Source organism: Papaver somniferum, chromosome 7 (genome assembly GCF_003573695.1).
Source record: "Papaver somniferum cultivar HN1 chromosome 7, ASM357369v1, whole genome shotgun sequence".
Lineage (NCBI taxonomy): Eukaryota > Viridiplantae > Streptophyta > Magnoliopsida > Ranunculales > Papaveraceae > Papaver > Papaver somniferum.
This window is the reverse complement of record NC_039364.1, coordinates 255,041,990-255,186,168: the sequence shown is the minus strand read 5'-3', so window position 1 is coordinate 255,186,168 and position 144,179 is coordinate 255,041,990. Positions and strand designations below refer to the sequence as shown.

Below are 144,179 nucleotides of genomic sequence, written 5' to 3'. Positions count from 1 at the left end.
ATTTTACTAAATGGCAAAACTACCCCTGATTGATTAGTACTAATTTGGGAGATTAAATGATGTTTAATCAAGTTAACCCTGAAATCAACTACCATTAATTCATCACCAAAACTTGAAAAATTTAAACTTTTTTTTGTGGAAATTGAATTATTGTCCCTCCTTCTAATGGGCCTTCACAAATATCCCTAAGCCTCTTTACAAATGTCCCTGATGGCATAATTGAAATTCTGATTAAATATGTCAGTTTTATAATTCCTTTTGTAACCTTCTACTTTTTCTTCACTTCTAAAAGATTCATCACTCGGGACGAAAGTCAGTTGGACCCATCACCACCATCTCCATCGCTACCCCTCAGCCCCGTCTTCATCGCTTCCACAACCAGCACCACCACCACCACCATTTCAGAGTGAGATCGAAGTAATTTTAGATTGAGAGAGATCTACATGTGAAAATCAAACAAACCCACCACCACCATCTTCATCTGACTTTCGATTGCTTACCACCACGATTTGCTTTTGGATTCAACTGATTTCATACAGATTCAGAGATCGATATGAGTTTTTGGTTTTCGATTTTTGGTAATTTCGAGTTTGGATTCAATTGCGAGTGGATTTTGAGTTAGAGATTTGAACTCAGTGATTTGAGCTCCAGATTTGTATGATTCTGAAACTGGTAAGGTTCGACTTTATTTTTAGGTTTAGATGGAGAAGCTGAGACTCTCCATCTGAGACTCTGGGGATGTTGGTATTGAAGAGACGAAATAGCTATAAACTGCAGATGTAGGGGTGCTTTAGTGGTTTGATGGGTTTGAAGGCGCGGGTATCAATGGGTCCGGGTCCTCCCGGGTATCACCAGACCCGGACCCGAATCCTACTTATAAAGGTCGGGTCCGGGTCCTAACGGTTCTGGGTATGGTTCCTAAACTTGTGGACTTAGAACCGGGCCTGTTTAAATACCCGGGTACCCATCGGTTCCGGGTACCCATTGGGTCTTAAGAAAACAATTAAAAAAACCTCAAAAACTTAATATTTTTCTCTTTTTGGCTTGGATTTAAATAACTTTTATAAAAATTTATTATCATTTCTTATTAATGTACTAAATAAAGATTAAATGTAAGAGAAAAATTTTAAACGAGTAAAATATCAAAGCTAAAATAGCAAAAACATGAATAAAAGTATGAATAAACGGGTACCCGATACCCGCGGATACCTAACGGGTATTACCCGTTTGGACCCGTTTAGATTCGAGTCCAATCGGGTAATTACCCGTCGGGTCCTAAGTTGCTAATGGGTCCAACTTTAGGACCCGGAACCGGACCCAAGTCTACTGGACCCGTTTTCGGTTCCGGATAATGGGTACCATTGACAACCCTAGTTTGAAGGCGCGGGTGAATTAGCATGTTGCTGGTGATTTCAGTCCATAGTGGTTGAAGTAATGAAGCTCTATTGGTGGTAATGAAGCTGTTTTAGATGAATGTTAGGTTTACAAGGTTGGAATTTACAGTCATGGATGAGTGTTGCTGGTTCTTGTCTTGTAAATGGAGTTCAGGATGAGATGGAAATGGAGAAATGGGTAACTGCAGTGGGTTTGTGTGTATGTATTGCAGTTGTGCTGATATATAATGGAGTCTGTATTTACAAAGAAAGTGTTGATAACTGCAAGCTGGACTAAATGCAGGTGATAATACATAGGCACAACAATCAATATTATCCATTTGAAGACTCTCATAGCTGCAGGCATTACTCGACAAGAACCCACTCATGCTCCTGTCTCAGTCAGAGATCACGAAGGAATATCCAGAGATGCATATGGTTATATCAACCTCAGAATGAAAGTCGAGGAAACCTGGTCAGAAACCAAGTTTCACATAATCTAGAAGATCCAGGAAATGACATGATCCTTGGACGGAAGGCTACGAATTGTATACCTTCCACAAAGATAATCAAGAAAAATAAAAGTCTTAAAACGTTTCATTAGCAATCAACCGAAAATCAATTAAACAGTATCAAACAATTAGTACTAGCTAAGGAATGAGCTTCTAGCAACCATGTCGGCTATAATACGTAGGGAACCACAAAGAGATTTCATTTTACATTGGAGCTATTCCAAACAAGTGACACAATACATCTATATATATATATATATATATATATATATAGGGATATTTGATAGACGCATTTATGTGTCTATTTTGTCCTCAATGTTTCGTATTGTTAGTACTTTTTTTCGTCCTTATTATGGTGTTTTGTGTGTTTGTAAGTATTTTTTGAAAATAAATATTGTTGGAAAATTCGGCTCGAAAAGTTGCTCAGAGCACCCTCAAAGGACAGTTGCTATACGGACTCCCAGATTTGGTTAAGGGGCACCTCAGTTGGCCAACTACTATTCGCACCCCCGTCTCTGTTAGGGGGAGGTCATCATCTACATTTTGAATTTCAAAATTGGCGGGAAAATAATTCAGACGCAGGCAGAAATAGGGTTGGATTTTTTAGCGTGCTAGAAGGAGATTCAATGGTTGATATTCTTCGGGAAGACTTGAGTTATCCTAACAGGCTTGGTATGGGTCTCTGTATCGCTTGAATTTGACTAGTTAACTAGTGTTGAAGAGGACAGGGGCGTACGTGTATGGGAGGATATTCTCCATTAAACTCATGGAGATTTGGTCAGATTTTTCTCTTGATTTGGATATGTACCAGCCTGTTATATCACAACAGGGAGCACGTCATGGATGGAGATATTCACGGGATTTGCTTGAGTTGGACCGAGTTTGCGCATGCTAGGATGACTCTAACAACCATTCGGAAGGCGACAGAGATAATTAAGAAGATTTACCAGCTGTGAAACGCGTGCAGGAGAAGAAAAAGGAAAGAATATATTTCCGTGTATGGCATAGTTTTGGAGGAGGATTCGGGAGTTATTACAGTGATTTTGGTCATCCTGATAGTATATAAGGGTGATACATGACTCATAGAGAGGGGGATCGAGAGTTGGGAGAGGCGACAGAGAGGAATAGGAAGCTGCAGAGCAGATTTTTCTGCTGCTGCAGGGAAGAAGAACCCGAAGAACATAAAACCGTATAAAACTGTCGTTTTAAGGGTCGCATATTTAACAGTTTGTAACGGCCAGTTTCTAACGATTACCTTCAGTTTGTAACAATTATTGTAACGGTGATCTCTGTAACGCCTTTTCAGTGTTGCGAATTGCCTGAGTTATATTTTCCTCTTTGTAAAACACCTATTGAGCAATAAAAAATTCCTTTGAGTGTGTTTTCACCATGTGGAGCTAGAACCCATCACTGGGACAACGGAGGAAGCTGGATTTCATCCTTGGGGTAATTTAATTAATTCCTTATTACTTTTTGCACCGATTTTAAATGATTTAGGATTTCTATTAATCAATTGTTATCTTGTTAGATAGTGTATGCTTAGTCTTAGGTGCTTTAGATACACTATACTTATAATTTACAATTGATGTTTTACGAAATCTACTTTGGCAAAGAATAGAGTCATTGTTTCTTTTGTTTTGAGCTATAAATGTCTAGGATAAATTTATGAATCCCATGAACATGAAAATCAGTGGAATCCCAAGTCCCGGTCCCTCTTCATCCTGTGACTTTATTTTGTATATATATATTTTCTTATTTTTAGTATTTTCTTTTATTAAAACTTAAAATCAATCCGACAAGTCTGAGTGAACGACAACCTTTCTTACCACTATTAAAATTCGATCAATTTTTGGCGCCGCCGACGCGGACTTGTGTATCCAGGATCATAAAGCCGTGCGTATCTGAAGAAGAATATCTATCATTACTAAAAATCCCTTCAAAAAATGAAATGTGGCTCACTCTTTCCAATATGAATCAATGGGGATCACCGGGACCAGATGGATTCCAACCGGGCTTTTTCAAGGCTAATTGGGAAGTATTTGGGTCGGATATCGTAAACACGGTGCATGATTTCTTTAAAACGGGTATTCTCGACGAGGACTTAAATTATTCTTTCATTACCCTTATCCCAAAGATCTCAACCCCACAAACTCCGGCTGATTTTAGACCAATAAGCCTAAGCAACACCATATACAAATTGATTTCAAAAATTCTAGATAATAGATTAAATCTCATTCTCAACAAAATTATATCCCCCAATCAATCGCCTTTCCTCCCGGGAAGACAAATCACCGACAATATCATTATAGCTCATGAGATTATCCATTCTATGATGTCGAACTGGTATTATAATAGCCAATACAATGAGTATCCGACTGAGAAGCTTGGACATTATCCTTTTTATGACCATAGTGTGAATAGTGATTGGGAACGCGAAACTGTTGAAGGTTATGGTCCATACCATTGTGAGCCCAATTACTATGCACATACCCACAGGTCATACGAGCAAAACAATCCTTCCATTTCTCTAGAAGAGTCTCTCAAGAGTTTCAATGAGTCAACACGGAAGTTATTTATGAAAGAGACTTATAATATTCTTCTCCCAGAAGAGTCCGTAGAGCAGTCAACTAAGATTTCTCTAGAAGAGTCCCTCAAGCAATTTACTGAGAGTGCAAATAGGATTGTGGAAAAACTTGCTCAGGATAGTCTTAATTTCCAATATAGTGTTCACAATACCACCCTCGAAAATAAGGATAGTTTTTATTCACATAATCAAGATGACGAGGTTAGAATTAGTAACGCTACTTGTTTAGATGAAGTTCGATCATTATCATGTTATTATAATGATGATTATGATGAGGATAGTATTGATGAAGAACATGAAATATGTAGGCATAGTGATCAGGAATTTGTTACTCCGATTGAGATTTATAATGATAGTGTTGTTTCTAGTACAAATCCAAATAATTTTAATAATTATTCACCTATTCAAAAGGATGAGGATTTGACTAGAGATACCACCGTTTTAGACGATGTAGTTCATGATCCTTTAGCCTGCAGTATGTTGGATAATCCATTATTTGATGTGCCTATCAGTGAAACGGAGGAAGTAACTATGATTAACACATTAGTTAATGAGCCTTTACTAGAAACTTTCGCTGGTAATCTTTTATATGATTGTGATGATGGTTTAGAGGAAAGAGTTTACCCTAAGAATAATGTTTTAGAGTCTAGCAATTTAGAAACACTAATCTTAGAAGACCATAAACTCGTAGAGATGAGTGAGGATGAACCAGACTTAGAAGAATCAATTGACCAGTTTCAGGAATCTGATTACCTAGAAATTAGGGAAGTTGTGACTAGTCTTTCTAGAGACACAGAAAACTCTAAGTTTGGGGGTAATTATCATTCTCCGTGTGCTTTAACTATTAGAAAGTTCCCTCGTGTAGGACTTGACATTTGTGCCTCAACCATCTTACAAGATTATCTTCATACATATTTTACCGAACCTAATGATGTCCAGAAAGAAGCTCAGTTGTTAGAAACCCATCCTCTGGTTGATGTGGTTAACCCAGGCTATGATACCAAGATTGACTTTGTTTTCCCACCAAAAAATTTTCTTCCAATTGTGGGAACGTATAAGTTTCAGATGTGTCAATTATTATGTTTTGAGACTAAACCTAATTACTTTAGGAGATTAGGGTCGACACATTTTTTTAAGGAAGACCACTACTTTCATCGTGGTCAATTGTGTGAGTCAAAACTGATTGACTTAAAGGATCCGCAATTATTTAGGTTATTATTATATGCTTCCAAGTTTTTACTTGAGTTTTTACAGACTCTAATACCTGAATCGGACCTTAGCTACGAGGAAATGCAGTCCATGAAAATATTTTATCTAGACCCAGTTATAGAACCTGAACCACAACTAGATGTAGTTGTCTTAAACAGGAAACTAGACAAGGGCGTACTTTATCCGTTAATTTTCTTGGCATGTTGCAGATTCCTTTTACTTGTGTAGACCTATTTGGTTTTGGTGATCCGCAGTTATTCCGGCTATTACTTTTGATTCTATAAGGTGACTAATCCTTTCTTAGTCTGGCTGAAGACTTTAAACTTATCACTTCTTGGAAGGTAACCCAATATTCATGCGACACGGTAATATCTTTCCTTATCTCTTTTGCTTCAATTGGTAACAGTTTCTCCTTATTCATGCTTTTAATTTCATCTTTAGAACATTGAGGACAATGTTAGATTTAAGTTTGGGGGTGGGGAAGAACTTTTTAGTCGCATTTTTGAAACTTCTAGCATCACATAGTATCCGGTTAGCTAAGTTTACATACTGTTTCTCACCGAAAAGATAGAAATTGGAATGCTAGAGATAATAATATTTTGAGACATTAGAGAAAAAGACATTGAGATCTTTGAAATTCAGGAGAGAACTTGTTCCTTTTAGAAGGCAACCGTGATGGACCTAACCATCCATGATGGAAAGGCAAGTAGGTCAGAAAATGCCAGAAAGACAAAGCAACCTCACAATGTAGTCTTAGTTACTGGATTACGACTCTCTCTCAGTAGAAACTTATCATCATCAACAAGCGGAGCGACATCAAAATCTACGAAGAAAGTTGAAGACGGTTAAGGTTTAGAAGCAACAATAGAAAAGAATAATTCAAAAATCAAAGTTGAAGACTTAGTTACAAAAAGTTATAAGAGCAAATGGTATAAGTTGTTGGAATTCATGATACCAAGACATCACAAGTTGCAAAGATCCAAGTTTTTAAAGTCCTTCTCTCATGGCCATGTAAATTTTTGTCTTGTTATTTTTTTGCCAAAAAAATAAAAAAAATAATAATAAAAAAAAAAATGAAGGAAAAAAAAATTTAAAAAAAAATCATTACGTTCTTTTTGTTCTATAATTAGTTTTTTGTTCAATAAGGCCATAGGGAAGTAGAAATTTTTAAGTCAAGCAAGACATCAAAGAGAAGAGTTAATTGTCAAGGTTCTATGAGGTTCGATAGTTTATCATCAACAGTTGAAGACCGAAGAAAGTGTTTCTACTGAGCACTATGAGAGAGTCGAAGAAAGATACATTTGGTTGCTTCGTTAGTCCGCTTTCAATCTGGCACAAGATCTTTCTAGCACTGGTTTAACTCATCACACGTAATTAGTCCAGCTGTGTAGCAGATGTCCCTCTCATCTTTATCACTCTCCTAATCTTATCCAGTTGTAAATCAGCGGACGCATCTTACAATGCTTATCTAGTTGTGTACCAGATATCTCTTTATCTAGCAGTGTTGCGGATATGTCTCCCCTTTTCTCCAGTCAGCTTTAGAGCTGACACCTTTAATTTCTCTGGCATTCTAGTTACTTGGAGATAGGTTGAGAATTTGTATGTCCTCATAGCTCTTTGGATACTTGTGACCAATTTGAAGTCATGGTTTTGTGGGTACACCTCTGATAAACCCTCCCGAAATTAGCTCGATTTTGTTTTTTATTAGTTTTGCTCTAGGGCTAGCAAATAATAATACTAAGTGAAATGGTTTGTATCCAAGAGATCTAACCAGCATCACCTCTCTTAAGAACCAATCCAAAGCTAGTGGAAATCCAAAAAGGGTCAAAGAGCAGCCAAACAAGTCTAACAGACTAACGGTAGTGCAAATATTTTAACAACCACTTCATGTACACTCAGTTAATCACTAAAATTATGTGTAAAGCATAGAATTGAATCATAGTAACACAGATAAAAATAAAGTTGTGAGAGTCTGGCTGCGAAACATCCCATAGCATAGCACCGGGTACAAGTACCTTCAGACTAAAACATTCCAACAAGAAATGATGTACGTCATTGTATTAAATTTGGACCAAATCAGGCTTACTTTATCATGTTAGAAATCCCTCACCACCCTCTACAAATTCTTAGGAGCCAACAAGGACTGGTTCAGATTCTAAATACTCCAAAATCACACAACAAAACCATGGTAGAATCCCTATTCATTTTAGTATTCAAACAAACCATAAATTCTCTATATAATGATCAGTGCTGCTAAATAGCAACCAACCAAAATCATCGTAACCATTGTTCACTAACATTTCAAAACGCTAGCCATTGAATCATGCGTGAAGTGTCATAAATTGTGATGGACACAAGTTAAAACACTTTGTCTCGTATGCTGCACACCACAAATGAAACTGCACGAGTAGAAGATGCCTCATATTTATACATGTTAATATAGACTATATTTAAGTAACCATCACACCAAAATAATAAAAGCAAATGAAAGGTATAATGGACCAAATAATCAAACACCGTTTACCAAAGATACAGAGACAATTCATGATACAGAGACAATTCACGATACCAAGCTTATATTCATTTCCTTGTTAAATATATTAATTAACATTCATTTTGGAAACAAAATGGTATCCACTGTATTGGCATAAAATATTGCACCACTACTGCACTTGCTCAAAATCTAAAATGACAAAGATAGGTTCCATATTATTTCCCAGTAATAGATGTAAATGGTTAGTTATAAAATGATACTCCTTTTACTGTTTTTGATAGCTTTTCTTGTCTAGCCATTATTTAATCCAACTCTCGGTATCTGGAAATTTAGAAGACCCAAACTGATATGAATGGTCCAATTCCGAAATTTACAGCCATGTAAAACATTCGATCCTAAGCATATTATGTGGTTCTTTTCTCTTCTTTTTTCAGGCATTTTATCAAATACTTGGAGTGCGGTTAAGATGTTGTGGAGAGGTGTGTTTCCCTTGGCCTAATTAAGTTCCTCGTGTAGATTCTACACCTGCTAAATCTGAGTTTGAACGACAACCCATCTATCCCTATACCACCAAGTCACATATTTATCCACGTTGAAGTCATAAAAATCTGAACATGCAACTCAGATTCTAATTAAGTTCCTCGTGTAGATTCTACTCATGATAAGAGTGAAGAATGCTTTGCAGTTGATCAGATATGGGCCATTTGTGACTATTTCGATGGTATGCCCAGATCTTATGTTCGGATTAATAAAGTATATAACTCACCTTTCAAGGTGGATGTCACATGGTTGGAGTTTGTTGCTGGGGATATAGATGACAATGCTTGGAAGAGAAGCGGGTTACCTGTTGCTTGTGGGAAGTTCAAACCCCGCAAGTTTTCTTCTACGCTTAAATATATAGGTGCATTCTCGCATAAGGTTTTCTGGAGAAGAAACGTTAATAAGAGTTACAAGGTCTATCCCCGGAAAGGGGAAACTTGGGCACTTTACAAGAACTGGAACATTGAATGGAGCTCTGATCCGGACAAGCTCAGAAAATATGAGTATGAATTTTGGTTACGGTGATTTTGGTTACAAGATTTCAATGGATAGCGTTTTGAAATGTTAGTGAACAATGGTTACGGTGATTTTGGTTGGTTGCTATTTAGTAGCGCTGATCATTATATAGAGAATTTATGGTTTGTTTGAATACTAAAATGAATAGGGATTCTACCATGGTTTTGTTGTGTGATTTTGGAGTATTTAGAATCTGAACCAGTCCTTGTTGGCTCCTAAGAATTTGTAGAGGGTGGTGAGGGATTTCTAACATGATAAAGTAAGCCTGATTTGGTCCAAATTTAATACAATGACGTACATCATTTCTTGTTGGAATGTTTTAGTCTGAAGGTACTTGTACCCGGTGCTATGCTATGGGATGTTTCGCAGCCAGACTCTCACAACTTTATTTTTATCTGTGTTACTATGATTCAATTCTATGCTTTACATACAATTTTAGTGATTAGTTGAGTGCACATGAAGTGGTTGTTAAAATATTTGCACTACCGTTAGTCTGTTAGACTTGTTTGGCTGCTCTTTGACCCTTTTTGGATTTCCACTAGCTTTGGATTGGTTCTTAAGAGAGGTGATGCTGGTTAGATCTCTTGGATACAAACCATTTCACTTAGTATCCCTATCTTACTATATATATATAGATATGTAGATGTATTGTGTCACTTGTTTGGAATAGCTCCAATGTAAAATGAAATCTCTTTGTGGTTCCCTACGTATTATAGCTGACATGGTTGCTAGAAGCTCATTCCTTAGCTAGTACTAATTGTTTGATACTGTTTAATTGAATTTCGGTTGATTCGAAAATGCTAATGAAACGTTTTAAGACTTTTATTTTCCATGATTATCTTTATGGAAGGTATACAGTTCGTAGCCATTTAGTCGGAACTGTTATTTATACTCCGTTAGATGTTTCTGCCAGAGCTTGGAAAATAAAATGAGATGGTAAATGTAACCACCGGTTCGTCTCATTCGTACTGCGATTAGTTATCCATATCCTTAGTTCAAAGATCTTATGCAAATGAACACAAATTACATTTCTAGAGATTGAATTTGGAATTGTGCTAAAAACAGCTGATGCTTGTAACTTATGCAAGATCATGGTGGGTACTCGCTTGAGATGTTACTGTTACCTTTGGCTTTATTTATTTTCATTCGTATTTCATTTTTTATGTGGTGCCATATACAGATTCGAGCTTTCAGATTATATGGTCCGATTAATTCATTTTGACCAAGCTACACAACATAAAAATTACATGAATTGGATATTTATTGTTGCAATATAGCATACTGACTCTTTAGAATGCCCATACTGAAATTTGAATGTGAAAGATGGTGCTTGGCGTTTTGGACTCTTTATTTGAGGTTTTTGGAGTGTAAATGTCAGTGAAAAGACCACAAGCTTACTCGTCTTTTTCAATGACAGGTCTGATTTTTGCACTTGTTTCTACTGCAATCAAGCTATTTATTATGACCTAATTTATGAGTTCTGGTAACTTAGTTATCTGATCTTAATTGATATTATAGCTGGCATAGATGCTAGCAGTAATTCAATACCAACGAGAAATGCACTGTAGCTTTAGTAATCGGGGTTATTTGTACTTACCTTTTTTTATATATAAATTTTGTATATGTACTTAATGTGACTGTGAGGCGAACACGTATTTTTGATTGGGTTATTTAGTTTGTTGTGCTTGTATGTGTTAGGAAAGATAGTTTACCACGTATTATAGTCTGAAATATATAGAAGCGCTAATGTCCACATTTTGGGTTATGTTTCTCATGTATGTCTGCGTATACATATTCCTTATTAATCGGTTTACTTGATATCATAAGAGATAGTTTCTATTGTAGCTAGTCCATACTGTCTAAACAAAAACGATGAACTACGGTCGTGATTGATCCCTTCGAGCAACGAAGAGGGTACGTAGGCAGCCGTTATGCGGTTCAACACAACTCTACAAGGTTATTCATATGATCTGGAAGTCCTGGTTACTGCTTTGTAATTCATACCATCTATTCAGAGATGTGCAACCTTGGAAAGTATATATCATGGGAAACTGGCCAATGATGGCTGGTAACCAGAATTACCTTAATTTGGCAACTGGTCGTCTGTTATTTTTGGGCAATTGGCCCGTGTTAATTTTGGCAACTGGTGGTCTGTTATCTTGGGCAATTGACCCGTGTTAATTTTATGAGTATATGGTATGGGATATATGCTCATAGAATTCCAACCTTGAGACTAGGGATCTCAAGTTTTTTGTTCTTGGGATAATTCAATGAACATTTTGCAGGTTATATGGTTCCAGAAATTTGAAAGTCTGGTTTCTTGAGTGTCGTATCAGGGAGTCGGAGCTTGTCAAGCGGGCCGAAACCCGGTTCCTTGGAAGTCCAAATTCTCTGGTTCGTCACAAACATATTTATTGTTGTATAAGGATATATTTATTGGGTTTCAAAAGTAAGGACATATAAATAATGTACCCATTTTTTTTCAAAACTCGATCCAGAATCGGTTGATGTTAGTGCAGTTGTAAACCGATTCTGGGTTGAGTTTTTTCAAATGATGGAGTAAACCCAGAATCGGGTTTTTTCAATACCCAAATAAATCGATTATTATAATCGGTGTTTATATATGCCCACATAATCCGACTATACCTTACTTTCAGAAACAAAATATTCATTACAAAGTTTAAGAAATTAGCGCATTACATATATATGATTCAATATGGTATTCTAGAATTTGACACATCAAATGTTCGTCAATGAACCTCCGAGCACGTCGGTACAACGTCATATATTCTTTATGGTGAATGAACTTAGTTTCCCCGTTACGAATTCTCCACAGCCCATTGAAACGTTCCAACTGAAATTTAGTGAATTCTTAAATGTTAGTATGTGAACTTTTAACGATGACATAAGTCTAAATATTATCGGATTACTCAGTTTTTCTCTAAGAGGAGCTTGTGGATGATGTTGGTACACCATATTTCTAACTTTAACATACTCTCGCATTGCACTATATATGTGTAAAGACCCACAAGCTCGTCAACGCTATTAGACCGGTCAAGAGTTGATCAAGAGATGATTTAGTCGACAATGACTCGATTATTTAATATCGATTTTAATTAATAGAAACTAATTTAACAATGATTTAGATACGTAATTAGTTTGAAACCACCTCGTCCTCATTTAGCAGTTGGCGTCCATAGTTAAAGACATAAGTTTGAAACCATTCATTCATCAACATCCCCACCACGACCACAACCACCTCGTCCTCGTTTAGCAGTTGGGGCGCTGCTCGATGCACCTTCAGAATACTTTTTTGAGGCGACTCTCTTCCTATTTTTCTTTGGCTCCTCCTCCTCCACCAGTTCCCCAAACTTTGCACCCGCTTATACATCTTCGAGACTGTTCAATTCATCAATCAACTTTTCATTGGCCTTAACATTTTCCCTCCCCTGATAGCTACTTGTGCTTGGGTTATCAAGTGCCCGACTCGTCCTCTCTGTTTCCATTTTAAACAACAAACATTAAACAAATAATGCTAAAACAATTAAAAAAACCGTAAGTGAGAAATAATACGCACCAGGAATTCGAGAGATGTATCTTTGTCCTCTATCCGGGGCCTCTCATCTACTCGTATCACCCGAGTATGTGAAATATTGAGGTACCACGACATGTAACCCGGAATCGCCTCATCATCTATTTTCAATCGACCATCCATACATATCCGTTGAACCTTCTGTTATCCCAATATTTACATGATGGTAAAGGGTCGTGAACAATCTCAATATCATTATCAAATGATATGGTTTTCTTCTCATTGATTTGAAACTTCTTGTGCTCCTCTGGGATTTTTTGTATGTATCTGCATCGTCTTGCGACTCTCGTCGGGTTATACATTACATATCCTCTTGGGTGAAACAACAACCCAAAATAATGAGCTTGCTCTTCGCACCCAACATCTTTCTTTTTCCTATGGCCAACCCCCCCTGTAAGGGTCAAAGACAACATCTTTCATCGTCAAGTTGTCCAACTGGCATCGCAACTTCAGATAAACCGCCTCTTGGTCCTTTTCCTTACTCTTGTAGATGTACATGTCTCCATAAAAGTTACCGTCCCATTCCTTGTTCTCAAAAGCCCTTGCCGCAAATATTGGGAAGTGCAAATATATCAACGCTGCAGAAAAGCTATATTTCCTCCAATTTGGTTCCTGTCAGCCCTGGAAGCCTTTCTCAACTCGTTTAACGAGTGTGCAAGGATGGCAGTGCCCCAAGAGTATTTGTGGATCATGTCAAATGGTTGCAACAGCTGAATAAAGTTGGCGTTCACACGGGCACCGGAAACGTCGGTAAAGATAACAGATCCCAGGACGTAGAGGACATACGCATTGGCCGTGGCGAAGATACATTCCTTGGTCACCTCTTTTCCCTCTCAAGAAGTTTCTTTGTTCCACTGAAGAGTGCCCTCAACTTCGAGAGATGGAATATCCTATGCTTCTGTTTCCTACTAGCATTTGTGACTTGGTCATCTCCTCATCCCATTGGAACACTTCCTTGGTGAACGCGTAAATCTTGTCCCACTCAAGCTCTTGCGCGTACTATTTGTGTTTCACGGCTTTACCATCTATGCTTATCTCGGTAATGAACTTCGCATCATTTGGAGTCATAGTCATTTCCCAAACGGAAGATGCAAAGTATTTGTTTCCCCGTAATATCTCTCGGCAAAGGCGGAACAAAGAGGTTTGTCGTAACCAAGATCCAAATTCTCGACCGCAGGCAACAACCCCGTAGATTTGACTATATCGATTACTTCATCAACTTCTCCAATGGTTGATTCTATTCCTTGTAGTGGTCAATTCCTCATCATACTCACTGACCTTCCTGGCTTCATACAACGAATGGCATCCCTATGATCCTATAAAACAAAATAAATTCGATGGACAATAATCATAACACTACACATATAATAAGTTTTATATTACATAACATAAGGTTTAGGTAGTTACTATATATGGTATGGCAGACGACCGCGGCCCAACTCTATTTGTACCCCCATAACACCCGTCCTCTATCACCGGGTAACCCGTAAACAAGATCATTAGGGCCGGGAGGAAACATCTTCTCCGGGTCGGGCATGTGGTCCCCTTTCTTCTTCTTTGGACTATCTTTCTTACCATCTGTCTTACCTTGTTCTTGAGCGTCTCCTCCTTGGACTTGTTGTTGAACTTCTCCTCCTTGGACTTGTTCTTGCACTTCTACTCCTTGGACTTGTTCTTCAACTTCTCCTATCTCTCCAAAATCAATCAGTTTATAAAATTTTCATTTTTTCAGAAGTTTTAGCCAATTCAAGCAACATTAACTAAATTTGAAGTATACCTATGTATCCAAAACCCTCGTTTCGAAATGAATCATCTCAAAAAAGAAAAAAAAAATCAAAACCTACTTCTTCTCTCTCAATAATTATTCTTCTAAGAAAAACACTTTTAAATTTAACCTAATAATCACTAATTAACTTAACTTGATCATTTAACTAACTAATCATTGGACTAATTAATTTTACACTAATTTAACTAGAAAGGGTAATTTTGGTATTAACATAAATATCTGGATAAGGGATGACTTAAGTTTACTTCAATAATGACCTCCCAAAATTTAGATGATGGTCCCCACGAAAAAGGATGGTGCCCAGAAAACCATTCATTATTCCTAACGGCTTTGATAAGCCCATTATCTCCATTTTTAGTTTAGTTTCTTATTCAGCCCAACTACTGAACAAAGCTCAAACTAAAGCCCTATATCTCTCTCCATAACCCGTCAAGCCCATTCATTACTTATCCTTTCACCGTTGGCTTTTCTTTTTCTTTCACCATTAGCTTTCAATCTACTCAAAACAAGTTCCCGCATCAACTATTCAGTGTCAATTACAATTTTGTTTAGATATTTGTCATGTTTAATTTTGATAATGTATTTCGTGAACTTGCGGAATTACAAAGAAAAAATAGTTGTCAACTCGCAAAATTAAAAGATTGCGTCAGATTAATTTAATTGGTCATAACTCGATATTTTTATGAGGTTATTCCTCCAACGATACACATCAATCAAATTTCTGGCTACATTGTCATAGATTTGGATCATAAAATTTGTTTCCACTTTAGTATTTTCGGGCAATAATGATGCAGCAGCCAACAGTGGAAGCTGTGTTTTGTAGTTATTTAGAAAATGCACAGATTATTCAACCGAGTGAAATGTAAATTGTGCATAGAAGCAAGAGAAACAATAAACAGGCCAAGCATTTTGAGAAATGAAAACTTTCAACAGTGGCTTTTATGTTTCCTTTTTTCTTTTCTTTTTGCAGTGGATATCAAAGGTATAAACCAACGAGTCAATCCACCGGCAACAGTGATCAACCATCTCAAAAGATACGCCGAGAATTGAGGTTTTTTCGGTCTGTTAATCTATATACCAGGACACATGTTAAGCATTTATTTTTACTCCACTATTTTATTAAATCAACAACTTTTTGCATTGGAACTATAACTAATTAGTTTAAAAAATTACACTAAAAAGTATGGGTTATTTTGCGTTTCCTCCCCTCCCAAGATCGCAAATTAGCGTTTCCTCCCCAAAAAGATTAAAATTAGTGTTTCCTCCCATCGTTAATTTTTCTGTCCATTGCTAAGTTAGCTGAGTCAACACCTATGCATGCGTGGCATAGATTGTACACGTGTTTCATGATCTTCCCAAAATACCTTCAAGAACACCACATATTCTCCTCCTTTTCCGGCACAGTCCGCCATTACTTTTATGCTCTTGTTGCTGGGTGTTCTTCTCTGTCAAGAATCTCCAATTTCAGATCACATAAAACCCAATCTCATACACCACCGCACTAGAACCCTCCTAAATCAAATCTAATTTTTCGGCATACAATTCAGATTAAATACGGCCGAAATCCTCATCAAATCGAAAACCCCCGAATCTTTCTGTTGTTGCTTCTTGAATCTAGCAACACCTATGAATGTTGATGTTGCTGGTTGAAGCTTCTGAATTTGAGAGAAGAGCTTGACCTTCATCTGTGGAGAGATAATGACAACCTCGTCAAACTAAATTCCCTATAATCAAGTCGCAGCTGATGTTCCTAGTGCTCAAACCGGTGATGCCTTTTAGGTCTTTTATCGAACAACTCTTGTAAGCATAACAGACCCAAATACAAACCGAATTCGAGACATAATCCTTTCCTTACCTCAACTTCTAAATCAAATTATGTTTGCTGCTTGGAAAGTAAACCCTCCATTAAACCATGGTTGGTTAACAAGTTGATACACTGGTAGATAGATCAAAACAGACCAAAACGTATTGGGTAGGTGTAGATGGAGATGCGAAGCGAGTATAAGAGGTTGATTTCTCTTCATTTGTATCAATGAATTTAATTGTAGAGCAGTAGCAGCATCTCAATTGGTTCAATTTTCTTGAACTAGATCTTAATTGAAATCTGATCCACAAACAAATTCTAATCAACTATTCTACATCCATTTATTCTTCTTTTATTCTACTGCTTAATAATTACAATAATCAACTATTCCTAATTTCTTTACTGATCAATAACAAATTTCAGCTTTTTCTTCTTGTTATTCTTTCCTCGATCTATAAAAATATGATACGAAGAAGGTGAGGGCGTTTTAGGTAGTCTAGGAAAATAAAGTCTTTTTCTGCCACGTGTTTGTTTCTGATGAGTCAGCTAACTTGGATTGGACGGAATATTTGACGATGGGAGAAAACATAATTATAATCTTTTGGGGGAAAATGCTAATTAGCGATTTTGGGAGGGGAGGAAACACAAAATAGTCCAAAAAGTATTGTTTCACTTCCACAAATACCCTTAAACTATTTGGGATTTTTATGGTATTATATTTCTTGTGGATCCTGTACATATATATATTAACGGTCATGATTCTTATCATACTGTTTAAGCCCTCGTCTTCCTCTCTAAATTTTGCTCTTAGTTACAGAGACTTCCAATGGAATCCAATAAAATTTAAACATAATCTTTTTTTTTTTTTGAAAATCATTTCGTTATAACCAAATTCCAGCACCTACCTATAATAAAATCTTAAATTATAAAATTGAGAGCATCCATAAAATCGGAAATATCGCCAGGGACATAGACAGGCTAAAAAACCTTCAAGCGGAGTTAGGAAAATGGTACGAAATTAAAAATGATTATTACCATCAACTGTCTAGAGATAAATTTTTCAAAGAATATGACAGAAATACGGAGTATTTTCATGTCACTGCCTCCAATAGAAAAAGAATCAATTCCATCAATACCCTTAGAGAACCTTCTGGGCTTTGGCTCTCGGAAAGAGATCAAATCTACTCTCTCCTGACAAACCACTTTACTCATATCGGAACATCTCAGATAAACCATTATAGATTTGACTTATCCAGGATCATAAAGCCGTGCGTATCTGAAGAAGAATATCTATCATTACTAAAAATCCCTTCAAAAAATGAAATGTGGCTCACTCTTTCCAATATGAATCAATGGGGATCACCGGGACCAGATGGATTCCAACCGAGCTTTTTCAAGGCTAATTGGGAAGTATTTGGGTCGGATATCGTAAACACGGTGCATGATTTCTTTAAAACGGGTATTCTCGACGAGGACTTAAATTATTCTTTCATTACCCTTATCCCAAAGATCTCAACCCCACAAACTCCGGCTGATTTTAGACCAATAAGCCTAAGCAACACCATATACAAATTGATTTCAAAAATTCTAGCTAATAGATTAAAGCCCATTCTCAACAAAATTATATCCCCCAATCAATCGGCTTTCCTCCCGGGAAGACAAATCACCGACAATATCATTATAGCTCATGAGATTATCCATTCTATGAAAACCTCAAAGAAAACAAAAAGATCTCTAGCCTTGAAATTGGATCTTTCTAAAGCTTTTGATAGAGTGGAGTGGAATTTTATCGAAACAGCTCTACATAGCTTTGGATTCGATGAAAGGTGGACTGATCTTATTATGCAATGCATCTCCACCACTTCTTTCTCAATCCTCATAAACGGTTCACCGGGTCAAAATTTAAAATCTCTAGAGGATTAAGACAACGGGACCCACTCTCACCTTATCTTTTTCTGATCTGCATGGAAATTCTTTCCAGGCTTCTTGATAATGCAATATCTGAGAAAAAAATTCCGGTTTCCAAATCAATAAAAATGCTCCAAATATTTCCCACCTCTTCTTCGCAGATGATTGCTTTCTCTTTACAAAAGCTGATCTGGGGGGATCAAAAAATCTTCTGGAAATTCTATCCCTTTTCGGAGATATAACAGGCCAAATGATTAACTTACAAAAATCCAGTGTCTACTTAAGTCCAAAAATTCATCCTAAACATGGAAAAATCATAGCTAAGATCCTTAAAGTTCCCCTGATGACGAAAAACGACAGATATCTTGGCACACAACTCTTCTTTGATAAGAATAGGAAAGCTAACTTCGAACCGCTTCTTCAAAAATATTACTCTACTCTGCAAGGCTGGAAATCAAAACTCCTATCCCAAGCAGGAAGAACATTTCTAATTAAATCTATACTTCAAGCTTTCCCGACGTACCAGATGCAGGTGCTTGCACTTCCGAAAGAAACCCTGAATCAGTTGGATCGTATTCAAAGAAATTTCTGGTGGAATAAAGAGGGTCAAAAAAGACAAGGAGGATTCATTAGAGCTTGGAAGTACATTTGTCAGCCCATTGCTCAAGGAGGATTAGGGATAAAGAATCCTCATCAATTTAATATAACTCTTCTTACCAAATTAGCCAGCAGATTAATAATAGAAAAATATAAACTATGGGCAAAAATTATCAAGGCAAAATATTTCCCAAACTCCCATCCTCTAGAAGCTTCTAAAAGTTCCAACTTATCATGGATTTGGACAAGCAGCCGAAAAGGCCTAGATTTAATTAAAGGAAACTTTATCTGGCAAGTGAAAAATGGAAACTCAGTTAAAATATGGGAAGATAGATGGATTCCAAATTCGGATATACCATCTCAACCCCAAGATTCTCAGGGAACAGCCCCAACAACAGTCCAAGAGCTTATTACTGAAGATAATACATGGGACCAAGAAAAACTGAACAGTTACATTAATCCGGAAGTGAGAAATAAAATCCAAGCGATATCTCCAAATAAAGAAGAATAAGACAAAATCAAATGGTTACACCACCAATCAGGATTCTTCTCAGCTAAAAACATTTAAAATTTTCTAGCTAATCAAATTCAAGAAGAGGATAATTTACTCATAAACTTTCCATGGAGAAACATCTGGAAAATCCAAGCAATTCCAAGAATCAAACTTTTTGTGTGGAAGTTAACTGGGAAAGCTTTACCCACATCTTCAAGATTAGGAGCACACAATCCGGAAATTGATCTAAACTGCCACCTATACAACACTCAGACCCAAGAAACCGAAGAACACCTTTTTGGATCTTGCCCGTTTACAAGAGCCATTTGGTTTAGCTTCTCTTTGGGTCATTTGATTATTTCAGATAATACAAACTCAATCACAACATGGGTTAAAAAGTGGATCACAAATCCAGATATGGATAATTTGAAGGGGAAAATAGCTATCATATCATGGTTCATTTGGAAGTACAGATGCTCGGTGATTTTTGAAAAGATAATTCCAAATCCAAGGCAGTTAATTGATCAAATTAACAATTTCTTGCAGTCCATCCCTCAAAATCATAAAACAAAAGAATTGGAGAATAACCGGTTAACGATCATCAATTCCAAGTGGTCAAACATAAAATCCGATTGGATAATATTTATAGATGCTTCTTACAAGGAAGAAGACTTTTCAATGGGATACGCCCACATAGTATATTCAGTAGACTTTCAGTCCTTTATGCATGTCTCAGCGGGTTCAGAAACAACCACTTCATCTTTCATGTGGAATCTAAAGCTTTACAAAAAGCACTCACATGGCTAAAAGAAAATGTTCTCTCCAGCGTTACACTAATAACAGATTGTAGAGTTTTGGCAGACTGCATCAACAAGGACAACACAAGTCCTTTCTGGACAGCTGAAAACACCGTGCAAACAATAAAGACATCTTTAAGAGAACTTCCTCAGGCTCAGGTAATGTACACAAATCGAAAATTCAATTTGGCAGTGGACACAGTGGCAAAAGAAGCTAGGATAAAGAGCCTTCAAAATTTATCAACGAAGATTCAACAAAGAATTAAGGATTCTAGCACTATATCTAATGTGTTCGATAAAAATGACATTGTAAACTTAGTGTACTATGTCTGCTAGTTAATATATTTCGTCTTTACATAAAAAAAAAAAAAACACCTACCTATAAATAAACCAGTCAACATTTGTTGTATAAATTCAATGATTCTGTTGGCAAAGTTTGGCGTAGCCTCAGTCAAAAAAAAAAAAAGTTTGGCCTAGCGCCTATGGCCACGTATCTATTACTATTATAAAAGAACACCCTTTAGGCACTGTTCATGAACAGTAAATGAAGATGCAATTTTTGATAATCCAAATTAAGTGAGGCTAAAAAAGTAAATATGAAAACAAATCAGAACTTATGAGAAAATAGAGAACACGGTCACGTGTGCCGAGGTCCCATGAGGGGAATAACGAAAGCATGTGTGAAGCACGTGCGGGCATACTTGTCTTAAAAATAGAGGGCATGAGTTACTTTCTAACCTAGCACCCAGTACTTAGTTTAGAGTTTAAACTATAAACATGGACCTAAGGGTAACAACGGAATTAACATATTTCAAAATTCGTGTAGTTTGTTTCCCAAAGAAAACTGCAGCTCCAAGGAAATTTGTAAACTACAAAGGCAAAAAGCAATTCATTCATTATACCTTAACATGTGCCTCCGTATATAAGATACCAATTGCCTTTTTCTTTCGGAAAATGGAAAATGGGTCATTTGTCCAAATATTTTTAAATCAGATTCAAATGGACGAGTAAAAAATAGTTTGGATGAAATGGCCAAAAAAATAAATAGTCATCCTTGCTTAAATTTAAAAAATAACAAGGATGAAACTGGATACATCCTGTGTAAATTAAAAATAAGAAAAAAATATTTAAAAATGGGCACGATAAAACTGGTTACATCCTGCCTATTTTTACTTTTTGTCCATTTAAACAGTATCAAAATCTAACTGTCCATTTCACCCAGAAATTATTAATTTTGGTCGTTTTAACCAATTTTATGTTTTTCTCTTGCTAACAAATCCAAACTTTTCTTAGACTAGAAGTTTGTTGCTTCTCTATAAAAAGGAGATCCGTTTATTGTACACCAAGAACATTATTTTAATTAATTAAAACAAATATTTTTCTACAATTGTTCAACTTTGTTATCAAATTTCCTTATTCATATTTCCATTTTGTATTAAGTGGCATCTGAGCTTTGCCTCCCGATCTGTAAGCTTTATTTGTCTGGTTTTTCTTTACCGTTTCATCTCCTCCACTTATGAGATCTTCTCATCTCTTCTTTGTTGGAATATTTTCAACACCGCTTACCAAAGGGGGGTCCTGGGGGGCATCGCCCCCCAGGCTGTGGTCGACCTGTGGTACCAACAAGTTATGGATGTAGATTATGGAGCACTAATATAAAAACTTCCCATTTCTTATTAGTGCTGGTTTCTGCAAGAAAATAGGATGGATGTAAATCCTTAATGAGTCTATGATTAGTAAAAGGTGTATCGCAGAAACACTTTCGAGACTTACCTATATGAGTATGAAAATAAGGCCGTTTCCTAAGAGAAGAAGACCGTTCTCTAAAGAAGACTCATGAACAAGGATATAAGCACATGGCCATTAACGTGCTTGGCTACAGAACACATGATTTTATGAAATCAATATGTGTGGAGACTCCGGTTTTATCATAAGGGGTACTTGGTTCAAGACTGGTTTCACCATAGAACCTCGATAAGGCTTTGAGTTTCTTACACTAAGTGAAGGTTCAAATCCAAAAGATACCTATCATTTATGTGTTGATTTCAACGATGATGCTTAGTCTCAATTGTGCTTGAACTACGTTGGCTTGATCCCACTCGGGTACGTAGGCAGTCACTTCGGTGATGCAGTCACTCTGATTTAAAAGTTTTAACTTTGTTTTATGGTTTTTGAAAATAGGGGGAGAATGTTGGAATATTTTCAACACCGCTTACCAAGGGGGGGTCCTGGGGGGCATCGCCCCCCAGGCTGTGGTCGACCTGACAGGTCAGGTCGTGGGGGTCCAGGGGAGACCGCCCCTGGTGGGGGTTTCAAGGGGGCAACGCCCCCGGAAGAATTTTTTGAACTGACGGTTTTATTTGGCCGATAAAAGCCTGTTCGAAAATTTCGAATCCAAAAGACACCATTGATGTCTGTTGATGAAGGAACCCGACGTTTCGTGAATAGAAACCTGTTGGCGAATAAAAACCTATTCCCAACAGGTGCAAAACCCTTTATAAATAGCTTCTCCCAGTTTCGTTTAAACATATAAGAAAAAATCAATCTGTTTTCTCTGTTTCAAAAAGCATCATCAGAAATCAGAAATCTCTTTGTGTGTTCTTGATTGAATCAAGGGGTACAAACCTTGAATTCAGTTTTCGTTGCAGGGCTTTCATTGTATCCTGAAGGCAATATTTCGCATACCTGTTGTAATCGCCAATTGTTATTGGGAGGGTAGAAATATTTGTCTAAAAGAAATTTATACAAGCCTTGAAAGTTTTGGAGTGCAACACTTTCTTCTCTGATTCATTCATCCTTTGTGAAACCCAATTTTTTCCAACAGTTTTTAGACAAATATTTCTGGCAATGGAGGGTGAATCTTCGAATTCGAATGCTACTGCTCAATCTCTGCAAGTGATGAACCAAACCTTTACTCGATTGGAACGTTTTGATGGTGAAGGTTTTACCCGTTGGCAAGAGACTGTGAAGTTTTTCCTGATCACCATCAAGTTGTGGTACATACTTGAAGATGGATTGGAGGAAATTCCTGCTGCAACTGACAATGACACTGAGGAATTGAAGGCTAGACGAAAGCAGCGTCAGGAAGATGATTTCATGTGTCGTGGTCATATTTTGAATGCTCTGGACAAACATGTGTACAATGCACATCGGAGTATTGGGACTGCAAAGGGATTGTGGACTGCGCTTGACAACAAATACAAGATTTCTGAAGCAAGCAACAAGAAATTCCTGATTTGCAATTTCATGGATTTTAAGATGGTTGACAGTAAGTCAATCATTGCCCAGGTCAGTGAACTTTTACTCATAGTTAATCATCTTAAGGATGCTGGAATTGATCTTGTTTCTGCGTTTGTTGTTGGGGTTATTATTTCTCGTCTCCCCCTTTCTTGGAATGGTTATAAGAAGAAACTTAAGCATGCTGAGACTGACTATGATTTAGAGGCCTTACAACGTCATCTTCGCATAGAAGAGGACTCTCGTAAGCGAGAACTTAAGGATAGTCCACATTCTGAAAACCATTCTAAGGTGAATAGCGTAGAAGAATCTAAAACACCGAATTCCTTGAAACCTAAGAATGATACTCAGTTTAAGAAGCATCCCAACAAGATAGTTCTGGTTGTGTGATTCTCTGTTTGTATGTTGATGATATGTTAATCTTTGGGTCTGACATATCTGTTGTGGAAGAAACAAAGAAGTTTCTTAGTTCTAACTTTGATATGAAGGATTTAGGAGAGGCTGATGTAATCTTGGGAATTAAGATCCTAAGAAAGGGAGATGAGTTGGTTTTAACTCAATCTCATTATATTGAGAAATTTCTCAAGAAATATGGTCACTTTGATGACAATCCAGCACCTACTCCTTTAGACCATACTATCAAGTTAATGAAGAACACCGGCCGTACTCATGATCAACTTGAGTATTCTAGTGTTATTGGGAGTCTTATGTACGCTATGCATTGCACAAGACCGGACATAGCCCAAGCCGTGGGAATATTATGTCGTTTCTCAAGTAATCCAGGATATGAACACTGGAAAGCAGTTTCAAGAGTTATGGCTTACTTGAAAGGAACAATAAATTTTGGTTTGCATTACCAAGGCTATCCCGCTGCACTAGAGGGGTACAGCGATGCTAACTGGAACAATGTAGAATCAAATTCCAAGTCAACTTCTGGATGGATTTTTACATTAGGGGGTGCTGCTGTGTCTTGGAGTTCCAAGAAGCAGACTTGTATCTCTGATTCAACAATGTTGTCAGAATTGATAGCTTTAACTGATGCATGTAAGGAAGCAGATTGGCTTAGAAACCTACTTATGGAAATTCCTTTTTGGAAGAAGCCAACTCCGACGGTCTTGATTAATTGTGATAATCAAGCTACAATCTATAATGTCTCTAATAAGACTTATAATGGAAAGTCTAGACATGCAAGTCTTAGACACTACATGGTTAGGCAACTACTCAAGAGGGGAGTAGTTACGGTTAACTTTATTGAATCAAAGAGGAATTTGGCAGACCCATTTACGAAAAGTCTACCAAGTTCAGTGGTTTCAATAAAAAGGAAAGAAATGGGACTAAGGTCTGTGAAGGAAGTTTGATCTCCCATAGCAGAAACCCAACCTATGTTTTGAAAAGGATAAACAAGGTTCAATGTGGTACCAACAAGTTATGGAAGTAGATTATGGAGCACTAATATAAAAACTTCCCATTTATTATTAGTGCTGGTTTCTGCAAGAAAATAGGATGGATGTAAATCCTTAATGAGTCTATGATTAGTAAAAGGTGTATCGCAGAAACACCTTCGAGACTTACCTATATGAGTATGGAAATAAGGCCGTTTCCTAAGAGAAGAAGACCGTTCTCTAAAGAAGACTCATGAACAAGGATATAAGCACATGGCCATTAACGTGCTTGGCTACAGAACACATGATTTTATGAAATCAATATGTGTGGAGACTCCGGTTTTATCATAAGGGGTACTTGGTTCAAGACTGGTTTCACCATAGAACCTCGATAAGGCTTTGAGTTTCTTACACTAAGTGAAGGTTCAAATCCAAAAGATACCTATCATTTATGTGTTGATTTCAACGATGATGCTTAGTCTCAATTGTGCTTGAACTACGTTGGCTTGATCCCACTCGGGTACGTAGGCAGTCACTTCGGTGATGCAGTCACTCTGATTTAAAAGTTCAGTGGTTTCAATAAAAAGGAAAGAAATGGGACTAAGGTCTGTGAAGGAAGTTTGATCTCCCATAGCAGAAACCCAACCTATGTTTTGAAAAGGATAAACAAGGTTCAATGTGGTACCAACAAGTTATGGATGTGGATTATGGAGCACTAATATAAAAACTTCCCATTTCTTATTAGTGCTGGTTTCTGCAAGAAAATAGGATGGATGTAAATCCTTAATGAGTCTATGATTAGTAAAAGGTGTATCGCATAAACACCTTCGAGACTTACCTATATGAGTATGGAAATAAGGCCGTTTCCTAAGAGAAGAAGACCGTTCTCTAAAGAAGACTCATGAACAAGGATATAAGCACATGGCCATTAACGTGCTTGGCTACAGAACACATGATTTTATGAAATCAATATGTGTGGAGACTCCGGTTTTATCATAAGGGGTACTTGGTTCAAGACTGGTTTCACCATAGAACCTCGATAAGACTTTGAGTTTCTTACACTAAGTGAAGGTTCAAATCCAAAAGATACCTATCATTTATGTGTTGATTTCAACGATGATGCTTAGTCTCAATTGTGCTTGAACTACGTTGGCTTGATCCCACTCGGGTACGTAGGCAGTCACTTCGGTGATGCAGTCACTCTGATTTAAAAGTTTTAACTTTGTTTTATGGTTTTTGAAAATAGGGGGAGAATGTTGGAATATTTTCAACACCGCTTACCAAAGGGGGGTCCTGGGGGGCATCGCCCCCCAGGCTGTGGTCGACCTGACAGGTCAGGTCGTGGGGGTCCAGGGGAGACCGCCCCTGGTGGGGGTTTCAAGGGGGCAACGCCCCCGGAAGAATTTTTGAACTGAAGGTTTTATTTGGCCGATAAAAGCCTGTTCGAAAATTTCGAATCCAAAAGACACCATTGATGTCTGTTGATGAAGGAACCTGACGGTTCGTGAATAGAAACACCTATTCCCAACAGGTGCAAAACCCTTTATAAATAGCTTCTCCCAGTTTCGTTTAAGATATAAGAAAAATCAATCTGTTTTCTCTGTTTTCAAAAAGCATCATCAGAAATCAGAAATCTCTTTGTGTGTTCTTGATTGAATCAAGGGGTACAAACCTTGAATTCAGTTTTCGTTACAGGGCTTTCATTGTATCCTGAAGGCAATATTTCGCATACCTGTTGTAATCGCCAATTGTTATTGGGAGGGTAGAAATATTTGTCTAAAAGAAATTTATACAAGCCTTGAAAGTTTTGGAGTGCAACACTTTCTTCTCTGATTCATTCATCCTTTGTGAAACCCAATTATTTCCAACATTCTTCTACAACACCCACCATATCTTTTTATTTTCTTAATTCTCAAAAAAATAATAAAAAAAAAGAAAAGAAAAAACGCATCCGCAGTTCATACTGCTCCACCAAAAGCCACTTTCTCTTTTCTTTATTCTTCTCGCCTATTAGTCTACAATTACTTCCACACTCCCAACGGCTTTGATAACCTCGTTTGATTGGGGCCAAAGAAACTAATTGGGGGTCATGATATTTTATTTGTACCCCCAAAAATTTCAAGGGCGTATTAATCCGACTGTAAATATACTGTTTTATTTTTGACTATTTTTTTCTTCAAATGACGATCCTAATTAACGACCCTTCATAGACATTAACGACAGTTTAAAGTCGTCATATACATAATTAAAACAATAACGACTCTTCCAAAGGGTCGTCAGGGAATTGATTATGTATATGACGACTCTAAATTGTCGTACATTTCCGCCATTAACGATGAAGATAACGACTCTTTTTAGAGACTAACAACTGTTTTTAACGACACTTCTAAAACATTAACGACTGTTTACAGTCGTCATATACATAATTAAAACAATAACGACTCTTCCAAAGGGTCTTCAGGGAATTGATTATGTTTATGACGACACAAAACTGTCGTACATTTCCGCCATTAATGAATCTTCGACAGTTTAGAGTCGTCACTGAAACAGTCGAAAAATTAACGACTGTTTGGGGTCGTCACTGAAAATTTTCAATACCATGACGACTTTTCATACAGATCTGGGCAAAAAAAAATAACAGACACAAAATTGCAGACAAAAAACCTGGAAAAAAAAGAAAAATTAAACTCTAATTAAATCAGATTATCACTAATTATTTAGGGGCATTTTAGCCATTTAAAAAATATTTTTTTAAGGGGTGACCCAAATTAGGATTGGATGACATTTTTTGTCCTCTAGTGCAAGGTCCCTAATTAAAATGTTTGGCCCCCAATTAAACTAGGTTTGATAAGCCCACTTACTTCATCTTTAGTTTCATGTTCAGCCCAACTACTGAACAAAGCTCAAACTAAAGCCCATTATCTCTCTCCAGCCCAAATTAGGGGCAAAAAACGAAGAATTAAACTCTAATTAAACCAGATTATCACTAATTATTTAGGGACATTTTAGCCATTTAAAAAATATTTTTTTAAGGGGTGACCCAAATTAGGACTGGACGACATTTTTTGTCCTCTAGTGCAAGGCCCCTAATTAAAATGTTTGGCCCCCAATTAAGCTAGGTTTGATAAGCCCACTTACTTCATCTTTAGTTTCTTGTTCAGCCCAACTACTGAACAAAGCTCAAACTAAAGCCCATTATCTCTCTCCAGCCCATTCATTACTAGCCAAAACCCATTCACTCATCAACTGTTGTGCCAATTACAATTTTGTTGAGATTTTTGCCATGTTTAATTTTGACAATGTATTTTGTGAACTTGCGAATTATAATGAGAAAATCGTTGTCCACTCTCAAAATTAAAGATTGCGTCAGATCAATTTAATTGGTCACAGCTCGATATCCTTCACGAGGTTATTCCCCCAACGATACAGGTCCCGACATCATCATTTTCTTCACCAATAATGGAATCACCACTAATATCTTCTTTGCAGGTTTCAAAAGTTAGTCAAGCTGAAGTGCCAGATGTTCATGTTTTTGAAGATCGAAAACTAGCCACAAAAATTTCAGTCGGTCAAACTTACGGAACAATTCTTGGACTAATATAATTTGCATCCGTCTGTTGCTTCTTCGTGCTCTCCTTTTTACACTCACAAAATTCTTCAAAATCTTGTACAATATAACTCCCATAATCTTCTTGTTTAATTACTATATTTATATACTTATTATATACTCATACGTTTTACTGAAGAATGAAACCTTAGAGATTATATCTTTTTTACCGCTTGTGTCATATAATCACAGTACAAAATAACTTGTTTGGATATCACTTAAAAAGTTACTTTTTGATGCAGTTCAAACTATAATCACCTCACTTGGGTGAGAGTAGAAGGAATTTTTTTTGAGGTAATAAGAATTTGGTTAAAATGAGTACTCCCAACATATAAAATGCCGACAAATGTTACAAAATGTACAGAAAATTGGTACTCCCAACTTATAGTGCCGACATTGTAAGTTATTGATTGAGCACGTCGGCATCATTTTTCGGCATGGTCTTCATCATTTCTGGCATGGTCTTCATCACTTCCGACATGACCTTCATCACTAATACAATGTCGGCGATATGTAAAAAAATATTCAATTCCGGCATGGTCTTCATCAGTAATACAATACCAGAGATGTAAAAAAAATCGTTTTCGAAGTGAGGAGCCGACAGCTAAGGCGAAGAGAATTTGAAAGGGAGTGGGGAATATTTAGGTTAGATTTAGATTTTATTTGTTTTAAAGGGTATTTTAGTATTTCTACCACCAAAAAACACCCCTTAGCAAAAACTATTGGAAGGGATATTAATTGATCATATCCCCAGTTACGCATTCTTCTTTTTTTGCTTATGACTTATGGGTTTAACTTTTGTTTCTGAAAAAGCATAAGCACTTCTGCTTCTGATATCCAAACAATTTATAACTCTATGACAATAATGTGAATCTTTTATCATCTTCTTCTTCATTTGTTCGTGTTAGAGCATTGCTCGGCCGAACTCGCAAGCGTTGCTATCTCAAGCTTGTTTGTCAAGTTTAGTTGCCAAAACTATAAGTCTTGATTTCTAGTCTACTTATAGCTAAGTCTCGGATTAGGATAGTAAGTGTAGTTGAGCTTTAGACTCCACGACGTTCATCGAATGAAGACGAAGACTCAAGGGAACTTGTGGAACATTATTAACAAAAGGTATGTGGAGACTTGAACTTATCTATCACTCAAAAGTCTATCTACTCTATCTCCTATTTGAGACAAAAGTCGTATTGTTATATAGACTTCAATTGTACACATTTGCTATTTCGAGCCGAATTTATCTCGTTTATCTATTTCTCGAAATATGTGTTGGTAAGCTTTCGCTTTAGCCAATTTCATTTGTACTTGTGACGAAAGTCATATTGATTATTTCAATAACTTGAAAATCACTTTGTTGTTAATAGTTTGTGGATAACAACTATTTTAACATCCTCTAAGAAAGTTTCAATGATTGAAATGAGAGTTTAGAATAAGTAACCATGTTTGGATATACACATAGTGTGTTCTCACATTTGTGTAAATCCGTACGCATACTGGCGGAAGTTTCACGTCCATGAATTTCTGCTGGAGTTTGGAAGTAAAAAACAAACTCAATCCGGCTACTTAAGTATGCGTACCCGTTTGCATACTTAAGCAGGTTACTTTTTAAAAACGGTTTGTTCATGAATTAAAACATTTATATAATAAGGAATGAAATCTTGGCAAACTGTGGCTATAATGTTCATGAATTGATTCGAGTGAATCAAAATCTATTTTGCTTCGATTGTGTCTTGTACACTTCTATGAGATCTAAGCAATTGAACAACTCTCTAACTAGTTCATTTGGTCATTTGAATTAGTTATGGTAAAGATCAATAAGGTTCATATGAAAGTGCTCATATGGCTAACCATTGGTTGACTATTATTGAACCGACTAAGTGTACATGTTTAGGTACAGTTACTCAAACCTAAACGAAGGTACCTTTCATTTGTGTATAATAAGCTAAGTTCGATCTAACGGTTGAAAGATATTATCTTGAATCTAATCAGGTTTTCATCTAACGGTGAATATTGAATGCTTTGTTACCAAGGTAACTTTAATTGCATACCCTGATTTGAAATCTATATAAAGGAGAACTCTAGCAACTGGGAAACCTAATCCCCACACCTCCTGTGTGATACTAGTTGTATAAGCTAGAGTCGATTCTCCTTTAACCTTAGGGTTTTCATGAAACCCTGTAGGTTAACGACTTAAAGACTTCATTGGGATTGTGAAGCCAGACCCAACTATTTTCTCTGTAGTTGTGTGATCTGATCTTGCTGTTTTCTATCTTGATTGAGTACAATCGTAAGATTGGCTTGAGATTTATATCTCCGATAGGCAAGATTGAAAAGTAGTCACAAACACCTTCGTCTCATCGTTTGTGATTCCACAATATCTTATTTCGTTAATCGATTAAGATTATTGTGAGGTGATTGATAATACTAGGTTTTTCTTGGGGAATATAAGTCCGGATTATCAGTTGGTTCTTGTTCACCTTGATTTATCAAAAGACGGAACACAAACTCGTACGTATATCTGTGGGAGACAAATTTATCTATTCAATATACTTTTCTGTGTGTAAAGATTTGTTTATCAAGTCTTCGACTGCGGGTCGTAGCAACTCTTAGTTGTGGGTGAGATCAACTAAGAGAATCAAGTGCGCAGAATCCGGCGTGGTTCAAGAGGCGTAAGGAACGCGACTATACCTTGATCAGTGTGAGATTGATTAGGGATCAACTACATTCCAGACCAAAGTTAGATTTGTAGTAGGCTAGTGTCTGTAGCGGATTAATACAGTGTGGTGTTCAAATCTGGACTAGGTCCCGAGTTTTTTCTGCATTTGCGGTTTCCTCATTAACAAAATTTCTGGTACCTGTGTTATTTCTTTTCCGCATTATATTTTGTTATATAATTGAAATATCACAGGTTGTGCGTTGAATCGATCAATTGGTAAATCCAACCTTTGGTTGTTGATTAAAATTGATTGATCCTTGAACATTGGTCTTTGGTACCGTTCAAGTTATTTCTTTTGTATTCAATCAGGCTCACAAATTCTTATTTGTTTGATTGCGGATTGAATTGAGAAATTGAGATATAACTCTTTGATATACTTTTCTTAAGATTGAGTCTAACTGTCTAGTTGATTCTCTTGAAAGTATATTGGAGTTAGTCCATACAGATTGCTAAGTGAAATATTGTGTGAGGTTGTTAGACCCCCGCTTTTTCAATTGGTATCAGAGCAGGCAAACACGTTTAAGATCTCATAAGTCTGTGTTTGTAGCGATCTGACTTTATGGACAGAAGTGCTATCTCAATAAACGTACTACCAGTCTTCGATCGCTCGAATTACTTATGGTGAAAAATTGCGATGCGTGCCTTTCTTCAAGCGCGTGATTTTCAATCACGGGTTTACGTTGTTAATGGCTATAATCCTCCGGTTGTTACAATAGGCACTGTAACTGTTCCAAAGGATATTGGTAATTATGATGCTACCGAGATTCTTGCTGCGAAGCAAAATTCTGATAGATTGAATGCAATAATCCATGCCATTACCCAGATCTTCAGCACCATCTGCCTACGTGCACTCGGTCTAAAGATGCTTGGGATATCTTAGAAACCGTATTTGAAGGGAATACATGTGAAAAAGAAGTTAGGCTTCAAAACCTAAATTCTGATTGGGAAAACCTTCGTATGTCGGATGAAGATTCATTTGATGAGTTTAATCACAAAGTGTCTGAAATTGTTAATTCATCATTTGCACTGGGTAAGACTATTCCTGAAAAGGACATTGTGATTAAGATTCTCATATCTCTGCCATCTAGATACGATTCTAAGAAACACGCCATCGCATAAGGAATAACCTTGATGTGCTTTCCAGAAATACTCTGATTCGAAAGTCAAAAATACTTGATCTTGATCAGAACACAGTCAGAACATCTGCGTTCAATGCTTTGACCAACACAAGTGAATCTTCTAACTTGTCTTGGACTGATGAATGTTGTTCCAATTATGTTGATTTTGATAAATCACTGATATCAGCAAAGATCAAAGATTTTGTAAAAAGATGCAAAAGATGTGATAAACGTCTCTCTCCAGTTAATGCTTCAGATGGTTCAACACAAGAAAAATCTTCCCTGGGTGTCAACATCTTGGATGCTTCTGGTGGGTGCAATGAACTTTCAGCTCTTGCAGCAGAAACCTCCACCTCCACCTACTCAATTTCTGATTCATAACTTGAGTCTGACACAGATATTTTTGAATTCTTGAACATAGAGATTCACCTAGAAAATCTTCAACTAAAGGCTTCGTTGAAGAAAATTGAATCATCGCTCCAGGTGAAAAATCTTGAGATAGATTGTCTTAATGATGAGTTCAATAGAACCATATCTCTAAAGGAAAAATAGATTAATACTCTTAAGGATGACCTGCAAAGGTTATCTGGAAGTTCTGACAAAACCTCAGCAATGTTATTCGGTCAGAAGTCCTTTGGGAACACAAATGGTTTAGGGTTCAAAAGCAAAACTGTAAGTACAAACAACTCTTTTGTTCCGACTGATCTTGGAACAATGTATGTTGACTGTTGTGATAAACATGAGGCATTTCAATAGAACAAAAAATCTTTATTGATTTGTTCGTTTGTGGAAATGCAAATCATGATCAAAGCACGTGTTGGAGATTCAAGAGGAACAACAAAAAAATTGCCAAACTTCAAAGAACATGCAAAGGATGAATCTGGCTTTGGATAATCAACAAGGTTTTCCTGAAAAATCCAGTAGTACCAGATTCAGACGAGGTAAGAAATTTGTTTATACAATAAACCTTGATAAGCCACTATGTGGTAAAACATGTGAGCATTCGGCTCACTCTTTCATTGTCTAATACCAGTGACGTCCGCATTCTCATCTTTAACTTGAGAAAATGAGGTTTGCATCAAGGTTTCTCAAGTTTTGTATTTGTATAAATTTCGTATTTTTGTTAAGAAAATATTCTCCTAATAATTTAGATAATGGATAATAAACCATGAAAGACGTGTTCAAAGTGTGACTACTCGTTTTCCCGTAGTCTACGTAATGTATACAACTCTGAGGATCTGATACTAAGCAGTATTGATACCTCTGTTGAACTGATAATGCTAAGTAATAAATGATATCTAAGATCGCAATAATAACGAAGAACATAAATATAATGTAAAAGCTTCTAAGTTATCATGAGACACAAAAGATTACGTGGTTCGACATTTGTCTACGTCCACGGGGTAATGAGCGATTGTTTTGTATTAAGTTTGAGGTGGTTACAAAGATCTTAAATGCTTCCCAAAGTAATAGATAAAACTCAAGTGGAAGTAAATACTTAAGTTCTAAACATTAAAGAGGTATAAGCTTAAGACTAGATCTTCTCTCCTAGATATTGAATGCCCCTAGTTTGTTGGTGAGGCTTGGTATTTGTAGCCCCTCTTACTCCAGGTATATCTTTGCTTCCTCTGGGTCCATCGTCTGCTGATATACCTTTCGTACCAATGGTACCTTTGTCCACCGCGTACCTTCTCCACTGGTATTTCGCCACCTCAGCTGGCCCACGTTCCTTCGGGAACTACCCAACCTTAGTATAGGTTTTACCTTCGTTCACCGCCAGCTTCCACCAATCGGGTTCTACAACGCCTTCTCTCTCCACGTGCCTTGATTCATGCGTGTAGATAAGAGATTTGAGCATTTAATGCTGATTAGATGCGTCATTTACCTCTGTCCCCTCGCCATCTGCCTCTTTGTAGACTAGGCTTTTACCATACTTATCTTGACCGTTTAGGCCTTCTTTCTTGAGATGAGATAAAGTAGATCTGCGGAGGTATCCTTTGCTACTTAGGCTTCTCAGTTCAGCGAAGGGTACACAGTTGAATATATGTGCGGCCACTAAGATCATGACACGTGCTCCACAGAATATTGGTATTCATAGTTTTCCCCTTTTCTTTCATATTCTACCGTTTGATAGAAGTGGAAGAAAACTTCTGTTACGCCGCCATTTTTGCACGTACCGATTGGGTGGTCCCCACATGTCCTTTCATGCAATAACTTCCCCTTGAATTTCGGGACATCTAAATTTTTAGATTCTCTAACCACCTATAAGAAGGGAACAAAGATAAGGAGTTTTTATTAATTCCCTTTCTCCTTCTTTTTCGAACTGTCGCCCTCCATCTATTTCATTGAGATTCTTCCGATGCCAACTGCTCTTTATCTCCTTCGATCTTTCGAGTGCTTTGGCTTCACAGTTGATCATGCAAGTAAGTGATGCTTGTCTCTTTAGTGTTGATTCTCTTCATATCGTGCCCCGTGTCTTCTTCTTTGAGTAGGGTATTACTGATGTTGTGATTATTATCTACATGTGAGAGTTTTTGATCTCTTTTAGTTGCTTGCGCTGTAATGGAACTTGGGTTTCACTCCATTTTGATTTTTGATGATAATTCTGCCATGATCATTCCTTGCCTATAATTTTGCTTTTCGTGATGTATGATATTCATTTTTTGCCCTATGGTGTGTTCAAACCGTTCCTTTGGTTGGTTTAGTGAAACCCATGCCCAAAGTATGTCGGTTTTTGCCCCTTTCTGCTTTTGGAATGAACTGTGATTTTACTTCGCCATTGTTCATGGAGATGTTCTTCCTGATGGTGTTAGGTATCATGAGTCTTCCAAAGAAACCTACGTGTAAGGGTCCGAAGATATCTTCGTCGACTGATCCCCCTCCGAGAATGTATCATCCTGATGCTACGCCATCTCCTCCTCATGAGGACTCTGAGGCGCCTGCTGGTACTGAGGTGGCTACGGTTGCTGAGGGGGTTGGGGACCCTGATGTTGAAGACCTTCCGCCTCCTCCTCCTCACTATGAGATTCGGAGGCTCCAACTGTGTGACAAGGACAATTTTGCTCATCTGTCTATTGCTGAGATTACCAAGTCTTTTCGCCTCCATAAATTCGAGATTTCCTTCGTCAATGGCCCCGATGTTCTCATTGAGTCTCTCATCCGGGATTTTCCTTATGATGAGAATAACCTCCTCATTAGCGTTGGCCAATTGGCCGCAGGTATGCTCCTCCCTTTGTTTAGTAGAAAGGATCCCTTCTACTATGATGTTTTGTCTTCGAGGGATGACCCGACAAACAAGACTCATGTTAGAGGAGTTATGCAATATACTGGTAATTACTGGCGTGCCCTTCGCGAAAGCTGGTACCTTAGCAAGGAAAAAACAACCCTGGAGTCTTATGACCCCTTTGCTGAGGGGAGATCTAAGTGGGAGGATTATACCCCTGCCAACTTCAATGCTACGTATGTTGATGCTATTCAGAAGAGTAATCTTCTTACTTGGAGTGTTGGTCCTCGTCGTATCCATGTTACCGCTAGGAAGATTAGGGAAGGTAATAGCCTTCGCTTGCTGGAGGATAATGATAAGACTGGTTTGACTACCATCCCATATTCTGCTAGGCTGCCTTTGCCAAAGTATGATCACATTCGTCTTGATCACGATGATCGTTGGGCTCGTACTCCTCTTCGTGTGGTTGGTCCTTGGGCTTATGATTTTACCACCGCGGATCCCTCAGTTCCTCGTTCAACTCGTTCTTTGCCCGAGAAGTATGATGGGTATCGTCCTTGGATTTATAATCCTGCCCCTTCCCATGAGGTACCTTCGTTTTTGATATCTTCGTTCGCTTTGATATCTTTTTCTTCTTTGATACCTTTGTTCTGACGGTTTTCTTTTACAGTATGCCCTTGCTTCTTCTGCTGGGACTGCTCCAGGTTCTGCTGGTAATTTTGTGGCCACAAGGACTAGGAAGAGAAAGGCTTTGGTTGAAACGCCTGCGGAGGTAAGGATCATTATCATACCTTTGTGCTTGTAAGTTCCTTAGTACCTTGCCCCTGATTCTTAGCTGACGCATGTGTTTTTTTATAGTCTTCCCATAGGAAGGGTAAGCTGAAGACCGTCAATGATCTTGATGCTCTGGATGATGATCCTAAGGCTGTCGGTGAGGTACCAGGTGACGAAGACATGGAGGATATCGAGGATACTGTCCTCAGCCCTCATTTAGATGATATCGAGGAGGATTTTGCCAAAGATAACCCTAGTCTCGTCCGAGCTGTCTCAGTTGAGGGTGAAAACCTTCTTGTTGGTGATGGTGCTCAGTTGGTAGAGCCTGTTAGTGTTCAAGCCCATGCACCTACGCTGTCCTTGAAGATGCCTTCGTTTTCTTCTCATAGCAAGGTTTTGCCCGTTACTTCCGTCGCTACCGGAGCTGCTGTTGTGGCTTTTAAAAGTCTTCCTTCGTCTCCTGCTACCTCCCTTCAATCAAATGGTTCGTTTGCTAAGGTTGTTACCCCCACGGTGAGGGTTGGTAGCTTAGATTCGCAGCAGAAGAAGAAGGTTGTGATTTCACTAGCCAGCTTCTTCTTCAATGCTGCTCCTGCTTCACTAGGGAGTGCTCAATCTGTCTCTACTGCCTCCGTTAGCAAAGCTGTTGGAACCTCACTTTCATCACCATATTGGACCGTACTGGGTAATCTTCCTTCTGCCGGTGACATGAATTTTGGCGGCTCTCAAGCTCCTCTTTCTGTTCCTAGCTCATCCACCATGCCATCTCTTCGTCGTGGTGAGGGTTCAGCAGTCGTGCCCCTTGCTCATGTTCAAACAAACGAGGGAGCTGCCGCTGAATCTAGCCAAGGTAGGTTGTCGGAGAGCTTGAGCTTACGTAGTTATGATGACGCTATTCTTGAGGCCATTCTGCAGGATTCCAAGGGTCCCTTTTCTGTTGGAGTTGATCATCATCTTGGTAGTTCTTTCGAGATAGCTTCGCAGCTGGACGTGTTATCTTCCCAGTATCGTGCTGTCAAAGACTTGTTCTTTGACCCTGATTGTCTCCGCTCCAGTCAGAGCTTTGGTGAGATCCGTAGGGGTAGCATCCAAGAGATGGAGGCTTTCATGGATACCTACGCCAACTTCCTCCCTCGTCTTTCAGCGTTCTCAGTAAGTGATTCTTACCCTATCGTTTTTTTTCTTAATTTGATCCTTCGTCCATCCTTATACTCATTTGTTTGCAGCTTTGCAAGCAGATCGATGTTGGATATACCTTATTCAAGGTTTATAGGGCTAAGTGCACTCATTTGAGTGCCCTGTTGGAACGTGCTCGTTAAGAGTATGCTCTTGTTGTTGCTCAGCAGCCTTCGTCGGGTGATGCTACTTCTGTTGCTAAGATATCTTTGTTGGAGGATGATCTGAGGAAAACTTAGAGGTCTCTGGAAGCTTATTTATTGGCTCTTGAGAGAGATAATAATACTGCTAAGGTTGCCGAGGATGGTCGAAAAGCTGCTGATACTACCCTAGATGCTGAGTCCTCTAAAGCCGTAGGTTAGTTTCTTCTTCTCCTTAGCTTTTTTCTTTACTTTCTGGTTGCATAGTCCTAAGACAACCTTCGTCTGCCAGCCGACAGCTCTAGTTAACTTAGATGTCTCCAAGATCAAGTGGCCAAGTTAACCTCCGACGTTTGGTATTATCAAAAGAAGTCTGATAGGCTGATGAACGTAACTATTCATAATGAGGCCCAACTTTCCCTTGAGTCTTCCCATAATGCAGACTTAGTGAAGCAGATGGCTTCGCTTCGTAAGGAGTGTGACGAAGCTCTTAGCTGGAAGGAGAGTCTTATTTTAAAGAAAAAGAAAGATATTACCTTAGTCGAGAAACGTCTCTCAGCCCAATAAATTATTCGTAAGAAATATCACGCCGATTTTGAAAATGCTTGTGCTTCCTTAGCTAAGGTTACTGCGGAGCGTAATGTATTAACTTCTGAGGTCTGTTCTCTTAAGAACAAACTTGTTGATGCCAGCTCCGTTCCTTCTTCCATGTCTCATGCATCCTTAGTAAAAAGGTTTGAAGAGTTAGAGAATGTGTACCAAGCTTTATCCTCTGAGAATGCTTCGCTCAGGATAGATGTTGATGATCTTCGGATGGAAATGGATACCCTCGTGGAAGACCTTGATGCGGCTGAGGTGGATCTTGCTGAGGCTCAACATAGTTTAGAAGAATCCCTTAGCCATGCCGGAGGTAGCTTAGGATATTTTTTTTCCATAGCATTCTTTGCATCTTTAGCTTGTTTTTCTCGTTGCTGATACCCTTCGTATCCGCAGGTCTCCAAGAGCAGTTGGTGGGTGCAAACGCCAAGATTAGCCGCCTTGAGGGTCAGATATCTCAGTTGGAAATATCTCGTCAGTTTGATGCTGCTGCTAAGTTTAAAGCTGAGGCACTTCAACAATCTAATGATCAGCTTAGCGCTCAGATCAGGGAGCTCCATCAGAAATCGGCTTCGGACCTGGAGGCGCAAGCTTCTCAAATGAAGGTGTAGCTCGAGCGTTCTGCCATTGATTACATTAATGATGCTTTTGCGGAGGCTGAGCTCCAAGCTGAGGGTGTTGTCTTCCCTCGTTTTCCTTACCCATGATTATGTTATGCTGACTTTGTTTTCAACTGAACTCATTTGTTGTATTATGACCCCAGCTGAGGGGCCGTTGTTGTCTCCTTTCCTTGAAACAATGCTTCGTTACTTTCTGAACCTTTGTCATCTGCAACTTTTGAGACGTGTTAGTTTTATTTTGGTAGTACTATTATGGTACCTTTGTTATTATATATAGACGTATTGTGTCTAATTATTTGCACATTCGAGTCATCACAAGGTGCTAAGGTGTTTTTAACCTTTGGTGGAACATTCATCATCCTACCCAAGTATCCTTTGGCCAGAAGGTACCGTGGTGGCGAGGGTTCCTACGTGGGTAATAATTTTCCTGTAACCCTACGCGTTCAGTGCGATGGCTGCTTTACTTCGACAAGGTATCTCTCTTTGTGGGATATATTGCTTAGTATTTTCCTTTTAGTGGGATTCATTTGCCCTTAGGATCCGAGATTGACATATGCGCAGTTATGTCGTGCCTTGCCTCATTGTCAATTCTGACGGAGGGTGTCTATTCTAACCCAATCTATATTTAATCAACATGCACTTTTTCTTAGAAAAAAGTTTCTTTCATTGATCAGTTAGGTTTATAATACCTTTGATCAGGGATAGAACATGGTGGGCCATTGCCCCGTCCCTTCTTCTCTTGAGTAATAACCATTCTCTTACGGGTAATACTTCTTTAGGGACATTGTATTCCAAGGGTGTATCAATACTTCTCCTTTGAGATTCCTTAGGTAGTATGAACCCTTTCCGGCAATATCGTGTATAATGTAGGGTCTGTCCCATGTCGGAGCTAGCTTTCCCCACTCTTTCTTCCTTTGATATGGTGGTTTTTTACGTAGTACGTATTCTCCAACCACAAAGTTTCTAGGAATTACCCATTTGTTTTATTCACGAGAAAACCTTCGTTGGTAGTTCACCATTATTTGTAAATCTACTTCCCGCCTTTCTTCAAGGTCATCAAGCTTTTCCAGCATAAGACTGTTGTCATATTCTTTTCCCATGCCTCTGTCTTTGTCGTTGGCAGTATTATCTCCGTTGGGATGACTGCTTCGGCTTCGTAGGTTAGCAAGAACGGAGTTTCTCCCATGGATGCCCTTCTTGTAGCTTGGTAGGCCCATAGGACATTGTGCAGCTGCTCGCACCATCTTTTCTTGTATGCCCCAGCTCCTTTTTTAAGTTCATTGCTATCGTCTTATTAGTGGCCTCCGCTTGTCCATTGCTCTTAGAATATATTGGAGTAGACTTGTTTTTCTGAATATTGAAGGCGTTAAAGAGCATGTCTATGTTATTTCCTTCCAACTGTTTGCCATTGTCAGAGACTATGGCGGCTGGTATCCCGAACCTGCAGATGATTTGCTCGAACAAAAATTTAAAGACATCTGTGTCCCTAATTCTTACCAAAGCCCTTGCTTCCACCCATTTGGTGAAATAATCTGTAGCTACGATAAGGTATCTTCTTTTTGATGTCCCCTCTATCAAGGGTCTAACAATGTCAACTCCCCATTTGGCGAATGGCCATGGGTTGATGACCGAGTTAAGCTCCGTTGCTGGTGCTTTAATCTTCCTGGCATAGCATTGCCATCTTTCGCAACACCTTGCTACGTTCTTTGCATCTTCGTCCATGCTTAGCCAATAGTATCCTTGCATTTTGGCTTTGATTGCCAAAGACCTTCTTCCACTATGATTGCCAGCTTCTCTACTGTGTATATCATGCAGTATTCTTCTACCTTCGGTTTGTGAGAGGCACCGCACCAAAGGTCCAAGAAACGACCTTCTATACAGTATTCCGTCTCGTAGGCTGTACATTGCTGCCTTTGACTCGAGTTTTCGAGCTTCTTTGACATCTGCGAGTAAGGTACCTTTGTCAAGGCACTGGTGAATTGGAGTTCTCCAATCGTCCTCAGCTTCGTCCTCGTTGCTTCTGTCTGACATGGGTTGATCTTTGTCAGACTCGTCGGCTTCGTTATCTGGTTCTTCCATTCCTTCATCTTCTGTTTCTTTTTCTGCTTCCCTTATGGCCCTGGTCTGGATGGCTAAGGTTTCCTCGGTGGAGGAGGTTAGTCCTTCTATCAAAGGTTCATAAATTCTCCCAATTTGAACCGAGGTAGTGTTTCTGTCCCTCAGCATTGATAATATAAATGCTAAGGCATCTGTGTGTCTGTTGTCTTTTCGGCAGACATATCTGAATGTGACCTTGTTGATCTTTGACGCATGCTCCTGTGCTAGCTTTAGGTACGAGGATAGTATTGGATCCAGAGTTTGGTATTTAATATCTATTTGTCTAATGACCAACTGCGAGTCACTAGTCAAGCGAACATCTGATAAGCCCAGCTCCTGTGCTAGGCGTAGGTCGTGTATGACTTCCTCATATTCCATGATGTTGTTAGTGTATTGTTCGAATTCTAGCCTGAATGCATAGATGAGTTGGTCTCCGGTAGGGGTTGTTATTACGATCCCTATACCTGCACCTTCTCCGTTGGAGGAGCCATCTACGAATATCTCCCACCTTCGTGAGTTTTGTGGTTCCAAGAGGTCTTCTGGTTCTGGATTTTATTCCTACATTACCGCGATGTCGTCTATCTCTGCTTCGTCATTCAGAGGTAGGTCCGCCAAGAAGTCTGCTAAGATTTGTGATTTTTCCGCTTTCCTGGTTTCAAAGATTATGTGAAACTGTTTGATCATGGCATTCCATTTTGCCACTCTTCCAATCTTCTTCGTGCTGTCGAGGATTTGACTTATTTGAGCCTTTGTGAAAACTCGGATGGTGTGTGCATCGAAATATATCCTTAGCTTTTGTGTTGCCACTACTAAGAAATATATGAGTTGTTCCACCTTGGTATAGTTACGCTCCGCTGAACTGAGTGTCTTGCTGAAGTAGTATACGGGCTTTTCTCCTTGCCATTAGTATTAGTACCCATCTTGCAGAAACCGGAGGTACTAAGTACTCTTTGATCTTGTGAAAAGCTTGTTCGCACTCTTCGGTCCATGTAAACCTGCTTCCTTTCCTTAGTGTGTCAAAAAATGCTTTGCATTTATCTGACGACCTTGATATGAATCTTCCCATGGAAGATAAAATTCCATTTAGATTTTGTACTCCTTTTAGAGTTTGTGGAGATGACATCTCCATTATTGCTATGACCCTTTCAGGGTCTACTTCGATTCCTCGTTTGGTGACCAAGTAACCCAAGAATTTTCCTGAGGTAACTCCGAACAGGCATTTGTCCGGGTTCACCTTCATGTGGAAGTTCCTCATGGCTTCAAATATCTCCCTTAGGTCTGAGAGATGGTTTTTTGCTTCTTTGCTCTTGACGAGCATGTCGTCCGCGTAGACCTCTAGTATTTTGCCTATCCATGGCTTGAAGATTTTGTCTACTAATCGCTGGTATGTTGCCCCCGCGTTCTTTAGTCCAAAAGGCATCCTTGTATAGCAATACAGGCCTCGTGGGGGTAAAGAACGCAGTATGCTTCTGATCTTCTTCCGCAAGGGCTATTTGGTTATAGCCTGAGTATCCATCCATGAAAGATAGCCTTTGGTGGCCTTCAGTTGCATTGACCAACTGGTCAATATTTGGCAGTGGGTAGCTATCCTTGGGGCACGCTTTGTTGAGATTGCTAAAGTCGATGCAAATGCGCACGCCTCCGTTCTTCTTAGGAACAATGACCATGTTGGATATCCACGTGGGATATTTGACTTCTCGTATGAATCCAGCTGCAAGTAACTTTTGCAACTCTTTTTCTACCCCTTCGTGGTAGATGTCTGCCACCTTACGTATGCGTTACTTAAATGGTGGTATTTCCGGTCTGAGCCGAAGGTGGTGTGAAACCAAATTCGGACCAATTCATGGCATGTCTTCCATTGACCATGCAAAGACGTATACATGCTCTTTTAGTAACCTTTGTAGTTGCACCTCCTCTTCAATTAGAGTTCCGATATTGAGCATCTTTGGTTCTGCCTCCGTCCCGATATTCATTTTCTTTGTTGGTTCCACTGGTGAGCAGATTTGTTGCTGAGGTCGTTGAGGAGTGCTTTTCTGTAATTGTCATTTGACGGAGACATCTGCGCCTGGAGTGGCGGAGGTGCTTGTCTCCGGGGATGAGACGGATTTGGGTACTAAGGAGGTTGCGTCCTGCACTTCCTTGATATTTTCCTTGCGTCTCTTTCTTTCATGCTGTTGAGCAGCAGTTCTTTCTTCGCTGAGTCTGATTTCCACCAGATTGTATAGCCTTGCATCTTGCTGGTCGCCTTTGATTTCCATTTCACCCATAGGTGTAGGAAAGCGTAGGTATTGGTGATACGTCGAAGCTGTTCCTCGCAATATATGGACCCATAGCCTGCCAATGATTACATTGTAGGGCCACACAAAAGCGTGTATTGGTTACTAAGGGTCCTGCATGTACCTGCAAGACGATTTATCCCTTTGATCTAGAGACTGCTTCGTTAAAACCATATATTGTGCAAGTGGAAGAATCCATTTGCTACGCTGTAAAACCCATGCGTAGGTATGGTTCGTAAAATAACACATTTAACGAACTGCCCCCATCCACGAGGACCTTCGTAACATTCCATCTGTGTATTCGAAGAGTGATCACTAGTGGATCGTTGTGCATTTCAACCTCCTGGTTGACGTCCTTTGTTGAAAAGGTTAATGGCATGGCCATCCATTCCTCCCAAGTGCTAGTGGGTGGTCCACTTAGCTTGAACACTTCATGGGATTCAATCTTTTTTCTGTTTCGAGCTAACACGAGTATGTCTTCGAGCATTTCTTCTTGGCTTCCACTGGAGAAGTGATCATGTTGATGTATTTTCCATCCTGAGGTAGTTCTACCCCTTTCTTTGGGATCTCCTCAGTCTCCGCTAGCTGTAGCCGTACGTACTCCATGAATTTGCCTTCGTCGATGAATCTTTGGATCACGTTGCGCAGCTGGTAGCATGTATCAGTAGTATGTCTGTACTATTGGTGGTACGCGCAGTACTCCTTAGCTTCCTTCGTCTTTTCTGGCTGCTTTCCCCTAGTATTAGGGTAAGGAAAGCCTGGCTTTGCTCCCTCATTGCTTAGGATGTGAGAGAAAGTTGTATTCAACTTCGTGTAGATTTTATCTATAAATTCTTCTCTTCCTTTGCCTCTTTTTCCATCTCCATGTTTGGATCGCTTGTCTCGAGATCAGGTCCTGCCCCGGATTCGTTTTGTCGCTTAGGTACCTCCGGAATTGGTTCCAGAGAGTTAGTTCGTCGTGGAGATGTTGTTGTCTTTGCTTGTGCCCTGGGGTTGTCCTTTTGGATTTCTCCGAGTCTGATGTAACGGACTTGGACAACCCTGAGCTCGCCTTCGGAATAAAGGGCTCTGTTGTGAAGCTCCACGAAGATGGCTGAGGTTCTATCAAGTCCGTACTTATAACAGTTTATGCTAATTTCTGGATTGACTTTCCCAATTGCTTGGAATGTCTTTTGCCACCTGTCTGTGTACTACGTCAGTGTTTCCCGGGGTCCAATATCTAAAGAAAATATCCTATCTAACCCTGCCTTTGTTGATTTGTTGTACATGTATGTCTCCAAAAACACCGTAGATAATTGCTCGAAGGAGTCAATTGAGTTCGTTGGTAAGTTTTCATACCAGGCTAGTGCTGATCCCGTTAAGCTTGCTGGGAAGTATCTACAAAGTACCACCTCGTTTCTTTCCCAATGGGCAAGGACACGAGTGTAATACCGTAGGTGGACTGCAGGATCTGAGGTACCTTTGTAGCTTGGAACGTAGGTACCGAGCATTTCGGAGGGATGGATTCCCTCAAAATGCGAAAAGATAGTGGGGACGTGGTTGCCTCTTGTAGAAATTCTTCTAGTCTTGCGCCTGCGTGTCCAGTTTTTAGGCCTTGGATCTCCTTACGCATTTTCTCCATTTGCTCCATGACCATGTTCACATTGTGAGCATCTTTGGAAAATGCTTCGTCGTAGTAGGTCTGAGAGGGTTTGTATGTTGAATCTGTTGCGTCTGGATCATGGTGCGCGCTCCTTGCTCCCTTAAGTTGATTTGTCTTTAGTGGGTTGAGATCCACCCTTCGTCTTCCTGAGATAGCTCCGTTTTCACGCCTCTGTTGCGGAGGGTGAGTTTGGGAACCTTCGATTTGTATGTCTAGCATACCTTTGAGATTCTGGTTCTCCTGGGCCATCTCGTGCATTGCATCTTCGTTTTCCTTGTTACGGAGTAACAAAGCTGCTATTTGTGCCGCCATTTGGTCTTCGTTGTGGGCTCCACCTACCTGAGGAGTGACGTCGGCTGGATCTTCAGAGTAACCCTCGTCTACAACCCTGAATTGGGGTTAGGTTTCCCAACCCTCGTCCCGTAGGAGCTAAGGTTCTGGGTAACCCTGCGTTGGCCGCAGTTGGCTTTGTAGTTGTAGCGTGCTCCGGTAATGGCATGTCGTAGATTGGTTGGGCTCCCGATGTCTGCCCCATCCCTTCAGCAGGAATAGGTGATTTGTTAGCAACTGTTCTTTTTGCTATTTCGCTTTGTCCGTCCTCCGCTTCATTCCTTTGGTTTGATTGAGACGGCTTTTGGGATCTCCCTCTTGTGATAGCTGGTCGTGAGCTTGTTGGTACATCAGTTGGTTTATGCATTCCTTCGGCTTTTGTTATCCTGCGGTCACAGAAAAGGCGAAAAAGTCTGCTACTTGGGTATCTTCGTTATAAGTAGCAATTAATGCTCTGACACGGAAGACGACTAAACAACTTATTCAGAAAAAGGATTGAGATAACGTTTTTTACAGACGGGTATTAAATGCTTATGACACCCTTGGAAAAAACAACCTTAAAACATTGAAAACCAATGAAAAAGGGTGTCAGATCTTGCGAAAAACAAGGCTATTAAATGCGTTAGAAGATCTTTTTTCTTTAAAATTCGACTGAGATTCCTCTACAGTCAAAGGTTCTCAGATCTAAAATATGCTCTGTTTAAGAAGGGCCATTTTAGTATAAAACAAACATTTTGGCGTTTTGTGAGTATGTTTTTTGAAATTTTTTTGTGGATCTGTAACGAGGCACGTTTTTAGAGGCTATGAACTCAAAAAACATACACAAATAATGGATGAACGAATCACTAGAGAGTGAGATTCATCGCTACAACACAGTTCCCTTCGTTTCAGAATATGTATAAGTAAAATGTAAAACTATGTCTAAACTCAGGTTCGTGAGCGCCCCACGGTGGGCGCCAAACTGTGACTACTAGTTTTCCCGTACTCTACGTAATGTATACAACTCTGAGGATCTGATACTAAGCAGTATTGATACCTCTGTTGAACTGATAATGCTAAGTAATAAATGATATCTAAGATCGCACTAATAATGAAGAACACAAATATAATATAAAAGCTTCTAAGTTATCATGAGACACAAGAGATTACGTGGTTCGACATTTGTCTACGTCCACGGGGTAATGAGTGATTGTTTTGTATTAAGTTTGAGGTGGTTACAAAGATCTTAAATGCTTCCCAAAGTAATAGAGAGAACTCAAGTGGAAGTAAATACTTAAGTTCAAAAAACATTAAAGAGGTATAAGCTTAAGACTAGATCTTCTCTCCTAGATATTGAATGCCCCTAGTTTGTTGGTGAGGCTTGGTATTTATATCCCCTCTTGCTCCAGGTATATCTTTGCTGCCTCTGGGTCCATATTCTGCTGATATACCTTTCGTACCGATGGTACCTTCGTCCACCGCGTACCTTCTCCAGTGGTATTTCGCCACCTCAGCTGGCCCACGTTCCTTCGGGAACTACCCAACCTTAGTACAGGTTGTACCTTCGTTCACCGTCAGCTTCTGCCAATCGGGTTCTGCCACGCTTTCTCTCTCCACTGCCTTGATTCATGCGTGTAGATAAGAGATTTAAGCATTTAATGCTGATTAAATGCGTCATCTACCTCTGTCCCCTCGCCAGCTGCCTCTTTGTAGACTAGGCTTTTACCATTCTTATCTTGACCGTTTAGGCCTTCTTTCTTGGGATGAGATAAAGTAGATCTGCGGAGGTATCCTTTGCTACTTAGGCTTCTCAGTTCAGCAAAGGCTACACAGTTGAATATATGTGCGTCCACTAAGATCGTGACACGTGCTCCACAGAATATTGGTATTCACACAAAGTTCTTCTAGGGTTTGGGTGTCCATCAGTCTATTTATAATCATTTGTAATCAAAGTGTCCTTCACCTCTTTTCTCTTTGAAAGATACAATTTCATGGCTCCAGTAACTAGAGGTACCACAAAAAGGGATGCAGTCGAAGCAGTTAATGTGTCTATGTGTGAAGGAATCACTTCCTCAAGGAAGAAGAAAGAGAGATCTACAAATGACGGAGAAGGTTCTTCCTCTAACTTCCTCTTGTCGGTTTGTCATTTTTATAATAACTTTAGAGGTATGGTGAAAGATTTCATCAACAAAAGAAATGATTTAAAATCTCAAATTGTTTCCTCTTTAGAAAACATATCTCACTATGAAAAAATGTTGTCCCTAACAAAGAACACCTTGCGTGAGATAAAAAGAGAACTTAGTGAGTTGACTGATATTTATGAAGATTTAGAAGAATTGAACAATCCCATAATCAATGGGTTTTTCAATAATGAGAAGGAATTCTCAGGAGATGCTCTGAGAAAGCTCTATAATGTCTAGGAAACTTCTTATGAGAATTTATTCTTATGTTTTAAGAAGGATAACTAGGGTTTGGAATAACAATTATTGTGAGTACACATAGCTATTTACAACTATTTTCATCTTGCAATGTTTTTAGATATATTTATTCAAATTCTAAAGTTTATTTGGAAGATGATTTTGCAGTATTAATCTTTATGGTTTTATATATTGAAACTTGATATGCGATATGTGTGTTTGCGTCCGTGAACTATGATTGTCCCATAGTGTTCAAAAGTTAACTCTATCATATGTCGGTATGAAAGTATTGATAAAAGATAAAATGGACTTTGGACAAACAAAAGTTAAGCCTATTATGTGATTATGCAAATATTGATGGAAGATAGGATGAATTTTTGTTTACAAAGATTAAGTGTATTATATATCATTGTGCAAATAGTGATGAAAAATAGAATGAATCTTTGTTTATTCCGCATTATAGATCTTCCCTGATCCATATCTTTATGTAAATACTGTGCGGCTCCATAAGTTCTCTTATGTGAGCATTTCCGATTAATTTAATCATGGTTTCTCTTGTGGTTAATTTAATTGAGATTTTTGGACACAATTTCATGTGAATTGTTAATGTCCAAAGAAATCCTTCTTTCTTGTGAAAGTAAGGTTGCTCTTGTTGTTCTTTCGGGAATGACATTGTATGGGGAAGAGTTCTAATTGAACTTGTGTTTAATTGCCAAATCTTTGTGGGGAGTGCGGCCGTGGAATATTATAGAGGTTAGCTTGTATCTTTATAAACTCCTTGATGAATGCATTTAGTTTCGGCTATATGATTGCGTTTAAAAAAGTTGATATGTGCTTTTCTTTTGGTCATGAAGTGTCTCTATGGAAATTTCATTAGGATCCCACTAATTTTCGTACCTTTGCCAATTTTATTGACAAAAAGGGGGAGAATTAATATGTAGCTCACACTACAAATACATATGGTTTTCGGATCATTATGTAAGGGGGAGTGGTTTTCATGTGAGATGAAGTATTGACTAAGGGTAGTGATACATATCACCATAGTATTGTTGTCGAAGTTGTGATACAATTGAAAATTGATGCTGTATAATAATACTATGACACTGTATCACAATGATTGAGAACTATTGTTTTGTCATTGTTATAGTTACGGATCTTCAACAACGATACATCGACTTCCAAGAAAATCAGCCATTTTAGTGTGCATACCACAACAATCGCCTTGGCTATGTTGTTGAAAATGTTTCATACCCCTAAATTCTCTCCCACTTGTGTTGTGATATTAATGGTTCATTTTTGTTTAAGCAAGACCTATAGCCGTTTAGCTAAGACAATCGCTTCCTTATATGTCACGATTCCTAGATCTAAGATTTAGATAGACGCCGGGGAAAGAACCGGGAGCATCAAGTAAAATCGGCCAGAAACACATCCAGCCAGGCTACATGGGTTTTGTCATGTCTACTAGTGAGCCTAGTCCACGACCTACCGAAATTCAACTTTACCTTCAAATCTAAATTTAAACTGAAACTGAAATTCAAATTCAAATCAAATTTACTGTCTGTAATTTGAACCAGGTACTGTGAAATTGTGAATTCAACACCTAGCACAATCCGCATCACCGATTAACAAGCCAATAAAAGGAAGACACATGTCCAATTTTTTTGAAATTCAAACATGGTAAAATTGGCGGGAAACATTCGTACAAGTTCACGGGTAACATTTAGTCTGACATTGACTAATCTTATCTTATAATAATAATAAAATAATTTTCACTCCTACTTTACTCTTTCTGCTTCTTCTTCTTCTCTATATAACCAAAAATTGGGTTCCTCCTTCAATTGTCACTGATTCTTCTTCTGGTTGGTTTTGTTTTGTAGGAACAGAATAGATGATGAATGCCATGGAGGAATGGAAACCTGGATTGTTTGGATTTTGAGGTGATCTCATCTTATCTTTCTCATTATTATCTAATTTCAGATCTGGTTATTTTGTTTGGTTTTATCTCACAGGGGTTGCTGCTGGAGAGGAGGAAGCCATAAGATAGCAAACCCCCTAGATCTGGTTATTTTGTTTGGTTTTATCTCACAGGGGTTGTTGCTGGAGAGGAGGAAGCCATGAGATAGCAAACCCCCTAGATCTAGCTACTTTCACATTTTGGTGACTACTTTACCCTTTTGTTTCTTCAAATCTCTTCTTCTCCAAATGTTTTTTTGTTTCATTTTGTCATGCTTTCTTTTTTGATTAGTAAACATGGGGTTACAGTTGTTTTTTCTTTTTTTTTCAGGGGTTTTATTATACATGCAGTGTTTATTAGATCTGATTTTTTTTTATCTTTTTCCTTTTGGAGTATAAAGAATATGAATGGATGATGAAACAATTAATTAAGATATGTTTTGTAGAGGATTTCCTTACTTTTAGCTTGATTTGGACTGTTTTCTTAGATAACTTCACATGTTAATTTGGGATGTGTTTTGTAGGGTATTTTTTTGCTTGACTTTACTTTTGCTTATTTGCTTTGATTATCTGAATTTTTAGACGATTTCACATGTTATTAGGTCTAAAGATTGTAAATCTGAACCCCCAACGTAATTGGTTGAATTTGTGTTAAATGCTTCATGTTATCTTCACTTGTGATTATCCCCCGTTGTTAATTTGTTACTAGCTATTTTCCCATGTGAAGTAATTGATCGAATTTGAACCTGTTACACATGTACAATGCTAGTTACTAGCTAGAACCACCATCTTTGATGATGTAGTTGTTGCCATCTTTCTTTTCAGTTTAATAAACATTGATTAGAGTTTCTTCTTAGTCTTAAATTAATGCTCTGTGTATCACCTCTTTTAGGTATTAGTACTGTTTTATTTTTATCCTTTTCATATTGAGTATAAGTAATAGGATTGCATGTTAAATCCGTTAATTAACATGTCTTTCGTAATATTTTAACAACTGAATTTTAATTTCTGTCATCCTACATGTATTGAACTTTGCTTATGTTTCTTTACAGAAAAGGCACTTTGTTCAAATGTGTGTGCTGATGTTCACCATTAAGCCCATGGCAGACCACCACTCAGTTTTATCAAATTGATAGGTGCGCTGCTCAGTTTCGTGAACTGAGCGGTGCAAAGGCAGGCCACCACTCAGTTCCGTGAGCTGGGAGGTGCACTGCTCAGTTCCGTGAGCTGAGCGGTGCAATGGCAGGCCACTGTCAGTTCCCAAAACTGAGAGGTGCAAAGCTATGTGCTTAATGGCGAACATCTCACTTAATGGAACTATGCAGCTCCGAGATATACATACTATATAAGTCGGCGGAAACTATTGAAAAATAGGTAAGTGAGCTTCTCTTTCACTCTGTTTATTTTTTATTTCTCGTTTTTCTTTCTTATTTTGTTGGAAACACTTTTGGAAGCTTGGTACACAGCAAGGCAGTGATACTCCCTATGTAGTTCAGCAACACTGTTTGAGTATAAGAAATAAGATTTCCTGTTAAATCCATTTATTAACATGTCTCTTGTAAAATTTGAACAACTGAACTTTAATGTCTGTCATCTTACATGTATTGAACTTTGCTTATGTTTCTTCACAGAAAAGGCACTTTGTTCAAATTTATGTCCTGATGTTCACCATTAAGCCCATGGCAGACCACCACTCAGTTTTATCGATTTGATAGGTATACTGCTCAGTTCCGTGAACTGAGCAGTGCAAAGGTAGGCCGCCACTCAGTTATGTGAGCTGAGAGGTGCACTACTCAGTTCCGTGAACTGAGCGGTGCAAAGGCAGGACACCCTCAGTTCCTAAAACTGAGGGGTGCAAAGCTATGTGCTTAATGGCGAATGTCTCACTTAATGGAACCGAGCAGCTTCGGGACATACTGTGAGCTTCTCTTTCTCTCCGTTTATTTTTGATTTGTCGTTTTTCTTTCTTATTTAGTTATTTTATTGGAAACACTGTTGGAAGTTTGGTACACAACAAGGCAGTGATGCTCCCTATGTAGTTCAGCTACAACTACTGGAACATAGCCAAGTCTGCTTCTTTGGTAAAGTTTCACCGAAATCAACCCTGTTTAGCATTTGTTATATTGCTGACTAAATTATTGCTACTTAGCTTTATTCTTTCTTTCATAATCAAATCTTGTGTTTAATATGTTTGAGAAAGAAGAAAACAAGTAACATGTCAAATCAAAAGGTGCACATTCTTAACACTCTCAAGATATACTTAATTTGCCCTTATATTTCTAGAACGGTGGAGTTTCTTTTTTGCTTGTTACATGTCTATCATTTTGTTCCTTTGAGGTATTGTGGTACACATTCCTAACTCTCTCAGTGTATACTTAATTTGCCCTTATATTTCTAGAAAGCCAGAGTTTCTTTTTTTGCTTGTTACAGATCTAGCTTTCTGCCCCTTTTTTTGGTGAGTGTCAGGTTAATACATTTTTTCCTTTACATAGACATTTAGTAGTTATTATCTCGTGGATAAACAATTGCAGGAAAAACAAAGAAGGTCTCTTGAGGCAGTTTTTTGTTTCAAATAAAAAAGGTAATCATCTGTCATTAACTCTATTGCTTACCATATTCTGCATTGCTTTCTTTCTAACTTGATTTTCGGAGTATCTTTTATTGTTTTTGCAGGTCTTTCCCTTAATTATTCGTAGCTCTAACTTTATGTTTATTATGTATTGCATAAAATTGTTTCTAACTTGAGTGTCGGAGTTTTTCTGTTTTTTGTTTTTTGCAGGTCTTGCCTTTGTATTCCTAACTGTAATTCCATGTTTATTAACCTTAACTCTACATTTATTATGTTTTGCATAAAATTGTTTCTAACTTGAGCATCAGAGTATCTTTTTTGTTTTTTGCAGGTCTTGCCATTGCATTCCTAACTCTAACTCTATGTTTATTAACCCTAACTCTATGTTTATTATGTTTTGCATAAAATTGTTTCTAACTTGAGCTCCGGAGTATCTTTTTTTTTTATTTGCAGGTCCTGCATTTGTATTCCTAACTATATAACTCTATGCTTATTAACTCTACGTCTATTATGTTTTGCACAAAATTGTTTCTAACTTGAGCGTCGGAGGATCTTTTTAGTTTTTTGCAGGTCTTGCCTATGTATCCCAATTCAAGTAGCAGAGTTGTTGAAACGGAATGCTGGTGCCTTGTGGGGAACGTCATCTGTTTGGCTTTTGATCAGTTTGCCTCTAGGGTATGTCTGACTTCAAAGGATACAAATGAAGGCAGATTAGTCCTGTGAATCATGTACTAGTGAGATCCTCCTCTTCCCTAAAGGAGGCTGCATCTCGGCTGAAAAGGTACACTTCCAACTCTTATCTTCACTAAATTTTAAAACAAAAGTATATATTTTACTTGTCTTTGTGTAAAATTTTTCCTGAGCGAAGCTTCAGCGTATCTTTCTCTGTTTTTGCAGGTAGTGCCTGCTTATTTGGAGGCCACTCATTAGGCTGGTGCCTGGTGGAGAATGCTTGTCATTTGACCAGTCTGTTGCAAGTTACGTTCAAACCAAAGTAACTCATTTTGAGCTTGCTTATTTGGCTTTCCTTGTATGTTTTTCCTTAATGACCTTGGATTTGAGATGAAGAGGCATTTGGGTAGGTGAAGGTGAGATAATGTGATGAGGTCACTGTCCTCCTTTAATTAGCTGTCACTAGATGTAGAGGGTATGCTCAGTATGCTGTTTGTTTTTTTAGGAATGAACTTGTTGGCCAAAATCTATGAAGAACTTTGCTCTTTCTCTCAGGCATTTCCAAATGTCTGCAATTCCTATTTATCTGATTCCATTGTTTATGTTTTAGGCTTTTTACGTCAAAGATGTGCCAGGATATTTAGTAGGATGTGAAAAGTGCAATGATGCGGTGACACTTGATAAGCCAAGCCTGGTGGTCATTGAAAGATGAATTGGTGGCTCCAGAGGATCTTTGCCTTGCGTATATATTGTTTCTGATAAAGCTCCTAGCAATATTGTGAGTAGGCAGGGTAGTGTATTATCCGCTACGAATTCTATTGTGGTTCACGTGAAGCTGACATCATGCCTTCCTGCTGCAACCTCCTTGACTCCAAAATTATGACCGAGGGTGATGTTGTGGGGGAGAATAGGCAGTGCCTGAAGAAATTTGGTTTTTTAAAGGTTTTATGAACTATTTGAAGAACTCTAAGTTTAAACTTCCTCACCGAGTTTCAAAACCCTACTCGTTCAATCACTGCTTTCTTTTCCTCTCATATGTATCTAAAATCCGGAACAATGGGTTTCAATTCACCCAGCTGGGAATAACAGACTGAATAAACAAGTAAGCAAGCATGTAAAATGAGTCGACTCATTGGATGAACCTGACTGAGGTGCTACTTATCTGATATGATCTCTAAGTTAGTGCTGTATTAGAAAACAGGTCTAATAATCACAGCAACGGCAAAATAATAACTTGAAGGTAGTTTTCAAAAAGATTATCAAATTTACAACAAAAGTTGAAGCATGAGTTCTACTCCCTCCGTTCTTTTTTAATAGGCCAGTTTCTATAAATAAAAGTTTCAAAAAAATAGGCCAGTTTCCTAATTGGGAAAGTCAAATGTTATTTTAATTTTTTGGGGCCATTTTTCTCTTAACTTCTTTTGATGACAAGTGTCATGTGGACCACTTCACTTTACTTCTTTTGCTAACAAGTGTCATGGGGACCATTTCACTTCACTTCTTTTATTGACAAGTGTCATGAGGACCACTTTCAATGATTAAATCTCTTAATTTCCTTGAATTTTGCTAAAAACAAAACTGGCCTATTAAAAAAGAACGGAGGGAGTAGATAAAAAGATAATGTCATTTGCTTGATTCAGTAAGAAGTGACGCCTACACATCCTTTTTGCAAACTTGATCTTCTGCAACAACTATTGGTTCAAAACCCATTGCTTGCGCCAACATCTGCAAAATCTCTGGATCTTTGATGTACCCAAAAAACATGTGAATAATGAAGCTAAGTTAAAATGAACCCAAGGAATAGAACAAATACATGTTATTTTCAAGAATGACAGTTATAAACATACCTCATCCTTACAGTTGGACCACCAGTCTCTATATCTTCTATAATAGGTCTTTCTTGACGGAAGTCATTAATTCTTCCGGACCTTCTTGGGAGACAGATGTAGACATTCTTGATTTATAGAATCCCTCCCCAACCTGCACAAACTTTGATCCGTTAATTGTCCATTCCCTCAACACCTAATAGTAAATACAAAGTCCAGGGATCACTTTTGTATTCATTGGAAAATTTTCAGACATTGGAGTTGACCTAGCACCTGGAGTCCTGTATGAATCGATTTGACTAAATTCCCTAAACGTTACGAAGTCAGCTCTATCTTATCAATTTAACTAATTCATTATAAATTCCAACACCAACTGGGTATTGCGACGATAGCAGTTAGTAAGTGGCATGCTAACTAACTGGTATTACAAAGATACTAGTCAGTTTATAAAGGTATGCAAGTTGCACCCAATAGAGACATTATATATATTGCATTCCGCGTTATCACAATCTCAACGTATTTCCCAAGGATATGATAGAAGGGAACATAGCGAATAATGAACACCTAGAAGGTAAAGCTACTATGGTGGTGGTGTAATTGCAGGAAAACCTACAACCACACTCCAATGTATCTAGATTATTACTCAAGTAATCATAATGGATTCTTTATTAACTTTCAAGGATTATAATTGGATACAATGGATAACAATGACTTTACTTACTCTCCAAACAAACTTTATTTCTCCTAGTTTCTTGTCTAACACACACTAAAAGGTCTCTCTCCTACGTGATGACCTCTTTCCTTTTTTTAGTGATTCCTCATAGTGGATGACAGCTAAGAGATCCACTATTTTCGGAATCATTGTGCGATACATTCGCTCATTTACACTCACTAATTCTCGCACAGCTTATACTTCGCATAGAACATCACACTTTACTCGTGACTTTGCTGACGTCACCCAATACGTCACTTCAACTTTGCCATGTGCGATAGTCCTCGCTTACATCAGATAATCCTTACTTCGCATACTTATTATTTGTGCAATATTCCACTCCTACATTTTGCCTCTTCTCATTTCGCTTACATTGTGGAGTGACCGATATGAGAATTTTCCATCCTATAATATCACATGTATGTATCTTTTCGTATTCCATCTTGCCGACATTCCTCCGGAATTCCAGTTTTCCTTAATTACGCGTGTATTTTTAACCATTTATCATCTGACACGTCCTTTTAACCACCTGTTTTTATCCATTCATTCCTCGCATTAATGAAATCTTGAAAAATGGGACTAATCTTTCCTTATATATCTTCTTTCGTCTTCTTCCTTCTTCTTTCTACTTCCTTGTTTCATCTTCTCTGCTACTGCTTTCTCTGATCAAGACTAAACTTATTTCATCAAATAACTTACTTCTTTTACTCATCCTCATTCCCATTCTAAAAATGGCTCCTGCTGGTAAGAAGATGGAGACAGAATTCAACAGGTTGAAGAACGAATTCCATTCGAGAGGTTACTCAGTTTCTCTTCCCTCATCATCTGACTATTCATCCAAACTTAATCTTGATTTGATCAATTCCGATCAATGGAACAATCAAAAAAATATTGTTTCATTGGGACAACTTTCTATTCTTCCAATTCCCTTGTTCAACCCCGAAATACCCCTATTTTATGAAATTCTTGCTGATGATCGATTCGCACGGTGAATATTCCAACTAAGTGGTGATGCGATCAGAATAGCATTGGAATATTCTCGTCGCGCAGATGGGCTAGAGTCCTCTTATCCTTATGAGGTGCGAAAAGAATTGCATCGTGATAAGGTCATTGATTCTACCGAATATACTCTTGATAATTTCTTCAAAAATTACTATGTTGCAATTATGAAAAGCAATTTAACTAAATGGGCCGTTCGCTTAAGAAGAAAAGATGGTATCGCTGAAGATGATAGGATCATGCGAGATGTTGATTGGAATGACAAATCTAACAATTCTGCTCGCAGATCTAATGACTCGAGCTGGATTAATTTCCCTGTCATTCTAGAGGGTCCTTATATTTCTGGTAAATCTGAGGATGGTTATGATATTCCTCTTCCTGAAAAGTTTTCTTCTTACCAACCTTGGAAGTCTGTACTTTCCGAAGCTGAGACAAAGAAAGTGGTATGGGGCTTCGCATAAATGTTCTCAATCTCGCATAATTTCTTCCAATTTCTTATAGTCGTATAAATGTTCTCAATTTCGCATAATAATCCCACTTTTTTCAGACTGCTAAGAGGGCCAAAACTTCACACAATGCATCAGCTTCGCAGAATAATAAAGTAAGAAACATTCTTTTTGATTTTAACAATATTGCTGCCTCTGTTTCTTATCTTGATTATTCGCGTAGGTGAAATCTTTGGGTGATAAGACTTCAAGTAAAGGTAAGTATATTCCTAAAAGGCCTACATCTAAATCTTCATCAAAAACGACATCTACAATGGATGATCTCTCTAGGAAGCGTAAAAGATACGATTCCTCTTCAAGTTCGGAGTCTAGTGAGGATGACATCCCTGCTTCTGAGGATTCATCAGTTCCCTCTTCTTTGAGAGAGTTGTCCAATCCTTTTGTTGGAGATCTTTTGACTGCTGTTGATAATGAAGAATTAAATCGTGCCTTTGGGATGGTCTCTAAAATATGTGACGCTCCTACTTTAGATGATCCATCTCTTCGTGGAGCTGCCTCTGCGATAAATCCGAACCTCCAATTCACAATCGGTTCTTTGGTAATATTTGTAACTTTGCCTTTTGTCTTTTCTTTAGTCTTTCTTTATTCCTAATAGTAATACTTCCTTTCATTCTCGCAGGGAGCCCGTTTATCTTATGTAATCTCCTCGGACTACCAAAAGAGACTTACTAAACTTGAGATAGAAAATGCCAAGCTTAAAGATGAGAATTCAACCAATTCTGATTTGATTCGCAGAGCCCGAGAAAGAAATGATGAACTCATTGGTATGTAGCCTTTATTTTCCTTGTTCTTCTATTTTTATGCGATAATTCGCATTTCTTATTTTGTTATATTCGCAGACCTGTATAACCTTTCGGATGAGGCTGCCAATCTTCCTGATGGTGAAACCCTTTTAGAACACCTTAATTCTTCTTTAAATAACTATCCCAACCAAGGATTTGAAAATCTGAATTTGAAAGAATTAAGATTGAAATATGCTGCTCTTAGAAAAAGCCATAGATCTTTATTGAATACATTTAATAACTTTAAACGTCGTCTTCATGAGAGCCAAGAACAAATTCAAGTTTTGGAAACAAAAAAGAATAAGCTTATTGATGAGAAAGATGATATAGCTCTTAAGGGTGCGAAATCACTAGAAAAATTCCAAGAATCCATTGTTGAGGTTCAAAAAGAACGTGATTTAGCTGTGAGCGAAAAGAACATACTTATCGAAGAAAGAAATTTAATTCGCTCTCAGCTTCTCATAGAAAGCGAAGCTGAATTTAGTTGGGATGCTAGGGTTCTGAATGATGCTAGAGAGAGTTTAGCTATAAAAGTGAGTCTCCAGGCTGATCATTCCACATTGGTTAAAGACATTGTTTCCAATTATAAAGTTCAAATATTGCTCTTTTAATACTTGTCTTTTCTTTGGGAATAACATCTTCTTTTATATATCCTAACTCGTTTATTCATATTTCGCAGATAAGGAGAAGAATTATCTTCATAATATTGAAGAATTAGAAACTCGCTTAGCTTCCGAAGAAGAGAAGAATTATCTTCAGAAGATTAAAGAATTAGAAACTCGCTTAGCTTCTGAAGAAAAAGATTTATCTGCTCGCAACTCTAAGTATCAACAATTGAAGAAGAACTTCATCATCATGGTTTCAAACAATAACAATGATGCTAATCGTGCTCGCGAAGCTGCTGTGAAGAAAGTCTGCGTTGAGAATAACATCCCTCTTACAAAGTATAAATTTCCAGAAATCCCTGATAATGAACATATTTATGATATTTCAGACAGTGAAGGAGAAGATGAAGAATCTGAAGAAGAAATAAGTGGTTTTGAGGCTGAGCGAGATGAAGATTAATCATTTTCACTTGTTGTAAATTCTTTTCCTTCTGAATATTTTCATGTAACCTTGAAAACATGCACTTTTTGAACATTAGTTTTCACTCCTTTAACATAAATTCCCTTTGTTCGCATTCGCGTCCAAAATATCATTCTCTCGCATGTATATGAGTCTATCAAATGGGGCAAATAACATTCCCTTTGCATTCCCATTCTTGCCTCTGTTAATTGACACATCTTGATAGACTTAGTATGATTAATTCTATTTTATAGATTTTCATGCATTTGGTGCGAATGCGTTCGCAGTATTCCTTTTTCCCTGTAAATTCCTGCAAAACAAAATTAGTATAAAATTTTATGTTTCTCACAAGGTCTTATTTTGCCTTCCTATGTAAAGGTCTTGTCTTGCCTCAATTCTGCGCGACGAGATCGCAGGCGGTCTTTACACTGTAATGTATCGACCCATTGACCTCATCTTATCTTTTTCTTGTATTATTTCCTATTCAGGTTTTATCGCATAAATATTATAAGTCTTAATACTCCCTTGAGTAAAAAGTCTTATGACATTTACGTCTTTTGACACAATTCAGCTCCCTAATGGATGGTGCCGTCTTTATCTTCCCCCTGATTTCCCCTTCAAGGAAGCTTACCTCTACCGGTTTAAGGTTATGGCTCTTCCCATCTGGTTAATTCAGCAACCAGTTGATTTCGCAGTCTCACATCCCAACACCGATGAGGTTTATGGTTGCGAGACCACACCCTAAGTGGGGTATCTTCGGACCGAGTGCATCATAGTCAGGACTTGTCAAGAGTGGCAAGGTACGCTCGAGATGCCCCGGGCACTCTTTACTCAACCGTGTACCTCGACGCCCTGATCGAGTTTTTGCACTCCTTAGGAGAGACTTTCTCACCTTAGTCTCTCAATCTAAGATTATTATCTTAGACTGAAAATTTAAGGTACCTCTCGCGAATGGCCATTTTCGTTTATTCTCACCCCAAATCTCCATAACTCAAGTTCCAGGGTCGGTATAGCTTTCCCTTGAATCATGCTTTCTAGGTTTCTCTGACTATGACGTGCGATAGGTCTTACTTTTTTCCTCTTGCATGTATGCGAATTAGGTTGCACGCCATATCCGGATTCCTAGTCTATCTTGATAAAAATTATCATTTCTGGTGCCTTTTATTAAGGTCTTATTATAAAGATTCTAATTTTTCTCTTCTTGACACAATATCACTTCATGAAATTAGAATTTGTCATCCCATTTTCAATTTTTGAGTTTATACAACTCTGGTACATAGATTTCTTATTAACTTGTTTCTCAGAAAGAAAGACATGTCCATTCCTCATATTACTCACTTATCCCCTTCATTTTTTGTATCTCCTTAAGCTCGGAGATGCTTTTCAGAATATTATTTCGCATAACCCTTTCAATCTCCTCTTTGCGATAACCATTGCACACTTCTTTTTTGTATTGAAAACACAACTTCTGTCTCTGCATTCTTTCGGTTTCTGTAGAAGTAATATTTCTGGTTCGCTTAGTATCATCATTCACAGAAAACCCTGCTTCAGTATTTTGCTTATCTATTTGTCCAACATTATATACTGTGTCCACCATTAACCTCTCAGCTCTTTGATTATCTGCAACATGCTTTTTCCAATTTCTTCGCTTACTCTCTCTTTCTTCGCACTTGTCAATGTCAATTTCTTGACAATTTCTACTTTCAATTGTATGTCTTCTTATAATACCAACACCCTGGGGTAAAGGAAAGTTTATGCACTGATGAAGTGTTGAGACCACACCTAAGATACTATGCAACCATGGTCTTCCAATTAGAGTGTTATAGGGTGATTCGACATCCATAACACAGAATACAATTTCTGTTGGCATATTCCGAAAAAGAATCCTCATAGTCACCTCACCTTTTGGCTTGTTCGCAGTTCCATTGAAGCCGTAAATTTTATACGTTGAAGGAATCAATTCGTCATCCCTTCCACCCATGGTTTTGTATGTATACATCTACAACTGGAGATTTACAACTCTTCGCTAAACATCGTAGAAAGTCCTACGTTTTAAAACTGGTTTCAAAGGAAGAGTTGTCGTATATCATCACTGCCAACTCTTAGGAAACAAGGGGTTGCGCTAAGAAAACAAACGACAACTCCTTAAGCAAAAGAGTTGTGACGACATTTACCTATAACAACTTTGTTCCGTAAAAGTAGTGACTAAGCCTATCACAATTTTCACAAGAGTTGTTGAAGAACACCGAAATATGATGATGAAAAATAGTGTTAGAGGGGAGATTCGAACATGAACCCACTGCATGGAAATCTAGCTCATCAACCATCCTTACAGTTCACAAGTTTTGGTTTTTTTTTCTTTTTTTTAATAAAAACGTATAACAACACTTATAAGTGTTGTTGAAGTAAAAATATAGAATGTTGGAAAAAATGAGGTTAGAGGGGAGATTCGAACATGAATCTACTACATGGAAGTCTAGATTATCAACCATCCTTACCATTCACAAGTTTTGACTTTTTTTTTTAATACATCACCTTCCACAACTCTTAAGAAAAGTCGTCGTAAGGATACGACAAATTTTTCTCACTTCTGCAGAATTTTTCTTACTTCTGCAAAAAAATTCTCACTTCTGCAAAAAAAAGGGTTAAATCACTAACTTAGGGTTATTGAGATTGGGTAGAAATATCCGAAAACTTTTCCAGGACCAAATTCGTGAACCCGGAAGTTCGAAGTTATTGAGAATATTCTCATGGAATCTTACCGGTAAATGGTTTGATTCATCGTTTTTGCGAACTTTCAGACTTATATAGTAGTCCGCTCTTGACCAGGTTTCGATCTCGGAGGCATTTTCTTTCTCGAAGTTGACGAATTTGTATGTGTTAAGGTTTTTGAGAATATTCGTATGGAATCTTACCTGTGAATGGTTGGATTCATCGTTTTTGCGAACTGTCAGACTTATATAGTAGTCCGCTCCTGGTCAGGTTTCCATCTCGGAGCCAGTTTCTTTCTCGAAGTTGACGAATTTGTGTGTGTTTAAGGTTTCTGAGAATATTCCTATGGAATCTTACCCGTGAATGGTTGGATTCATCGTTTTTGTGAACTTTCAGACTTCTTGGTTCATAGTTTGTAAGTCGTTATACCGAACTTGAAGTTTGAATCGACATTGAGCTTCATATTCATCATTTTTGATGATGTATCATGCTAAGTTTGAAGTCAGAACCCTCTCAGAGCTTCGTGGTTCATAGATCATATGCCATTACACCAAGTTTGAAGTTCGAATCGACATTGAGCTTCATATTTATCGATTTTGATGGATTCATCGTTCTTACCAAGTTTCTGACTTATAGTAGTCTACTCACGGCCAGGTTTCGGTATGGGTGCCAGGGTACACATACAATATGCCAGAATAGGGTTTGTTTAAGTTTTTGGGGAATATACTGAAGGAATCTTACTTGTAAATGGATGGATTCACCGTTCTTACGAATTTTCCGACTTATAGTGGTCCACTCACGGCCAGGTTTCGATCTCGGAGCCAGGGTATGCATAAAATATGCTAGAATAGGGTTTCTTTAAGGTTTCGGGAAATATTCTAGAGGAATATTACCTGTAAATGGATGGATTCATCGTTCTTACGAAGTTTCCAACTTATAATAGTCCACTCACGGCCAGGTTACGATCTCAGAGCTACAGTATGCATACAATATGCCAGAATAGGGTTTGTTTAAGGTTTCGGGGAATACTCCAAATGAATCTTACCTGTAAATGGATGGATTCATCATTCTTACGAAGTTCCCGACTTATAATAGTCCACTCACGACCAGGTTACAATCTCGGGCTAGGGTATGCATACAATATGCCAAAATAAGGTTTGTTTAAGGTTTCCGGGAATACTCCAAATGAATCTTACCTGTAAATGGATGGATTCATCGTTCTTACGAAGTTCCCGACTTATAGTAGTCCACTCACGACCAGGTTACGATTTCGGGGCCAGGGTATGCATACAATATGCCAGAATAGGATTTTTTTAAGTTTTCGGGGAATACTCCAAATGAATCTTACCTGTAAATGGATGGATTCATCGTTCTTACGAAGTTGTCGACTTGTAGTAGTCAACTACCGACCAAGTTTCGATCTCGGATCCATTTTTTTCTCTCAAAGTCGCCAGAAAAGGGTTTTTTTAAGGTTTCAGAGAATATTCCATGGAATCTTACCTATGAATTCTGGTTAGATTCATCGTTCTTACGAAGTTTCCGACTTATAGTAGTCAAGGTTTCGATCTTGGAGCCACTTTCTTTCTCGAAGTCACCAGAAAAAGGTTTGTGTTAAGGTTTCAAAGAATATTCCATGGAATCCTACCTATGAATATTGGTTAGGTTCATCGTTCTTACGAATTTTCCGACTAGTTTGAAGTATGAACCCTCACGGATCTTCTTGGTTCATAGTTTGTATGTCGTAATACCACATTTGAAATTCGAATCGACACTGAGCTTCATATTTATCGATTCCGATGATGTATCATGGTAGGTTTAAAGTCAGAACCCTCCAGAGATTCTTGGTTCATAGTTTGTATGTCGTTATATCACAATTGAAGTTCGAATGGACACTGAGCTTCATATTTATCGATTCCTATTATGTATCATGCTAAGTTTGAAGTCAGAACCCTCCCGGAGCTTCTTGGCTCAAAGTTTGTATGTTTTTATACCACATTTGAAGCTTCTTGGTCCATCTCTAGTAATCTTATAACTTGAGTTTACCAGTGTGAACTAAAGCTACTTCATGACTTGGATGACTTGTCAAAATTACTTCATGACCTACGCGACTAGTCGAAATTCAAACCGGAAGCACAAATAGAAAGCACAAAAACACAAAGAAACCCACCAATTATCGATTTCATTTTTCATTTTCCCGATTCATTCTTATACATTTTTTGGTTTTTTTTTATATCAGAATATCGATAACAATGTCCTAAATTTATTAATATTTTTTTTGGATTTTTTTTCATGTCGAAGGTTGATAATTAAACCAAAAACATGAGTTTGTATTAACACAATGAAAAAGCACAAAGAAAACACACTTGCCTTGATCTGTATGACAATCTTAAATCAAATCTTCACCGTTCATTGATTTTCATGATCCGTATGACAGCATTTTAATCACCGTAAGTTCTTTTATACAAAATGGTCAAAAAAATATTCTCTCACTTCCCTCATTTTTTTCTAATCTTTCTCTCTCATCTTCTGCCTTTCTCTTCCTCTCATCTTCACAAAAGAAAACCCAAACTCACAAAAACCTCAACTGCCACCACCGAATCTCTTTTTCGCTCACTCTCTATGTAAATAAACTTATGGAAGTTATAGATTTCAAACCATAGATATCAAAACAAAATTAAACACCCCTAAATCTCAATGTTGAGATGAGAAAAAACTAACCCTAGATTTCAATGTTGAGAGAGGTAAGGAAATGGAGGTGCAGTTTCTCAGAGAACTAGAGAAGAGAGATGAACAAGATTATGCAGGTATTGATAGTGAAAATGGATTCGTGGGTTTGGATCTGTTTCTATTAGAAAGAAATGATGAAGAACAAGTGCTGCTACTGCCATGGTTGAATCTGGTGATATAGAAGTGGAATTGTGAAGAGAAACACAGGAATTTTGGGGAGTAGATGAATGTTAGGACAGGGGTTTTCGAACTGGGTTGGGTGGTGTTGATGGTGTTAAGATTGAGCTGCAGTTCAAATTGGTTTTGATGTTGATTGTCATGGGTTAGTCAGTTGCAGGAGATTGGTGGTAGTGAATCAAATGCTAAATAATAATAAAATCATTCAGAGAAGTAAAAGAAAATGAAAGATATGGATTTTGGTATTGGACAGCAGATGCCGGTGGAAGAAGAAGAAACAGAAGCAACAACAGAAATTACAGAACAGAGTGAAAGTGTATTTAGAGATAGATAAGAGGATTTGGTCGATAAATTGAAGAAGAAATCTTTTGAAGAAGATTGGAAATGGTGGAATTAGTAGTATGGAGAACGAATATATTTACAGACATCATACACATGATGGAATGAGAGATAACCGGTGTAGTTCAGCTCTTGTTAAACATATCAAAGATCCTCTTCATCTCGTAAGGTCTCCATCTCTTCTTCTTCTTTACGATCATCACTTTATAGATCTTGCAATTTCTTCATCAATTTTGCTTGTTTTGATTTCAATTTTTTTTTTCTTATCTTTTCAATTATCTTCAATTTTTATTTTTAGCTTTGATTATGGTTTGGATCCAGTCTTTAGTGTAATTGAGGTACAGGGCGGGGAAAGTTGAGCTTTGATTCAATTTTCTTATCTAATTTTTGTTGTTGAATCATTAGTTGTGGTATTTACCATTCATGTGGTTCATTAAGCCTCCAAAATAGGTAGCCCAGAAGGCCAGAATTGAAACCTAACAGTCGAGCATAAATATTATCCAAACGTAGAGACTTGTTCTTACAAGTTACAAGTTCGTTTTTTTTGGACATGCACACCCTTTTTAGTGTTTCAAGAGACTAGAGTTATACTTCATCTTTGGTCCAGCTTATTTCTGTTAGTGGTAAGCTTGTAATTTGAATTAGTAATTTTTACATTTTTATCATCAATCTAATATTGAAACAACTGAATTTTTCAGGGGATAGGGTACGATGCCGACTCGCAGTCCACCATCGAAACTCAAACGAGGAAAATTGGAAGGGTTTTACAAGCCTATACCTAAAGAAGCTCAGAAAGGGTTGCTGGGAACTCTGCAGTTGTCATTGAATAGGTATGCAGTTGTCACTGAATAGGCATGCAGTTGTCACTGAATAGGTAATCCTCTTTTTATTTATTCCATCGCAAATTTTTTATTTTTTAAGTGCGCATAAATTTTTCCAAGCCACCCCTAGTCTTCAATCCTGGTTCCGCCCCTATGTCAGTTCAAGTGTTGTATAACTTGTTACAAACTTTTGGCATTTTTCAAAATTTTCTTTGTATGCTAGTGAAACTAAGCTTCTAATTGTTTTTTTCTTTCAAGGTTTTTGGGAGTTTGTTGATTGTATGTTTTTAACTAAAAGATCACTTGTCTTGTTTGTTGATTTTTTACCTTTTCTCGCTTAAGAAAAGAGAGATTTTGTCGGGGAAAGACTGTCTTCAGAAGTTTAGTGAACTAGTGCTGCATCTCCCTAGTCTTGTGGTTTATTATGTTGCATGATTACTATGTTCAATTTTTTTCTCCCGTTTCTTCGGAAAATTCTGATTCCTATTGATCATTGAATTCCTCCATTATTTGCTCTGTATCTTGAGTACATTTCTGGCTATGGTGAATTGGATTAATCCAAACTTAGGTTTAGTATTCAAAAGAAAATATGGACAATTGCAGTAGACGTATGCTTAGGGTCACCTGTAGAATAAATTCTGGCCCAGTAATTAACTGGTAACCACCATATCTTGGCCTAGAGAAGTTTACAAATATATATCTTCATTATCTGCTAAAACCTCGTATATGCAGTTATATGCGAATCCTTTAGCTATTAATTAGTTATCCATCTCTTTATATACAATAAAAATTGCATGATGATCAGGTCATGTTTACTACTGCCAAGATTGCATAATCTATGACTACGTTCTGCAGAATTTATATCCTGAACAACCTATTCTCAATGGTTATCCATATATCGGATTAAGCTGAATTTTTAACATGTTGTTTCTGTATATGAAAGCAACTTACTGGGCTCCCATATTACTTCACAGAAGCACAGATTAGAGAGTTGCTTGAATCTTTTGGTCCCCTTCGTGGTTTCGATCTGGTGAAGGACAGGGAAACAAGGAACTCTAAAGGATACGCCTTCTGCGTTTACTAGGATCTCTCAGTTACAGATATTGCTTGTGCTGCTCTAAATGGGTGATAAAACTCTTACTGTTAGACGAGCGAACCTGGGCACCGCTCAGCTAAAACCTGAGCAGGAAACGTCTTAATACAGGCACAACTACAGGTCGCGTGGCAGGTTAGTGGAACACACTTTATATTTTTCTTAGTTTCCAGTATATACAATAAATATATAAATATTTTCTACTGATATCTTTTCTTGTTTCTTTACTAATGAGTTTTCTTGTTTTCTTTGGCAGAGGCAATTGTTCCAAACCGGAGGTGGTCTAGGTGGTGGTAATGGAGGTGGCATTGCTACCAAGGTCGTATGCCTGACAGAGGTGGTTACTGCAGATGAGCTTAAAGATGATGAAGAGTATGAAGATATTTTGGAAGATATGAGGGTAGAAGGTGGAAAATTTGGTAAGTTAATGTCTTTGTTTCTCATATTCGAGCTTTTTTTTTTTTGTGTTTCGCAGCCTTTGGAAATATTTGATTTCACGCCCCAATTAAACCACTAGTTTACACTTTTGGACCTTCAGAATAATTTGTTTCTAACTCGTACATTTTGCGATTGCAGGTACATTGATGAATATTGTCATCCCCCGTCCACAACCTAACGGTGAACCCTCTCTAAGACTTGGAAAGGTTAGTTTCAGTGTAAGGTATTGTTAAATGACACTCTTAGGTTGACTGTTACTTTGTATTATAAAATTTTGACTGTTACTTTGTATTGCTAAATGACACTCTTCTCCTGTAGGCTTTCGTTGAGAACTACCACACTTCATGTCTAAGCCAGTGCCTCTACGGTATCATCTACCACTATGTTTCTCATAATCGGTGTTAGGTTTACCAAGAAGAGAGTGTGCAGCGAAAACGAATCATTTCCATTTAGCAATGTAACCCAGACTACCATACTGGAACGTGTATGCTACTGTCATATTTGTAGGGAAGGCCAATATCTGTGTTTTACGATTTATATGATATTTTTAGTCATGTTCAAAGAATCTATCATTTTATTTTCTTTCGTTGCGCAACACACTTTCAGACAAGGTGATTTGAAGTTAGCTAGGTAATGCAATTGGAGTGGTAGGTTAACTTGAATGAATGTAAATGTGCTACACTGGCATGTGAATGTGAATGTGAAATACTTTCGGCAATTCATGCAATTCGGTTTCAGTTATAATTTTTTTTTTCAAAATAGTTTTATGCACACAACTTCTAATAAGAGTTGTATTCCATATTTCAACTACACATACCAAAGGTTGTGAAAAATGTCTTTACGACATAACCAGGTGCTGTCCAAGATAGTTCGACAATTCATACAAGTGTTGTGCAAATATTTTTCATAATACTGGTGATTGGTGTTGTATATGTTTCTACGATATGCTACTTATGTTGTCCACAATTGTTCTACAATACAAGCAAGAGTTGTGTTAGGTTATCAAAAAAAATCGAAAGAGAATCACAACATTGACAAACTATTGTCGAACCATGAATCACATCACCCTTTACAACACTTGTCATCCATTGTAGAAAAACTTGGACTTTCTACAATACCCCCATTCCACAATGCATGAAATGGAGTTGTCGTAAGGGTACTGCAACTCTTATCTTGTGTCGTCAATGATGTTTTTTCCCGTAGTGGTAGGATAAAAGAGAATGTCGACAGAACTTCCAGGATCTATGAGTATTCTATTTATTCCCCAAGTGTTTGCTTCATCTTCCTCATCATCTTCTACCTTTGGTTTCTGATTAATTCCTAATCTCACTACTAATGGAAATTCATACGATTCCCCTCCTCCTGGTGTTTCTTCTGCACTAAATGAGATAGTCTGTTTTTGCCAATCCTTCAATGGTGATACTTTCGCAAGGTTGAGGATTTCTCTTCCATCGGCATCTCTCGCATACACCCTACTTAAGACGTTGTCATAGAAGTCTTCTATATTTCTGAATGAATGTAGAATTGAATTACAATATAGGTTCTTCACTTTCGCGCCTACTTCAATTACAAATGTATTCTTTCCCTTCTCTTTTGCATATACATTTCCTCCCGATGGTGGTGGTGGTAAATTCTTTGGTTGCTGTGCTAAGAAATGATCCAATTTTCCTTGTTGAATCATTCGCAATATGATTTTCCTCACAGCTTCCCCTGCCAGGCTCGCAGCGAAATATTTACACATTACTGCGTCACTGTTTTCCCACTGCAACAGAGATCGTGTGTAAGCTTTCACATGTTGTATTGCACAGGCGCTTCCATCAAATATGCTAGTGAATGTTGGTATACTGCACTTAGACGGTATCACTGCCCTTTGACTCTGCTTTGTAAAGGGAGTTTTCCCAGCTTCCTCCACTGCTTCCTCTAGTTATCTCCTTCCACCATTTTTTTTCGCAGTCATCATTTCTCTTAATTCCGCCATTTGTTTAAGAATTTCTTCACTGAAGCTTTGATCTATATCTTCGCGCATAGGTCTTTTTAATCTTGCTTGTCTCAGTCTATTCTCATGATTATTCTGAAGTATTGCCTCTTGTATCTCATATTCTTCAGCTTCTTCTCTTCTTCTCTTACGCCTATCAATGTTCATTTCGATCTGTGCTCTATCACGTCGTTCCTATTCACCTGTTCGATCATGTCGATGTCTTGACATTTCTCTTTCTTGTGGTGCAACCCAGCCTTGCTCTATATCATCCATGCGATGATATTCGCGCCGCCTTACTCGATTATCATGATTATTTTGACGTAATGCTTCTTACAATTCTCTCTCTTAAATTTCTTCCCTTGTTCTTTGTATGTTCTTTCATTCCTCACACGAGTAGCTTCCCTTTCGTGTTTGTTCTCTGCTCTTAACATTTCTCTTCCATGCAATATCATCCGTCCTTGCCTCAGATCCTCTTCTTCTCTTTCGAAATTAATATGTGTGTGATGTAGAAGTTCACGCAGATGCTCATATCGATTAGTTCCCAAATATTGAGCTACATCCCTTCTCCTTTGTTGGTCCTGTGGATTATCATCTACTTGCATGTTTTCTTCAATAGCTTCCATGCGTTGTCTTCGCCTAGTATCTTCTTGATTGGATCGACTTTGCCTTGATGAACTCCTGCTTGATCTCGACCTGGATCGTGTGGTGCTTCTCGATCTCTTTTCTTGCAATCTAAGGTTCTCTTCTCTTAATTCATCATTCTGACATATCAAATTCGCAGTCTCTTCACCTTCTCTTTGTCGTTCTGCAATCAATCTTTGTCTAAGCTCTGCAAGTGTCATATTCTCATCATTCCCCTCAATTCTTCCTGTATCCCCAGTTCTTTGTATTTCCTCTTCAGTTGAACTTGTTTGCAAAGTATGAACGCTCACTCTATCATAATCAATATCATAATTCCGCTCTTGTTCACGCTGAGGTCCAATTGGATTTTCGTTCCCTTGATTTTCTCATACTCTTTCTTCTTGTTGATCAAGATTTGTAATTATTCTTCTTTCAGCAATTCTATTGCTCCTTCTGGATGTTGTTTCCTGTTCAATAGTATATCCAAGTCTCACAATCTTCAGTTTCCAGATCTTACTTTTTCCAAGATTCTACGAATTTACTACCAGGATTTATCACCCAAAGCAGTTTCTGGCGCCAAAAATGTAGTTGCAGGAAAACCTACAACCACACTCCAATGTATCTAGATTATTACTCAAGTAATCATAATGAATGCTTTATTAACTTTCAAGGATTATAATTGGATACAACGGATAACAATGACTTTACAATGACTTTACTTACTCTCGAAACAAACTTTCTCTCTCCTAGTTTCTTGTCTAACACACACTAAAAGATCTCTCTCCTACGTGATGACCTCTTTCCTTTATATAGTGATTCCTCATAGTGGATGACAGCTAAGAGATCCACTATTTTCGGAATCATTGTGTGATACATTCTCTCATTTACACTCACTAATTCTCACACAACTTATACTTCGCATAGAACATCACACTTTACTCGTGACTTTGCTGACATCACCCAATACGTCACTTCAACTTTGCCATGTGTGATAGTCCTCGCTTACATCAGATAATCCTTACTTCGCATACTTATTGATATGTAGTTGCAAGAAAACTTACAATTACACTCCAATGTATCTAGATTATTACTCAAGTAATCATAATGAATTCTATATTAACTTTCAAAGATTATAATTGGATACAATGGATAACAATGACTTTACAATGACTTTTCTTCCTCTCCAAACAAACTTTCTCTCTCCTAGTCTCTTGTCTAACACACACCAAAAGATCTCTCTCTCTCTCTATGTGATGACTTCCTCCCTTTATATAGCGATTCCTCATACTGGATGCCAGCTAATAGATCCACTATTTTCGGAATCACTATGCGATACATTCGCTCATTTACAGTCACTCATTCTCGCACAGACTTTACTTCGCATAGAACATCACATTTTACTCGTGATCTTGCTGACATCATCCAATACGTCACTTCAGCTCTGCCGTGTGCGATAGTCCTTGCTTACATCAGATGATCCTTACTTTGCATACTTATTGATATGTGCAATATTCCACTAATACAACACATAAGCTGCAGCTACAGAAAAAGATTTGACGAAAGTCATATGATCTTAATATCTATGATAGACAAACTTGATTTTCTTAGCGAAATCTAAATTTTCATTTTTTCTCAACAGGTTCCATTCTCTCCATCACACTCGATTCCGTACAAATTACTCAGTTTTCATGCCAATCTATGATCACATATACGGAACCATGGACACGTCTAGTGATGAATTGTACAGAACCTCACTAAGAAGGAGTGATGAAAAAACAGCTGTTGTTCATCTTACACATCCAACAAAACTCCCCTTGATCTATCACCCACAACCAGGACTCTCCTTTTTAGCATCGAAGCCATATAATCCTAGAACCACTACTGCTCAATAATAGAGTAAGGTTTGTGAGTGTGCTAGTACTGGTATGTAAACAAGTATGTGACTGTAACAGTTGATACCATATAAGTGTGTCATGTTATACATATGAGTGTACTGAGTATCTTCCCTGATCATGTAAGAGAGAAGGACAACCTGTAGTGAGAATGAGTCGAGTATATAACTCATCTTTGCATCTTCAGTAAATCAACCATTCAATCAATAACAAACCATTCATTTCACAATGTAGATATCAGAATTCTCCGTTAACACAACAAGAATGAGTCGGCTTAATTTAAAATTGGATTAGTCGACTTATATACAATTTCATTACTCACGAGTATATAACTCATCTCTTTTATGTCTTTTAATAATTAGATTATAAAGTTGTAGGGGCGAAATATCGCACAAAAATAATCCACAACGTCGCCCTCACTAAGACAACTACTAGCACAAGCGAGGAGAGAAATTAGGCGAAGGAATATAACACGACGAAGGGAACAAGCGCGAGAATCACCTACATGACGATTCTAGCACGAAGAGCACGGAGCAGCAACGCGAGAGATAGCGACATCTTCCCAAAGCCTGGCGAATAAGACAAGACGAACAAAGATCAGCCAACAAAGACTTACATATGAATTAAGTTGTCTTCTACCATGACAATTGGCCATATAAAGATTCAAATAATAAAGAGAGAGGCAGGTCAAAAAGGGTTCAGTCAAGAATAAAGAGTTGAAAACCACCACTATAGAAGAAGAAACCATTAGAATTAACTTTACTTTCATCACCTTTCTCATATGTCTGAATCTTTGTGATATTAATAAGAACATCATATTCTCCATACATAACTTGTGTAAAGATCATATCTAGTGTCAAGGGGTGCATAATATCATTAATGTTTGAGCTCATCTTCATGACTTAGACTTAGTGTTCTTATCAATTCATCGGGTGTAGTTGTGGAATTTTATGCAACTACATTTTGGCGCTAGAAACAGGGAGGATTATCCTTACCTGATAGCTAGTGGATAGAAATTACCATCTCAAAAGATCATTGTTTATCCTCACCTGTCAAATGCTCAGCTCGAAACCATCACTCTCCTGAAAGTTCACGGCATCAGATCCACTTTGCAAATCCGGTAGACAAGACAAGAGAAAGCTCATGCTTACACCTTATTAAGGAAGTCCCCTTTTGATAACAGTGCTAACCAGATCTCAAAGACAACAGAACAACAAGAGTCGCGTTGTGCAACGAAATCTTCATGGCAACACAAAAGGAGAGAGACGGTCGAAGAATGAACAGAGAACCTACTATCCACAGAAATCTACAATGGATCAGAAAAGACAATAAGAAGCAAGGAAGTTGAATGGAGGCACTTTACTCGTGACTTTGCTGACATCACCCAATACGTCATTTCAACTTTGCCATGTGCGATAGTCTTCGCTTACATCAAATAATCCTTACTTCGCATACTTATTATTTGTGCGATATTCCACTCCTACAGGTGGCATCACTTTTGGCAACAATTTCATATGAAAATCAATTGCACGAGGCTTTCTCCAAAATAAAAGATGAACTACCTCATTAGAAGATGAGATCCTGGGTTTTGTTTCAACTCATTGTAAGCGGTTACTTATGACATCCTGGGTTTTGTTTCTATGCCCGTTTAATCTAAAACAACAAGAAAATAATAAGATTTTCTTAGGAATTTTTTTTATAAAGATGATGTGGGGAATGGAGCTGTTTTAGCTTTTTAGGAAAATAATAAGACTGTCTTGTCGCTCGATTTGTGTGTTAGTATTACTCATGGCTGTGAGAGTCACAAATTTTATAGTGGCGTCGCTTCAATTGATGAGGTTCATTAACACTGTCTTTTTCTTTCGAACATTATGAAACACTATCTGCCAAAAGTACTCATTTTCGGAAGGTTTGGGTTTTGCAAATGTTTGAAAATACTTCCTCTATTACTAATACTTTTCGTAGAGTTTATTTAACACTGTGAGAGTATATGGATTATTTTGCCGATTAAATACTCCAATTTTTGATTCCAGTTTGATTGCTGGTGACGAAATTATGATCGTAGTGACAATATTATGTTTACTCATTTGTAGGAACCAGACACTATCATTGCCATCTCAAGTTTGGGAAGAACAAAACATAACCATAGAAAACGAACCTTTATGGCTGCACAAAGCAAAACATAGTACTCACCCTACACACCATTAACTCTAAAATCACAGTTAACTTACCCATTTACTCAACACTATTAAGAATGTATATATTTTGTACGGCTCGTCATAATCTGACATCATAATTACTGGTAACCTTCAAACTCCAAGCATATTCTTTGATCTTCTCGGTCACACAAACAGAACGAGTAAACAAAGAATTAGAGATAAAATTAAGGCCTGTAAGTTCTACCGCTATAAATGTTGGGTGCAATAATCAAAAACAAGGAAAAAATCAAATAAGAAAAAGTTATTGATACTTAGCTCCTTTATAGTGGAAGTGATCGATTTGATGAAACAGACGAGCTTCCCAAATCCCCGCAACAGCAACAAGGCAAAACTTTGGAAAAACAAAGTGAGTCACGTGTTCAACACGTTGTTCTTAAGACATTAGCGCCCGGATACATTCAAGAGTGATGCTATAGCCCTCACAGGACAGATATCTCCAGGATAAAACACCCTACTACACCTACTACTAGTATATGTAGTAGATGCTCAAACTTGAGCTTGGCAACTCCGAAAAAACCGTTAAGGAAAATCGCGAACGCTTAAGAAACGCTATAAAATATTTTCCCTTTAAGGGTCCCTCTAAAATATAGAGAAACCCCTTTCCCATAGATTTTACAAAATAGTGAATTTGTTTATATAATTGACAAAAACAACTTAAGAAGAGGAACTTCCCGATGTGAGACTCAAAGGTTTATATAGTCTCTTAAAACTACTAAAAACACGGAAACTCCACAATGTGGGATTAATAAGTTTCATTCACAAAGAAAACAAAATTAAATTTATTTAGTTAAAAACCTTAAAACAACAATTAATTAATATTGTTTCCAACAATCCCCCACATGAATGAAAACCTCAATAAAACATGAAAGTACAGATAGATCTTGGTAAATCAACATCCCAATCTCACGACCCAAACATACTGAACAAATATACGGATCGTGCAAGTGTTGAAACCATACTAGTCCTTTCTACGTCCTCTCCCTTACACAACAGTGTGTTGACCCCAGGGCCATACTATGGATTGCAAAAGTCATATAGTATAGAGAGCTTTCATCTTTAGTTCCTCACAAGTGAGACTAAAGGTTCCTTTCACCAAAGTGAAAAAGCATGAACTAGTGAACCCTTAGTGACCCTTAGGTCCTAAGTTCCAGTAATACCAAAACCATTAAAACGAAAATCACATAAAAAAAGCGCAGGAAATACCATTTTAGGCAGAGGTGTCCATGAGGTCATGAACCTTTGCTTAGTGAGATATTACCGGAATTACTTGCTAGAGACAGTGAACTATGTCTTGAACTGCTAGCGTTTGATGTAATTCGCGATAACAACCACGGATGATATCTCCAAGGGTGCTGCCAAGCTCATGCCGTTTTGTCCAATTTGACCCTGGGCATATCCTGTTTCTCAGAATGCTCTAGAGAATCAAAGCTCATATTCTCATAGGAAGTGGACCAACTTCCTCATTCAGATAGGTGAGTTTCCATCAAGAGTATTACTGCTACACCCCACTTCAATCTTAAATTGAAACTATAGAACTCATTAAGACTTCTTAAAAGTCATCCTTCACATGCAGTCACACTATCACGTCTACATCATAGGGAAGGGACAGAGAATGAAATTCTCTGATAGTGTTTACCTTTACCCACCACGAATTAGTTGTCTCATTCGAAACCTTGATCTTGGGATCTCTAGTCAGCAAGGTTGAGTATCCTTCATGGCAAGTTTAATTTATGAGCTTAAGCCCCATCCCCTTCGATGCATTTTTAACTATCTCTTTGGATAAACCTTTTTTCAAAGGTTGCGCGATATTCTCCTTGGACTTTATCCAATCAATGGAAATAACGCCGATTGAGATTAGTTATTTTTAGCTTTAGCTATTATAGCTTGGCTAACACAATGTATAGATATAGCTGGCAAAGGCCTATGCCAGAGAGGAATGTCTTCTAAAAAGCATCTTAGGCACTCGTCCCCCTCTCGTGCTTTATCTAACGCAATACTCTCAGATTCCATAATGAATTGAGCAATATATGTTTGTTTGGAAATCTTCCAAAAACAAACCCTCATGCTAGAGTGAAAACATATCCATTCGTAGACTTATACTCCTCTGAGTCAACTATCCAGTTTGCATCACAAAGTCCCTCAAGGACAGCAAGATACCTTTCATAAATCAAATAAAAGGTAACAGAGTATTTTAGGTACCATAATACTCTACTTAGTGCATCTGAATGCTCTTGCTCTGGACTACAAGTATATCTACTTAACTTACTCACAATATAGGAAATGTCTGGACTCTTACAATTCATTAAATTCATCATACATCCCATAACTCTTGAGTATTCAAGTTAAGATACTCCATTACCCTTATTTTTCTTGAGTCTACAAGAAGAATCATATGGAGTAAAAGCAGGCTTACAATCAGACTGATTGTATCTCTTAAGCACAAATTCAACATAATGAGAATGACTAAGACTATAAATGTTTGATTATCTTCTAATCCTCATACCTAAGATTACATCAAAAGGGCCTAAGTCTTTTAAGTCAACGTTCTCATTCAGTGCATGTTTTTAGTGGAATTAATCACATCTATGTTTGTATCAAGTATAAGCATATCATCAACATACAAGCATACAATCACACAGACATCCTTAACAAGTTACTTGTAAATATACTTGTCAGATTCATTAACTTAAAACCATTACACATTATCACATGATCAAAATTTTCCATGTCACTGTTTACGTGCTTATTTTATAAACCATACAAAGATTTGTTCAACTTACAAACTTTGTCTTCATCACCTTTCACTACAAAGTCCTCAGGTTGGTCTATGTAAATTTATTTATCTAATTCACGGTTTTAGGAAAGCTGTCTTAACATCCATCTGATGTATCTCCAAGTTGCTTATGGCAGCAATATCAATTAGCATCTCAACAGAAGTAATTCTCGTCACAAGTGAATAAGAATCATGGAAATTTACACCTTCTTTTAGTTTATAGACTTTAGCTACCAACTTAGCCTAATATTTTTCCACAAATCCATATATCTGACGTTTCCTCTTAAAGACTCATTTACATCCCATGGTTTTACTCCCTAGAGGTAAACTAGCAAGCTCCCAAGTCTGGTTCCGACGAACTGAGTCCATTTCACTAAATGAAGATTCTTACCAGAATGGGGTTTCAGTAGATATCAAGACTTCTTTACAAGTCCGAGGCTCAGACTAAGCTAGGCAAGTTATGAAGTCGGTTTCATAAGAAGTCTCAAGTCTAATTGTTTTACTTCTCTTAGGCTCAACTTTAACTTCATCTTCCTTTAAGATAAGTATTGAATATTTGAAAATAAATCTAGGGGATCAACAACACATCTCTAGTGAGGTACATGACTAAGAATAAACATGTTCAAAGAACTCAGCATCCCTAGATTCCGCAATAAAATTCACACCAAAGTCAGAAAAAATAAGAACACACAACCAAAAATCTATATGTAGAAGTATACTCAGCATACTTTATATAAAGACACAATCGACATTTTTGGTTTCTATCTAGTTCTTTTATGAAGAGGAATGACAAACTTAGTCAAACACCCCCACACTTTGACGCATTCATAAGAAGGTCATCTACCTTTCCATATATACTCATCTGATCCTTAAAAGGGTACTCTATTCAGGATATACTAGTTAAGAGGACTGCCTCCCCCCACAAGGCCGCAGGTAATCCTGAACTAATCAACATGGTAATTGTTATCTCCTTAAGGATACAATTATTATGTTCAAGGCTTCCAATTGGTTTTCAACTTCAAGTTTATACATCTTAAGGCTTCTTAGGCATCATCCTTATCCTTAAGCAAGTATACAAGATAGTACCTCGTACAATCATCTACGAAAGTTATAAACCATCTTTTACCACAGAGGTTTTGGGTTGAACTCATGTCAACTAGACCTAACTGAATTAATTCTAAGGGCTTAGAATTACTCTGAACATTTGTGCTAAAAGATTTTATATCATATTCATTTTACTTTTGTGTTCAAGATCCAAACTAAATTTGGGTACGCATCCTATGCTAGGCAGTTTATGCATTGACTTATAATTTTATGGTTCCAAGTCTACCATGCAAAACATTCAAAGACACACAAAAGAAAGCACAAGAATCAATTATGTTCACTTCTTCAGATTTTCCTTTAAGCTTATGTAGACCCTAAGTCCTATAACTGTTGCCTAAAAAATTGCTGCCCTTAGTTATAACAAGTTTTCCACATTTAATTAAGATCTTCAATCTTTTACCATCTTCAAGAGAACAAGACACAAGATTCTTGCATATGCTCGGAACATGAAAACTTCATTCAGCGTGAGAATATTACAGATATGAGCTTATGCTCGAACTTTCCCTTTTATGCAACCTCTGTCGCAGATGAGTTACTCATATCGAGTTTCTCGACATCCCTTATCCTCTGATAAGAGGTGAACAGGTCCCTGTTTCAACAAACATACTTAGTGGCTCCAGAGTCCACCCACCAGTCTCTCACATTGGTTATTAAAATAACTTCCGACATCATGTCAATGAACTCGTTTTAATTTGTTTCAACTAAATTATCATTAACTTTCAACTTATTAAGGTTTTATGTTGTCTACACTTTACTGTTGTATGGCCAGGAATTTTACAAACATAACAATCACCCTTAATTAAAGTAATGCCGGATTCAGTTTTACGAAACATACCTTTCTTATGAAGACTACGCTTAAGTTGTATTTGATGTTATCGCCTTTGTCAGCTTTGGAAGAATTGTGTTCATCCACATGCGCCTGGTAGCCATGTTCCTTTTCAATTTCATGTCACAATCCTCGTTTATACTCTGACCACATACACGGTAATTTACCAATCACCTAATACACCACATCTCACAAATCTTAGTTCCGAATCGGAAAATAATATATGAGTTTTGAAGATAATATCTAGATCTACAAACTTCGTTTGAATCACCATTTCAAAAAACTCATGGTTACCCCATAAAAACTACTTTAGTTAACAACAAATTTCTGCCCGTCAGAATTTTTCAGGAACGTTTCTCTGCTTTGTAAAATATCAAAAAACTATTTTTACAACTCCAAAATTTTTGAAATTTTACGTGGGTAACTATCAGGATGTCTACTACGTTGTGTCAAAGGGGTTTATTGAAATTCCTTCTAGGATGATAGAAAATTCGAAACTCCACAGCTGACCAAAAATTCGTTTTTTATTTTTCACTCCATGATTATTACAAACGATAATGTCTTAAGATTGTTGGGTGAAATAATCAAAAACAAGGAAAAAATAAAATAAGCAAAAGTTATTGATACTTAGCTCTTTTATAGTGGAAGTGATCGATTTGATGAAACAGACGAGCTCCCCAAATCCCGCAACAAGGCAAAACTTTGGAAAAACAGAGTGAGTCACGTGTTCAACACGTTGCCCTTAAGACATTAGCGCCCGGCTACACTCAAGAGTGATGCTATATCCCTACACTCAAGAGTGATGCTATAGACCAAACAGGACGGATATCTCTCCGAAAAAACCGTTAAGGAAAATCGCGAACGCTTAAGAAACGCTATAAAATGTTTTCCCTTTAAGGTCCCTCTAAAATATAGAGCAACCCATTTCTCATAGATTTTACAAAATAGTGAATTTGTTTATATAATTGACAAAAATAACTTAAGAAGAGGAACTCCCCGATGTGGGACTAAAAGATTTATATAGTCTCTTAAAACTACTAAAAAAACGGAAACTCCACAATGTGGGACTAATAAGTTTCATTCACAAAGAAAACAAAATTAAATTTATTTAGTTAAAAACCTTAAAAAAACAATTAATTAATATTGTTTCCAACAATAAATGCACAAGAAAATAAGTAACCATCTCTGGACTCATGGTATTCGTCATTGAATTTTCATGGGCTCAAAATTGTCATCATATGGCAAAATAAGAATTGCTACTACGAGAATTCATTCTCATTTTCCACATACTTCAAGATATATAGCCAGCATGCTAACATGCATAGCCCAAAGGATGCCCTATCAGCTGCTGCAAGAGGTACTAGCAGTAGTAACAACAACAGTGAATGTGGTTGTGCGATGAACAAAACAGTTGGAATTGGTAGTGCTGATACTACTGAGTGTATCATTCTTCAATCTAATAATGCATAAACAGCAACAACAATGGCGTCTTACGGTTTGGGGTTTGAACCAGGCTCTGTCCGGGTTGAAAACCAACCCATGTACAGTCCTACGGACAATATATTTAGGGTTTCTTCTTTTTCTTTTTCTTTTTTCATTTTAGAATCTTCCAAACCTCTATGTTCTACGGTGAGCTCCTTATTTTTTTTGTATTTTCAGCAGGGTCGCCTGAGCTGATCATAGACTTTCACCCATACAAAGAAATATAAGTTATAATTATGAAGAAGAAGAGGAGAAACCAAATCAAGAGGTGTGTTAACAAGCAGAGAATCCCAGAAGAGAGCTCCAGATTATTTATAACCAGAAAGGACGATAGTAGTGCTGATGAACCTGATCAACAACAGCTGCAGCTTCCTGATGAAGTATTTGCCGAGCATATTCTCACCAGACTGCCAGTTCAAAGTTTGAAGGACTTACGTGTTGTCTCTAAGCTCTCTGGTACAACTCTATTTATAAAGATCCTCGATTTATATCCTCCCATTTTCAGCGATCCAAAAAAAATCCTTTTCTCATATTTCATCTACTTAATTCTCATGTGCGGTTTATGAGTATAAGATATCTCATATTCAGTATAGATTTATCCCGTGATAATAATGGTGGTGGTCATTATGATTATAATACGGTACTTGCAAACAATGTCGACATACAAAATGATCTTGTTTTTCATAAACTTTCAACTTTTACTACATTGAATGAAATAGTACTGGTTAGTTATTGTAATGGGCTCGGATGTTTTACACAGAGTTGTTCCAGACGTCCTACCTTTATGATCCAAAACCCAAGCTGGGGTCTTGAAATTTTAAAAACTACTTTCCCACGCCGAGATAATTATATCAAATCCTGTTACGGTTTTGGGTTCGATTCATTAACAAATGAATACAAGGTGGTTACAGTTCTTTGTAATACTAATAAGCATGTGAATGATGGTGGTGATCAGTTGTTTATGTGCATGGTCTATACTCTAGGAACTTGTTCGTGGAGAGAAACAGATAGTGGCCCACTTCTAGTAGGTTGTGCACCAAGTGGGATAAGGAGGATGTTAAGGATGAGTTTTTCTAATTCTGCTGTCTTCGCGGGTGGTTTTCTTTTTTGGAGGATATTTGCTAGAGAAACGGATAGTGGTTATGAGAGGGAGATGCTGCTCTTGTTTGATCTCCATGATGAGAAGTTTCAGTTTGTTCGCATCCCAGCTGAATGTGCCTCAACGACAACAGCGGAAAGGATGCAAGTAGTTGATCATCTTCTAGTGATCAAAGGATCTCCATGTGTTGTGGTTTTCGAGAAATTATTATTAACCAATGGTCACCATGTTAATCATCCTCGGCAGCAGCAGACCAATAGTCCTTTGTGCTGTTGTTGTTGTTGTACTTGTATGTGTTGAAGGATAGAACCAAGCAAGTATGGGTCAAGGAGACGGTTGATGTTTGTACCACTAGTTTCTCCTCTTTATCCTCTTCTTGGGTCTCACCAGAGAAATCCTGCTGTTGTTGCTTAGACGGAACCGCTTCACCTCCTATTCGGATATTGAGTTTTTCTGACGGGGTTTTATTGTATTGGTTTGATGGGATATGTCTTCGCTTATCCGTTGGAAAATAATCTCAAGGTGGTCAAGTGTTCCCCTGATGCCAGGAAGAAATTCGAAGATAAGATGAAAGAGCATCACATTCAAGATGTTGTTGAAAATCATGCTGTTGGAACATCTCGTCCTATACAAGATACCGAGCAAGGTGACCGTGAAGACTGTGGCCGTGCAGTTTGTGTCGAACCACGTTAAGATCTTATGTTCTTATTATCTGTAATTTGTTTCTCTGATCGATCTATGAACCCTCGATACCCATAATTTATTATGGTATCGGAGCGGGGAGATCCGCTCAAATGCTTCCGCTTTCGATCTTTTTTTGTTATCACTTCACCGATTTTGTTCGGACTAAAATCTTTAATAGTCGTCTATTTTTTCTCAATGGGTGATTACTAATTTTATGTTTTTCAGGTCTAAGTGGCTATTTTTCTTTGTTCTCGTGTTGTAAATGGTGGAGTATTCCCATTACAGACGATGTTTGCTAATCTTGTTTGAGGGATTTACTGTTTAGTCCAGAAAACCCGACCCGGGTTACTGGCTAGTCCAGCGCCAAAAAATATTTACTTCCTAGTCCAAAAAAGTTTTGAAAAGAGTAAAATTACTCTACTAACCCTAGTATATAACATTACGTATAATAATACATACGTTAATATGTAGTATACTAGTTACTACTAGTATATACTAGTAGTAATTTGTAATAACTAGTATGTAGTATGTAGTATGTAGTAATAACATATGTAGTATGTAATATACTAGTAGTAACTAGTATGTAGTATGTAGTAATAACATATGTAGTATGTAGTATACTAGTAGTAAGTAGTATACTAGTATACTAGTAGCAATATGTTATGTATTGATACTACATATTGATATGTAGTATGTTATGTAGTATACTAGTAGTAATTAGTAGTAACTAGTATAGTAATATGTAGTATGTAGTATACTAGTAGTAATTAGTAGTAACTAGTAAGTAGTATGTAGTAATAACATATGTAGTATGTAGTATACTAGTAGTAATATGTTATGTATTGATACTACATATTGACATGTAGTATGTTATATATTGATATGTAGTATGTTTGATATGTAGTATGTTATATATTGATACTACATATTGATATGTAGTATGTTATGTATTGATACTACATATCAAAATAATTTATTATGTATTGATACTACATATTTTACCACTAGAACTAGTTACTACTAGTTTACTAGTATACTATACTATAGTAGTATACTAGTTTAGTATAGTAAAATAGTTACATAATTTACTAGTAACAATAAGATATTTTTGTTACTACTAGTACAGTACATATTAATATGTAGTATCACCGTATTGATACTACTAGTATGTAGTAACATACTACTAGTAACATTTACATGTGTTGATACTAATTAGACCTGGAAGGGTGTTCTAGGAATTTATAAAATACACTTTATAGTCTCCACGAAGTTTTTGGATTAGAGAGTAAATCTTTTTCACGGGTGGACTATCCATTAACTGGGTCTGCTAGAACTGGACTAGCCAGTAATTCTTACATCTTGTTTTTGGTGTGTCTCTAATGCATCCACAGAGGTAAGTGGATTTTAGGTTCTCATTCTAAGCTAGAATCACCTGTTTCACTTATCAATGAGTTACTATCTTTCTCGTTACAGATCAACTTCTTGTTGGGTATAATTTTGTTATTCCAATATTCTGATCTGGTCTTGTTCAGGCTTTCAACCAAGCTGGTTTGGTTGTTCTCAATCAACATCATTAGTTTCTTGTAATGGTTTCCGACTATGGATACTACTGTAGACCTAATGATGATCAAGTTTATTATCATACTCGAAACCTTTCGTCTATTGGAACATAATTCTGAGCAAAAGATTGTGTTTCAATTCAGATTTATAGTTTATCTGCTAACCTTGTTACAGGTCATATTAATTGGACCTTATTTTGTTTCCAACTCTTGACCCATACATTTAGATCATAATCCAGGATCTCCAAGATCTTGTTGTCCGCATCTTGCTCTAATCTTATGAGCAGATATTCTTTAAATAGGTAGTTGATCATTATACTACCAACTAAATCAACTTTACATCTTTATGAAAGATGTACGTGTTATCATGTCTCATATTTTTTGGGATATATTCATCATAATCACAATCCATTCTCTATGGATTTTCTCGGAACTTTTCCGAAGTCAGTTTTCATTCCAGAAAACTCTCTTCAACAGTTACACGTCTATCACTATATCTCAGTGACTAACTGTTATTTCTTCTAAACAAACTCTTCATCTGAGTTTTTTAACCATATGTTGGGGATTTATTTATACAACACAATCCATTCACAATGGGGTTTCCTGAAAATCTTTTCGCAACTAGTTTTGATTCACGAAAAACTCTTTTGACGTCCATCTGTGTTCCTCAACTGGACGTACCTTATACTAGTTGTAACTAGTTCATTATGCCTTGTTCATTCGACATTATCATTTGAACAATCAAATTAATTTTATTAGTTTGAGCAACTAATAATTAATGTACTACATCAAGTATTTCTTTCCTGCTCTCAAGTTAGTGGTTTTCCATCTCTAACCATTTTGGTTTCTCCTTAGGGTTTGTGTGATTCCCGGCTATGGCTACACCCACAGGCTTAATAATGATCAGTTTGTGATCATATTCAAAACAAGTCTCTCCTTGAGGAATAGGAGATGCTAATATTTATTTCCTGGATGCAGATATTCAACTGATCGCTGACGCTGAGAACTTAACTTCTTTGAGAGCCTTCATACCCAAAGGAGCTAAAACAACAAACTGTGCTGATATAATATGTATGCATTACACAGGATATATCATGGTATTAGAGGCATCACGCTTCATTGCATTTGCGTATTAATTAAATACTTAAGTTGGTCAGTGAAAGTTCTTGGGATCAGGTAGGGGAAGATATATGTTAATTAACAAAGCCTTGGTTGAAGCCAAAAATGCTGTGTACGCGAAGTATTGCTTTAGAATTAAACTACTTTTTTTCAGAATTTTTTTAGACACATGCGACCTTCAGAACCGCAAAACCACCGGAAAAAACCACGCGACCTTCATATCTTCAGTTTCATGCTCTCCTAACTGACCTATCCCCAGTTTGACGCTCTCGCAACTGACCTATCCCCATATATAAAATTAGGATGTTAGTCAAGGTAATATGTTTACTCATTTTTAAGAACACAAGAAACTGTCAATGCCATCTCAAGTTTGGTTTTAAAACAAACAGACCAATTAATGACGATATGGAAGAACCAAACATGACTACAGAAAACCTCAATGCCTGCATAAAATAAAACATAGTACTACACCATTAACCCTAAAGTCACAGTACTTAACATTATCCCAATTAATCAACACCATTAAGAATAAATATTTTGTACGACTTGTCATAATCTTGCATCATCAACACGGTAAACCCTCAATCCAAGCATATTCTTTCACTTCTCGGTCACACAAACAGAAAGAGTAAACGAAGAAAATAGAGATGAAAAAGTCTGTAAGTCGTAACTATAAAAGGATGCACAAGAAACCATCTCTAAACGCATCATTTTCCTCATTGCATTTTCATGGGATCACAATGGTCATCGTACGGCAAGATAATAGATATAGGATATAGAATTACTTCAAGAATTCATTCTCATTTTCCACATACTTCAAGGATGTATTATCATCCTCCTAATCATGCCAGCCTGCAACGCCCGAAGGAAGCCCTACCAGAAACTGCAGGAGGTACTAGCAGCAGCAGAAGTGGAAGTGGTTGTGGAAACAACAACGCAATTGGAGTCGGTGGTGCTGATACTACGGAATGTATTACTCTTCATTCTAATGCATAAACAACAACAAATTTAGTGATGTTACGGTTTGCGATTGAAGTCGGCATTATATTAATTGTTGCTCCTTTTCACTCCATATTTTCTGTTTTCTTTATGCATGGTTGTTCATTGGATCGAATGTAAATATTACTGAATTGAAGATTTTTTCAGTTTCAAACAAAATCAGAATCTAAATTTTGCGTGTTGTGAATATGAATTGTCCCCATTGAATAATTAATTACATTAAATTATTTCTATAGTTCAGTAGAGAAAATCAAAGGTGATGTATGGTTGATTCAGTCACATTGTCTTAAACAAGCTTTGAAGTTTCGACACTAAAAATTGAACAACTGACCGGTCCATCAAAAAGGACAACCAATGATAGGGGTGTGCGCCACCTCTTCGCTTGTATCTGGCACGAAGGTGTGCAGTTTGACACCTTACATCTCCGGAATTGGACAATCCTTTAGGGTGAATGCAATTATGATCTAGTGAAGTTCAATCAAGTTGGAAAACTGTCCAGTCAGTTAATGGACGAACGGAGGCTGTTCTAACTCTTGATTGCTGGGTTTGCTTTAGCGCGACTCATGGATGGAATAAAATTCCCCCGTCGTTGGAAAGATTTGTCCAAGTCACAACTCCCGGCTGGAACCAAATGTTCCAGTGGTGAGAAAGACATCAAAGAGAAAATACAGACCTGGATTTCGTAACATTTGATTATTTCAGTGGAATCGTTTGAAGTCATTAAGATAAGGTATGGAACTTTCAACTCAACAATCAACAAATATTCAACTAAAATTAACCGATCAAATTCTTATGTCAGAAAAGACAAATGGCTTTAGGTGCTCAATTACATATATATGAATAGGATGGCGTGAATATATTATACATATCAAGACGAATCATCGATTATAAATAAAATGAGATAATTTAAACAAAAAATACAACTTAATTTAACAAAACCAATGAATAATATACAACAAAACGAGCATATCAATTTCAATATTTATAAAATCAAGACTAGGAATGATATAATTATCCCATTTTTGAAATGAATTTGAATGGATGTGAGATATAACGTGGGCTGAACTTCGAGCATTTTCCCCTCGTAAATCAAGGGATTGAATCTAACAAATAGTTGGGCTGGGCGAACGAGGACCCTTGAGAAAGCTTCTGCAAAGCTTCATCCATGCCTCCCTACTTGGTTCATTTGCCACTAAACTTGCTTTGGCCATTTCAGCATGAGAATCCTGTGGTACCAAGAAATGGCAAATCAATAAGCTTCGTCCATGTACATTACATGCATACATATATAGATGTTTCTCATACACAAGCAATGCTCAAGTACGGCGCTATATTAGCTAGAACCAGGATGATACTGCTGTTATCTCACATAAAATGGGTTTTTTACTTTTTTATTTTTGCCAGTTAATAGAAAATATAAAGGTACCCACTTGAATGATTTTTTCCTTCAGGGCACGATCGAGCAAGTTAAGTACTATGTCCTTGGTGTATTCGGGGTGACCTTGTATGCCCATGATGTGATCCCCAGATATAAACATCTCGATCCCTGTACTGGTCGACCATGCCAACACTTCAGCTGAATGGAGGCAATTCAGTTACCTATTAAAATGAGACAAGTAAACAAAATCAGAACAAAGGAATGGTTTTTGGTCTTGTTAACATGTCCGAAGGGAGTGTACCTGATCACGGTGAAATTCAATTAGAGAGAGGGTTGTGGGGATCTTTAGGGAGTCGCATAGACTTGCAGACGCTGACAGGTTGATGTCTACAACTCCGACATCCCAACCTGCAGCTCTTCCTGTTTTACCTCCTAACGCACGACCCAAAATCTGCAATGTTAACAACAACCTAGCTCAGTGTTTTTCTCTTTAGAGTTATACGTCTTAAATATTCCAAGATTTCGATGCTGACGAAATTTCATTTTCTTAAATCTTCCAAGTTGAATTTCGACAGAGAGTTCGTCTTACATATTTCAAAATTTTGATGTTGACAAATTCATTGATATTACCACGTACCTAGTAACTTTACCGCTATATTACGATGGAATCGGCTCAACTATAAGTCTATAACTAATCTTGATTAAAGAAAGGCTAATAGAATAAAACTTGATTAAATGTCACGGTCTGTTGCTTTTCTGTTGTAAAAAAAAAACGTGTTGTTACCATTTATGAATGTTGCAAAGAAGTAGTACCAAAATCCTTATCGAACTAATACCCGTAGGACATGAGCACATGGTGATGAGACCCACGAAGTAAATGCAGACAAGTGAAACAACAAAATTTTGATCTGGAATCATTTGATCGTGCGATATTCCTGTCTCACTGCTTTTATCTATATACATTATTGTTGCTTTTAAACAGAGCTTAATTAAGAAAAGAGTCGTGCTTTTACTTATTCCGGTTTTAGCCTAAAACGAAAAAGTGATTTGCAGAAACAAAGGAAGTATCGACCATTAAAATTGTGAATTTATAAAAATCGAAATCCATAGATTGAAATCTGAATTAATTAAATCATATATACCTGATGACCGAAACAGATGCCAAAAAGACGTTTCTTAAGAGAAATAAGCTTCTTCAAAAGATTCAAAAGCTGAATGATCCAAACATCATTCCCATGAGCATCACTAGCCACTACAAGAAAAGTTGGATTAAGCGACCAGACATTTTTGTTTGGAAAAGTCCATATTGAGTCGCTCTAACCCTTAAAGCGACTTAATTTGGCTCTCGCTCTCGAGTTGCAAAAGGTGGGATTTCTACAAGTCTAGAGCATCTAGGCAATCGCTTTAGTAATCAAGCAACTATCATGTAGCGTCTTTTTTCTTAATTGCTTCATGGCTAGACCGACCTCCCTAGAGCAAGCAAACTAGTGATCGCTTTAAAGCTAGACCAACCATAATAGAGCAAGTGAAAAACCTGAAGTTGGTTGCTTACATTTTTGAGCTACCAAATGTTTTGCCCTGAAGTTGGTTGCTTACGTTTTTGAGCTACCGAAGTTGGTTGCTTAAATTTTTGAGCTACAAAAATTTTTGCCCTGAAGTTGGTTGCTTACATTTTTGAGCTACCTAACTTTTTGCCCGCTACATCTGTTGTTCTGGTGCCGGAAGTATCTGGCCTATTTCGATTTAGATAATCCTAAATTGAAATTAAAATTAAAATTATAATTAAAATTGATACTAAAACAAATTATGAACCAAATTAAAAACTGAATCATGTTTTATTATATCACATAGATCAATTTACATCATTTCTTAAAAAAAAGACAATCCTTAGAGGAACAAAAAGATCAAAAATACAAACTAATCATTTCTTTAAAAAATGATGATTACAATTTCCTTAATTTTGAAACTAAAGATGAACACTCCTTCGACTTTGTAGCACCAAGCTCATAATAAGAGATTCATACTGCCATCATTTATCATTCATCATTCAAGTGTAAAGAAACCAGCAAATCCAGAATCTCCACAACTTGTAGTCTGCTCTTTGCCCAAATGGATAGATGCAGTTGGAGGATACTTGGTAATTAACACCTGTAGAATTTCCAAGAGATTCAAACAAGTTAGTTTTCACGAGAAACACAAAGAGACGAGATTGATACTATGAATTTAACAAACTGCAGGAAAAAAATGAACCAGAATAACAAAAGGCGAAATGCACAGTTAGTTCTTATATATAGGATTTTTGAGAAACTTTTCATTGTTAGGTTGAAACTGCAAAGTTTAAGGATCACTATCAATTAAGCCAACCTACAAACCAACCTACTACCGCAAGATGTCTAAATCTGAAATGAGTAACAACGTAAAATGTAAGGTTCAAATGACTACAGGTCCAATAAGGAACAACAAACACGGGAGAGGGACTCGCTATAAAAATACCCAATATACTGTCTAGTAGCATTTTAGAGGCCATACTAACCATTCCGCAACACCTAAAAAGGCATAATTGTGCCCTTTCAATCTGCACTCTCGTATTATCTGCATCAACATGTATTCAATAAAACATCAAAAATCACCAGCAAATTCATCCACAAGCACATGGAAAAAAAAATCTCAAATGGAATCAATAGTTTTACTAATTAATTCAGACAAACTGTACGGATTTTCATCATATTTACAGGACAGTTTTTTTTTGTAGCAGATGTTTTTGAGAAATCAGAAAACCATATAGTAGGTAGTCAAGACCATGTTCTGTAAAGTGATAACTATTTCCATTCACCAAAAGCACTCTGTAACCCTATATGCAAAAGTACTAGTTTAATTGGATTACAATCTAACCACATACTTTATGTTCATTGAAACTGGAATGGAGAAATCTCAATTAAAATAAACTAAATGAATATCAGTTGGTTCTCTGTATCAATATGAATATCTTTTAAAACTGATAATAGAGCTACTACAGCTTAGAAGAAGAAGAAGCCTACTTCTACAACTGTTTTATGTTCCAAATCTACGTTCTCCTGCATCTCCAAATCTAGGAATTATAAACCTGCAAAATAGAAGACGCCATCTCGAATTTTAGAAGGTTTAAGCCAATGATCATTTATTCTTCAATTATTGTATATTCCCAGTGAGAAAATTACCTCTTCTCATTTACTGTGGGGTCGATTGTCCCAGTGTACACATGAAGCCTGAAAATTTCATGAACAAAAACATTTATTCAGTCTAGAAGGAAGAGAATTACGACATGACTACAGTAACACATAAAACAAGTGACTAAATTTTACCTAGAAAAGTTCTCTCTTAGCTTCTGAAGAGCTGGAGGAGCAGCTAAGGTCGATATTTGAGAAGTACAAATAGTCAGCAATAAGAACTAAATATAAGAGATACAACTATTTGACATTTTATATATTAGCATGCATAAGATAGAAATCCTAGTGAGCAACAATCATTTTGATGGGTGTTCAAGAGATCTAAACAACATCATGCAATCTTGACTACTCACTTTCCACACCACAAACACCAGAACAATAAAACAAGAATCGAATCTCTTTGCACATACACAATATGAAGCTAAAGAATCATATCCTGAACACATAAACTTGTAATAACAATATACCATCATCAAGCATGCGGTCCCAACCCAAACCACGGTGGATAAGATGCTTCTTAAAGCCTCAGTAATCTATATTAACCGGAAATACACGATATAATATCATCAGTGGCAAAAAAAAACCCACAATTACATAAAAAAAAGACTTGAAGCTCGATCCCCTTGAGCTCTTCAATCCTGCACCAATTGATATCTTTCAAATACTTGAGAGCACCTTCGTCACGCTCTGTGATCTACATTCCAGAAAGAGTAAATTAAACCAACAATTCTGGAATCTTATTCCAACAAGGAGAAAAATGGCTAATAATATCACTTACCTCCTCCATCAAAACTTCATTTTTCTTCACAGCATTGAGCCAAAAAACTTCATTTGTCTTTAATTGAAACTTAACCATTGCCTTGGTTTCGTTAACCTTGGCCTCCAAAAATTCCTGATGTGTCACAAGAGTACCTCTAAAGGTGTACAGGATTCAACCAAATCCCTACATACTCCCGCTGTCCATACGAACCCTTGTTCAGGCCTTTACACAAACACTTGGTGTGCGTTTTGCTGATTACAGAGAACTAACCCATTCTGCCGTAGTATGAGCTCTCTAATCCCCTGCAAACACGAATTTATTGGTTCAAACACAGATCCAAAAACTTTAGAAAAACAATCAAACAAACAAAATCAAAAACAAAACAAATCCGAAATCCCCACAAACTCATACCTTCTCCAATTCTAAGCTTATCAGATTCAGTCGGACCAGCAATTGAAATTGGATTTGTAACACCAAGCTTCTTCTTCACCATTGACACAAACGGTGATGAACCGCCACTCTCACCCTCCAAGACCCCCATTTCACGAACCCTAAAATATTTTTAAAATTTTTTTTAATCTTCAAACACGCGCAAAATATATTTATGAATCGATGAAATCAAACTAGAATTCGTTGTTCTTGAGAGAATTAAGGTTTGACAAGGCAGCCGAAGGTGGGTCTGATAATGAGTTTGCTGAATGGAATTGATGGGTGTTTGAGCTAGGTTGAGATTCCAATCAATTTGGGGATTTCTAAACCCAGATCTGAAATGGGTTTGTCTGAGAGATACAGCAGCGAAGGCAAAAGATTTATGGGGGTTTTAGTGTGTTGGTCGTATGGGAAGTTACCCAGATTTCAGTGAAGATGATAACGACCAAGTTAGGGTTCAAATCAGTGAAGAGTTTGGTTGTGTTCTTTCAGCTCTTGCAATTCAGTCGAAACAATTTCATCTCGATCTGATTTCTTCATCAACAGAAAGATTGGTCTCTCTAGCAATTTCCATCGTCTTTTCTTCGTCTCTTGCATCTCAAAATTACCAGACCCACAGTAGCAGATTAATCTTCATCTTCTCGATTTCTCTGAGTTATGGAGCCGCCATGGCTTCGTTTCTTTCTTCTCTGAATTTGAGATTTGGTTTCTTTTCTTCAGATGTAGGATTTTTGGTTTGCTTCATACTGAAACTGATTCCTTTGTTAAATCACTGGTTAAACAAATATCGAGTGAGGTTATTTTTTTCTGAGGGAGGGGAAGATGAGAGACGATAGAAAAGTGAGTGAATGAAGATAAGTGAGAGAAAAAAAAATCCTTTTATCTAAAACAATTTGAACAACTAAGATGTGGTAGGATGGGGTCATACGGATTATGAAAACATTTGGACGGTATAGATTTATGTTAAGAGTGTCATACGGATCAAGGAAAGTGTGTTTCCTTTGTGCTTTCTCTGTGTTAATACGAACTCATGTTTTCGGTTTAATTATCAATCTTTGACATGAAAAAAAATCCAAAAAAAATATTAATAAATTTAAGACATTGTTATCGACATTCTGATATTAAAAAATCCAAAAAATGTATAAGAATGGATCGGGAAAATGAAAAATGAATTCGATAATTGGTGTGTTTCTTTGTGCTTTCTCTTTGTGTTTTCATGCTTTCTCTTAGTGCTTCCGGTTTGAATTTCGACTAGTCGCATAGGTCATGAAGTAGCTTTAGTTCACACTGGTAAACTCAGGTTATAAGATTCCTAGAGATGGACCACGAAATTCAGAATGGTTCTGTCTTTAAACTTAGCTAGATATATCATCAAAATTGATGAATATAAAGCTCGGTGTTGATTCGAACTTCAAATGTGGTATAACAACATATAAATTATGAGCCAAAAATATTCGGGAGGGTTCTGACTTCAAACTTAGCATGATACATCATCGAAATCGATAAATATGAAGCTCGTTGTTGATTCAAACTTCAAATGTTGTATAACGACATATAAGTTATGAACTTAGAAGCTTCAGGAGGGTTCTGACTTCAAAATTAGCTGGATACATCATCAAAATCGATATATATGAAGCTCGATGTTGGTTTGAACTTCAAATGTGGTATGACAACATACAAACTATGATCCAAGAAGCTCCGGGAGGGTTCTAACTTCAAACTTAGCATGATACATCATCGAAATTGATAAATATGAAGCTCAGTGTTGATTCAAACTTCAAATGTGGTATAACGACATATAAGTTATGAACTTAGAAGCTTCGGGAGGGTTCTGACTTCAAAATTAGCTGGATACATCATCAAAATCGATAAATATGAAGCTCGGTGTTGATTCGAACTTCAAATGTGGTATAACAACATACAAAATATGAGCCAAGAAGCTCCGGGAGGGTTCTTACTTCAAACTTAGCATGATACATCACTGGAATCGATAAATATGAAGCTCAATGTTGATTCGAACTTCAAATTTGGTATAATGACATATAAATTATGAACTTAGAAGCTTCGGGAGGGTTATGACTTCAAACTTAACTGGATACATCATCAAGATCGATAAATATGATGCTCAATGTTGATTCGAACTTCAAATGTGGTATGACCACATACAAACTATGAACCAAGAAGCTCCGGGAGGGTTATGACTTCAAACTTAACATGATACATCATCAAAATCGATAAATATGAAGCTCGGTGTTGATCTGAACTTCAAATGTGGTATAACGACATACATTTTACAATTTATCTCCCCGGGAGGGATCAAACCCTAGTTATTCTGGCATATTGTATGCAAACCCTGGCTCTGAGATCGAAATTTGGCCATGAGTGAACTACTATAAGTCGGAAACTTCGTAAGAACGATGAATCCATCCATTTACATGTAAGATTCCTTTGGAATATACCCTAAAACCTTAAAAAATCTATATTCTGGCATATTAAAAATACATTTACATGTAAGCATTGGCGGTGTGTTTCGGAGGAGGGGAGAGGTGTTTTTCGGAGGAGAGGAAGAAAGAAAGAGAGAACCAGATATGAATTAGAGTTCGAGTGGTTGAGGGATACAACCAATAATGAAAATTAAAATGATCGACGGAACACATTTCGTTTGATCCACTCATACGGATCAAGAAAAAGATCTTGACGGTTGATATTATATTTGGGATGCTCATACGGATTGAGAAGCAAGTGTGTTACTGTTTGTGCTAATACGAACTCATGTATCCGGTTTTGTTGTCAACATTCGACACGAAAAAAAATCCAAAAAAAATATTAATAAATTTAGGACACTGTTATCGACATTATGATATAAAAAAAATCCAAAAAATACATAAGAATGAAACGGAAAAATGCAGTCTGTCTCTACTTCTATTTCTTCGGTCTCGATTCAAAAATAGATTCCTGATTATAAATTAGACCGACATTGTTATCCGAAACCTACTGTTTGGTTTATACAAGTACATCTCAATCGATCGACCTTAGTCAATTTCGCCACATAGTTATCTATCAAATAAACCGAATTTTCGTGGATTCACTTAATTTCACTTGTTATTTGTCAATCTTACCCAATGTCAATCGGCCTCACTCAGATTTTCTCAAAAATCATTAGGTTCTTTATTATCTATCATTTTAATTGAATGTTCATCGACCTTAATTAATTAAAGACATTATTTATCAATCTTGTCCAATATTACTGGATCTCACTCAATTTTTCTTAGATTCCATGAGTTTATATGGGTATCGATCAAATAAACTGAATTTCCTTCGTTTTGACTTAATTTAACTTGTTATCCATCAATCTTACCCAATATCGTTGGACCTCACTCAGTTTCTCTTAGATAGATTGGTTTATCTAGTTATCCATTATTTTAACTGAATGTCCATCGACCTTTGTGTATTTCACCCTTTATCTATCAATGTTATCCAATTCGCTCGACCTTACTCAATTTCTCTTACATAAATTGGTTTATCCAGTTATCCATTATTTTAACTGAATGTCCATCAATAGTTCACCGAGGATGGGAACTACTGACAGTAAATCGGGAAAATTGACCAAGTTCCACCGATTTTTTGAAAAAAAAGGAATTAATGATATAATTTTAAAATTTTCAGGGTTTTGATAAAATACCTAAATCAATTTCATGTTAAATCATAGGAATCAGATTTTTCCGATTCTTCCATTTCTCTGTCCCAAATTTTTTTATTCACGAAATTAGGATATAAATAGTATTTAAGATCATACAAAATTGTGCTAATTACAAAACGAACAAGGAATACGATTTTTCAAATTTATCTGGCCAATAAAAAGCCAAGAGCTAGGTAATGATTGGAAACAAATTTGGTAATTACCTTCCGTTTTCAATTAGATAGAATTTCGAGTAATGGATTAGAAATGGACGGGAACGAACAAGTGAATTATTATCGTAGAAAATATGTAGAACATATAAATTTTGGATTCAATACTACGAATGTGTATAAATCAATTGAATGAAAATGATTAGAAAAATGAGAAAGAATGAGAAACCCACTATAGAACTTCTATTGGAAACCCACCTCGTAAAATTTCTACAAATCAAAATTAAACATCTCAATATCAAACATCAAACACTAGATTGGTGATGGCTTCCCTTTACCATTAATAGAATCATCCACTTTCCTTTTCTGAATTGGTGGTCGCTATACCTTGGTTGCTGAGACAGGTTTTTAGCAGCCAAACATATTTCGAATTGCTGATACATGGTAGCTTGAAGTAAATAGCTACTAACCTACTATTCCACTCTCTATGTAGTACTGGTAAAAATGATGGAGCAACACACAAATTTAATTAGTAGCTACGATTTAATGGGAGCATGTTAATAGCAGCCAAAGTTTTTGGTAATTGCAAACATAGTTATTTAACTATTAAAGCGACCAAAATTTTGAGATCTTGCTAAGATTTTGGTCGCTTAAACTAAGTTTTTTTGTAGTGAGCACTCCCAATGATTACAAAACCATCATATAATTCAAGTTCTTCATCTTTTGGAAACTCACCATTACATACTTGAAACTTATCCCATGTTTCTCCTTCTTCTCTCAATAGGTTAACAAATACACCAAAATAACCTCCATACTTCTTCTTAACAAACTTTGAATCTTGTGCACATAATAAAACCCCGTATCTTCCCATTTCTTTTTTGTTTTTGTTTTTTTTTGTTTTGGTGCTCTATCTAATCTCCCGATGTTTGGGTTTTAAAGAGATGGAAGGTGAAGGAAAAAGTTTTCTGTTTGTTCTTATCTGGAATATGTATATGCAAGGGTGAATGGATTTAATGGCGGAATTGATTTGGAGGTTGTTGTGATATTTATATTTTAAAGTGCCGTTGGCTGGATAAAATAATTACTTTAATGGAAGATACATGCTAAGATTTTGAGATATTGGTGAAAGCTAGAACAGTGCAGCGTTAGTTATATAGACTTATAGTTAGAGCATCCCCAGTGATATGTTTGAATATATGGAAAGTAACTTTGTGCACCCGAGGGTGTACGTTCGTTAGCTCGGACTAAACGGATGTTTGCTTTATTATCCGGGAAATTTCTATTTATAAAGAACCATTAATTGGGGATAGAAAAAGGAATTGGGGGATATAAGAAAATGACAAAAACTGATTCCAGATATCAATTCGGGGTCACCCCTTATCTAAGTATTTTACGTATTACCTAATCTACCCCTCACTAATCAGGATTAGTGATTAATAATAATTAGTAAAATTTTAAGATTTTTGATAAATGATTAGTGTGTGTTTTATTTGAATTTGGGTGAGTGAGGTGAGAGTAGAAGGAGGGAAAAATATTTTTGAGTGGAATTTTTTTTGTGAAAATGGAAGATGATTGTGAGGAGAGAATTGCAGCTGTTGAATCTTTAGCTCTACTACAACAAGGAGCTAACGACAACAACTTTCAATTGCAACTCTTTGTTAAGCCAACACCCTTGAATTATGATTTTGACGAGTATGGAGAGTTTTTCGAAGAAGTTACACAAGAAAGTAAACTTGCACAACATGCAAGCATCCCAATACACAGGTAAAGCTGCTAGGAGGTTGAAAAATCGATTTTTTTCTTAAAACCCGCCATTTTTTCAACTGTAAAACCTCGGTGCCGGCATGGTCGTAGTATGAATACCATGGCGGAAGACGCGTTAACGACATGGTATTCATACTACGGCCATGCCGGTAAAGCGATATCCCCCAATTTGAATATCGATCCGGCATAGTATTCTACCAAAAAACTATGCCGGTACACAGTTAACTTTTTTACCTACCAAGGAATATATTACGAAATATTAAACCGACATGGGTTCATTGATAGGTTACCATGCCAGAACTGCATGAAAAACATACAGGAAACATTTCCATGTAAACCCCAAAACCGGCATGGAAAATTAATAACCATCAACGCCGTAACCAGTTACCGGCGTAGTACCATCAATTTTGAGAATGCCGGCAGTGGAACCGGCGTTGTTGAGTTTCCAAAATTTACAATGCCGGTACCTACAAAAAAACATACAGGAATAAATGTGTTCCAGAGCTAAATACCGGCATTACATATCAATTAATTGGAATGCCTGTAGCGTGTACCGGCTTGGGATAATAAATTATGACAGTGCCGGCACCTTGTTTTCCGGCGTTGCTGTCTAATGAATAATGTATGCCGGAATATGTTTCAAATTTGGTCTTCAGTTTTGGCTAAGTTCGACAATGCCGGAACATTGGTCGAGCATGCCGGTACTTGTTTCTGGCATAGTGTTTTAATTTCGTTTGGAACTAATTTTCGTTCGATCTTTAGGTGGTGACATATATTGATCCAACAAATGCAAAGCCGCTTTATCTGGATACGTCGGAATACTATAAAATACCTCATGTATGTGACCAAAGAATACTTTACTAATGGATTGCTAGTAATGAACCTTCTAATGAATGTGAAATTAATCTTATGTAGAGAATAATAGATCGAAATGAAGCAATCTCTTGGGCTAAAGAGACGGTTCTTAAGAACATGTGTGTGTTGGTGAGGAATACCGAACGTTCAAAGAGGAGTTTTGAGATGGCTTGCAAGAGAAGTGGGAAATACAAGGAGAAGAATAACCACAAGAGAAAGAATTATGTATATCCAAAGAAGACTAATAGGGTATACAAGACTCGTACGAGTAAGAATGATTGCCCGTTTAAGCTTGTTTTCCATTTAAATGACATGAACAATTGGGATTGTGAGGTTTTGTATGGCTGTCATAACCACCGGGATGCGAAAGATTTTGTTGGTCACCCCCTAGTTGCGAAGCTGAAACCTCATGAGTTCGAGGATGTAAAGAGATTGACCAAAGCACTTATCAAACCGAGACAAATTCTCAGAGGATTCAAGAAAAATAATGAGTCCAACGTGTCTTCCCTACGTACAAATTATAGTGCACAAGCAACTATTAGAAGGGTTGGATGGGAAGGGAGGTCCGTTATGCAAGAATTTGAGAAGATGGCTTGGGATTACAACTACACGCGTATCATTAAAAGAGGGCCGTACGAGAAGCCCCTTCAAATATTCATTTCGCATCCTTTGCTTTCACAACTCGCAAATACATGTTGTGGTGTTTTTATGATGGATTGTACCTACAAGAAAAACAAATACAATATGCCGTTGTTCAACATCGTGGGGAAAACCTCGGACAAGGTAACATTCACATTGGCTTGGTGTTTAATGGAAAAAGAGAGGGACTATAATTATCATTGGGCATTACGACAATTGAAATTATTCTTTCGGGAAAATCAACTTCCGAGAGTGATCGTAACCGATCAAGATGATGCATTAATGAAAACAATATCCGACGTCTTCCCGGACGCACAAAATTTCCTATGTACATATCATATACGTCAAAATATCATAAAAACTTGCCATGCCTTGTTTGAACCCACTAAGGCGGATATTAAGAAGAGAATGATTGTTCAACTAGAGGAAGATGTTCGAAAGAACAAACTATCCCCCGAAGAAGAAGAAGATGAGAGAGGCAAGAGAAAGGAGCGAGTGGACAAAGAACATGCGGAAAATCATAAAAAGTGGTTGGAATTTCTAAGAGATTGGGAGAAAGTTTATTGGTCTCTTACCGAGGTTATGTACGAAAAGAGATTGGAGAAGTTTATTGCCGATTGGAACGAAGTTTATCCGACTGCCGTCTAGTATTGTCGGACTCAATGGTTGGATAAGTTCAAGGAAAAATTTGTGCGTGCATGGACAAACCGGTATAAACACTTCAAGACTGAAGCAACTAGTGCAGCGGAGTCCGCTCATGGGAGATTTAAAGATCTCATCCAGTCCGGTCAAGGCAATGTGGTTACGGTCACCGAGGCAATGGAGCAATACTTTAAGGCTGATATCAATAGAATCAAGGTGGATTTTGAGAAAAGCTCAATGGAAAGGATGACTCAATTTCTTCGTTATCGTAAGTTGCTCCAAGGAATAGAATTAAACGTCTCTCATTGGGCAATAAAACATATGATGAGACAAATGGAATATGAGAAAAATTACGGAAAACTGGGTGATGTGTGTATTTGTCCCGACATGTCCTCATTGGGGCTTCCGTGTCATCATATGCTTGTGAAGTATGAAGAAGTGATACCTATTGAGGTTATTGATCCGTTTTGGAAGCAACTACCTTTCGACCCTCCCCCTTCGGGAGATCCCGGACAATCTCCATGGGATACGAACGAAGCAAAGGAATTCTAAGAAGCTTACACACGTGACACCTCGGTAAGCCGGCAAGTCTTATTGAGACAACTAAGACTAATTACTCGTCCATGAATCACACAAAGCGAAGAGACAGGAAAGGGAGATCCAATAGGTAGACCCCAAACTAAAACCTCAAGGAGAAAACAAAGGGTAGAATTGAAAGGAATGACTCAACGTGAAGAAGAACACGCAACAAGTAAGAAACGAGATCTAACCACAAGTGAGATTTCGGAACAAAGGTTCGTGGAAGTGCAGGTTCCAAACAAAAGAGGTCGGCCGAGGAAGGAGCCGCTATCAAGTCAACAACAAACGAAGGATTCCGTATCCACACCAAAATCCAACTCATCGGAGGTTCCAATGAAGATGGATAGGCCACCAAAGGTATAAACATCAGGTTACAAAGAACAGCAAGGTGAGCATTCCGAAGCCATACCCATAGTCGATCTAGCGGAGGTTCCAAGGAAAAGGGGTAGGCCACCAAATGTATCAACATCAAGTGACAAAGAACAACAAGGTGAGCATTCCGAAGACATACCCTTAGTCGATCTACCGGAGGTTCCAAGGAAAAGGGGTAGGCCACCAAAGGTATCAACATCAAGTGACAAAGAACAACAAGGTGAGCATTCTGAAGCCATACCCATAGTAGATCTAGCGGAGGTTCCAAGAAAAATGGGTAGGCCACCAAAGGTATCAACATCAAGTGACAAAGAACAACAAGGTGAGCATTCCGAAGACATACCCATAGTCGATCTAGCGGAGGCTCCAAGGAAAAGGGGTAGGCCTCCAAAGGTATCATCGTCAAGTGACGGTGACGAGGAAAAGTTGGTGACAAACCCAAGTGATATCAAAGTTGATGTAGTTTTAGTTCCAAGGCGAATGGGTAGGCCAAGGAAGTACGGACTCCCATCACATATCGAAGACAGTGCAAGTGTAGAGATTGCAGAGGATGATTTGGATATAATCAAGTTAGAAAAGGGTAATATGAAGATGTATAAGGATCCCAGAATAGGTAGGACAATTAGAAGTTATCATACCAAGATACAGTCTTACATAGACCAACTTCCGGATGTTATTCGCGAGTCTATTGTATATACGGATGATATCGATGGAGATGGAAATTGTGGCTATCATGTTGTGACAGAACAATTAGGAATCTTTGACACGGCGGTTAGTAGAGGTATGACACCATGCCGATATGCTAGAACGAGGATGGACGAACAACTTGTGAAAAAGAGGAGCTTTTATGAGAAATTGGTTGGTGTAGGCGAGGGGTTTGATGTTATGCATTCTCAAATATTAGGGCCCGAGCAAGAGATGAAATTTCTTCCTTATCAATATTGGATGAGAATGCCGCTTTGTGGGCATCTAGTGGCGGATACATTTAGATGTGTTGTTCATTATTTTACCCCCACCGTAGAAGTAACATTTACCCCAAAGTGGAAAAAATACGAAGGATCCCTTAAGAAGACAAGAGTTGTTTTGGCGTTCGTGAACGGCAACCATTTCGTAATTCCAAAACTCAAGGACAATTGTCTTTTGCCACCTGTTCGTGGGATGGTAAAAACCAAGGATCTAGATCCAATATCTGGAAGGGATGGATGGCATTGTATGTGAATAATCACCACTTTTGGGATGCGTTGGCCTTATCAAAGAAACCTCTTCAAGAGGAGGAGATTAAAGTTAATACGTGTGGAAGCGATGATGAGTAATTTCGGTATATGTGGTTCACTAATACGCAACCTTTTGTTTTTTTTGGGAAGTTTGAATTGTAAACATTAAATCATATTTTGAGGCCTATGCCGGCATAGTTGTGTTTTATAATTATTACGCCGGAACTTTTGTGCCGGCGTAGATTGTTGTTTTGGAACCATGCCGGAAATACAGAAAAAACATCCAGAGAAATTAGTAAATTCTCCGGCATAGAAGTTAACATCATAACGATGCCGGTATTCTGTCAAAAACATATTTTCCAAGGAGATTGCAGACCACCGACATAGTATACAAACACATTTAAATGCCGGAACTCTTTCATTTAGGAAACCGGCATTGATTTTACTCTTTTCGAGCATACCGGTACTACAGATAACTTAGAAATATATGTGATCTTGCCACATTCAAACTCTGTAAAAGAGGTAATTTGACACAAGTTTATCAACATAATAAATGTAATAACAATACTAGATTTTATACCAGAACAAACTCCAAAGTTATGTTGTTCCAAACCGAAAACAAATCAAACATAAACCAAGTCAAGTAAAGAGTTTAGCAAATACACAAACAAACATAAACCAACACTAGATTGTTCAAACAAAACTAATACTACAGAAGAAACAGACGATCACTCGGTTCTTGGCTTCTTGTGTGACCTCTTCTTCCTTTCGCCCCACAAGTCTTTTGCCGCCGGATCTTCAATTTTGTCGATCTTTTACTCGAAGTTCTCCATTTCTTTCTTGGTCAGCACCTCTCCTTCCTTGTTCTTTTTCTTAAATACAATTAAGATATTTTACATAAATACACAACAATACATATGCACAAGATAAAAAAAATACTTACATAGGTTTGATAGATAGTACGAGCCCACGAGTGCTTGTATCCAAATAGTGTTTTCGGTTCCGGAGCTTCACCCCAAATTCTACCACGTTCAAGGTCTGGTATCATGTCATTAATATGAGGAAGTGAGAACCTTTAACTTTCACTTTGCCATTGCCATTCTTTCCATTGCCTTGTGTTGGTTGTTGACTTGGCCCACCAACTTCGCTTTGGCTTGCTAATTGACTTGGAGGAACCGCATTATCTTCATCCTCACTTTCCTCTTCATCTTTCCCATCTTGATCATCGTGGTCACGGATTACAGCTCGACTACGGTCACCATCACTCTCCCAAATTATCCCTCTTGTCTCAGTCCCCAAACGCTTTTTACGACCTTCATCTTTCCCTCGAGGAGGGAGAGATTGAGGAGTATCAAGACCGTCCTTCCTTCTTCTCTTAGTGACATCATCTTTAGTTTTTCTTTTGTTAGCCTCCTTGGATTTTGACCTATATCATAAAATCACACGAAATGAATGTGACATAACTCACTTTCAGTTTTTCTACCGGCATTGACTTACTGAAACAAAACACGCAGGTTGTCTGTTCCGGCATTAAACAATGATTGTCGACAATGCCGGTAATCATATGTAATTCTCCTGTATGTTTTAAGTCCAATACCGGCATGCTCGAAATAAATCAATTCCATGCCGTAACCTGGTGCCGGCATTCGAATCAACCTAAAAATCTATGTCGGTTTAGTTGACAAATTCTTAAGTTTTCCTGTATGTTTTAAGTCCACTACCGGCATGCTCGAAATAAATCAATTCCATGCCGTAACCCGGTGCCGACATTCAAATCAACCTAAAAATGTATGCCGGTACTGGTGATAAATTCATAAACTCTCCTGTATGGTTTAAGTCAACTACCGGCATGCTCGAATTTTTACAAAAGAATGCCGGTACTATAAACCGGCATAAAATGCAACCAAATGTCTATGCCGGTACTGGTGAAAAATTCATAAACTCTCCTGTATGTTTTTAGACCACTACCGGCATACACGAAAAGTTATAAATGACTGCTGTTACCAAGAACCGGCAGGGAATTCGACCCAAATTCTATGCCGGTATCGAAAATTCAATTTCTGGTAAATCCGCGGAGTGAAACCGGCATTGCATTCATCCTAGATTGAATGCCGGAAGGTAACACCGGCACCGTATTCATACATATTTCAGTGCCGGTAATCACTGAAACTCAACTGTTTCAGTTAGGGTTTGCGATTCTAACCTAAACCCATTGCTATAAATCGATTAAAACACTCATAAAGTAGTTTAAAATCACTTACCTTCTCACATAAGCCATGGTTGCGAGAGGTTGATTGTCAGAATCCGCTGCTTGTTCTTCTTCTTGCTCTTGAGCAATCTTAGCAATTCTTTGTTCCTGTTTTTGTTGAGCAATCGATTTTGAGTTCGATTGGGCATTCATTTTCTTCCGTGGAGGCATTGTTTATGATTCGGGTAGGTTAATCGACGAAGAAATTTTTGAATCGACGAAGAACGGATGAAGAACGATCAAAAAAGATGAATTTTTTTTTCAAACACCTAAACCTAGGTGTCAGTGCCGGTACTGAGAAGAATGGGGATATGTGTTTGGTTTTTAGATTTTAAGTTCTAGGGGAAAGGGTATAGTAGTCTTTTCATAATATTTTTTAATTAATCAAAGGGTATTTTAGTGTTTTCATACACAAAAATCACCCCTTAACACACACCATGGGTTGGGGGAAGTAATCAATATCCCCCAATTCCTTTTTTTATTCCCCAATTAATTGTTTTTTATAAACACATTTACTTAAATATATCAACTATATTTTAGGTTCTTTCTTTCCAAATAAGGTTTGTCTTTTCTCATGTCCGATTTTTCCATAATTGAAGTTCTTCCCAAATTCAATCCAAGCAAAAAGGAAAAAAAAAAGAAATTTTTTTTTCCCACCTCTATTTTTCCTATTTCCTATTCCTATCCCTTTCATAATTTGTGAAATCAATATACTTTTTGGTTTTGCTTTTTCCTATTTACCATCCCCAAAGGTCAAATAAAATCTAACCATGACTATCCTCAATCCTGTTTAATTTGGCTAATCACTGAAGACACAAGTTATTATGGGCTTAAATACACTCGCTCAGGTTGGCCAAGATATGGGGCAAAAAAAAAAAAGAAACAAAAAAAAAGTTCACTATGGGTTAATATCACCTGTAACTATATATTATCCTCTTTGTACTGGAGTCATTCTTAAAGAAGTGATCATAAACAGCCACACTCTCAGCCATCATTTTGATCGCTAATCGACTGTTAACATGTTATTGCTACACATTAATCACATCATAGAGTCATATAAAATGACACTTTCAAAAATTAAAAACTACGTTTAGGGTTTACGTAGGTTTTGTTACAACAATCCCTAAGTTGTTTTGGAGGCATCCTCTCTTATACAAGTTCGGAAATTAGAAGAAAAAATAATAGAAAAGATGATCAATGATGGGGGCAGGCCGGTGGTGGAGATGAGATGGAGTAGAAGAAGTGGTTTGGAAGATGGACCTTAATTTTGGTTTTAGGTGTAAATAAAAAGTCAAAAAATAGCGTTTAGAAGGAAATGTGAAAATTGATCACTTTTATGATAAGAAGGGAGTTTTTGGATCAAGGGAGTGGAAAATTCATAGTCAACTCATTCAATATGACCGACCCATTATTTTCCTAGTTGGACAACACTACCCTTGCACAAAAACCACGAATCAAAACAACCCAACTTCATTCCTCTCTTTTATTGCTATCAATTGCGATAAAGTACGAACCCCAGATTTTTTTTCAAACCTTTCATAAAATGTTTACTTAACCACCTTTGAGAGGTGGTTGATCGACGTACTATTGAACGGGTTAAATAAAGAAATCATCATCACAAAATCTCTCAAAGTGAGTTCAATCTAAGAAAGAGAAATTTAAATTGATTATCAAAATCTAAAACCCATGACAAGATCTTTTGTATTTGAATTCTTTTTTCCGGTACACAACAAACGCAAGAAGTAGTTTACAATGTTAAACTTAAATTAAAACCAATTTTCTTTCTCCTGCATTCTTGTTCACGGTCTGGTTGTGGAAAAATCAACAATTCTCGATGTTTAGAACGAACGTGAGTTGAAAACCTACCTTCTAACTTTTTTTTATGATTCTCGCTCGCTCTGGTCATCGGGAAGTTAATAATTCTCTACATTTACAGTAAACCAGAAAGAAAAACATCAATAGAACTTTTTTATTTCCGTTCATTAATGTTGCAGAAGGTTATTAACTTTCTCCATGTCTAGAATCCAGATGATAAAACAAAGAATGACTAAGTTACTTTGACGGACACCAGCCGTGCCATAGATAACGTACTGTGTGTTTGAACTAATCATTTAATAGTTTTTTAAGACAATGAATAACGTATAAGTTACTCGAAAGGCAATCGAAACATAACAACTTAGTTGTACATACTTGACATCTAAAATGGCAGCCTTTGAACTTTTCTCTTCCAACAACCTTCCCATGTATCAATGTCCTCTTAATGTAGTTAAAGTATATTTTGGAGGATACCAAAGATATCGGAATAAAAAGAGTTTCTTCATTCATAGGGAGTGTGTATACATGTATCTCACCATCAGACACGTGTATATAGAAAAATACGTGGAAAGCATGCAGGCCAGGACATCAAAATACGATGCACTACGGAACACCAAATAAACCCCAAGGAGTTACTTTATCTCATCCCAAAAGAAGCTAAGATCAACGGTGGAGAGAAAGTTAGCTGACACGAACGTGACAGGGGCAGAAGACACTTGTCTGACACGAGCAGGCATCTCAACCACCTTCATTAAAAACTCTGAGCAGTATACGTGTCGATCAACCCGTGGAACGAGCGAGGATGTCTCTGCGTGATCAAGTGGCAAACGCAGACCTCTGCGTGATGGACACAAGACACTAGAAGATAAGGTTCCAACGGCCTTCAGAGATGGGTCCCACACTCTAACCCTATAAATACCCCCTCTCCACCAAGAGGAAAGGGGATCGGAAAAATCAGGGAGGGAAGGAGAGAGAGATTGCAAGTGTAAGTTAATCCTTTAGAAGAGAAAAACATGTAAACCCAAAAGTCATTCGACTACTCTTGTAACAGTGAAGAATATAGTGAAACAACAAACCCCGTGGACGTAGGCCTTAGTGCTGAACCACGTAAACCTCGGTCTTGTTTACATTTCAGCACTTTATATTTGTCTAACCCCATGGATCTTTACTTATACGTTTTGCTTTCTTTGTTTTTACCTGTATCCCGTGCGCAAACGCCTCGCATAGAGTTGTTAGATGAGGCTATGATAAACCCGAAGGTTTTGAGCCAAGGAATCAACACTAGGATATCCTCATCACAAATCTCTCTAGATTACGATGATTGGTTGTGAGCATTCGGATGCCTTCGTGATTTGTGTGTTCACAATTTGGCGCTAGAAACAGGGACTTCGTCCCGGTAAAAGATTTATCTTGTCCTGTGATTTCATTTTAAATTGGCATATGATTGCTATGATTTATCAGCTCGGACCGTATAGATCATTTGTTAACTTTATTATATTCAAAAACCCACCTACTATCTTCGATAAGATTTATTGTTTTGATCCGTGGATTTACGTTTTTCTTTAGATCTCGTGAGAACCCGTCTCTCAGGGGGGTTTTCGTAGTTTTTTTTAAAAAAAAGGATCTACTTGCATTTTTAAAAGGATCTCTTTTAATAAAACTTTAACCCGTGTATTGTAACTCGTATGTATTAATCCTCTCCTGGAAGAAGATATTTCGCCAACTAACCCGATTCACGCGGATATTCCCGTTTTTCGTTGTTTGAAATTCCTTGTGCAGAAAGAACGTATTGTGAGTAAAGAAGGCGAGTTTCTGCGAGATTTCATTGCCGACAAAAGGACCCGTGATGGAAAAGACGCAGGAAGCAGGAAAAGCCAAAGCTTCGTCAAAGGAAACACCCAGGACAACCCCGGTCATCACCCGAAGCAAGCAGAAAGGAGACAAAGCTAAAATGACCAGTCAAAGGCAAGATACTGTGGAAATCACTTCACCTATGAACGCTAATTCAGTTGCAGCCGCGGCTCTCAGAGCAGCGGCAACAAAGTACGGTGCGGCTGCGGTAGTCCCGAAGGCTGCAGAGGCTAGCAAAACTTGCGCTATGAATCAACTTCATCAAACAATAGAAAGGGTGGATGAATCCAGAACATTCCAACCCGTGCACCTTCCAACTTTTGGAATGCCACCAACAAATGATCAAAATCAAACCATACCGGCGGCTCTAGCACCGCAGAGGGGCACTCACCCCTATTTGGAAATGCCAGCAACCGAAGCTGAACCTCTGCCACCTTTAGTGCAGACCGTAGAGGAAGGCGGCACCATGACCGTAGTGGCACGCGCTGGGACTCCCAATCAGGGGTCCAACCAATCACATCGACTGATGGATGAGCTTGAGGAACTGAAGAAGAGCCAGCAGGTTTACGCAGATGCTGTAGCCCTGTTGGCCAGAGAAAATCAATATTTAAAGGAGCGGATTGCTCTAAGCACGAAGACCAGCCAACAACTTGATGAAGCAAATTCCAAAGCACCAGAGCCAAACCGAGACTGTAGAGTCGTCATAGCGGCTAATGGAGACGCGACTAGGGGAAGTAGCGTATCCGACCCGGATTATGACGACGGAGAGTCAGACGGTAACGAGCAGAAGAACTTAGGGCACCACCGCGCGATGGAAGAGCTACGAGATGATATGATGGCCGAGATCAGGCAATTAAAAAATAGACAAGGCGGGGGGAGGTTAGAAGAGGTCATGAGAGAATCTAACTCTACGCCCTTAACTCATCGCTTGGCCAACACCCCTATTCCACTGAAATGCCCTGTCCCAACGTTCGAATGCTATGATGGATCCAGTGACCCTGCTGCACATATTCGGTACTACAACCGTTTCTTAGCTAGATGGGGTCAAAACGACGCCGTACTCTGCAGATACTTCCCGTCAAGCCTGAAGGGATCGACATTATCATGGTTTGATAATCTGCCACCAAACTCCATCCACTCATACGACCAACTCGCAGAGAAATTCTTAAGAACATACATGTACAACAAGACTGTAAACACCGGAATGGATAAGCTCTTTTCACTAGCGATTGGCTACAAGGAAACCACGAGGGAGTACACTAACAGATGGCATAAGATCTGCCAAGCCATAGGGAGCGTGGACCCAGTGGTAAGCATCAATTGCTACAAATGGGGATTGGACCGAATGAGTCCCCTATTTGTGGAAATTCATGGAAGCGTGCCTAAGACAGAGGGAGATCTTCGAATAATTATCAAAAAGCACGCTCGACTTGAAGAAATTCAACGGGAAAACCCGAGGGCATATCCGCAGAGATCTCACCGCACCAATTCAGCGGAACAAACCAATGGGGCCAAAAGGAGTTGCTCAGTGGAGAGACCTCACGAAGATAGGAAGGAACGAATGGATGAACGAAGAACAGGTGACCGAAAATTCGAAGATCAAGTTTACACGAAACTCAACGCTAGCTATGCTCGTATCCTACGAGAGATCAAAGGGAGGGAAAACCTGGAGTGGCCATGGTCTAAGGGAAAGCAGCCCCCGAGATCCGAGAAGTCTAAAGATTACTGTGAATATCATTGTTTCAACGGACACCAGACCGAAAAGTGTAAGAACCTTAAAATAATGATCCAAAAATTAATTGATGCGGGAGAGCTCAAACATTACGTACGAAAGGATGTTACCGAGGATAGATCCAAGCGAACCAAACCAGTCCAACTTCCGGAAGGAAACCGAACAGTCAACACCATCTCGTGTTCCGAAGCCACAGGGCCCTCACTTACAGCGCAGATAGGAAAGAGGTTAAGGAAGCAGTTCGAAGACCGCTGCGAATTGTATAAGGTCGATGGGATATTGGTGTACGAGCACGAAGAATGGATGTAATCTCCTATCATCTTCGATGCCGAGGATATCGAAGAAGATATGGAAGACCATAACGATCCCTTGGTCCTAACGCTACCAGTAGCTGGATGTAACCTCAAAAAGATCCTCATAGACGGGGGAAGCTCCGTAAACGTCCTATTTTACGATGCATTCAAACGGATGAAGCTCCATGATGAACAGTTAATGACCTCTTATTACACCATCTATGGATTCAATGGAGCATCCACGAAGCCCTTGGGAGACATCGTGTTGCAGGTTAACGCAGGGCCCATGAAACTAGAAACCCGATTCAGTGTGGTGGACACCCCTTCCCCCTACAACGCTATTATTGGACGAAAATGGATACATAAACTCAAAAGAGTTGCGGCAACATACCACCAATATCTCAGATTTCCAACACCTGAGGGAGTAATGGAAATCAAGGGAGATCGGGTCACTACGAGAGAGTGCCAGGCCACTCAGGATCATATCAACAACGAGCAAGAAGAGCAGCGAAAAATCCGAAGAGTAAAAAATAAAGAAACCGCGAAAGAGAAGGCCATAGACCTGTTCCTCAAGGAAACTACAGGGAATGGCTTGACGAAAGATGATAATGTCCTAAGCACAGAGACAAGTACTTCAACAACCAGCGAAGAACAGAAACACGCTAAATAGCAATTAAAGAACTTCCCAGTCCTCGGAAATCCGAAGCCTGTGTTCACACCAGTGGAGCCCGTAAAAGAAATCAACATAAGAACGGAAGAAAACCCGAAGATGATCAAAATAGGGACCATAATGGACGAAGGAAGGGAAGATTCTTTAACCAAATTACTTAAGGAATACGCGGATGTGTTCTCCTGGAAGCTAGGAGATATGCCGGGGATTGACCCAAAAGTAATCCAACACGAGCTACGCATCAAACCGGGCACGCCCCCGTTCAGGCAGAAAATACGAAAAGTAGCTCCAGAGTATCATGAGGCAGTAGAAACAGAACTTCGGAAACTACTAGACGCAGGATTTATCAAGGAAGTCAAGTACCCTACCTGGATCTCCAACATGGTCATTGTTCCTAAGAAAAATGGAGGGGTTAGAATATGCATCGACTTTACTAATCTCAACAAGGCATGTCCAAAGGACAGCTATCCCCTGCCGAGCATAGACCAGCTGGTAGAAGCGGTAGAAGGATATGAAGAACTGTCATTCATGGATGGACATTCTGGATACAACCAAGTGGCCCTGGCAGAAGAAGATCAGCCACACACAGCGTTCTACACCCCACATGGCCTTTATTGCTACACTAGAATGCCCTTCGGACTTCGAAACGCAGGGGCAACATACCAAAAGATGGTCGATGCTATCTTCAAGCCATGGATTGGAGGAACCTTAGAAGTCTACGTTGACGACATGCTCGTCAAAAGCAAGCTGCGTAAAGATCACCACCAGGATCTGAGGAATATCTTCGAAGCAATGAGAAAACATCACATGAAAGTGAATCCGGAGAAATGTACTTTCGGTGTCACCTCGGGGAAATTCCTCGGGTATCTGGTAACAAAAAGGGGCATCGAGGTAGACCCAGCAAAGATTCAAGCCACAGTAGAGATGCCGTCCCCAAAGAATTTAAAGAAAGTACAGAAACTCAATGGATCCATAGCAGCTTTGGGCAGATTTATTTCCCGGTCCTCGGACAAATGCAAACATTTCTTCAATATTCTCAAAAAAGGGAGCAGGTTCGAGTGGACCGTTGAATGCGAGGAAGCATTCCAAAAAATCAAAGAACACCTAGCCTCAATCCCGATCCTGCAGAAGCCAGATCCTTACGAGGTTTTGGCACTGTACATAGCAGCAACAGAAGACGCAGAAAGCGCAGTATTGGTCAAAACCAATACAAAGATAGAACAACCTATCTATTACGTCAGCAAGACCCTCAATTCTGCGGAAAGGAACTATACTAAGATTGAACAGCTCATCCTCGCATTAGTGTGGGCTACTCAAAAACTGAGAACATACTTCCTAACTCACCTCGTCAGGGTCCCATGCAAAGCACCATTGGAAGCATTCCTCAAAAGCACAGGAAAAGTGGGCCGAATAGCCAAATGGAACACCCATCTGGACCAATTCAACATCATTCATGAAATTCAACATTCTCGAAAGTCCCAAGTTCTGGCGGATTTCTTAGCAGACCTCCCCCTTGACAACGACGAACAGATTAAGGGAATACCAGAAGCCGAGGAAGAAAACAAGGATCCAATGGATATCCTCGAACCTGCGAGTCAAAGACAATGGGAAATCTTCGTCGACGGATCCAAAAATAAGGAACGAGCAGGAATAGGCATTGTCATTATCACCCCAACCGGAGAAAGGATTATACAGGCACTTAAGTTAGAATTCAAAGAGCATACCAACAACATCGTTGAATACGAAGCTGTCGTACATGCCCTCCGTATAATAATAGAGATGGGGGTAACCGATGTAAGGCTGACAAGTGATTCGCAGCTTGTCATACGGCAAATAGGGCTCGAGTATAATGTGTACGATGACACCCTCTCAGCTTACATGGCCTTGGTCCAAACATTGGCATCGCAAATCCCCAATATTAAGTTTCGGCACTTATGCAGAAGGGACCTCAGGCACGCGGATGCCCTAGCATATATATCATCCATGCTGAGGGATAAAAACGTCGAAGCTATTAAAATAGCAAGGGTATACGAGCCTTCGATTGCATCTCAATTCTCCTTCGCTACCAATCAAGATACAGTGGAAGAAAATATCGAAGACCAGGTAGGAGAAGACATCCATAACGATTTTGACGAAGAAGATATCCTGTCAAGAGCAAATCAAGACGAAGACTTCAGCAACGAAGATGACTGGAGAGTGATGATCCATGCCTTTCTCGAAAATGGAAGCTTACCTGCGGATCAGAAACAGGCTAGGAAGATACTCTACAAAGTAGGAAGATATGATCTTCGGGATGGGGTCCTGTACAAGAAATCCTTCCTTGGACCATTACTACGTTGCTTGTCCCGGAAAGAGGGGCATCGAATTCTAAAAGATATCCATTATGGTGACGCGGGGAATCATAGCGGCATGAGATCACTAGCTGACAAAGCAAAAACGCAAGGATATTACTGGCCGACAATGATACAGGACGCCGCGAGGATGTCCTGACGGTGTGAAGAATGTCAGCGCTTCGCCAAAAAGATCCACGCGCCGGCAACAATGTTAAACTCCGTCGATAGCCCGTGGCCATTTTCAAAATGGGGCGTAGACATCGTCGGACCTTTCATCGAAGGATCAGGGAAAAGACGATTTTTGATAGTATCCACGGACTACTTCAGTAAATGGGTGGAGGCTAAGGCCTTGGCCAGGATCAGAGACGTGGATGTATTTACTTTCATATTCCAGAACATCATTTGCAGATTCGGTATACCCGCCGAAATTGTATCTGATAATGGTAAACAATTACAGGGGAAAAATATAGACATGCTCTTCGATACTTTCAAGATAAGAAAGAACAAGTCCACTCCCATATACCCTCAAAGCAACGGGCAAGCGGAAGCTACCAATAAGACCCTCGCCCTTATACTCAAAAAATAACTAGACGAGCATAAAAGAAGATGGTGTGAACAGCTGCACAATGTGTTATGGGCATACAGGACAACGCGAAGATCCGCCACTGGGGAATCCCCGTTTCTTCTCACTTATGGAGCTGAAGCAGTCATCCCTACAGAGATACTCATGCCAACCACAAAGACCGAAGCGTGGGAGAAAAATCTCACAACAGACATGATGTTAGAGAGATTGGACGACCTAGAAGAAAGAAGGGAAGCAGCATTACAGAAGATGGAAAATTACCAGCGAAGACTTGCAAGGGAGTACAACAAAAAGGTAAAGCTTCGGAATTTCGTAGAAGGGCAATATGTGTTAAGAACAATCCCACAGTATCAACGAGAGAAGAGATGGGGAAAGTTAGCACCTACGTGGGGAGGACCTTTTATAATACATGATATTGCGGGAGGTGGTTCCTACTACCTTCGTAATCTGAAAGGCGAAGTCCTCCGACATCCTTGGAATGCTAAGTGGCTCAAACCATACTTCCCTTTTCAAGTTTTTCATTAGCAACGCGAAGTTGTCCCTCGAGTTCTGAAAAAGACAACACCAGGGAGTTAGCACAGAAAAGACACAATCACACTCGATGGAATAGGGTTATACCTTCGACACAAGCCGAAGCCTCTTCATACTCATTAACAACTGCATCTCGCGCTTCATCAAGATGATCATATTCCGCGGATAATTTCTTATAATCTAGCTGAAGGTTGTGAGAGTAAATTGACTGGCATCTAATTCTACCTGCTTCATCGAATCCATGTGACGAAGGTGGTCAACTTCTTTGTTTATCTCTGATACCCCCTTGCTCAATCTGTACATACACACTTCAAGATTCCTCTCAGACTCAGCCTGACGAGCTACTTCAACGCGGGACGCGGCAAGGGCCTTGCTTAGAGCATGGCTTCGGCACGGGCATTGTCCCTTTCTCTGATAAGACACCGCGCACTATCCTCAACTCCTGGAAAAGGGAGGGATCGAGCCTTTTGTAATTCCTCTTCCAGAAGTTGTATCCTAGACTCCAACAAAGAAGTACGCTCACGGGATTCCCGCAGACTATCACGTGTCCACAGCGTACCATTAAATAAAGCACGGTCATGGTTATACAGATTTTGCATGTCGACCATCTGAACATGCCTTGCGCGCCATACCTCAGCCCGAGCATCCCATTTCTTGGCTTCACTTTTAATTTTCTGAACAAGTTCTTTAATACGAGATTTCTGCCGTGCCCTTTCGTTTCGAAGCCATATCAGCTCGGGGACACCACCCACTGGAGATAGGGTGGGGAGACTCAGACAGAACAACTAAGAAATAGAGGAATGACCACACTGCGAGGGAAAAAGAAAAAAAGAACCAAACCTGTGAAAGCTGAAACTTGGCCGCGAGTTTGCTCTAACTCAGCGCAGCAACAAGCTCTGAACGAAGACTGGCCTCCGCTTCACCCAGCTTTTTTTCTCCTTGAGGCTTTTCTTCAGCTCTTCTATTTCCACCTCAGCCGCAGATAATTCCTTTTCTCTGTGACGAAGCTTAGCCTCGAGCTTCAGAGATTTCGCTTTGAAGAACTGATACAACACGTGGTTACAATGCTCACTCCTCATCATCTACACATCAAGACGAAAAACATTATTTCACCGAAGAATTGGATCGTCACGTAGAAGTACGTACGAAAATTTACCTCTAAGACACGCTGCTGAGGAAAGCCATATTGATACCCGTCGGCTATGGCCATCATATCTGCAACGGAAGTAGGAGGCTCCGACACAAGGGTAGCTTCGGGAACACTCAAATTTCTTCCCCAGGCCTCAGACACCCGCGCCTTGGAAGACATTTCCATCATACGACGGGTATACGCATCAGAATCCTTTTCACCAACAACAACAGGGGCGGGATGAGGGACAAATAGCAGATTCTTTTCCTTGAGCCAATCCATTATGGCGTCCTCACCCTCAGATGTCGGCGAATGAGGGAGATCCGCAGCAGGCGAATCAATCACCGACTTCCCCTTTTCTGACACGGCCCCATCAGCACAAATGTCGACCCACATGCGCACCATGCTCCTCCGCGCCACCATCTTGAACAGCAGCGTCTCCGTTACTAGCACCCCCGAGGACATCCCAATCATCATTGGGGGACAGTAGAGAGAAGTCCTCAGGAAAATCGAGGGCATCATCCATAAACTCCCCTGTAGAATACAGCCGATCAAAAGAAAACTCTTGAGAAAGGGTGGGGAGAGTATCCGTGGCATCCCCAACAGGGACAGAAATATCACCAATAACACCGTCATCAGCTACCACGGCGTTTTTTCCCTTCATCACCATCTTGACCCACACGACCTCTTCTTCGACATTGATAGGGGAAGTACCAGTACGTTCCTCCCCATCTGTAATCTCCTCGTCCTCAGCAAACTCTTCGTTCACGGACTTGTAACTTCTTCATGGGCCTCAGCCTCACCCATCACAATGGTAGAAGACTGCTTCGGCTTAATCTTTTTCTTCTTCGACACCTGAAAACCCACACCACAAAAATTATTTTTCCCGAACAGTTGAATTTCTAAAGAAGAGAAGCGCAGCTAGAATCCGCGTACCTGAGCAGTCGAGGTACTCCTCGGTGGAAGTATAGCACCGGAACCTTCCTCCTCGTCTCCCTCCACAACGTCAAGGGCATAAGGAAAATTCATACCTGCGAAGTTTAAACGCCAGGGACAGAAATCTCCATAACGAGCAGGAGGAGATTCACGCGGCTTGCTACTCTCAGTAGGACGCCAACCGCGGGGACCAGGGATCCAACCGTACGCCCATGGACCAACCACTTCGATAACGGTAGCGTGCCACTCGTAGTCATGGTCGCGCTTGATCCTCTCGCGGGCCGGGAAAAGTTTCCGCTGACTAGACCCCTCCGTGCCGGGAACATACTTCAGCTTGGCATCGCTGACCTCATTTAACAAACGAATTTCGCCCCGAGGAGCAGCGAGATTCCGGAGGCTGACACTCCACGGCTTACGGTTCCTACTGTTGACATAATCACCGAAGGAGTTATTGAAATTCTCAGGAGTATACCATTCCTTCTCCGCGGGATTGGGAACGTAACAAGTCATTGTCGTCTCCCCCTTACTCCGCAGATAGCATTCCTTCAGGGCGCGGAGATAATTCCCCGATAGTTGCGATACAGAACGGCTGTGAGTATTGGTGGAAGAGCCTTCACGACTAGCAAGAACATCATAGTAGAAGGAATCACCTGACTTGTACAACGGCAGCATAAGACCAGCTTCGAACGCACCAACCGTGGTCAACAAATGAAATTCATCGAACTCATACTTTGAGATAAGCTCATAAGTAATATCATCCTCAGGGGCATAGAAACGAACCTCGAAGGCTTGAAGCTCATGCTTTTCCTTGAAAATCTCGAGATCAATATGCTTGAACGTTACTTTTTTCTTGCTGACCGAAACGCTGCGTATCAATGGGGCAGCCTCATCCTCCTCGGCGGGACCGGATAAACCAATGAACGCCTCGGAAGCCTTTCTCTTCAAAGAAGGATTTTTTGAAGATTCAGCCCTCGGAACACCACCTTTTGTACTCTTCCCTTTAAAAGAAGTTGTAGGAGGGGGCGGCAGAGGATGCTCGGGCACTAGAGAACGTAGAGGAGGAACATCAAAAGCGACAGCACGAGTCGGTGTCTGCGTACTCCTAAACATCATCACGAGGACGAGACACCGCGCGATCAAAGACTTTTCGAGCCCCAGAAAGATTTGTCAAAGGAACTTCTTCCCTAGAAGATGAGGCCTTCGCCCCAGAAGAAACTCGACTTCTACGAACATCATCTTGAGACTCTCTACGCGGAGGAGATCTCGATAGACCAGAACCAGGAGTCTGATAAGGAAGCCGCGGACGGTCAGACATGGCTGCGAAAAGATTAATCATAAACAAGTCAAAAACAAACTCGAAGGACATTACCAACGATCAAAAAACCACATAAATAGAAATCCACACACGACAACGCAGAAACCCTAAAATTAGCATACGTGATCGAAATTCCATAAAATCCCTACCCTAACAATGGCTTCCTTGATTTAAGACGAAGAACAGGGGAAAATAGCATGCAAGCATTGAAAGAAGTTCTTCATCACAAACAAGGAACAACAGTAACAGAAAATTTACAAATCAACAAAGCGTAAAACCATGGAAACAAAGAAAAGAAAAACTTACCAGTAAAAACACAGCAGCAGAAAAGAACAAATCAGAAATAAAGAGGAGGCAAGCGTGATTAATGCTCAGTGGAAAGAATTTAAGGGCTGAAGAATGAAGACTGACAGAGAATTTAAGGGCGGAAGAATGAAGACTGCCAGAGAATTTAAGGGCTGAAGAATGAAGACTGACAGAGAATTTAAGGGCTGAAGAACGAAGAATTAAAATCGAGAGAATGTTTAGGAAGAATGAAATTAATTTTCTTTCTCTCCTTAATATACCCGAAAGAAAGAGAAGGAAATTAATGGAGGAATGGGAAACGTGCCCGTTACATGAGCAGTTAATGCACAAATAAAAGACGTGCCCAAGTATCTAGGAAAAGTTATTAGGAGAGATAGAAGAATATGCAACAACTGTTTTCTTCAATGCACCCATTAAACATTCAAGCCCGAAGAAAAGGGGCAAATTGTGTATACATATATCTCACCATCAGACACGTGTATATAGAAAAATACGTGGAAAGCATGCAGGCCAGGACATCAAAATACGATGCACTACGGAACACCAAATAAACCCCAAGGAGTTACTTTATCTCATCCCAAAAGAAGCTAAGATCAACGGTGGAGAGAAAGTTAGCTGACACGAACGTGACAGGGGAAGAAGACACTTGTCTGACACGAGCAGGCATCTCAACCACCTTCATTAAACACTCTGAGCAGTATACGTGTCGATCAACCCGTGGAACGAGCGAGGATGTCTCTGCGTGATCAAGTGGAAAACGCAGACCTCTGCGTGATGGACACAAGACACTAGAAGATAAGGTTCCAACGGCCTTCTGAGATGGGTCCCACACTCTAACCCTATAAATACCCCCTCTCCACCAAGAGGAAAGGGGATCGGAAAAATCAGGGAGGGAAGGAGAGAGAGATTGCAAGTGTAAGTTAATCCTTTAGAAGAGAAAAACATGTAAACCCAAAAGTCATTCGACTACTCTTGTAACCTTAAAGAATATAGTGAAACAACAAACCCCGTGGACGTAGGCCTTAGTGCTGAACCACGTAAACCTCGGTCTTGTTTACATTTCAACACTTTATATTTGTCTAACCCCATGGATCTTTACTTATACGTTTTCCTTTCTTTGTTTTTACCTGTATCCCGTGCGCAAACGCCTCGCATGGAGTTGTTAGATGAGGCTATGATAAACCCGAAGGTTTTGAGCCAAGGAATCAACACTAGGATATCATCATCACAAATCTCTGTAGATTACGATGATTGGTTGTAAGCATTCGGATGCCTTCGTGATTTGTGTGTTCACAGGGAGAACCGCAAATTAGAATATCCTTAACAATGAAATTAAGTGTGATATTCGTAAGTGATGCAGGGTTGTAACCAAACATACCAGCATAGAAAGCATCAATTAAATTAGTTATGACATTAGTTAGACTAGACAATTAAACTGGAAGAAGGGGAAGTTGTTCGTCTTTCATAAATCCAAAAATTTCACCTATGACTATGAAATATGAATGCCCCCGACTGTCCCTGTTAATGATTACTCTGATCCCGAAGACCAACGCAATAGGACCGAAATCCTATGATGTTATCCCATGCTAATGTATCCAGAGCTTGGGCTTACTTTGAGCATTCTAATTTCTTCACAGTAACAGTACCGGAGACACGACCCGGCCAATTAAGGCTAGGAACACAGCGCCGGTAGAAGGGACAAGACGACCGGTGCACACCCAAAGGGCGGACCGGACGACCCAAAAATGAATTGGTTCAAATGTTATAGTTCAATTCACGAGCAGGCAAGTGGTAGTGAGATGCTGTATTTCACTATCACCTACATGGTAGAGAAAATTTGTTTGAACACGAATTCTTCATTCTCATTCTACTGGTACGAAGGAACCAAGATTTTTTAGACTTGATAAATATACGAATAAAAAGATGGAATCTTGATTTAATAGTTTGGGCCCGGAATTTTTCATTTCCGGAAAATTCTGCCTCTCTGCTACATTTAAAGACAGGATAACACAAAATGCTCGATTATCTCGTCTTTGAAAATAGCTCCCAACGTCCAAAATCTCAATACTCACCCGATAATGAAATTGTACCTTTGTCGAGGATATGGTTTTGGTGATAAAATTTTGATGGTTTTACACTAGATGTCATTGATTGAAATTGGGTTTTCAAGGTTTCTGAGTGTTCTTCACACTTAATAAGAAGAAGTAAAGAGGAAGAACTCTTTATCTTGAAATGCTTAGGGGGTTTTGTGAGAGGGGGATTTTGTTCAACTCATAGGAAAATATTGACCAGCTCGTGTTCGGTGAGCTGAGTACGATTTTTCCATTTTCTTGATCCAAAAACCCCCTCCCAATAACAAAAATGAAATTCATTTGGGGGTCCATAGGATAATTGAGGATAAGATTTTATTGGTACGGGAAAATAGTAAAAGTGGGGTATGAAATAGGAAAAACCAAAAAAAAACTTTATCATTTCTTAAATTTTTAGATGAAATCTCTCTGGAACCGGATTAATCTAAATTTATATTAAATATCTAACAGTTTGATTAATTATTATCAGTATTGATTAAGATCATAATTGTATATCTCACTAAATTTTGGTTTTATAAATCCATTAGTATACTGATCCAGAAGAAAACAACAATTCTTTTTATCCCACTTTCAAAACCCATGGTCAAATCCACCGATGATATGGCATTGACTTGGTGGGATCTTAGAACATTTCCTAGCTAGGTTTGGTTTTCTTTCTCTTCTGATCTCTTTGTCCTCTCGCCGCAAACTTTATTTTCTCCTTTATAATGTTTACAATGAGTCAATTTAATAGAACTTGAATACCAAATCAACCGCTAGGAATTGTTAAGTTATGGGTCGCATCTAGGATTAATTTGGTACGGTAATGTGCCATTTTGCTAAAAAGTTAGGGCGTTTTTATCTAATATCAATCAAAACCTATTTTTTTGCATTAAATTTATATTGATTTTTTTTATTTCCATACTAATAATAATCATGTTTGTTTTTAAATTCAGTATGTTGTTTTTGTATAATTTGATTTATTAATGAAATTTTTATTATTGAAATATTCTAAATTTTTATTTTTAAATTTGGTATATTAAAATTATTTTTTTATATTATTGTAAAAATTCTACTAATGTATAATTATTGAATTTTTATTTTGCGAAATGAACTTGATGCATTATAGTATTAGTGATTGGAATTGAGTTTTGATTTATGATAGTGAATTTAATGTGTTAAATTGTTAGTGAATAGAATTGAGTTTAGATTTGTAAAATTGAGTTTAATGCATTAGTGAATGGATCTTACTTTGATTAAGTCTTTGGGATTCTAAACATGGTTTGCTGCGTGTAAGATTAAATGTACTGATTTGAAATGAGTTATATGAAAAAATGTATTTGTCTGTTGGTGAAATATCAGGCCTTTATGGCATCCCACCACTGGTGGCTACCCTGGGAAGACTGTTCGGCGAATAACCATGGTTACCGGAATAACTCTGACAAATAGAAATGGTTTGTTTACCGGAATAACTCTGAAATATAGTTATGGTTTGTTTACCGGAATAACTCTGACAACTAGATTAAGGATCTAGAATATAAGTTTCAAGATTGTGAATAAGAAAATGGTTTTGGAAATTTTAGATTAAGAAGCTAGAATTAAAGGTTGAAGGTTGTGAATAAGAAAAAGGTTAATTATTTTAGATTGAGAATGGCATAAGTATTATTTTGAATTTGTATGTATGGTTTTAATTATCGTACCGTCTACATGTGTTTGATTATCGATGCACTCTATTATTTTTGGAAACTTCCTACTAGGTTGTGGTTTGCTCACCCTTTTCCTCCCTTTTCAACAGAGAATGAAGAAACACTAACCGTGACAGAAATTATTATGTATCACGGGGACTTGGCTTTCGCCTTTTGAATTAAATCGAGGTGTTAGTTTGTTTTCAATTGTGTACTTTTGATTTTATAATTTGTATTTTACTTTCTGTAATTTTAAAAGTACTGTAAATCTCATTTAAGAAATTTTATTGAGTTTGAATTTCATATATTTTATGTGCTAAAATATTTTATTTTAGAATGAAAAACCTGGTCCTACACGAGTGGCAGTCCGGAAATTTGGACTTGTTAGCTGGATCGATCCCGACCCACAAGATTGAATCTGTGTTCGCTGAAAGTCCGAAAATCCGGGCTGTCAGAGCTATCCCCGTGCAAGTGGAAAACATATGACTCGACACGTGGTGAAATATAAAAACCGAAGCAACTTAGCAATATAGGTTTACACACATCTTATCTAGCCTTGTTAGCTTGGTATGTAAGCGAAGGACTAAAATGTAATTGTCATTTCCAATTTCCCTAGTACTTGACAAGAGAGAAAATGGAGACTCTTCTTATCATCTTCCTCCTCTACCACCTTAGAGAGAGAGCTTCAACCTTTACTCATTAATGGAGTCTCAATGGAACATACACACTCATATTAAAATATGCGAGTGTATATCTCATTATAGATCGAAACACGTACAAAATCATGTGTCTACTTTACATTTCTTGCGCTTACACTTAGAATTTAATGATGAATGTTGTTAGATCTAAAGTTTGATCTTTGGGTGGAGTCGGCGGCAGAACCAGGAATCTGTGTCCGGGGGCTCAGTGACGAAGTCATGTATTTTAACTTGGACTGACAACTATGCATAATAAAAGATGGTATTATTATATGAAATGTCGGCCGACGGCCGTTAGGAATGTTGTAAATGTTGTTTTATGTATCTTTGCATGGCTTTCACACATGAATATCACATAGGAGTTTTTGAGTTTACCCCTAAACTAATGTAGTTTTCCCCCTTAATTGTTAATATATGTAGCTTTCCCCCTACAACTTAAATTCTACCGAAAATATCCTTATGCCATATGTGTGATCCATTCATGCGGGTGTTTAACTCTAAAGTACCCATTTTACCCGGACGTGCATATCAAACTAGCTAGGGTTTTGCATATCAATTCTTGAGATACAGCCGGCGGCCGCTGAGTACTGTAGACCATGAAGATAAATGAATTATCTGTGATTGAGCAAATGTTACATAAGACGAAAACGGAAGAAGTTAAGAAATCAACGATAGTTTCTTCTACCGTCAGATCTACTTAACTATTGGAGGTTCAATTCCTATATATGGATTCTTAGAAACTCCGTTGCAGAAGCAAAGGGTGGGAGTAGTCAGTCGTGGGTACTCATGAATTCAACCAATCAGTACAATTAAACTTTTTTTTTAACTTACCACTTGTTAGAGATAAGAATACAGCTGTGTAACTTAGTCAGCTGAACGAGTACACAGTGAGAGTCGTATGGCTATATTTACGATCCGTTTAGTCTTATTTTGATTCAGTTAGAGTCTGTAACAAATTTTGTTTTCCATTATCAGTATAAATAAGACTATAAGATCTCCACAATATCTGTGGAAGATATTCTACCAAAAATAATGTTCTAAGTTGGTATCAGGAGGGTTCGATCCCCTCGCTTTTCCGCTGTAACATCCACCACCATCACAACCACTTTCATATCAGCATCCAAACACTCAAATCCCTATCTCCAAACTCTTTATGTTCATCTTCAACTCTCACGCAAGCGACAACAGAAGAACAAAAAAAAATAATTGAATAAGATCTATAAATTCTTCTCTTTTTAATAAAATAATTTCTTCTCTAAAATCTGTGGTCGGCTTATCAAATAGAAGAAATTAAATCCATGGTGGATTTATCAAACCTTTTAGAAGTGTTTGTTTTTCACCTATATCACTAATCTCCACCATCTTTCACACCATCAGTACATGTCCCTATTCCCATCAACACCCTCTTTCAAAATCAGTTAAGCAACATTATCACTATCAATACCAGTTATGTCTGTTAACCAACACAGATCAATAACTCTTGTGTCTGTTAACCAACACAGAACTAAAACTTTGAAGAGGTATTTCGACTATCTCATACTAAGACTTTGAAGAGGTATTTTGACTATCTCACACTATGAATTTGAAGAGAAACACCAATTTTCTCATACAATAGTTTGAGGGGCAGTTACAAGTTCGTTTCATTAAGTTCAAAAGATTAGCTAAGGGATATCTTCGCCACGGTTCAAGTACATTAGAAGCAAAAGTTGCACATTCGCAAGCTCTAGTACAACTTGAGGGGGGATGTTAGAGATAAGAATACAGCTATGTAACTTAGTCAGCTGAACGAGTACACAGTAAGAGTCGTATGGCTATATTTACGATCCGTTTAGTCTTTGGTATTTTGAATTTGTTTTAAGTCTTTTGATTTAGTTAGAGTCTGTAACAAATTCTGTTTTCCATTATCAGTATAAATAAGACTCTAAGATCTCCACGATATCTGTGGAAGATATTCTACCAAAAATAATGTTTTAAGTCCACTGAAGCATCTAATTGACGGAGGTCGATAAACATGCGAATGGGGTTTGGAAAAATACTAACTTCACTTTAACGTTTATAAGGTGTATGTTATTTGATGTTTCCGGTCACTTGATTGATTGATTGCACTTGTGATGGTTGGTCTAAATGGGATTCAGATTGTTGTGCAGATCATCAAGCATATACGATTAACTGACCAAACATGACACGCAGGGATAAAATGGGTACTTCGGAGTTAAATATACACATGGTTAGATCGCACACACTGGCAAAGGGTATATTAGTCAAAATTTTGATTTTAGGGGGGAAGTTACTAGTATTAAAAATTTATGGGGCAAAGCTACATCACTAATTTGTTTAGGAGGAAACTCAAAAACCCCTATCACGTAAGATCATGGAATTATGAACTTCACTTGAGATGTAGATACAAAATTACAGATTAATCAATTTAATTAAAAACACCAATTTTATATCCAATTCTCACTTTCTATCAGCCAATTAGACGTAAAATCAAACAATAAATCAACAAAATATAAACCCTATATTTTACATGAAGCCAAATAGAGATGACACCAAAATAATGCGAACCCAAAAGTATTATCTGTTATCAATTTACATGAACTTAAAAATGACAATCTGATAGTGATATTGGCTTGCAATTGCAAGAAAACCTTCACTTGTGCGACAACGGAGCTTCAGTGTTTGAGGTCCCGAACTACAAAGAAGAGGAAAGATTGAAAACAAAAATACTTCTTGTTTTCTTTTCAGGATAGGGAGGAAGTGAAAAGAGGCACGGTAAAATTAAGTCACGTGAGTTTAGTGTGTCAACTAATGTCTAGTGGGCTAACTAAAATCTTGATCCGGACTATTTTATTTTTCCTTTTTTTTTTGATCGGCAAAGGTAAGAATAGATTAAAGACCTTCAAGGAGTAGGAAAACAAGCTCAAGAGCTACAAACTGACAACCCAACAAAGGCAAGAGGAACAAGCTCTCGATAAAACCCAAAACCCCCCAAAAAGACAGGCACAACAGTTACATTAAGAACTAAAATAAGTACTCCAATTGGTGATGATTGAATCAAGATTAATAACCTTCGTAACTTCATCATTGCGAAGCCAGCAGTAAGCTTGAATCTTCACCTGCTTAATGACCTTAGGCACATTAAAGTTAATGTTTTCAAAGACTAAAGCATTCCTGGACTTCCAAATGGTCCAACAAATAGCAGCAGGTAAAAGAGGCCAAAGCTTCTTTCCAATGGGATGGATTATTTTACATCTCCAACTTTTAATTATCGAGTCTATGCAGTCCCGAAAAACCTTTTTATGATGTTAGTAAAGGTTTTATGTCTACTCATTTGTAAGAACAAGAAACCCATCTCAAGTTTTGTTTTCAACAAACAGACCAATAACGATATTGAAGAACAAAACATAAGACTACACCATTTACTCTAAAATCACACTTAACATTATCCCATTTAATCAACGATAAAGAATATTCTCAACCAACACCATTAAAATATATAATTTTGTACGACTTGTCATCATCTGACATCATAAACATGAGAAACCTTCCAACTCAAGCATATTCTTTCTCTTCTGGGTCACACAAACAGAAAGAGTAAACGAAGCAATTAGAGATGAAATGTCTGTAAGTCGTAATGCTATAAAGGGATGCACAGGAAACCATCTCTGAACGCATTATATTCCTCATTGCATTTTCATGGGATCACAATGGTTATCATACGGAAAGATAGTAGATATAGGATATAGAATTGCTTCAAGAATTCATTCTCATTTTCCACATACTTCAAGGATGTATTATCACCCTCCTAATCATGCCAGCCTGCAGCGCCCAAAGGACGCCCTGCCAGTGGCTGCAGGAGGTACTAGCACAAGCAGCAGCAGCAGTGGAATTCTTTATGGAAACGACAACGCAATTGGAGCTGGTGGTGCTGATCCTACTGAATGTATATCTCTTCATTCTAATGTATGAACAACAACAAATTTAGCGATCTTACGGTTTGCGATATCAAGTGTCCATCATTTTCAGCGTTCTTTATGGTTGTTCATTGGATTGAATGTAAATATTACTGAATTGAAGATTTTCAAGTTTCAAACAAAATTAGAACTAAAATTTTGTGTGTAGTAAAGATGAATTGTGCCCATTGAATAATTACATTAAATTATTATAGTTCAGTAGAGAAAACCAAAGGTGATGTATGGTTGATTCAGTCACATTATCTTAAACAAGCTTTGAAGTTTCGACACTAAGAATTGAACAACTGACCGGTCCATCAAAAAGGACAACCAATGATAGGGGTGTGCGCCACCTCTTCGCTTGTATCTGGCACGCGGTGTGCAGTTTGACACCTTACATCTTCGGCACGCGGTGTGCAGTTTGACACCTTACATCTTCGGAATTAGACAATCCTTCAGGGTGATTGCGGTTATGGTCTATTGGGGTTCAATCCAGTTGGAAAAGTGTCCAGTCAGAATGGACGAATGGAGCATGTTTTAACTCTTGATTGCTGGGTTTGCTTAAGCGTGACTCATGTCCGGTTTAACTTAAACTAATGGAATAAATTCAAATGTCAAGTGGTTCCGAAAAGACAAATGGCTCCACAAGCTCAATTCCATACGGATGGGATGCCGTGAATACTAATAAATTATGAGTACGGAGACGAAATCATTGATAAAATCAATTCTCTTTATATAAAGGAGGATGGTAAGGCTGACGTGGTGGCTCCAATTTAATTTCAAATTTCCTGTCGAATTAAACAGCCACGTGACAAATTCAGTTACATCTAAGATGAAAATGCATCACTATTTTTGTTACCCACCGATAAGAGATGTCTTTTCAAATCTAGCCCTAAAAAACTTTTTCTATAGGTTATGACACTTCACGAATCATCACGACACTTCAACAATCATCTATAAATAATGTTCAACATTATAGGTTCTCTGAACAGTTCATGACGCGTTTCCTATTTCTGATTCCTTCACGGAACCAACAAGCTTCATTAAAAGATACGAAACCGAAAAGCTAAATTAAAAGGAAAGAATTATCGGTATGGGGAATATCTATTTCACGCTCGAAACAAGAGGAGAATAAATCACCCGGCAAAAAATTTAATAGTATGAAGAATAATTACCCATTCACGACTGTACGTGTAGACGGATCGGTGCAAAATACTGCAACAACAACTTTTTGATGCCAATTTACCCGGATACATTTGGAATCACAAACACCAGGTGAAACATACATCTATCTCATTTTATAAAATTAAATATCGCCCAGTTTTACATAACCGTATCGGTATTGATATTTATTAAATTATTTCTTTCGATTTAAATGGTGACATAGAGTTAGAAACCCATCTGCCATATGGAATACTCCTTTCAACGCTTCCAAGTTCTGGCGTCTTCTCGCCGAATCAAAACTTAGTTTTTTTGTTATGATACGGATCACTTAACTGTGGTATCATGATCCTCGTTCTTATAATAACGTACGATTTCACTTTGTGAGAGAAATTCTTGAAGAAGAAGACATTGTACTTGTGAAAATCGATACCAAATACAATCTAGCTGATATGTTGACTAAAGTAATCGATACCAAATACAATCCAGCTAATATGTTGACTAAAGTAGTTACTGGGATCAAGTTTCGACATTGTTTGAAATTGATCCACATCCTTCCGGTTTGGTGAAAGGCCATTTTGGGGTAAAGGTTCTTAAGAACCTGGTGGAGGTCTTCTAGCAAGGCCATTTGAGAGAACTACGGTCGGGTTTGATTCCTATTGAGGATACTAGGCAGACAGTGATGGTTCAATCGATGTTGGAAGATGGAGGTGATTTTGTATATTGATCGTCTCATGCATGAATGCATGATCCGATGTGGAGAATCGTTGGTAGGATGGTCAAGGACTAGATTAGGAAATCTAGTTGGTTTGAGAAACCAATTACTAGTATCCTAAGTATAGTAACTTAAGAGGTTTGTTTCTTAGAGTTAAATTAGGAAACCCTATACTTGAGAGTAATCCTTATTAAGGAATGTGTCCAACCTTATTGATATGTATAAACATAGAGAGAACATAGAGAGAACTAGAGAAAATACACCAGAACTAAGTAAAAGTTCTCTTCTTCTCTGCTCAGGCTTTGCATATGGGAGAATTAGGGGGAGACCCAAAAAAAATAATATTCTCATTGTCAAGCCCATAATTTATTTTAGGTACCATGACACCCATAATTATTTCCGTGACACCCATAATTATATGAAATCATTAAAAATGTATGCATGACGGATTATGCATCAGCATGACAGGTTATGCATCGGGGGTATAATTGGCAATGTAACTTGGATATAACATATCTAAAAATTCGCACCTTGGAATTTTACAAATTTTATATCGTTGGAAATCTTTTTAAGAGAACTACGCAACGAGTACAAAAAAGAATATAAAATTTTTGTTTTTCACGAAAAAATCGGAGGTGATTATCATTTTATGCAAAATTTTCGAAAACTTGATACATAAACATTATGCAGCCACAAAAAAAGATGTATAACACATTCTGCAGACGCATAACGAATTATGCAACCATTTTCTCCACTGCATAACAAATTATGCATTTGGATAACAAAGTTATGCATCTATAACAAGTTATCTAACCATTGTTTTGGTTGATTTTAGTGCGTACAAAAAAAAGATTGATGCATAATGCAGTATGCATCCATATTTACGGATGCATATCAGGTTATGCATCTATTTTCTCGATGCATAAAAGATTGTGCAACAATTTTGTCGATGCCGAACGCATTATACAATCATATTTTCGGATGCATAACAGGTTATGCATCCATTTTCTCGAATGCATAACATGTTATGCAACCTTTTTTTTTGTTGGTTTTAATACTAACAAAAAGTAGCTGCATAACGTGTTATGCAACCATTCTCTGTACTGCATAACAAGTTATGCAAAAAAAAAAGGTTGCATAACTTGTCATCCACCTACAATAATAACTGCATTACGTGTTATGCAACCATTTTCGGGACTGCATAACAAATTATGCAACATATTTTTTTAGATGCATAACACCTGCAGCACAACTTTTTTTCGATCTCCAACCACTGTTAACAACATCTCAACTTCCTTCCCAACATCTTCCAGCATTAAGACCATAACTAACCGACTAACCAATTCAATCAAATTAATCAAAACTTCCTCTAATCCAAATTCTAAGTACATTCGTACAAGATTTAAACATAACCAACATTTTATCCATATGAACAATTACAACATTCGGTAAGCAAATAAAGAATTAAACAAACATGTTATGTAATGGGGCCTATGCCATCCCGTTTAATCAACATACACAACATAATGATTGGTTTGTTTCATTTTAGAAAACATAATTATGTCATGAGAACACAAGCCAATAAACCATTCTTCAATATACGTATGCATAGTGTTCCTACGGCCTTACCTTATGTTATTGCTGACCCCCATTCTTCAATAACTGGTCGGTCATGCTTTTTCTCGAACACTTGATGTACGTCACTGACAATGGAGAGGAACTGCACATCAATTCCAACAACAACCGAAATATATAGACGCATCAAAATCATCACAACAACAATCTTCTTCTCTTATTGTCTAAAATGTTCCCCCTAAACCTCCAATTACGACTACATCTTGTATGGACTTGATACATTCCACTTTCAAAACCCGTGAAAACTCCCTTGTTTAGCATAATTAATTTCACCAATTTTGCTGGCCATAGGTGAAACCAATTGAACCAGCACATTCGAATTTGTTCTTCAATTAGTTGTAACGCTCACGGAGCTAATACCAGCGAATCCCAATTTAAGACCATAACTAAACGACTAACCAATTCAGCCAATATAAATCTCCACTTCCTTGACCAAACTTCAAAATACAGATTCACACTAAAACCCATGATTCAAACAATCAATAACCCATGATTCAATTCCATAACATCAACGCAACACCTTTCTTCACCTAATTGATTTGTTCTCAAAATTCAGACCCAATCAAGACACCACCGTAATGATTTTCCCATCTGATTCTTCATCTTTTCCTCCTCAATCTCAATCACTACCACCCAATCTCCATTACCACCACCACCATTACCAGACGAAGTCAGAAAAATAGTTCAGAGGAGAGGAAGGCGAAGGCGCAGTGATAATGGGATACGAGAGATTGAAGGTTAGAAGAACAGAAAAGACCGAAACCTAATTTTAGAAATTCTGGGTGTGAGAGATATTTTACCCTAGAAAATGGGCGCGCGCCTGAGAATTTCTGAGCGTGGGTTTCATAGTGGGAAGAATCTGTAAAATGGGTCTCCCTGTAGTTTTCACTTTGCATATTCCAACCTATACGGTGATATAAAAGATTGTTTATTCCTTCCCGAGGATTCAACCTCGTTAAATACTTGTTCTTCTTGTGTGTGTGATTATGTTCTTAGCGATATTGAGATACGTCGTAGTAGTGCAAACCTAACGCTTCCGCAGGCTTTGGCGCAACAGACGCTAGCAGCTACAAAGTTCGTGAGAGTTGTTGCGTAAACTGTTTGTCCACAACATGATTGAGTTCAAAGTTCCTTAGTATCAATGTCTTAAAAATTCTCCACCTGGCTTCTCCCTGTTCAAGCCTACCCCTGCCCCTAAAAGCCCAAAATGATTTGTCCTTTTGTTACCTAATTTAACTGGGCTAAAACCCTATAGCCAAATTTAACCTTAAGCCCGGTAATAAAATGCCTAGCACCCCGGTAATAAAATGATTTTTTCTGCCACTTGACAAGCAGAGAAGATTGTTTAGAGACAAAAGAGCGTCGAAAAATTGCTGCCACGGTAGACTATGAAATTGCAAATTGTGCCGTTATATCCTACTACATTCAATGAATTTTATTGTTGTGATTGGAAAAAGTGGTCAGTTCATCCAATTAGACACCGACAATACTGGCTCCAGTGATGGTCCATAGCAAGGAATTGGCTCCTGATACTGTTTTACTCAAAACTGAAAATCACTGCAAAGTTTTCCTTAGAACTCCGACTGCAGCTGCTGCGAAATTTTTCTTGGTTTATGAAAATGTGTCGCTGGTTATTTTTTGCGTCTTAAATGAGCAATTAGGCGAACCTACCCCTTCTGGGTTTTTTTTGGGTATCAAACCTACACTCTACTATAAGTACAAGAAGCTGAAATTAAATTCCGTCATCGCATTTACAGTTCACTTTTTTTGTTTTGATTTTTGAAGGTTTTGAGATCATTATTTGAGTGAAGTATTAGAGATGAGGAGGTATGTAGAGATGTTATATTTAGGAGTAAGAATTGCAGCAAGATTTCATTCCCACTGTCCACAAACTGCTAGGTGTATTACCATCCACCTAATCATGCTGATCTACAACGCCAAATAAAGGAAGCCATAGCAGGATCATCAGCAGCTGGTGGAGAAAGTACTAGCAAGAATGGTGGTGTGGATGTGGAAACATAGCTAATGCAGTAATAGGTGGTACTGAGTTTATCATGCTTAATTCCGTTGTATAAGTTCTGTACTCTGCATAATATTGCTGCTCATGAGTTGCTTCGAATTTTGTGTTTTTTTCATGTTTGCTCTTTGAATTGGATGCATATATATGCTACTCAAAAACCTGGCTCCGCCCCTGAGTGAGATACAACACGAAAATATCATTAAAGATGTTAATAGCTGTGGCGGATTAGTACTTGTTAAATGATTGATTTAGACAGTACTACTGATGGGTGCATGCCACTTCTATGCTTGTTATCCCGATCTGGGAACGTTGTTTGTTTAAGAATTAGGATTTTGTACACATACTGTTCATCAAGTGTTTATGTGACATTTTAATCTTGTTTTTAATTTTGGGAGTTATGTAACCAGAGACGAGATTTTTATCACTCGTAATAGTGAGACCATCCGTTTGAAACCAGATGTAACTAAAGACGAAATTCTTATCACTCGTGATAGTGAGACCATCCGTTTGAAACCAGAGGTCCCAATCACGAGGAATATAGAAAGGAGAGAAAAACAAAGTCCATTTTTTTGCAACATGACAAATCCCGATACCTTTTGATTTTATTAGGATTATCATTTATCCAACACGGCAATGGATATTGTCAGCAATATTGGATCCGAAAGGACGTTTGACTCCGGAGACAAACACTAATGTCGACAAAAATGGTTTCGGGAAGGCGTTTGACTTCAGATGTGATAAACCCATAGAAATAGGATGTCGTATATCCAAGGAAATTGCAAAGTCTTTCGTTTGTTTCGGAGGTGCTGCAGCCAGGCAGAGACAAGTTACAGACAAAGAGCATCCAAGTTGTGTTGAAAAATTGCATAATAATACACGGGGTACCAAATCTAATGAGTTTTGGGAATGATTGTCTTGTTTTATATGGACATTGTAACCCCATAGAATTTGGTAGTCTGCAGCGACGGAACCAGGATTTTATGTCCGGGTGGGCTAAAAAAACAATTCCCATGAATACTTTAATTTTTTTTTCAATTGCAATAATCATAAATGCATTGTAGTATGCAACTTGACATGCTGCCTTTTTTTTTTTTTTTTCCTGCATATCATGTTTCAATTCTAGAGTTCTTCCCTGGAAACCATTCTCATAGGTGGCTGCAGTTTTGCTGTAATACATCCGTTTTTATCCTTCTAATGTTGCTTCGCTCTTATACCTTCCGACATATTTGTGTCTGCGGAGGGAGAAAAACAAAAAGCTAACCAACTAAGCAGTAATAATCTGGTTAAGTGGTGTAGTGAATTATTGTTGTCAATTTTGGACCAAGGATAACCATGGACACTCTTAGATGGATATATGATTGGGGTTATTTTCTCCGCAAAATTCAAACGACAATGAATTTAAATTTAATATTTTGATGATACATTCCTCATATAAGAATCTACATTCCTACCAAAAATGAGCACAGTTCGAGACGTATAACACCACCATCCACCCCTTTTAATATCAGCCGCTAAAAATTAACTGTTGAAATTAAGATTTGTAGATGGTGAGGTTTAGTATCTCGTAAGAATGTAGAATCTTATAAAGGAATGTATCATCAAAATATTAGATTTAAATTTTTCGGGAAAATGACACAAATCATATATGATAGTGTCCATTTAAAAATGTCTAAATGGCACAAATCATATATAACAGTGTCCATCTAAGAATGTCTATGAATCCTCTTAACGAGACATGAGTTAGTGGGGGTCTCCATGTTACTCTTCACAGTGCACACCCTTTGCTAATTAATATACATCATGAATAGCAAAAGAACTGAAAGGAGAAGAGCAAGACTTAGAAATTGATGAAAAGCGGAAGTTTATAATTAAAATAAATTGAAATTGATAACTTGAAAAGGATAAATAATCAACCAATTTAGTTTCTTCTACCCTTTGAATAAAGGAAGAACCTAATAATGGAGATTCTTCTCAAATAACTTATAATTTCTACTCAATTAAATTGGAAACTATAAGATTATGAGAGGCATCTAGTTGATACTCTAGAATTAGATGATCTAATACCCCTAGAGATAACAATTAGGTTTGAAAGAAGAGAACCTCTCGTTAAAAATAATAGCCGATGATGGAGGAGGGTGGCCCATTTAAAAATCTGATTATATTAACAATTAGATGATCTAATTGATAATACGCTTCTCATCAGAAATTGACACGGAGGAGGTTAGCCCATTTAAAAACTAACATAATGTGTCTTTTACTTTAGTCTTTGACGGCTGAGATGATATTATCAAGAGATTAATCTATATGGACCGTGTTTCAGTCTCCTTGAATTACTTCCACGTACATTATACTTAATAATGGGGCTAATTTCAAATTTACACCTGGACTAAATTTCACAGATGCTAAAAAGATTTTCTGAAATTTTGGGGTGGGCTTTAGCCTAGGTAAGCCACCCCTAATACCGTCTCTGGTAGTCTGCATCTGCTATTAAATTTTATGGCTGATTGTTCCTATAAAACTGCGTCTAGTAGATAGACACCCCGAAAAAGGGAGTTATTAACCATTTTTAAACAATGGTAAATCCCAATTTCCAAACAAAAGCCATGAGACCTTAAAAAAAAAAAAAAAAAAAAAAAAAAAAAAAAAGCAAGCTTGCGAGTGATATAATTCTGGATAGTTTGTGCCTCTTATATGCGCAATTACGTGAACCAACCCCTTAAAGAAACATGCTTCTACAAAATGTGATTTGAGTCAGATATACCATTCAATTTTATTTCTATTTATTGCTTTACAATCAACTATACCAGATAACGGTACTGCACAACGAAACATCTTCCTCCTTAAAGACCTTGATAAAATAAGTTTTCACGTTGAACGGTGATGAAACCCTCTCTTCCTATTGCCCGAAATTGGACTTTTCTAGTGCAGGAGTTATGATGAGGACACTTGGCGAGATTCTATTTGTCCAAATATTAAAATTTTAGTAACACTATGCTTACACCAAATATTTAACGGGCCGTTTTTAACATTGTTAAACAAAAGGTGGGTATACAACACCTGTATAGGAGTCTACAGCTAATAAATTTGTTACACTTGGTTACGGGAAAAGAGCATCCAAGTTTCACTCTTCTTCTCTAATTCGTCTCTCTTCACCTCTATTTTCGTCTAATCTTCCCTGTCTACCTCTGATACTTCTTTTATGTATCAGATCTTGATACAAATTGTACTAAGAACAATATATTTGGCATCAGAGCCGTTCTTTCCTTCAAACAATGGGTACCAATAATTTTACAATCAAAGAATTATCTGATTTCCATAGACAAAATTTACAGAAATTCGCAGATCTTGACACTAAAGTAACGAAGATGAGTCAAAAATTAGATGAACAAGCGACAAAATTGAAATCATTTCAAGAGAAGACGAATACCAGTTTCGATTTACTATCCAGTTAAATAGCTTAGCTACTTCTTAATTCCAGACGCAACAATGGCGATCCAGGAATTTTGGTTACACCGGGGTTCACACAACAAGGAGGTAATAATCAGTTTGGTTATAATTTTTCAGGGGAAACATCTAATGCTAAACAACAGCGTACTCCAAAGCTGGATTTTCCCAGATTTGATGGAGACAATCCGCAGGGATGGGTTCAGAAAAGTGAAAGGTACTTTCAGATCCACAATACAGATGAAAATCAGAAGGCAACTGCAAAGTCACACCAAACGAAGTCTTCGGTTTGTTTCGGAGGTCAGGTGCTGACAAGCAGCTAGGCAGTAGGCACAGAAGATAGGTTACGGGCCAAAATGCTAAGTGCCCCCCCCTGTACTCCCCCAACGTTCCCCCACTCTCAAACAGCCCCACAAATGCCCAACCCCCTATTTCCCCCGGGCCCGCTCTCCTTGGATCTATGGCTCAAATTAATGCCACATAGAGGGGAAGTGATTTGGGGGAGTAAAGCGGGGGGTCTGTAGCAGCTTCGGTTACGGGCAAAGAGCATCCAAGATTCACTGCAGATACTTCCAACTTTCAACTTTCAACTCTCAACCAATTTGAAGCAAAAAATACAAGAAATCACACAAGGGTACCAAATCCTTAGGGAGTTGCCAATCTAGTGGATCGTGGTGAACCAAATTCCATTCCATATAGAACTTTTGTTTAGACTAATTTGTTGCCGGTTAGTGGGTGTTTTTTACATGGGCAATTACATGAACCAACCTGTTATAGTAATATGCTCCTACAAAACGTGGCATTACCACATAGTTTTATTTATTTCTTTTTTTTCGCCTTGATAATCAAGTATACCAGATAACAGTACTCTAAAATCACATTTAACCATAAGGAAATTGGGTGAACCATTAACTCTAAATTGAATCTAAACCACTACCATATGTACCAACAAGTAACATCTGCCTAACCAGCAATATGAACCACAAAGATCGCACCACATGTTTACGACATCATAAACACAAGTAAGCCTCAAGCGCCAGACATGCATGTACTTTTTATTTTCAGTCACACAACAAAATAGAAGAATGAGAGACACCAAAAAGTCTGAAGTTTGTAACACTTGACTATAAATACAAGGAACCGAAATCAAATTCCTTCATAGCATTCAAAGTTCACTTCCTTCTTATTCGATTTTGAAGGTTTTGAGAATATTATTCGAGTGAAGTGATCATGAGGAAGTATGTAGAGATGATAGACTTAGGAGTTAGAATTGCGGCAAGATTTCATTCCCTTGTCCACATACTGCCAGGATGTATTACCATCCTCCTAATAATCATGCTGATCTACATCCCCAAATAAAAGAAGCCATGGGAGGAGCTGGAGGAGGAAGTATGTTAAGGATCGAGCAAGAGAGAGGAGAGTATAAACGCGGAAGCATTAAACATCTACATTGATAATAATCTTGGTGTATCAACTTTCATGGCTCAACAGCCTATTTATATTGTTCACAAACTTGACGACCACTCAAGGCACTTTCCTACCAAAGATCAAACTCTAAACATAGACACTTTCCTAATATAACTCAAACTCCTTAAAGTGTATATCTCCTAAATATAGACTCCTATATTATTTCCTAATACCCTCTCTCAAGATGGAGCATGTAGATCACGAATGCCCATCTTGGACCAAAGAAATTTAACTTCGGTTTTTTTTTTTTTTTCAATACTTTTGTGAAAAAAAAAATCTTCAGATCGTAGTTTAAGGACGTTTCGGTCCCTTCGTAGTTTAAGGACATTTCGGTCCCATCTTCGTAGTTTTAGGACATCTCGGTCCCCTTCGGAAGTTTTAGGACATTACTGTCCCATCTTCTTAGTTTTAGGACATCTCGGTCCCCTTCGTAGTTTAGGGACATTACGGTCCTCTTCGTAGTTTAAGGACATTACGGTCCCCTTCATAGTTTTAGGACGATTTCGGTCCCCTTCGTAGTTTAAGGACATTACGGTCCCCTCGTAGTTTTAGGACGTTTCGGTCCCCTCTTTGTTTCTTCAGTAGAATACTTCTTGTACTCTTGGTTTCTTGGTTTCTTCGATAGAATACTTTGTGTACTCTCTCGACAACTCATAGGATTTTAACCTACTATTGTTGTTCTTTTTCTCATCACCTCTTGGTGATTGGTTTTTTTTTTTTTTTTTTTTTTTTTTTTTTTTTTTCTTCACAACATAGAATGTTTTTTCTTCTTCTCTCTTGTTCCAGTCACGCACTTCTTGCGAAACCTTCACACTTCTTTGTTCTTCAAGATTCTCTCACAATCCTGTCGTCTTTACAAAGTCTACACTTTGTAGGATCTCCAAGTTTCTACCACAAACTCTTCAACCACACTTCAATCTTCCAACTGTTATAACTCTTTTGTCACGCTCACTGTAACACTTTCTTCTGTAACTATTCTTCAACACTTAACTGTGACATCCTTTTGTCACACTACTATTCTTCATCTGTAACAATTCTCCTTTGTAACACCCAAACTGTTACAAACTTTTAATAACACTTTCTTTTTTTTTTTTTTTTTTTGGCTCCTCCAAATTTACCTCGACCTAACACGACTTGCGCAAGCCCATGCGCTACAGCAAGATCACAGACCCATACGGTCTCATCTTCATGGTACTCACGTCTGTTTCCAACTTCAAGTGACCACAATCTTCCCATTAACGATTGGAGAACACTACCGTCACCTGCACCACTGCCAAACTCAACAACTAATCATCTTGGATCATCTACAGCTCCCAACTCTTCTCAGCTTCTTCTATTAATCAACGTTGACATCACAGCAACATAAGAATCACCAACAACATCAGAGGTCCAACAATAGCAGCAAGACGTCTCTCTTGTTCTGATAACACCATTCAACCACTCCTTAACTTCATCAAATCCATGGCAGCAGCTGCACCTACTAAAAACCAAGTTTTCTCTGCACCACCATCTCACCAGACACTATCACCGAAAATCAAATCTAGGGCAGCAACAGTTCTTCTTCGTCAATGTTCATCTCAACTTCATCTGGTATTTCACCTCCTAAAACAAACCCTAATCACAACCATACACGACTCCAATTTTTTTTCGTTCATTACCGCCAGCAGCATCAAATCTTCTTGGTTTCAAACTCTCGGCAATTTCCGTCTGCAAATATATCAGCTGATTTCTCGCTTTATTCTGAGCAACCAACATCTTCTATTCGTAAAATTGGTTCCCAAAGAAACTTATTTCCATGTACTACTCAGGTGGTGAAAACAACACCTTAAACCCACGTACCTTCAGCAACACTCCCAACTTTTTAAACCTTCTTTTCTCGCCTCACATCAACACGGCTTAACAGATCTTCAACTTCTTTCCTTTTCACGGATACAGCATCCAGCACCGCTCCTTCACAGCTTCAAACTCTTTGTTTTTAACTTCTTTCAAATTTTAAAACCCTAATCGCAGCTTTTTTTCTTCTCCAACTTTTAAATCATCAGAACATCGCACAACTTCTTTAACTTTTCTCTTAAACCCTAAAAACATAAAACAATGGAACTTCTCTTCTTTTTCTTTCTCTTTCTCCTTCTCCTCTCCCTTCCTCTCACCTTGCTCTGATACCATGTTAAGGATCGAGCAAGAGAGAGGAGAGTATAAACGTGGAAGCAATAAACATCTACATTGATAATAATCTTGGTGTATCAACTTTCATGGCTCAACAGCCTATTTATATTGTTCACAAACTTGACGACCACTCAAGGCACTTTCCTACCTAAGATCAAACTCTAAACATAGACACTTTCCTAATATAACTCAAACTCCTTAAAGTGTATATCTCCTAAATATAGACTCCTATATTATTTCCTAATAAAGTATTAGCAAGAATGACAATGGGTGTGAAAATATATCTTATCGAATAATTGGTGGTGCTGGTGTTAATGAGTTTATCATGCTTAATTCTGTTGTGTAAAAATTCACAGCACATTCTAATTCGGTATACACTTCTACAAGTGTGAAATGAACATTTGGTTTTTGTGATTGAATTAGATTTTTTTTGTCCAACGAGTTTCGAACTCAGGTCATTGGTACAATCACATGATTACTTAATCGTTGTATTACGGTGACATGGATTGTCTGACCAATTCAGAACCTTATAAATTGGAAGTTGGACATACGACGTCTTGTCATAAAAATGAAATAGGAGGCGAATGGAAGCTGCCTTAAGTGACTCTTGACTATTGGGTTCGTCTTATTGACGATTCCTTGGTGGAACCAGAGGTCCCCTTGTCATGAGGAAAATACAGCTAACAAACTCAAGATTTAAATATTACACCGCGTTGGAAAGCTTCAACATAAAGAACAAGAAAGAAAAAAAAAACGTACCATGTTGTCTCTTTGTTTTGCAAATTGCAACCCTCGTCTTCTTCCCGGAAGTGTAAGCCCCAACAACCGCACATGACCACCCAAGCTTTCCGGAGACCAAACAATTCATCGATCTCCACTCTTGACATCAAGTGAAGGAATTAAGATACTAGCCAGTGCCTAGAACCCTAGGAGTTGCATGTCATTCTGAGTTACCTGCACCATGCATGGTCATTTTGTTTCATTGTGGATTATGGTAAATTAATTTCAAATAGCGCCTCGGCGGTTCAAGGATTTTCAGGATCCGTTGATTTATCACCATCAAATAAAGATCTCTTCTTTGATTCATCTGTATATACACCAACCAGACAGACGTGCCCAAAAAAAAAATTAAAAGTAAAAAAATCTTTCTAACAACTGTCATAATCTAAGAGCGTCCACAGGGGGAGAGTAAACCCAAATATTTGGTCTTTTGAATAGACGTAGTGGAACGTACTATCGATCAAATTTTGATCAACGACTAAAACCCAGAGTATATTTGGTCTGTGACCAAGACTAAACCCAGATATAGTCGAGCGTTGATATACTTCACGCCCCACCACCAGGCGGACATATAGTACACGTCCCACATCAGGCGTTGGTATAGTCTACGCCACACACCAGGCGTTGGTATAGTTTACGCTCCACATGGGGCGTACGTAAAGTCTACGCCCCATTTTTTTTTTTTTTAATTATTTTGTATCGGGCGGGCATTATACCCCCGTCCCATTCTTTGTTTTCAAAATCATTTTAGTGGGGCGGGTTTTATACCTCCACCCCATTTCTTTCATTTTTTTTTTTAGTGCACGTCCCAATCAGGCGTTGGTATAGTCTACGCTCCACACCAGGCGAACGTATAATGTACGTCTGACCAAATTTAGTCTTTCCATCGAAACGTCACACACCATACTAAACCCAAAATTTGATCTTTTTTTCCCTCTTTGGTCTTTGGTTATACTCGCACCACTGCAGGTGCTCTAACATCGTACAAATCCAATAAGAAAACTCTTAGTTCCAGGCATATTCTTTCTTTCTTTCTCTTTTCACTCACACAAACAAAATTAAATTAAAGAAGGAAAGAGTCTAAACTCTGCAGTAACTTTCCTTATAAATACAACCAATTGGGATTCCCATATTCATTCATTCATACCATTTACATGGGCTCACTTCTCTGGGATGTATTCTAACAAATTCAACTCATTCTTATAATTTTCTTTCTTGGTTTCTACTTCTCCAATTTTGATCTCTTTCGGTTTTACTTCTTCATATTTTTGAGGGATTTTGAGATTATTATCATTGAGAGAGATGGGGAAGTATGTAGAGATGTTAGATTTGGGAGTAAGAATTGCAGCAAGATTCCATTCTCACTGTCCACACACTGCAAGGATGTATTATCATCCTCCTAATCATCATGTTGATCTTCAACAACACCAGAAAGAAGCCATAGCTGGAGCAGGAGGAGCAACTAGTGACAGCAGTGGTTGTGGAGTCAGAGCGTTTGCTGGAGGTGTTGATACTACTGAATTTATCATCCTTCATTCTGTTGTTTGAACAACAACACTCTCCAAATTAAAAGAAAATTAAGAAAGAAACAAAGAGAGAAAAGAGAATAATCCCCTGTTTATCGTTTAATTTTGATCCTGCCCATATATCATATCTTACTATTTGTTTTGTTCAAATTATTGAAAATCTGAGAATTGCTTCTTCGTTTTTAGGATTTTTATCTGTTCAATTTTATTTCTGGTTTCATTATTCTTCTTCTTTAAAATTTTAATTATTTAGTGTTTATGAATTTTGATTAAGAAAGGTTTATTAATTGTGATTGACTGGAAATCAAACCATCATAATCTTGATTTAATTTTCGATGCCAATTGGTGTACTGTGAGGAAGAAGCAACATCAAATTCCACTGGATGATTAGAAAATAAGGAATGAAATGCCATACTAAAGGAAATTGATTTGTACCAAGTCCACTGAATTAGGTGGCCGTCAAGTTGTCAAACTACTGTATGCTGTCCTTTTCTGAACCATCTATTCTTTTCTTTCCTTTTCTCATAAAGGCTGGTGTACCGCGTCTGGTGGCTGGTGGGGATCTGGACCCTGACTGACAATTAATGTTTAGGAGCTACGGGTTACGGTGACTGCCGGTCATCTCTATACACAAAAGAAAAAACAAAAACAAAAACAAAACACGTTTTCCAAGGACTATTACAACTGTAGCATCAATATCATATAACTGTTGTGTACAAATGCTTGTAAAGACTACAAAAAAAGTGGGACAGATAGATAAGGGAAACTGGAGATTTGATTAACTTTCTCCCAATTGTCTATGTTACAAAGTTACATCCATAACAAGAGTAGAGAACTGGCTATTTATAGCCTGGACTAGTAAGTCGGTAATAAAGAAAAATGACACGTGTTTAAGAAATGCTTAAAACTTAAGGATTAAGAATTCTCAGTAATCCTTATCAATTAATTATCTGGAGTTCTCTAGATTTTGCTCGAGTAATGGTGGGCCACTCCATGACGTGTATGCAACATTTCATGATCTCTGTTCACACGACACTCCCCCTTGGACCACCATTTTAATAACGTTGCCACGTTAAAATATTATCGGTAAAATCCAGTGGGACAAAATTCTTTAGAAGAGTAAAACATTGGTAGCTTCAAAATGATGATGCTAGTCACACATTTCCTCCGTCGTCGAAATCGTGTCAGGAAAACCATTTAGGAAAAACCTGAACTTAGAGTGAGGTTGGTCACCGTCATGAAATGCTTCTTCTGTCAAAGTTGCGTCAGGAAAAACATTTAGGACAAGACCTGAGCTTAGAAAGAGGGTGGTCGCCGCCACAAAATATTTTCTTTGACAAGATTTACGCCAGGAAAACCATTTGGGATAAAACCTTAGCGCCGAGAGATACTTCCACCATAAAAATTGCGTTAGGAAAAACCACTTGGGGAAAAAAACCTGAACGCTTGTGTCAGGAAAAACCGCTTGGGACAAAACCTGAGTGCATGTTCCAGGAAAACCACTTGGGACAAAACCTGGGTGCCCAAAGTTCATAATAATGCTGACGTCGGTGCTAATGTTGCCTCGTTAAAAACCTCGTCTGGAAAACCACGTGGGACAAAACCAGACCAAAGGAAAAGAGTACAACGGACGTCGTTCGATAACGGTGCTGAACACGCATATGCTGCCTCGTTAAAACCTTGACAAGGAAAACCCAACGGGACAAAACCTTGGCGAAGGAAAAAGAGTACATCGCGTTTTAGTTCAGCCAAAGATTCTACGAGTTTACTCCCCCTGAAGCATGACTTCTTAAAGCGCGGTTGGTGGTGTAAGTATTATAGGGCCTTCAGAAAACTGCTTTACCGTTTGCAGTTTATGGAGGATTGACTGCAGGTCTTGCGTCGAATGCACCACTTACAATGTACACGTCGCATTTAGATCCTCCATCTGTTGCACACCAAACTCAGTTTTCCGCTTTAACTTCAGGTATAACAATGAAGGGCCTTTTGTAAACTCATAAATATCGTAGAATCAATTTCAGTATCTAAAAGCGTAACCTGCAAAACAAAAGTTAGAAAACACAAGATAATGCATGCACTATATCCATATATGGTACTTCTGGACCATAGATTTAATGTACGTATCAGATAGATCGATCACTTCCCAGTAATGGTGCTAATTTAGAAGCACGGTAAGTATTACGAGTATCAAAACTAGATACTCTGGTATATACAAGCAAATTTTATTATGCTAGCATGTCCTCGAACTTCGGGTCGAGCAAATATTTCGATTTCAGTGAGATCTCAAAAATCTAGTTCAAGCGTGGATTTTAGCGTTACTAAGGGTTCTTTCAGAAGCCAAAATGATATCATCATTTCATCCGGATTTTAACCTTATACCAAGAACATAAAATACACAAGGATTGTTCATCAAATTTCTCCTCTTCAGGATGGTGATTATGACTTGATTTCAAGTCTGACATAGTTCAAAAATTCAGGTGGCTGCCTGAGTTGGAAACTCGAATCCTTCAGGGATTCATTACATTCACTAGTCATAACAAGATGCAATATGAGTCCTTCATGGACTACCACGCTAAAGTGCATCTATATTAGGAGAATACTGTTCGTTTTACAGAATCAATCCTGGGGGGGTTCAGCAGGAAAAACCCTTAAATCGCACCTTGAGCGATTATATTACTCTTTGTACGCTTCATCTCAAACACCAACCTGTAATATTCAGGCCTCATGATTTTTACGGTGTGAGTCGGATCCGATCTTTTGCGCTTTTTCGAGAGATTCCATCTTCTACCTTAGTTTGAGGTAATATGTCATATGCCTACCAATCACAATGTCGATGTTCCTATGCAGAGGGGTACACAACCACTATTGTAAACAGTAATCGACAATTATATACAATCTAACACATTCTCTAGTGCATGCACACTTAATAAAAGTTTCACAGACTGGTACCAGCGCCATTTCAGGGGCATTATCATCTCCTCATTTTCAATGAGGGGTTTCAAACTTAGAGAATGCGGATCATATTTTGATAGTCTCCACGAGCACTATCTGTAGTCTCTCTTCAAGAATACTACATATCAGAAAAAGTGATTGGACTCTCTTTTGAGAGGCATATATATGAGGCAGTTATTCAGGCCTCAAGCGTGTTTGAATACACGACTTTGTCACTGCGAGATGCATGATTTAACCTGCTGAGACAACTTCCCGTGTCTGCATCCTCAAGCAAGTGATCAACAATATTTCCCAGAGCTACTGCAGTTATTTGTTTTAATCATGAGTAATATCCAACACCTCAATTACATCCAATATCTTGGTGTGAGAAAACAAGTGAGATGTTTCACGCCAGTTCTAGAGGCATCCAAACATTGTTTGATCAGGATAATTACTTAATCGGATAACCTATTTAAATGTCGACATTGCTTACTGCAACCTTTAGGTGGTGCATGTCATCTCCATGACTTCAAGGGAAAGCCCTTAAATTTGTCGACACAATACTTGCCATCTTCAGGTGGCAGTCTTTCTCCCCCTGGTTAAGGCGGGAAAACCTTTTAGGTTATCATAATTTGCACCATCCTTTTATGGTGACGTTTCTCCCCCTGACTAAAGTGGGAGAACCTTAAAGGTTATCAACCCTACTCTTGCCAAACTTCTGGTGGTGGGTTGTCATGCCAACTTCTAGCGGCATTTTAGTTTTCCTGATCATGGCGGAAACATTACTATCTCATTTTTGGAGACCTTTGGTTCCATAATTGCCTATTCTCAAAGATAATTCTGCTCATGATAGTTTTTTTTTGGGTTTTAATTTAACTACACAAAGTACCCAAAAACATCCGCAGGCTCGACAAGAGATGAGACATTTCACGCCGTTCCCTTTTGGCGGCTTACTTCCTCCCCCTAACGGTGGGAATACAGTCTCATCTTCAATAAGACATTACCAACACACGGTTTTAAATGTCTTATGAATCGAAACCAATATATATAGTTAGGTGACGTTATGGACTAAACACGTAAATTTAAGATGTAAGGTTGCTTCCCAAAACAATATTGATGGTAAATAGTTGGTCGAGCAATCAACTAAAAATGCTTAAACAAAAGAACTCAACTAAACCATGTCGAGTGCGCACATGTGCTAGTTATAAGCTCGATATAATA

At 38.0% G+C, this 144,179-nt stretch overlaps 2 protein-coding genes, 4 long non-coding RNA genes and 1 pseudogene across 9 annotated transcripts; 5 read left to right on the top strand and 2 right to left on the bottom strand.

The window, feature by feature from the left end:
• Positions 1–18,661: 18,661 nt before the first annotated feature.
• Positions 18,662–19,426, top strand: LOC113296390 (uncharacterized mitochondrial protein AtMg00310-like). The gene has a single exon (XM_026544700.1). The coding sequence runs from the start codon at positions 18,662–18,664 to the stop codon at positions 19,424–19,426; it is 765 nt and encodes a 254-aa protein (XP_026400485.1).
• Positions 19,427–49,348: 29,922 nt separating this feature from the next.
• On the top strand, positions 49,349–50,854 carry LOC113293649. The gene is made up of 3 exons (XR_003332429.1): positions 49,349–49,470; positions 49,543–49,690; positions 50,539–50,854. It is a non-coding gene; the product is annotated as an uncharacterized LOC113293649 (long non-coding RNA).
• A 458-nt stretch (positions 50,855–51,312) lies between these two features.
• On the top strand, positions 51,313–53,802 carry LOC113293648. The gene is made up of 2 exons (XR_003332428.1): positions 51,313–52,836; positions 52,953–53,802. It is a non-coding gene; the product is annotated as an uncharacterized LOC113293648 (long non-coding RNA).
• A 2,701-nt stretch (positions 53,803–56,503) lies between these two features.
• On the top strand, positions 56,504–58,617 carry LOC113296389. The gene is made up of 6 exons (XM_026544699.1): positions 56,504–56,707; positions 56,812–56,865; positions 56,934–57,308; positions 57,390–57,534; positions 57,610–57,956; positions 58,393–58,617. Exons 1-6 carry the CDS (start codon positions 56,504–56,506, stop codon positions 58,615–58,617), a joined length of 1,350 nt encoding a protein of 449 aa, XP_026400484.1.
• A 5,216-nt stretch (positions 58,618–63,833) lies between these two features.
• LOC113293647 lies at positions 63,834–67,644 on the top strand. 4 transcript variants are annotated; one of them, XR_003332425.1, is made up of 5 exons: positions 63,834–64,736; positions 65,271–65,446; positions 66,368–66,621; positions 66,743–66,905; positions 67,063–67,630. It is a non-coding gene; the product is annotated as an uncharacterized LOC113293647 (long non-coding RNA). The 4 variants fall into 4 exon arrangements; XR_003332426.1 differs by lacking the exons at positions 63,834–64,736; positions 65,271–65,446 and having other exon boundaries at positions 66,321–66,621; positions 67,063–67,147; positions 67,243–67,644; XR_003332427.1 differs by lacking the exons at positions 63,834–64,736; positions 65,271–65,446 and having other exon boundaries at positions 66,321–66,621; positions 67,063–67,130; positions 67,243–67,634.
• Positions 67,645–86,382: 18,738 nt separating this feature from the next.
• On the bottom strand, positions 86,383–95,772 carry LOC113296388 (annotated as a pseudogene).
• LOC113293646 lies at positions 90,489–91,196 on the bottom strand. The gene is made up of 3 exons (XR_003332423.1): positions 91,035–91,196; positions 90,642–90,925; positions 90,489–90,557 (listed from the first exon to the last, which is right to left on the bottom strand). It is a non-coding gene; the product is annotated as an uncharacterized LOC113293646 (long non-coding RNA).
• Positions 95,773–144,179: the final 48,407 nt, after the last annotated feature.

Coding starts and splice junctions, on each gene's coding strand:
- LOC113296390 (XM_026544700.1), top strand. CDS start 18,662: ATGACGAAAAACGACAGATATCTTGGCACACAACTCTTCTTTGATAAG.
- LOC113296389 (XM_026544699.1), top strand. CDS start 56,504: ATGCGAGATGTTGATTGGAATGACAAATCTAACAATTCTGCTCGCAGA. Junction 57,309..57,389: donor AATTCACAATCGGTTCTTTG/GTAATATTTGTA, acceptor TCATTCTCGCAG/GGAGCCCGTTTATCTTATGT. Junction 57,535..57,609: donor AAGAAATGATGAACTCATTG/GTATGTAGCCTT, acceptor TTATATTCGCAG/ACCTGTATAACCTTTCGGAT.